The 106,897-nt window shown below is 40.7% G+C and overlaps 3 protein-coding genes across 4 annotated transcripts; 2 read left to right on the top strand and 1 right to left on the bottom strand.

Moving 5' to 3' along the window:
* Positions 1-17,765: 17,765 nt before the first annotated feature.
* On the top strand, positions 17,766-36,456 carry amacr (alpha-methylacyl-CoA racemase). 2 transcript variants are annotated; one of them, XM_080875948.1, is made up of 6 exons: positions 17,766-17,901; positions 21,571-21,827; positions 22,249-22,392; positions 24,702-24,862; positions 33,615-33,801; positions 35,772-36,456. In XM_080875948.1, exons 2-6 carry the CDS (start codon positions 21,581-21,583, stop codon positions 36,179-36,181), a joined length of 1,149 nt encoding a protein of 382 aa, XP_080732074.1. In that variant the 5' UTR covers positions 17,766-17,901; positions 21,571-21,580; the 3' UTR covers positions 36,182-36,456. The 2 variants fall into 2 exon arrangements, with proteins under 2 accessions (XP_080732074.1, XP_080732073.1); XM_080875947.1 differs by lacking the exon at positions 17,766-17,901 and adding an exon at positions 18,173-18,242 and having other exon boundaries at positions 35,772-36,454.
* An 11,730-nt stretch (positions 36,457-48,186) lies between these two features.
* On the top strand, positions 48,187-83,560 carry slc45a2 (solute carrier family 45 member 2). Its single transcript, XM_080861857.1, has 7 exons — positions 48,187-48,921; positions 51,470-51,646; positions 62,475-62,836; positions 64,116-64,259; positions 66,163-66,286; positions 66,763-66,968; positions 83,277-83,560. Exons 1-7 carry the CDS (start codon positions 48,450-48,452, stop codon positions 83,496-83,498), a joined length of 1,707 nt encoding a protein of 568 aa, XP_080717983.1. The 5' UTR covers positions 48,187-48,449; the 3' UTR covers positions 83,499-83,560.
* A 7,310-nt stretch (positions 83,561-90,870) lies between these two features.
* Positions 90,871-92,689, bottom strand: rxfp3 (relaxin family peptide receptor 3). Its single transcript, XM_080875627.1, has one exon. The coding sequence runs from the start codon at positions 92,442-92,444 to the stop codon at positions 91,206-91,208; it is 1,239 nt and encodes a 412-aa protein (XP_080731753.1). The 5' UTR covers positions 92,445-92,689; the 3' UTR covers positions 90,871-91,205.
* Positions 92,690-106,897: the final 14,208 nt, after the last annotated feature.

The raw sequence follows: 106,897 nt of genomic DNA, 5'->3' as shown, positions 1-106,897 counted from the left end.
ACACACACACACACACACACACACACACACACACACACACACACACACACACACACACAAGAAACAGTTCATTCTCTTATAGTTTTTCTCCCTGGACAAAGCACTAAATCATTAGCAGTTTTGCTCCACAGTTAATCCAACACATTGTCAACACAACTTGTTTTAAATGGCTAGCCAACAGAGGGAGGCAGAGCTCTGCAGCATCACTTACTCTTCTGTCACATAATCACATCAGCTGAATCTAAACTCCAGCGTCTTGACTTGCAGGGTGGCTGACAGGGAGGCGTTCTTTGCTAAATCTGCTCCGGTTTTCACAGAATTTTTGCCAGCCCCTGAACAAAAGTCACTATTATGCTGCGTCTGTTCACAACAAAGACAAAATGATGATGCCCGAGCTGCTGTTGAGCTGTAGTTCAAATCTACAACATTTTGCTCTGTGGGAGTGTTATTTACCTCTTTGTGTGAGGTGTGTGGGTCTGTGGCGATAATTGGATGAACATTCCTCAAGAAAGTGCAGCCAGACTATTCAGTCTTTCAAATTGAAAGAGCTGCTGTTAGCAGAATGGCCCTATTGGCAACAGTGCACCCAGGTGTGTCTATTACATGATCATTAAAAACAAAAATAAGGCACTTCAGCATTCAGGATTGTATTTTTCCCCGATAAATATTTCCATTTAAATCAACGGAAAAATTAGATAAATTGATGATTTGTGTTACTGAACCTTACAATAATTTGTCTCACAAACAAATTCAACAATCTTAATGTTTCTTTTGAGGTAATTAAACCATGATATGTGGAAACACCCCGCAGATATCCCAAGATATCTCCATAATTCACAGAAAATCCTTGAGGCAGCTCATTGTAAGTATTCCACCCAGTGAAGGATGAAATAACACACATTTGAAAATTTAAGCCTCCCGGTGACTGAACAGAATTCATGTCTCTGCTCGCTGCTGGCCTGACCTGTAATGCAGATTAGGCTGTTTATTAAAATCATGTTTGTGGCCCCTTCATAGCATACGAAAAAGCAAAAGTCTTTTTCAGACCCAGTTTCATTAAGACATGAATCATTGGTTACAGTGGTTACTGCACTATGGTGATAATTTATTCTTATTGTTGGAGTCACCTGTCAAAATTTGGAAGTGCCGGTTCCTCTTTCCATTACTGTATCCATGGCCGCAGCAGCTGCAGGCTCACGTGCTTCATGCTTTCTGAAATGGAAATCTGCAAAGCCTCGTTAGGGTTTGTAATGGCATTGATGAGCAGCTCAGTTATGGATGCAAAAGAGTATTATAATCCAAAAAGTACAGATTGCACAAAACATGGTTTCTTTCTCCAGGAGCAGCAATAGCCTGAATGTACAGTGCAACATCAACTTGAAGTTCTTTATTTTGACTTGTTTTCATTGATTGCAGCACAAACTCTCAATCAGAGATCTTATTCACATTATTTCTCTTTGGCTTTCCTTATTTGAAGCTTTACTTTTGTGCCGCAGATAACCCTGCTTGAGTTTGAGATTTTGCATAACAACAAGAGATCACTTAAGTGCAATTTGTAATTAGCTACTAATGCAGCTGATAAATTTGGATTAGTGATTTTTATCTGTGTGAATGTGAATAAATGTAGGTGGTAAATGAAGGTAACATGATAACAATATTACAAGTACGGTAAATAGACGTGTAGCTGCTCTAAGGTTAAGTTTCAATTATTTGACATGAAAACAACAGAATTCAGGTTCAATGCTATGTATGCATGTTGTTAATTAGTACACAGGTGGTTGGATTGTGAATGTAGGTGCGGTGTTCAATGACAAGGTTAGATAACCCCAGAGGGAGACATTTATTAAACAAAACATGTTTTTTTCTCCCACTCTGTCTCTCCAGTGGCAGCATATCCACTCTGAAGTACCGACTGCAAAGAGTTCCGACCTGCTTCTCTTTAATCACAGATGTTTAGGCTGCAGCACAGCACCTGCATGAATAAGAAGAAAACACTATTCAGAAAACGTGCAGATTGCTGTTCTCTGTTAACTGCTGACGCACCTTCTTGGAGAAAGTCGTATTTTTCATCCCCAGGCAATAATACAAGAGCGGATGCGATATTACACAATTGGGTGAAAGGTTTTGCACTGTATAAATATGTTCACTCTTGAGTAGTAAATTAGCAACAAACTATAATCATATATTAAATGGCTGCTGAATGCAAATAAATCATTTTCCTTTGAGGAATATTCCTCTTCCCCGCTCTGCTTTCTCTTTAAGAAATATTGCAGATGATATTGCAATAAAGCAGTTCCCTGAATTTTAATAAAAATTGGCATTTTTCAAATAATCCCCATAAATCTTGTCTAAACCTCATGTCCAGCTGCATCCATCTGCATTGTATAAAGGACCTTTCATTCTCTGTGTATTTGCTCTGAGAGTGAAAAATCACAGTATGTTCTGCTATATTTAGGCAGAGTCAACAAGCTTTCACATTATGGATAAAGCGGGTCTTTATCCTTCATAGTTAAGAACAAAGAACATTTCTAGCCAAACTGCAACATGCAACATGTGAATTACTGGAAAAAAAGTGTTTCATTAAAATTAACAGTAATAGTTTCATTTAATACACAATATTTCCAGTGATATAAGCCTACTGAAAAGCTTTTCTAACCCTGATATTACCATCACAATAAAGAAAATAATGGAAGTTACTGTTGTGGAGATTATACTATATCACCTCTTTAAAAAACAAAACAAAAAACAAGTTGCTACAAGTTAGCATGAAATGAACGCAAAATACATGAAATAAAACATTATTTTTCTTCTTTAAAGTGCTGTTTTTACAGGAAAAAGCTGGCAGCTGGGGTTACCACACAGCTGGGAAACTCACAACTGTTAAATCTACAAAAATAAATAAATAAATAAATTCACACAACAATTGTTGTATATTCATAGAATATTTCCTGTATTTTTACATGTAATAATTGCTTATTGGGGATCCATAATTTGTAAAATTAACAGGGAAATATCAAACAAAAAACTAATTTGAACTGGTAAAACAACTGTGAAATGTGCATTTTAAATGGAGCTGCTCTGCATATGATACATAAAATCTATTACTATGCTGTATTTTCATGTTTCAATGTGTAAGTTTAAATCATAAACCTGCAAACTTCTTACTGCTATGCCTACACCTAACATGCAAAAATACATCTTCAGAAAAGACTAGTGAGGAAAATATCACTTTTGGGAAATTTATTTTGCAGCCATCATCAATAAAACCAACTTACACAACAGTCACACAATTCAATCGAAATGCTATAAAACTGTGGAACATTCCCGCAAAGCAAGAACCATCTTCATGAAACAAGCATGTGGCAGACCCTCTACCAAAAAAAGTTACATAGTAACCTGTTAAAACAAAAATGACATATTGGCCCTTTCTCAATTCTCAAGTACGCGAGTATGTACTCGCGTACTTGGGTACTCGCCGAGAACGCACGGGAGTACGGACTCGTGATTTGTACAATTGGAACACCAGCGTAGTTGATGATGTCACAGGTCAGGCTAACATCACCAGGCTGGATCGGCTGCTCCACTACCAATAAAGAATGAAATAAAATTACATATAAACGTTACTCTGTGTTTTCATTGAAAAAATAATACATGAAAAATATTTTTATTAACTACTTTACCTGCACTATAGCAAGATGTGCGCCTATATAAAGAGCCACCGGCGGGAAATAATCGCGGGAATAGTTTGTGGTATCAGTGGTTGATCTGGTCAGTAAAAAGATAAGGAAAGGAAAAGAGAAAAAAGGAAAAATGGATCGGGTGGTTGTCGCAGTTGTTGCCGGCATTCTGTACCTTCAGGCTGAAACCGAAGCAGCGCAACTAAGAAGATGGATCTGGGAGAGAAGAGCCAGGATGAAGATGAGGGAGAGGAGACGTGCCTTGATGGCGTGCCTTCTCGACTCGGTACATTTTAAAAAAACAATCAATATCCTGGTGTTTCTATGCATGTACTCCTAAATCTAGAGAAAAGGTCGCATTTGCTGTGTATAATATCATAATATCATAATATCAAATTTGGCCCGCGGGCCAGAGTTTGACACCCATGTCCTACACTAATTGAAAGTCTACTAAGCACTGAATAAAAGTGTGTACTGTCTTTCTTTTAAAGCTCAAGTTGAAGAAAGGTTCAATCGGCACCACGCCAAGGCCAGAAACATCATAGAGCGTACCTTTGGCATCCTCAAAACACGCTGGCGATCCATTTTCTTGCGAGCCCTTGAGATCCGGCCTCTGTTTGCTCCCAAAGTTGTGGGAGCTTGCTGCATCCTCCACAACATCTGTGTGGCAACAGATTACATCTGCCAAGAAGAAGGAGACGAGGAGGAGGCGGCACAAGCAGGACCAGAAGCTGAAACAGAATGCACAGGCGTGGACAGGGAGCTTTCTGGAGCTTGTATCCGAGCCAGGCTTGCTGCACGACTGTCTGCTCCTGAACAGCTGCCTGCATATCTGTTTGAACATGACTACATCTAGGTAAAGGTTTCATTTGTAAGATGTAGTCATGCTCAAACAGATATGTAGGCAGCTAAGGCCAAAAGAAAAAGCCTCCTGTTGGTTAAAAAAAAAAGTAAATTCAAATCATATTTTTTTTTTCAAATTAGTGTTAGTTAGTTAAGTTAATTAGTTAAAATACATCTTTATTTGTTCAGCTTGTAAATAGTTAGTGTTCTTTTTTGTATATTTGCTTGTGTGCTCACGGTTGTATAGGTTGAATTCAATGTTAAAAGTTATTGTAACTGTTTTACTTTGACTAAAGAGATTCTCTGTTACACATGCAGCAAAAACCTCACTTCATTATTGAGATTTAAATTGCTTTATTTATTTCAGTAGCTGCCCTCTCTCTCTCTTCCTCCCTAGCCAGCGCCTGTCTCTCTCTCTCTTCCGTTCTTTCCGCCTGGTCTTTTAGAAACTGAAGTACAGCCTGGCTGTCCCTGGGCCTCTTCCTCTGGCTCTTCCTCGACACTTCGGTAGAAGGGGCCGAGGCTGGAGTGCTGACTGCACCACCTGCAGTGGATGTGAGGTTTGCTGCAACTACCAGGGGTGGACTTATTGAGTGCTGCCCCTGGAGCACAGCATCCATCATTTTGTACCACTGCCAGGTGGCGGCAGTTGGGCTACCTTCCTCTACTCCCTTGCCTGTGGGTGGGTCCCTAAGCTCCTGAAAATATGTATTAATGTCTATATTATCACAGATACAATTACTCTATTATCAAATGGCAAAGTCAGATTGTTCCATTTCTTTTGTGCTTGCTTAACTGTTATGGCCAGGCCTGAAGAGCTAACAAAGTCCCTGAGGGAAAAGAATGTTGCACTGTCACTTCGATAGCTGGTTATCATAAGATTTGCTCCTCTAATCCTTCCCTAGAAAACAGGGAGCAGCAAAAGCAGTCAGTACTTACTCCCATCCAGTCTTGCAGGAATTTCTCTTTCCTGTAAGACTGTCATTTTCCGTCCGCCACTCAATGAGAGCTTGTGTTTCCTCGCTTGTCCCTTGATTAAAATATCAAATATTGCATTAATATATTAACAATCCAAGCAAATAAAAGTAGGGAAAAATGACAGCAAAACAATCAGGTGCTTTATTAAAACTTACTGTTGATACAAACGTAAAAATAACTTAAGGTTTTTAAACATTATACAGGATAGTACAAGATTTGTGTGAACGACTGGCTATTAAAATTGCCAAAGTGATTTAAATCAGAGCCTTTAGAGAAAGCGGAAATTTCAAAACAAAATGTTGTGCTCGCTATTTGGCGGGCAAGGCCCCTTTCGAAAACAGCATAGGAAATTTTTAATTAGGGTCTGTGCTGTTAAATTTACTAAATATTTGAAATTTAAATAACTATATTCTCACATAAAAATGCATTGAAAATGCACTGCATATTACAACAATAGTAGTATTTAACTTACAATTATGCATCTTCTCCTCTGCCATTTTCACAGAGGTCTTGCGAAATGCATTCTGGGATATTTAGCTGTACCAAGTCCACACAAGTCACCACCGATGCATGCTCAATAAAACGGGCGGAGTGAGAACACATCCGGGAATTTTTTGCGTTCTCAGCTTGATGCGTACTTCGGATTGGAACAGTACTTGGTCTCCGACTGATGACGTATCACGAGTACACGAGAACGCAAGTACGCACAAGTACGCATATTGAGAAAGGGCCACAGTGCGAAAATTACCATAATCATCATCCCGCGCAACACGCACTCTGCTGTCACAACCATGGCCCTGGTCATAGAAAACACATGTGTAGTTACCATAGCAAAACATCAGGAAACCACCTGTGGGGAAACAAACCTATAAACACTGCAGTAACAGCACTATAGAAAAACAAACAAACAAACAAAACTGTGGAACATTCCTTCAAAGCAAGAACATTTTCATGAAACAAGCAGGTGGCGGACTCTTGACCAGAAAAAGTTTCAAGTACACATTGTGGATTTAACAAAGTAAAAGCTACCAGTCCACAAAGAGTCAATATTCAGGCTTAACGCCACTCGTGGTCGGAGAGATCCTGAAACAGGGTGAGGACTCGAGGGTTCTTGTTGGAAAGATGCTTCAAGTTTTTGTTTTCTTTTTTGGTTCCTTTTTCTGGGTTTATGGAGAAGAAACACCTGTAGAATAAAATCATATAAAAGCATATTAAGCATTTTAATTGATCAGTTAAAAAATAAGTACAAGCATATACATACAGGGAGTGCAGAATTATTAGGCAAGTTGTGTTTTTGAGGAATAATTTTATTATTGAACAACAACCATGTTCTCAATGAACCCAAAAAACTCATTAATATCAAAGCTGAATGTTTTTGGACGTAGTTTTTAGTTTGTTTTTAGTTTTAGCTATTTTAGGGGGATATCTGTGTGTGCAGGTGACTATTACTGTGCATAATTATTAGGCAACTTAACAAAAAACAAATATATACGCATGTGATGGAGCATTGTCCTGCATGAAAATCATGTTTTTCTTGAAGGATGCAGACTTCTTCCTGTACCACTGCTTGAAGAAGGTGTCTTCCAGAAACTGGCAGTAGGACTGGGAGTTGAGCTTGACTCCATCCTCAACCCGAAAAGGCCCCACAAGCTCATCTTTGATGATACCAGCCCAAACCAGTACTCCACCTCCACCTTGCTGGCGTCTGAGTCAGACTGGAGCTCTCTGCCCTTTACCAATCCAGCCACGGGCCCATCCATCTGGCCCATCAAGACTCACTCTCATTTCATCAGTCCATAAAACCTTAGAAAAATCAGTCTTGAGATATTTCTTGGCCCAGTCTTGACGTTTCAGCTTGTGTGTCTTGTTCAGTGGTGGTCGTCTTTCAGCCTTTCTTACCTTGCCATGTCTCTGAGTATTGCACACCTTGTGCTTTTGGGCACTCCAGTGATGTTGCAGCTCTGAAATATGGCCAAACTGGTGGCAAGTGGCATCTTGGCAGCTGCACGCTTGACTTTTCTCAGTTCATGGGCAGTTATTTTGCTCCTTGGTTTTTCCACACGCTTCTTGCGACCCTGTTGACTATTTTGAATGAAACGCTTGATTGTTCGATGATCACGCTTCAGAAGCTTTGCAATTTTGAGACTGCTGCATCCCTCTGCAAGATATCTCACAATTTTTGACTTTTCTGAGCCTGTCAAGTCCTTCTTTTGACCCATTTTGCCAAAGGAAAGGACGTTGCCTAATAATTATGCACACCTGATATAGGGTGTTGATGTCATTAGACCACACCCCTTCTCATTAGAGAGATGCACATCACCTAATATGCTTAATTGGTAGTAGGCTTTCGAGCCTATACAGCTTGGAGTAAGACAACATGCATGAAGAGGATGATGTGGACAAAATACTCATTTGCCTAATAATTCTGCACTCCCTGTACACATACACAGTCATGGCCAAACTGCAACAACAATTGGTTTCCCCAAATTCAAGACAAAATATAACGAAAATGCTTTGGGAAGTGAACACTGCATGGTCAAAAGTATTGGCACCCTTCACAACAAGTGTTTTTTGCAGTGATAAATCACACTTTTGCATTTTAAAAATCCAGCGCAAAGGTTATAGATAGTCAGACGTCAGCTGAGTCTTCGTCTGGCCCCGAGTCTTAGCCAGGCTTGGACCCAGATTCAGACTGTTATTTTATAAAAACAGTCTTAATCCGGGTCCAAACCCAGCCAAGAGTCAGAGCCAGACCTGGATTCCAGCCACCTCAGAGCCAGACTCCAGATCCCAGAGTCTCAATCACAATTGTTGTAACGCGAGATTCTCAGGTCTGAGAAATAAGAAAGACATATTTGCCCACCTTTGAAGAACCTCCAGAGTGAAAGCCAGCTCAGATAATGGATGTCAAAATTGTAGTAGCTCTCGAACATGATGCACAATGCAGAAATGAATGAGGATATGTTTGTGCTGACGAGGTTCCGATCAAGACTCAGCATGTATCTTCTTAAGGAATAGCAGGACTGTCCTGTGAACCAATTATTTAACAGGTTATATTAATAAGCACTGCAGTACATGACATTCTATAAACAGTGCAATTAAAAAAAGAGAGAGAGCTATGAAAAAGACTTACTAAGGACAATAATAGTGGATATCAGAGACACTTGCTCCAGTTGCACCTCATCTGCCAGACATGTATCTTCTACATGGAAAACTCCTCCTTCTCTTCAAAGTAGCTGAACAGAAGCAGGACCACCTCTTTCACCTCATCTGAGCAGCCACTCTGCGGTCCCCGTATCCTCTTAAGCCTTGCATCAGTCTGAAGGAACGTCTTGGTTTTGCTGACACCAACTGTAGTCATGTAGTCCAGAAAGACCTTTTCCCCTTCAAATCCAAGTAGTCTATATAATAGAGGCAGGAATTAGCAGCTGTCCTTGCAGTTTAAGGTAAAAGAGATAAGACTGACCATCATTCTCTGGCATATCACTGGCTGAACTAGCAGATAACATGGTTTTATGTGTGTTTTCTTAATAATCTGTACTGTCATTTGGGGGCTGAGGGTGAGATTATACATGTCATCAATACCATCTGGGGAACATGCTTTATGCTTCCTACACTTTTTCCTTACTTTTTTGTAAACACATGCATACAACCATTCTATAATACTGGACTTATTTTTCTACTAAGGTTTGAACTTTGAGGGTGTTTAAACAAGAGAGAAAAGTGTGAAAATGTCCATGCTTGTCTGAGAAAAGTGTATAAAGTGTGTAGTGAATGGTTTTACAGCCTTAAAACATCTATAATAATTGTAAAAAATAAAGCTGGCTATGTTTCACCTATGGCGGGTTATTTTTTAGAACGTAACTCCCGCGATAAACGAGAGAACACTGTACACACCCTCTTAATGTGACCAATATCCTTTTACAAAACACGCAGGTGACCATTTTTAGTATTTAAAAAGTTTGCCCGTGCTTTTCAGCTGAACTAGCATGCTAGCGCTAAGTTATCAAGTATTAGTCTAAATATCAACTGGTGCTAGTGATGTTTTGTATGGGCAGAAATCTGTGCCATCAGAAACTGAATTTGAATAAGTTAAATTTGAATTTGAATTGCTCAGACTGAATCTGAATTGTAACTTGAATAAATGCTTTTGAAAACTGAATTTGAATTAGTCTAATTTGAAATTGAATTTATGGTTTGAAAATGATCATCACTAAATTGAAATTGAATTTTATATTTTGAAAATGAATTGATTTGCTTTGAAACTGCATTTTATCCTTTAAAAATTCAGCTCTCGAATAATTTCAGTTTCACTTCTCACCATTCAGTTTCAGTTCTACAATTCAATTTCAGTTCCAAAATTCAGTTTTTTGGAACTTACATCCGGTTCCAGTTCAAGCGCAGATTAATAGAACTACGTTTTACTAGCGGACCGAAAGTGTTACTGACGGGAATCTACAGCGTCTTGAGCTGAATTAAGACTTCAGAAGTCATTTGTCATGTCGAATGACCAGCGGATGAACTCTCAGGTTGGTAATAAATGTATTACATGTATAAGACCAAGCGTCATGTTAACAAATGATAGCCGTAAGGTAACTTTTATGCTTATTGTAGCTGTTAGCTAAAATCGCTAATTTAGCGTAGTTTGCCCTGAATTCAGCTTTGACAAACAAATATGATCTAGAGCAGGGCGATATGGCCAAAAATATTTATCACGATATATATTTGAAAATTTGCGATAACGATATAACCGACGATATAATTGATGCGAGACAAAATACAACTCCACAACATTACTAGCGCAAAAAGACAACCTTCCATTTATTTTCACTTAAACAAGAAGCTGGTTTTTATGTACATTAAAGCTTTATAAAAATGTAACAGTGCAAATGCAAATTCCTTGCTGAAAGTTTAACCAAAAGGCATTTCCAGTAGAAATGGGCTGACATATCCTGAGCATAACCATGTATAATATCCACTGAAGTTAAAAAGAGGTGCTTTGCAACATTAAACTGCAGTGTGCAGTACGCATTTTTCGGACCATAAGGTGCACGGGATTATAAGGCACATTAAGCGAAACAAAGCAGTCAGATAAATCAAACTTTATTAAACTCATTCTTCTTGCTTCCTCCACTTCTGTACCATTGATTCATTAATGTTGAATTCTCTGGCAGCTGCTCTATTCCCATGTTGTTGCAGTATATTAATGACTAACCTGGTATTGTGGATGGATTATCTCAGTTGTTCTCCTGACTGAAGTTTGGTCCGTTTACAGCACCCTGCCATGCGATTGCATTTGTCTCTAACCATGAAGAACCTTCACGTTAACTTTTATAAGTGGAAAAGTGTTAGTGTTCGTCCTCCAGCTTCACTGTTTATGTTATGCTAACATAGCTGTGTCGCTAGCGATCACGTAGCACATCATTATATACCAGCTAGCCCAACTTCAGTAACCCTACAAACGTCACTGCTGTTTAGTTTCCTGTCTTCATTTATGTTGGAAGTGATAGCAGAGCTGTACGTTTGATTTTTTTCAGAAATCTCTCAGTCAGAACATGCAATATCATGCTTAGGTAACTAGCGAAACTAGCGAGCTAACTTCCGCTAGCTTCCTGCTAACTTCTAACTCCGTTAAATGTAATAACTTTTGTTTTCATGGATGCCTGGAAGTTAAACTTTATAGTTACACCTGGTAAAGCAGCAATGCTGATCGTTTTATTAAAGATGAAAGAATTTAGACAGTTTTTAACTCTAAGTGATGCTGCAGTGTTGTTTGACCTGAAACATACGGAGTTTAGGACCCAGATTACTCCCAGATTTAAGAGCATCTTAGTCCGACAAATACGACAATAACAACGGCTGCTTGCATGTTCTGCAAAAAAATGTGCTTTGTTGTGTATCTGACGGACAAACACCAAACCAGTTCCACATCACGGAAGTTGCACCATTTTTACAAACCAATTCTGGTTCATCTGTTTCACTCAACAATCGGCCATGTGCGTATGAAAACAAAGGCACTGCGCATGCGCGTTTTACTCCCATTCTATCGCGATATTTCATTTTCCTATCGTTGCCTAACATTATACCGGTATTACCGTGAACGGTATAATATGGCCCAGCCCTAGTATGATCGACTGTTTCTAGTAGAATTCCAAAGTTGTCATCTTGTACCCTCTCAGAGTACCCCCTCTGTATGCTTGCAGAGACCCCTACAGTAGGGAAACATGCAAAACGGTGTCCAAACCTTTGTATTTTAGCTTTATTTATGTCTTACACAGCATCCCAACTCTTTAGCTAACTTAATAACTTTAGCTAAAGTGAATAGTTAGCCTAATTCATTCAACATGTCTTTCAAGTAAAGCTTAATGAAGCACTGCACAGAAATGCAGAAATGGTTCATGAGAATAAACAATTGGACACTAAATACAGAGAACTGGAAGGCCGAAATAAAGACTTGGAAGAAAGGCACAAGGAAAGTCTCATGAACCAACAGAAGCAGCCCAACGTGGACATCATAAATGAGGGCTGGGAAATAATGTTTAATCAAGCTCAGCAGCGCATTGCAAGCCTGATGACAGAAAAGAAGCAGAACAGCCATAAGTTAAGAACAATGTCGTGCCAGCTTCAACAAGCACAAGCTGTTAATCAGGAGCTCCATGGGAATCTCCAAGACGCTGAGAAAAAGAAGCAGGAGATGCAAGTACAGCTTGATGAAGCCCAGGAGAAAAACCAAGAGCTTCTTCAAGAGAAGAAACAGCAGGACATAAAGGAGAAAGACATGGAATGCAAACTTCACAACATGAAGAAACAAAATGTCTTGCAAATAAATGTTACGTTTCGGTGTTGTCAGTGTGTTGTTTTTGGCGTGACTGTTATGTGTTTCCTGTTTTACTTTGAAAGTCTGTGTTATCTTAGTGTTTTCAGTTTACGTTTCCCTGTCTCGTCAGTTCTGAGTTGCCCCAGCTGTGTTTCCCTCTTGTTGTCCATTTTCCTGATTGCTCCCTCTAGGTATTTAAACCCTGTGTTTCAGTGTGTCATGGTTGCGATCTCCCCCGTGTTGTAAATAGTTCGGTGTTTTGTTGTAAATAAATAGTTGTAAATAAATAGTTTGTTGTAAATAGCTGTAAATAGATTTGTCGATACTTTCGTTTTGGGATTTTGGTGGAGAGCCTTAGTGGGTTTTTTTCTGTGGGTTTTTTTTTTTTCTTTATTTTTACTTTTTTCGTGTTGCACTCCGGTTGCCTAGGCCGGGGTGTAACATAAAGATTAATGAAGCACTGCACAGAAATGCACAAGTGCTTCATGAGAAGAAACAACTGGACACTAAATGCTGGTGAACCAACAGAAGCAGCCCAACATAAATGAGGGCTGGGGAATAATGTTTAATCAAGCTAAGCAGCGCATTGTAAGACTGATTATAGAAAAGAAGCAGAACAGCTACCAGCTTCAACAAAAACCAAGAGCTTCTTCAGGAAAAAGAGCAACTGTAAAAAATGCAGGGAAAGACACTGGATCATAAGGCGGCATAGCCTGGTCTTCCTCCACCGCTTTTCTCATCTCCTCACCCCTATACCTCCCCTCTTGCCCTTTCTCTCCTTCCACCTCTCCATCATTCTCCATTTTTTCTTTCTCCCCTCCCTTCTTCATCCTTTTTCTTTTCTTTTTTCCCCCTCACCCCCCCAACTAGTCAAGGCAGGTGACCCTCCCTGAGCCTGGTTCTGCAATAGGTTTCTTCCTTTAAAGGGAGTTTTTCCTATCCACCATCGCCGAGTGCTTGCTCAGAGGGGATTGTTGGGGTTTTCTCTCCTCCTTTCTCTTTCCTTCCTTATATCCCTTTCTTTTCACCTCCCCTCTTCTCTCCTACCATCTCTCCTCATCCTCTCCATCACTCTTCATTTTTTCTTTCTCCCCTCCCTTCTTCATCATTTTTCTTTTCTTTTTTCACCCTCACTTAACTTATTCTTGACTAACAATAAACACAATCAACCATATTTTTACTCGTGTCAAATCAATGTCTCTTCATTCAAGAATAATTCATCTTATGAATAAAAGCAGCAAACGGGTAATAGCTGTGTGTGTTGGTGGGGCGGCATATTTACGTTTTACATTTTATAGTATCTGTCGTGATCTGCTGGTTTGACTCATCCAATAAAGAAATGCATTATTTAGACTGGTGAAAAGCACAGATTTTATTCACATTTGGATTAAAAAATTAAATAGATGAAAGAACAATTGAACATAGTCTTAAAAAAACAAACCAGAAACATGAAGACATTGTAGATACATAGCTAGGACCAGAGTCTAGGTTTGCAAGAGCAGTTTATACTGGTAATCTGAAGTAACAGACCACTGTGAATTTGGAACTGCTGGCTGCAATGGAAAATGGAATGAAATGTACAGTTTCAGCACTTAAGTCGTTGGATCTAAATTACAGAAGGAATTAAATAAGACATCATCCATCTTCTTCCGCTTATCTGGGGCCGGGTCGCGGGGCAGCAGCCTAAGCAGAGAAGCCCAGACCTCCCTCTCCCCAGCCACCTCCCCCTTTCAGCTTGTCAGGCGGAAAACCAAGGCATTTCCAGGCCAGCTGAGAGATATAATCTCTCCAGCATGTCCTGGGCCTGCCCCAGGACCTCCTCCCGGTGGGACATGTCCGGAACACCTCACCCACGAGGTGCTGAGGAGGTGTACTCATTAGGTTATTATCTTCTGTGGATAAAAAGCCAGCTGAACTCTTCACTATTCACCAGTCAGCTGTGCGTTGGTAACTTGGTGCTCAACCTTTTTTTCACTCTTACTTCATGTTACCTGACCTCCTCTTGTCTCCATTCCTATTTCTCTCCCTGTCTGTTCCTTGGCTGGTAAAATGTGTTGGGTAAAAGCGGGTGAATAGATCAAAATATGATAGTATCGACACCAACACTGATACTCCATACTCCTTTGCTATCTATTTTTGTTGATTTATTTCTTGGAAATTAATTGGAAATAATTCCAGTTCATTTGTGAAAAATCTCTGAATACTTTTTTGTTGGCTGTGAAGTCTGTTTTATTTATATAACATGTTTAAAACAGAATTTGACTCATGGTTTAAAGACAGACACATTTAAATTACAGGTACTGAAAAAACATTTTGAAAATATAATAATATAATAATAGCTAAAAGGTGTGTTATATTGTGTTAACTACAACTATTATTAGGGGCAGTAAAAATCTGTGATACATAGACAAGGACATGAGAAGCCAAGCAGGAAAGATAAGGGAAAGGGAGAGGGAGAAAAGTGTGACCACCTTTGTCAAGAGCCAAACGAGGAACGAAAGGCTTTGCTGAAACTTTAAACAACACAAACTGGAACGTGGAAAACATATGAAATGTTTAAAGTGAGAAATTTCAGTATTTGATGGAAAATACTTGCTGATTTTGAATTTGATGGCACCAACCTCTTAAAAACACTGAGACTGTGGCAACAAAAGGCTGGAAAAGTAGGTGACATTAAAAATTGACGGATATATGAACAATTTGCAACTAACTAGGTCAGCTGCCAACATGTCAGTAACATGACCGGGTACAAAAAGAGCATCTTAGGTAGGCAACAGTTTGTCAGAAGCCAAAATGGGCTGAGTTCCACCACTGATCTTCAAAAACTGTATACAAATTGTGGAACAATTTCTGAATAATCTTCCTCAACACAAAATTATTTCAAAAGAGTCAGAGAATTTGGAGAAATCTCTGTGTCCAAGGGAAAAGACTGAAATGAGATGCAAGGAAGAAGCCATATGTGAACCAGAAACACAGCTGACTTCTCTGAGCCAGAGCTAATTTTAAATAGACTGAGAAGTAAAACTGTTCTGTGGTTAAGTGAACTGTCCATGAACTGTCAAAAGCCTTCATCACTGATGGTATGGGGTGCACATGTGCTGAAGATATATAAAGGTTTTAGATTTTAAAAAATGGGAAAAAACAAAGTACAGATGAACAGAATATACCGATAAAAGCAGAAAACACATGGGAAAAGAATCAAAGAAAAAAACTAATGACCTCACTGTCAGTGACATTGAAACCAGGATGTTTAACATCATCTCAAAGTGCATCCTGAAGGTGTATGGTGTATGTCTGAGAGATAATTTGAAAGAAATTATGACTTCTTCTCTTTCATTGAACGAGAAATAGTGAATAACTTAAGTGCTGGCTTCTGGGGAATGTAATTTAACAGGTTAATAAACAAAAGTAGCACATTTGTTGTTTGATGCATCTGATATTAACTGCAGGTGGTGAAATATCAGACCAATAATTGATTAAAAGTGGCTAAATTGAGTCAAACCATTTCCCATGAAGGCCTTTCCAAAACACAATAAATGCAAAATAATTTCACAGGGTTTTCAGCTACTATTTGCTGCTCTGGTGCACTTTTCTTTTATGATTTCTTTTTTCTTGTGTTGAATTTAAATGCTGTAGATTAAGTATGCCATTGGAAAATAAGGAGTGAGACAACAAAAAGAATGAAAGTAATGTCTGGATTTCGCCAGCACAGACTATATGTGAGCTCAGAAAATTGCTCTGGTGTGTGTGTGGCCTTCCTCATTGTTAACTACTGGTAGTGGGTCATACTAGAGGAGCAGTGGAAGAAAACCACACCATCACTTCTTCTAACACAGGGCCTTTATTATTTTCACTCTGAATTAAAGTTTGAGCTCATCATGTGGTTTGTTTGCATTGCTGTTAGCTTACTCTTCTTGTTTGTCAAAATGCCTTTAAACCTAAGCTGTACTTTGTACTATATAGAAAATGACAAAATTACTCACAAAAATGCTCATGTTGAAGATGAGAGCTGAAAAATGACCAATCATGCTATAATCAATCCATAAGCAACAGTTTGAAAAATTACTTTATTCAAATAAATGTTTGCATGTTTGCACACCAACTCAAAAGATGACCGGTTATTACCTTACTGCTGCCAACAGCTGACCACAAATGAAGTACACTCACTAATTAGGTAAAGCTTGGTAGTGCTAGGGTAGGCTTACTTTTGCCTTTAGAATTGCTTTAACTCTTCGTGGAACAGATTCAACAGATCCGGAAACATTTCTCAGGGATTTTAGTCCATATTAACATGTTATGCTACACATACAGCTGTCAGAAAATGGGTAAACTGTGGTTATAAAAGGATGATTAACATGGTGGGCACCAATATACAGCTAGGCTCTGGTGTTTAAATGATAGCTCAGTTGGTTGAAAATACTCCCCAGATCATTACACCATAATGGATTGCATTTATATAGCACTTTTTGAGACCCTCAAAGTGCTTTACATTAAAATTCCACTATTCATTCACACAATGGTGGAAGCGACCTACAGTTGTAGCCACAGCTACCCTGGGGCTTGCCCAAGGAAACAACGACCAAGACAGACAGAGCTGGGGATCGAACTGGGAACCTTCCGGTTACAAGATGAGCTTCCCAACCCCCTGAACCACGATCGCCACCACAACAAGCCTGTCTTGAACCTTTGACATGAGGCAGGATGGATCCAGGCTTTCATGGTATTTAGTGAATTTGAGACTTATCAGGCAATTTTCTAGTCTTCGATTATCCAATTTTGGTGAACCTGTGTGACTTATAGCCTCAATCTTTATGTTTAGCTGATTTAGCTGATACCATACCTGGTGTGGTCTTCTGGTACTGTAGCCCATCTGGTTCAAGGCTTAACATATCAGAATTCCCAGAAGAGTTTTATTCTTTCTTTTTAAAATAAAACAAAAACAAAACAAAAAGTATTCAACAGGATAGATCGATAGACAGTTAGATCAAAATTAAGGATGAATGATTGGTGTACCGTGTGTATTATGATGCGAAACAAAAAACAGCAAAACCTAAATACATTAACAATACTAATTACCCAAAGTGATGCAGCAAAATTAATTAATTTCAGCTTCTAAATGCTAAAGTCATTGTTTGTGTGATGTTTGTCTTATATTATCAATCATTTTAAATCTGAGCTTTCTTTCTGAGCTTGTTCAGAATACTGTCTTTAAACCTAAAGTAAGTTGTTATATACTAAGAATAACCTTTAACGATGGAAATAAATAATATTTTGTCTTTACATATTTTATTTTGTGGAGTTGAATGCTCTTTCATTCAATCACTCACTTAAAATTACCCTATACGTTAGCGACACGTGGAAACTACAATTCCCAGAAAACCTAGCAGTTGTCTCTCTGAGGTCACCAGGAAGCTGCTTCTTCACAACAGACGGTGTTCGCTAATTATTCATCGGCGTACACCGCAAGCAGCCCAGCTAGGCGGAGTTAACCACTCTATTAAAACTAGCTCCCCAGTGAACTCCTTCAGAGTTGTTTACTTCGTATAAACCTCTTCTGAACAAAAAAACATCTTTTCAGCTGAACAGGTGAGGACGAGCAGGAGGCTTGGAGGACGGTATATTTGAGTGAGAGTTGGGTTTTATACAGCCTGTTGGTTGCACCTTTGTAATTTGGCCAGAATTACTTTTTATACATTTAGCTACGATAGTAACTCTATGACAGTTATGAGCGGTTTGGTATGACTGTTTCGTGTGTGTTTCTTTCTTAAGTTTGTTACTGTTATGTCGTAAGCATGTAGTTGTTGTTTAGTACACACGTGATTCACCCCAAAGTGTTTCAGACATATCCAGCGGTCACTGTAACGTCAGTCTGCTCAGGCGCCCGGTGCACGCAGCTTCAGCAGAGGTGTCTTGTCTTCTCCTTGAAAGTAAGCCAAACTGCTCCTTAGTGCTATACAAAGTGTCGGACGCAGTGTGAAGATGTGCTCCACTTGTGGTGCTGTAGCCTCCCCTTGTTGCTTCGACTGTTCATGACGCATAACGTAACCGAGAAATAGCCCGTTTTGGGCCAAACTGCAGTCAGTGATTGGCTCAAAAGCATTGAGTTTGTTGGTAGTGTAGTGTCGTTACTTGGGTACTAAACGGAGCTACGTGTGCATGGTGCCATAGACAGTATAAAGTAACGGAAAGAAAGGATTTCAGTATAAAAGTAGAATCTTATACTGTCTGTGGACATTTGTGTACTGTAGTGTGCATGGTTGCACTCACTGATAATGGATGTCACTTTGACCTTTGAATAAAATACTCAGGTCCAGTTTCAAAGTCTAAAGTTTAAACGTCTCTGTCGCTGCAGACCACCAGGAAGGCTATTTCAACTGTGGTTTAGTTTGTCCTCTTCTGGTAGTCTTGGGTGCTTGAAAAGAAGACAACGGGACTTTCTTGTTCTTTAGTTCTGAAACAACTATTGGAGATTCTTAATGATCCTGGTTCATTAACTCACTATTGTGGATACCCCAGGATAATTCAAGGTGTGAATTGTTTTTTAAACATTACCACCCTCTGCCACAATGTAAGCTATTAAGGGCGCATGGGTCAAATTGTGACTGGGGAGGGATCTCAAGACTGCATTGTAGGTGGGTGATAGTTAGTGTCTGCTTAGTGACGGTCATTCAGAGTGGATGTAGACAGCCTCCTTTATCCTTTTCTTAAACAATTTCTCTTGGTCAAAAAGATGAACATCTACTATGACCTGGATGACTGAGGACCTGCACAGACATCCATCTTATGTTTTTACTATAATACATATTTACATGTATATGTTATACTTAGAGACTTAGAGAGTTTTATTGTCGTTGTGCAGTTTCTTGCACAGTGAAATTGGGCAGCTGGACCACAAGGTGCAAAAGTAAAGAAGGGAAAACAATATACAATGAGGGGAAAATAAATTAATAAATAAATAAAAAGCAATATATTTTATACATATATGTGTGAGTGAACTATATACATGGTGTATGCATAGGAAACATTGAAACAGAAAATAGTCTGTCAGTATACTCTACACTACTTGCCAAAAGTATTTGCTTGTCTGCCTTCACATGCATATGAAGTTGAGTAACATCTTATTCAAAAACCATGGGGTTTAAAATATGTTGGCCCACCTTTTGCAGCTATAAAGGTGCTCTGTCAGGTTGAGGTCAGGTCTCTGCAGGCAAGTCAATTTCGTCCACACCAAACTCATTCGAAAAAAGATATATCGAAAAATATATATAAAAAGATAAAAGGATATCGGTGAGTAGTGGCAGCAAGTCGCGCCAGCGTTCACTCAACCGGAAGATGATAACTTGTACCTCCAATGGCATTGTGGAACCTGCTTTGTGGACTGATGTACAGTTTTGTTGGAACAGGAAGGAGCTAAGTCCAAGTCCCCACACAGTGCAGCATGTTTTACACCGCTTTAACTGAAGCTTTGGATTGCGCTTGGCGATTTAAGGCTTGGATACAGTTGCTCAGCCATGGAAACCGATACCATGAAGATACCGATACCATTACTATGCAATGGTGTTGAGCTAATCTGAAGGCCATGTGAAGTTTGGAGGCCTGTCGTGATTGATTCAGGAAGTTGGAGAAACCTGGCTACTTCTATGCACCTCCGCATCCACTGACTGCTCTCTGTGATTTTAGGTGGCCTTCCACTTTGTTGCTGAGTTGCTGTTGCTCCCAATCACTTCCACTTCCACTGACTGTGGGAGTCACTCTGGCACTGATTGCTTTTTCACAACAGCAATGTCCTTAATAGTAGCAGATCCAGTTTTTCTTGGTTTGTTTTCAGCAGACCAACCACATTAAAACCTCACCAATTTTACACTTAACCTTGGGTAGGTCACTTAAGAAAGTCCGCAGATACGCAGTAGAACCAATATAGGACTTTTAAGACCAATATTGAAGCTGATATTTAGTAAAAGTCTGATCATTTTTTTCTTTCAAAAAACATAGCAGCTACATGTAATTATTTATGAGTCCTTATTAAGCTAATATGACAGTGCTGTATAAATTAAACTGTTTTATTGTCCCAATAGAGAAGTTCCAGAGCTCTGGTTGATGCAATATCAACACTCATAATATGAGTGTTTCTGTTGAATGAGCATCATCCATCCCTCTGAACTCTCTTCAAATTTGTCTTCGTCTTTGGATTACCAATGTTTATATAAACCAAAATGCGTGTTTCTTTCATTTCATATATAAACTGTCTGCCATAAGAAAACTCACTATTTTGTTTATCTTCAGGCAAATTCACATTATAGTACAGCTCAGGTACAGTGTTGAAGCTGTGTGTTATTGCCTCTTAACACAGTCTGGCTCCATTGCCAATAGCATTCACACAGAGAGTAGTGTTCCAAGGATCCTCTGATACGATGTGGCTTTGAAATCTGTTTTTTGATTTCTCACTCTTCCCAAGGTCGACCTCATTCCCCTTAAACAGAAGGTTTGTCGCCCAAGGATTTTTCACCCGAAATTGCACTTTCAGAGATTTGTCCCGGTTGCCTGTGTGTTTCCCTTTGATGCGCTGCAAAGCTTTCCATCTTAAAAAGAAAAAAATGATGTTGCTGTGTTGCAGCATGACCACAGCATCAATTTAGATGTTTGACGGATGTGCAAAGCATAAAATGGGCCCCCTTTCTCTGTCTTTCCCACAAAATGTAGGCACAATAATAAAAGATCATGTGATTGCAGGTCATGAGCAACATAGAAATGAGATCACATCAACTGATGTTACCGGTCCAGGAATGGGGCTGCTACTGTGCTGTTATTAACAGCTTTTTCTCCTCTGTCACAATGTGACACCCACTTTGAGCTGCAGGGCATAATCAGACCGTACCATTTCTGGCACTGAGTCCAGAAATGAAGCTGCACTTACAGTTAGTGCTAAAGGTTCCTCATTACAGCCAGTACAGTGTTGCTGTTATTGTTTTCATCTCAGTTTGAGGGTGTTTGTCGGTGAGTCATCATGGAAAACTGCTGTTCTGGAGACATGTACTGTTATATGAACTACATATTCTTGCAAACACTTTGACATAGACTGGCAGACTTTTAGACTGTATGTGTGTCTGAACAGATTTTTGTCAGCTAAACTTAAATTTCTCCTAACATCACAGGCTCTGATATTAGCCTCCCCACCCCATCCCCCCCAACTACTGCTATTGGTGTTGCATTGGATTGCATTAAACTGAAAGAAGTTTCTGTTATTTGATCCTATAGTCCTTTAATCATGGCACTGGCTGGGGTTAGAGTTATTGAGCTGGCAGGCCTGGCACCCGCACCCTTCTGCGGCATGATCCTGGCAGACTTTGGTGCCAAGGTGATCCGTGTGGACCGGACCAAAGTTCCTACGTCTTTGGACACACAAGCGCGGGGGAAACGATCTGTGGCCATCAACTTGAAGACCACGGAGGGTATAGCTTTGCTCAGGAAGCTCTGCATAAAGTCTGATGTGGTCCTGGAGCCGTATCGCAAAGGTGAGACCTGCAGCACAATAGTGCCAGCAAGGTGTCTTGCTCTCTACAACATTATTGTACTTATGTACAGAATTACTTAAGTAATTATAATGTTTAAAAACAACTTAATTCTTATAAATTCACTTACATAACAAGTTGGCAATTTAGGGAAAGAAAACTATATATCCTAATGTAACACAGAAGTATGGCTCTTTGAGTTATATAAAAAAACTTTGTGTTTTATTATACTCTTATTTTTTTACACATAGAAGATTCTTAATTTTTAAATGCCATTGACTCTTATGTGTCTTCAAAGGGTTTACATAAGGTGACAAGCCACGTAGGAATATGAAAGTCTTTGAAAACCAACATCAGCAGTAGCAGAAACAGAAAAGGTAATGTGTGATTAAATTTACATGTGGACTTAATTTTGACTGCCCAGGTGTTATGGAGAAACTTGACCTTGGTCCACATGAGCTATTAAAGGAAAATCCTCGGCTGATCTACGCTCGCTTGACTGGATATGGTCAGAGTGGATCTTATGCCACCGTAGCTGGGCATGACATCAACTACACTGCCATGTCAGGTAACACAACTGTTAATGCTTTCAGATCAAAATTTTAGACTCATAAGACTGCAGACTTCATCAAATATTTATATGTATTTATTATTAATTGACATTTATTTTATCCTTCTTTTACGTGTGCACATGAGCTGTGAAAACAGGCCCTTTTAAGGGTGTCTGCATCTCACAGTTAGAAATGAGCTCAATGGTCCTTCATGTTTAAAAAAAGAAGCCAGTTAAGGTGGTTTAAGCACTGATCTAGGATGCTTCCTGGTCACTTCCAAGGTGAGGTGTTTTGCAGCAGAACCAGGATACACTGAGAGAATATGGGCCAATCCATTAAACACCAACATATTTAAATAGCATCATTTCAAAATTCTTTAAATAGAAATGTTAACATTTTCTTACCTACCATGTGGCGTTACCTTAACAACCACAAAGGCTTTTTTTTTAATCCTTCTCTGGCTTTGTGATTAAACTGTTTCCTTGTTTCGTTTTTTTCAAAACAGTGTAGTTAGAACCATTTCTTCAAACTTAAAATTCATATATAAAAAGGTATGTACTCACATTCCCAGTTCCCATTTTAAAACTTCATGGCAGCGCTATAAACTGTGTGAAGGACTGCAGACTGACACAGGGTTTGAATAAAAGGGTTTGAAATGACAAGGGAGCCTTCATGAACTTGATAATTTGAGGTTGGGATAACCCTAAAAAAATTAAAATCTTAACAAGAGTGTAATGTGTGAATCTCTGAGAACAGTGGGAATGGGTTTAAGTCACTCATAAAGATGTCGGCATCTCACCAGAAGAACCGGAGGCAGGGACCTTTTCTGGACATTCACTGTAAAGCCTAGAGATGGTTGTGTGGGAAAATCCCAGTAGATCAAGAGTTTCTGAAATATAGACTTGCACATCTCGGAACTAAATCATATCACATTCAAAGCCACTTTGATCACTTTTCCTCCCCATTCTGATGTCGTGGTGGTTGTGTTGATCATGTCTGCATGCCGAAATACACTCAATTGTTATTGGCTGATCAGATAGATAAAGGTAAAGATTCCTTTATTGTCGCTATACTTGGGCATCGTAAGGTGTAATTAGAGCAGAGCTTGCATTTCAGCAGACTAGCGTACATACATTCTTACGTGCTCTCACTCAGATATTTGTGTTAATGAGCAGTTGAGCATGTCTATCTATTAAAAGGACAAGTGGGCGTATGACTACAAACTCCCAAATGAGGTCTGATAATGTAAACGTACTTTCTAGTTGTGCCTCCAATTAAACAAGCCCCAAGAAACCTTTAATAAAGCAGGATTTACTGCTTTATTAAAGGGTTCTTCTTCAGTCTTGTTAAAGCATTAATGAGAATTTTAGAAGAGGTTCTAGATATTTCTTTTATTCATATTGTTAATATCAATCAGTTGGCACCGGTTATACCAGATGAACTTGATGGATTTTTGAAAATATATTAAAAAGCATTTAACCCCCCACACACATTCCCCTCTCTTTCACCTACGTTTGGTGTCTTTACGAAATGAAAAAAGGCCATCTGCATGGCCTCTTGCACTTTCATGGCCATATGCTGGGTAATAAATTGTACTCACTAACTGCAGCATTATTTTATTTTATTTTTTTCAGAGAGTCTTTGCAGTCACCCTAAAACTCTGTTCAAGAACACATTTCTGTTATAATTAGCCCATTAGTGGTTTCCTAATAATATCATTTTAGTTTCAGCAAAGGAGGTGAAATATTTTATACATACATTTACACTTACAAGGATGCATTTTAAAGGTCTAGATAACAAGTTTTGATAGTCTGTTTGGGCTTTATTTTGCAGCACACCAAGCCAAACTATCCATGTTTATAAAGGATTAAAGGGAATGATGACATCAATGTAAGCCGAGCCAAAAATATTGTCTTATATGGTACTTTGTGAGAAAACAACAGAAACGATTTTTTTTGGCCTTATTATAGGGCCACGGGTCAGATATGAACCCGGGCCGGCCACGCTGTGCTATACAGCATATGGTCGTCGCCTCATCCCAGTAAGCTAAGTCGGTGCCCCAAGGTCCTTTTATGCTATTCCTTTGTTACAGGAAAAGCAAAAGGAGGGAAAAAATACAAAGCAAAGGTTACATGCTGCTTTAGCAATGCCAGCAATGGATTTGACAGACTAGAAGAAAAATAAACCCATTGAAGGAGTTCTGTTCACTTGCGCACCACTAAATATCTTTCATGCATTGCTGTTTGTTGTGGCTCTTTTGTTTTCACTGAGCTCAACAATACTTGATTTTCTGCGTAAAGCTTCTACTTTTTCATTCCTGTCATAGGCCTTTTATCCCGGCTGGGTCGCAGCGGCGAGAAGCCTTACGCTCCACTGAATCTGTTAGCAGACTTTGGAGGCGGTGGTCTTACGTGCGCTCTGGGGATTGTCCTGGCGCTGCTGGAGAGGACAAAGTCAGGGAAAGGACAGATCATTGATGCTAGCATGGTAAGCACCACTGATGTAAACAACTACTATCATGAACTGTATAAATGTAATAGTTAGAAATTTTTGTTTTTATCATAACATGCTTAAGGTGCTTGGTACAAAGTGCTTGGCACATATTCAGACTTACAGAAGCCCTGCAAACTTAAGACTATGTGTTCTGTTTTATGTTGCACTGCACTGTGGTAAACTGTGTGGCTGTTATACCTTTCCCCCTGCAAGAGCATAGGAAACACTAAGCACACTATGAAAAATTAGTTTAATGTACTTATTGTAGTATAATAAAAAAGTAATCAGTGCGATGTCCACTCCGCTGCCCGTGTGAGTATCTTCAAGTGATTGTATTTCCTGTGATAGTAGGATAAGTCATTAGGTGGATTCCTTGCAAACATCTGGTTTATTAGGCAAAGACAGAAAAATGCTAGTGGGTGTGAAGCAGTTATAAATGTGTGCTCTGAGCTTGTCTTATGACAGAAAAATGTTTAGAACCAGGCGGCTGAATTAAAGTGATAGAAAGTGTTAAAGTATTTACAATGATTTGTCAAAATGCTGAAAAAAAAGAGCAGTATTCTTTGCTCTGAAGTGCAGCTACAGACTGACAGCCCTCACGTCAAATGCGCTGCACTGTTCAGATAAACAGAGTTGAGTCTGTCTTTAAACAGGAACATCACAACATCCTTTGGAGATTTTTGTTTAGTGCAATACGTTTGCAACCCTTTTATCCTGTTAGAAAAAAATAGCTACCAGTGTGGCTTGAAGTTGCAGCAGTTCTACAGTTTTTACATAATCCATCCATTCTTCTGTTCTCTTCTGCCTATCCAACTCAGGATCGGACTATCTGGAGCCCATAGCAGCTGCCATAGGGCAAGAAGTGGGATACTTTTAAATAATAATTATATAAAATACTTCACTAACTGAGCGGTCCTGTATACTCTCAAGCCTATTAGACTATTTATCTATTTGTTGCTGCTGTCAGTGTAATGTTATAGAATAATATGAACTTAAACTAAACGACTTCAGAACTTTAACATATAACAACATTTACAGGTATGTTGTAATGTGTTACGTGTGTGCGTGTGCGTGTACGTGCGTGCGTGCGTGCGTGCGTGCGTGTGTGTGTGTGTGAAATCATGTAAAAATGCAACGGTATAAAATGCTGTGTATTTATAAAATGATAGATAGATATTCCTCTGCATTCCTAAGACAACAGTCTGCTTTTAGGATGGACTTTTTCTGTTTTCCCACATAGCATCCTCTGCACTTCACCGCTTCTCTTTAACTCATATTTGCAAATCTCTGGACAGGGAGGGATAAAACTCGATCATGTTTACTGAGATCAGCAGCAAACCTTTCAGATTAAAAGTCATAAATACGTGAAAATGATGCAGCTCTGTAATGTGTTTTACAGACTCATGGATCGCAGGTAATTGACGGCGGGAATGACGGTCAAGTTAGAGATGATCTTTTCACTCTGTCTTTTCACGCACTCTATCAGCTCAGCACAGCAGCTGTGCCATCAGCTGCAAAGCCAACAAACTGTACATGTAATTTCAGAGATGCCCTTCATAACTGAAGGATGTGCCAGACAGCAGCTGTAGTAGATAGCTGCAGTTTCGCAAGTTGAAAGAAGCTGCACATCTCACCCCTGTGGGGAACTGTTCACTGATCACAAGTTCTGAAAGTGAAAGTTATTTTGGCTGTAGAGAGATTTGAGATGCAGTGCTAAAGCTCAGAGAGGGGATGAAGTTTAATATTTTTACATTTTTAACTTGGGTACACAAGTTTGAATTTATTTGGGGTTTTATCAGATCCACTTAAGGTAAAAGGTATTAATACAGGCTCAAAGTTTAACACCACTTGAAAACGGGCAAAAATCATATTTTGCATGTTTGGACCTTAAAAATGTTCCAAGTAGAGCTTCAACATGCAACAAGAAGAAGTGGGACTGAGACAAAACATTTTTCTGAGCATACAATTGTTTGAAAACAATGCTTAAGCTGAAACAGGCCGTTTTACAGCAGATGAAAAGTTTAGGACCACACCTCCAAAAAAACTGTAAACCCCCCCAAAACATAAATGAAAGTTCCAAACATGAACTCAGTAGTGAGTAGCTCCACCATTATTGTTTTTGATCACTTCAAAAATTTGTTGTGGCATGCTTGATGCAAGCCTTTCCATGAGGTGACTGGGAACATTTCTCCAAGTGATGAAGATGTCCACACGAAAGGCATCTATTGTCTGGAACTGTTGTCCATTTTCGTAAACTTCCGTTGCCATCCATCCCGAAAGGTTCTCATTTGGATTTAGATCACGGGAAGAAGTGCCTTGTCCTGTGGGCATTGTGCACTGTAGCATTGTCTTGTTGAAAAACCCAGTTGTTACCATGCAAACAAGGGCCCACGAGGGATGCTCTCTGCAGCATCTGGACATAGCCAGCAGCCGTTTGATGCCCCTGCACCTCCTGAAGCTCCATTGTTCCACTGAAGGAAAAAGCACCCCATTATGGTGCCTCCTCCACTTTGGCGCATAGAAAACATTCTCATCAGAGAATAAAACTTTCTCCCACCTTTCATTGTCCCATGTTTGATGCTCTCTTACAAAGTCCAAACGGTCAGTTCTGTGGTGTTCAAGGAGACGAGGTCTTTGAAGCCCTTCAGTCTCAGATGCCGTCTGATTGTTATGGGGCTGCAGTTGGCATCAGTAATGGCCTTAATTTGGGTCGAGGATCGTCCAGTGTCTTGACGGACAGCCAGTTGGATCCTCTGGCTCAGTGCTGGTGAAACCTTTTGGGGTCTTCCACTTGTCTTTTTTGTTCCATAACCCTCAGGATCATTTAAGAAATTCCAAATGACTGTCTTACTGCATCCCACATCCAGCAGCGATGGTGCACTGCGAGAGACCCTGCTTATGCAGTTCAACAAACCTGACAAGGCAAAGGCCTTTTAACTTCTTGTTAGTGATGTTGATTGACTACATCTAGTAGTTTTCTCAGCTGCATCCAAGCGTTAGTGTAAAGCATGCTGCAACCAGAGTGAGTTGGGCTCAGCACCGTAGTTCCAGTGAAACCAACTGTTAGTACTCTTACTAGCATACCAAGATATTTTGTACAATTTCACGTTCCAACATGACTGTGTGCACCAGTGCACAAAGCAAACCCCATAAAAATCCCATAAACACACTAAAACCTTGTGGGAAACCTTCCCAGATCAGTGGAAGCTGTTACAGGTGGAAAGGGTGGGCCAACATCATACTAAACTTATGAATTAAGAATGGGATGTTTAAGTTTATGTGCATGTGAAGGCAGAGGAGCAAATAGTTTTGGCAATATAGAGTATGTATTAGCGCTGTATTCAAATTCATAGAACTGTTTAATGCATTTTATGTTTGTTTGGTCTGGTGTAATTTCAATTTTCATGCTGTGTTACTTAGTGTCCTCACCCTCAGGTTGTTAGTGGCATAAGCATATGCATGTCAGCATCCACTTAATGAGGGATGCGAAATGCAGAGTATTACAATTCAGTATAAAATCTTTGGCTTAAATTCAGCCTTTTTATGAAACTTATAATATGTGTGTTAAATAATTTTTTTTTATTAATGCATACATAATTATGGTTTTACCCTACCTACCTATCCTATACAAACATGATCAGTACATATGTTGACTGGATTTTACTGTAGTATAATCCAGTCAGGTACAGCACTTTTATGATGGCTTAAAAAAATCTATCCTCCAATTAGAATAGAGACAGTTGATTAGATTGTAGAGGTGTTGGGAAAAGACCATTAATAACCACAACATAAGACTGCACACTAAAACTTGCATCTTTCGTATTGTATTTAATTAATTTTAACGTATTTTTATTTTACTTGTAGAATTCTTAAGGCCAGATTTACTAGTGGGTTTTTTTTTGTTGGGGTGGGGGGTTGTTTAGTTTTTTTGAACTACCAAAAAGAATAAGCAACTTTGATAAGCTACTATTGAGATGTCCTAAATAGGCATGGTGATAAATTGCGACTGAAAGGCAATTTTGAATGTTATTATTTGTGATGTGCAAATTTATAGAAAATATCATATCAAAACCCAAAATTAAGATACTGTAGTATTTATGTTATTCTTTCTAACTTGATTTTCAAAGGTTTGAGGCTGGCAGAGTGGCAACTTCTTGCATTTTGTGCCAGTACTTACAGCTTTATTTTGTGCCTGATATGGCTGTCAGTATTGCTGCTAGGAGCATTTGTTCATTTGGGCTTCCAAGAGGAGAATGTTATGTTGGTGCAGGTGGACTGCTTGAAGCTGTGGGGTGGTGCCAGAGCTGTGGCTCTGTCCTGTTGTTCTTTATGCAGTCTCAATCAGTTCCTTCGCCCACCTGTTTTTCATCTCCTTCCTCTGCTGCTTTAAATGACCTGATTCAGTCTCACGGCTCTTCAGCCTTGAGTTTTGAGGCAAGCTGAAGGTTGAGGTTAGTTCCTGCAGTTTTGTTGGTCCTGGTGAAGTGCATCCTATCCACTCGTTAGTCCCTGGATAAGCTTCTGATTATTCACTAACCTTTCAGCATGTGGCATTTTCTCTCCCCCACTATCCAGCTTACTGTCTTTTTGTTGCTCTTTTTGTACTTCACTATTCTTTTTTCAACCATTTTCGTTCTGTTAATGCAAATGGAATGAAACTTCCCAAAGGTGTGTATTTTTTTGGATTTTTTAATTTTCAACATCAGCTCCTTAATAATATCAATAATATTCACTATACACCAAATTGTTCCTCTTGATTATATCGTGGCTATTTTTGGCCAATTGAAACCCATTATAACCACCTTTTTTGATTCCTTGTTACTGACAGTACTATATCATGCGATTTAGGTAAAAATGGTTTCATTCTAAACTCAACACATGAAAATTGTAGTTTTTTGTTAATTTATGTTGTAATTTATGTTAGGTCAGTCTGTCTAGTCTGTCTAGCTAGCCAGCTAACTAGGCCTCTTAGTTAGCTAGTTTAGAGTTTTTCTGTTAAATTATGTTGTAAATTTATGTTGCATGTAGCACCTTGGTTCCTGGAGGAACGTTGTTTCGCCTCACTGTGTACTGTTAAACTGTATATGGTTGAAGTGACAATAAAGCCAACTTGACTTGACTTGACTTAATGTTTTTTACCAAATTACATCATTTACCCATTTTTGGCCAAGCAAGCGATTTCATGTAATATTCCGAGTTTCTAGTAGCGGCCTTTGATGGCTTATCACACTCCAATGGACCAAAAATAATGAAACAATTTTGACATAGGTTTGATCTTAAGGATCTAATAGTTTGTGTTTGAGCATGACATTGCAGCACAAACATGTATTTGCAAGATAGACTGGAATAAATAATGATGCTGCAGTGAATTTCTGTCGATGCAGGCTATTGAGCCCAGTCAAACTCAGCTTTGAAGCACATGCTAAAAGCACTTTTACTCAGTATTTTTCATAAAAAGAGACCATACCCAAAATGTTAACTCTAAAAAAACCCAAAACCCAATCACAGGACATTTTGTTCAAACCTGCAGCTGCAGCTGCAGCTGCAGCTCAAACGACAACAGCACTGTTTCTAACATTTTGAGTTATTTTCCAGTGTTAGAAAATCAGCACTGCTCAGTGTTAGCCATTGTTAATCTTCAAAACTGACTAGGTTACTTTTAAACATATAACACTGTCAAAAGTGTTAATTTAACACTCAACAGTGTTGTATTTAACACTCAGAGGTGTGGACCCATATAGACACTCTCCAGTGTTAATTTAACACTGGAGATTTTGCTGTGAATGAAGTGAGAAGAAGGTGCAAAAGGTGCACCTCCAGGATTGCAGCAGCAGCCCCTTGCACCAGGTGTAGAAAGTGTGCTACAAAAACCACTCTACTGTGGTTAGTACATCTTGCTGCTAATGAGGATGAACACAGAAGCACACACTGGAATATAAAATTGTGATTTTCTTCTTGGCCATTCATTCAACCCCCCCCCCCCCCAGTAACATTGTTACTGTTACTGACCTGCGATGATGATAAAAAAAAATATTAGGTTTCATCATTCATATGCTAAAAAATGTGAACTCTATTACTATTTTCCCCCAAAAGCGTAGTAATAATACATAATCTGACTGGTATTCAAAGGGTATAATATCTGAATTTGAATTATGTTTTGGTTTTCATGACTAGGACTGGTGCTAATTTAAAAAATCAAGTCAATGAAAGTAGAAAAATGCTTTAATATATATGAATTTTATAGACATTTGTAACATAAACAGGGGTGGCCATTTTTGGCCACGAACAAGCTGAGAGGGAGTTTTTTTGTTCTTCTGTCACTGCACAAAAAAACAAAGACGCATAAAATTCATTGATACTGTTAATTATTGCTACACATCTAACCTCCATCATGGTTAGAAAAGAAATCAGATGGCATGTATTATTTTGAAAAGAAATTGGGGTTTTATGATGTTTTCCATTTATGAGTTCCTAGGATTATGTGATCTAACTGGTATTCAATGGTATTCAATAATCAATGTTGATGTGAATCAATGACATGCGCCAGACTCTACTATTAAACTGGTGTTTAAAGGGTTAAAATTTTTAAAAGTAATAACTATTTTATATTTATGAAAAGAACTGAAGTTAAGCTTTATGCAGAAAAAATGGCAAAAAACCATAAAAATAATAAAAATTTCATTATTCTATAAGTAGAATAATGCAGATGTTGTTTTTCAAGTTGTTAATGATACTACATAGACAGAACATCAATTTGATTAGTTTATTATATTGCCTTGGATTCTCTTTAATGAAGCGTGAGGTTGTAGAAACACCTGTTGTGGCCTGTTCTATGTGTCAGTGCAGGAGCTGATTAAATGCCCAGCAGTACACCAACTGCATCACAACTACCAACTGTGACACATGTTCGACATGATTTCTAATTTTTCTCTCAACATCACTGGTCTGCTATCAATTATATTATTAGTGTCCATTACTGTCCGTCCGTACCTGACATGCCTATCGTTTTGATGCTTAGGTGGGCTGCAGCCAGTGCCAGCACGCTCTGTATCTGAAGGCAGGGTGCATTACACGCTCATCGTGTGCTTTTCTGCCATTCTGACATACGTGGACATATTTAAATTCACACCTGTGGGCACTTTACAGACAATTTCAGGGAATTTAGAAACATTGATTGTGAAAGAGTCACTTGAAGGTATGATTACCTGTGTGTGCAGCTTCCTTTGCTTTGCTGATTTTCCCCCCATTGTTTAGTAATCTACTCTGAAGCTTCAGTGTTCATTCTCACTGCCCTCCGAGCTCTTTTCAGTGAAACGACTCTGGAAGGCTCGCTCAACACTACACTTTATACTTGGCAGCAGACAACAGACAGGCAGTATTTAGATGATAATAGAAACCACAAAAACAGCTAAATATAACTCAAGATAATAAATACTGGGTGCTTGTTCAGCAGGTGGATACAGACACAAGTCCAATAAGCAGCTGCTTGCTAATGTTTGCCAAATCGATTTAAAAATCTATGATATGTCAGTGTTGTGTTCCTTAGTTGTTTGCGTTGCTTCCAAGCGGTTAAAGACATCAATGATTGCAGGTTTTATAGCTTTAAATAAAGACAGACAATGATCTCCTATTTTTCTCCTATTTTTGTGTCAGCTCTTGCTCTTAGAGATCTTATTGAGGGGATGAGTGGATTCAGCTGCTGTATACAGTATGAGGTACACAAGAAAACAGACTATTAACACTGCACTCCACACTTATGGTCTCATTGTTCTAAACCAGAAATGCATTTTTCATGAGTGAAGATCATCAAAAGAGAAAGCAATATTCTTCAAACAATAATTTGGGGGGTTTTTTGGCAGCGAGTAACAGTGAAATCACTGAAGCCCCGACTAGCTGGAGATCTTTCTCCACTCTGCTTTGTCTCTGACGGCTCACAGAGCTGTATTATATAGATGCACAGCTTGTAAAATCCGGGGCTGATGCCAGCATTGGTTTTTATGATAACCATTTGGCCGGTACTAGTGCCTTTGTGCTAATTTAGTGCTGTCGTTGACCCTTCTAGTGCCAGGCAAGTAAAAAAAACAAAAAAAACGTGAGGGGAAAAAACAAAGTCCAAGCACAAGATTAATGTGACTCAAAGCTTAAACTTCAGCCACTGCCATAGTTAAATGTTAATTATGTGGTATGTATGTTTAGCTGATGTATTGATAAATCCAGTTAAACGTATTTGCTCATGTAACCCTTAATAATAAGCATGCTGTCAATTAGAGGTCACACAAAGTGATTGTAATCAGCAGTAAGAGAGTGATGGTAGTTACTCTCTTACTGCCTTTGCAGAAGGACTATTGCTGACTGATTCCCTCCCAGCAATGTTATTATTTGCATTTTTTATGTCATGCATTCATTATTTTTTTGATCAAGCTTTTTCTGTTTACTCAGCAGCAGTGGAAGCGGCACCAGTTTAAATAAGCTCTGAATACAGAAAGCTGTGTTAGTATTTAGAATGTGATTTGTGCGTGTCGTTGTTGCACTGACACCACATTTCATCTTTGCTTTGTATTTTCTGTTCTCTAAAGATTTTCATGCCAACCTGCTTAAAAAAACAATATCCTCTGTCATATGTGTGACAGTTATCTACACTCACACTAATGAATTAAAGGAAAAAATAAAAATGAAAAGAAAATTGTTTCTTTTTTTTCAATGACATGAAATATGAATCCCTGTCTTCCTGTCTCATACTCTTCAGGTGGAAGGAGCAGCATATATGGGTTCGTTTTTATGGAAATCTCGTAGTATTGGTTTGTGGAACCGGTCTAGAGGAGAAAATATGTTGGACAGTGGAGCTCCCTTCTACGATACCTACCAGACTTCGGATGGACAGTTCATGGCTGTTGGTGCCATTGAACCTCAGTTCTACAAACAGCTGCTTAAAGGTTTGTTGACTTATTTGAATCAACAATAGGAAACATTTATGGTGGCTAAGAATCAAGTTTAAGGTTCAATCCAAAAATGAATGAATCAGAAAACTGCCTGTAACCCATCCAATCATGACTCTGATCAATATTTGAGCAAAGTGAAGCATTACAGTACACTGCCAAAGTCTCGAGCTAGCCCTCATTGCTTCATATTTTACTTGGAAAATTGGAAATGAATGCAGCGATTTGTTGAAACAGGCAAACACTGAAACTGAATTCTTACAACAACTTTTATTCTTCAACACAGCTTGGATTCTCCTACACAAGCTTTTTTTTTTTTGTCATTTTTAAGTGGTCGTCAGGAATATTTCTCCTGACTTGTTGAAGATCATTCAAAGACCTTCTTTGGATGTTGGCTGCTTTTTGTTTTGTTCTCTGTCAAGATGATCTTTCAGTAATATCTTTTTCAGTGATAACTCTTTCAGTAATCTTGAGGTCTGGGTTCTTTCTATCCAGGTATTCTTTTACTGCATTGACAGTGTGTTTTGATGCTGAAAAATGAAGCCGTTGCCAATCAGATGCTTTCCGGGTGGAATCACATGGGGGATCAAAATCGGACAGTAGTTTTCTACTTTCGTAATTCCATCGGTTTTGAAAACATGCCCAACACCACTGGCGGAAATGCAGGCAGAAACAGAAAATTTAGCATACCTCAGCCTTCTCTCCCTGTTTGCCTTCCTCAACAACAGCGTTTTTAGAGCCACGCTTCCACTGAGACTAGTTCTGATGAGGCTTCAGTGGATGAATCAACTGAAGGGCCAGATGCATCTCTCAGCTTCTGTGTCAGGTGTGGATTTTTTTTTTACCTTTTTCATAAGGACGTGACTTTCAGATACTGCTCATCTGCTGCAGAGTTTTTTGGTCCTGTCACTTTTTTTTCCTATCCACCTGTCCAGTTTCCTCAATATTTTTTACATAATGTACATCATGCACATGTGTCAAGTTTTCAGCTAATGGCTCAATGGTGCAAAAGCTATTGAAGGCCTGTCAAACTGTCATCCCCTGAGTTAGGTGCCTTTTTGAGGCTTGGGCGATTCATAGGTCAGTATTATGTGGCACAACATTTCTCTAAAAATGGCCAAAAAAGAATGACGAGCCGCCTCTTATCTCTCAGTAATATGAAGCGTTGGTAGGTCTGCACGGCTTCAGGGTGCAGCATGTCACCATCAATTTCTAGGTCAATGCCTGAGAGTAGTTTGTCATCATGAAACTGCCCCAGTGGGAAATGTCCCGTGGGAAGAATTTCCAGAGAATTTCCAGAGCTGGCGGGACCTCATTCTAAGGACCCGCACTTCCAGGACCCCGCATTCACAGTGCCACCACGTTGTGGGATGGATTATCTCAATATGGCAGATGTGCCCACTACCACACATTTGGACTGATTTGTGACCACTGTTTGGGAGGGATGGTTATATTGTGTATCTGGAATGAATTTTAGGTCTCTACGTCCATCCCATGGGGAATGGGAGCAAAAACAAAAGTGTTGCGTTTATATTTTTGTTCAGTGTATATATATATATATATATATATATATATATATATATATATATATATATATATATATATATATATATATATATACCTTTTATGTATTCATTATATGAAAATACTGCGCTGCTGATCACTCCTGTCTGTCGTATTTGGCTGAAAGAGAAATTGTGCATAAGAAATTACAGAAAAAAACTGCTATATTAAAGTCAGTGCTTAAATCCTGCACATGGAGTCATTATTCATTATTTAGTAGAGCAGTAACGAGTGGTTAAAATGATTACATCATGTGGCCAACTTGGACCTTCAGCAAGATCAGCAGCCCATACTGAGATGAAAGTGTTGGCTGCTTCTGCACCAGCTTGTTATACTGAAGTTTATTTAACTTGATATTACTTTTGGGTCATAAAAAGTTTTGTTTTTTTGTTTTTTCTTTCTAGGCTTAGAGTTGGATGCTGGAGAGTTGCCTTCTCAGATGAGCTTTGATGATTGGCCAGAGCTCAGACGAATCTTCACAGAGCGTTTTGCCTCAAAGAGCCAGGCGGAGTGGTCAGAGATTTTTGATGGGACTGATGCTTGTGTTACACCTGTGTTGTCTTTTGACCAGGTGAGCTCACACCCACATAACCGGGAAAGAGGCTCTTTCATGAAGGACTCCAGTGGGGAAGAAAGCCCCCGACCAGCCCCGGTTCTGTCTCGCACTCCTGCTGAGCCTTGCCTCACCTCCGACCCCGTTACTGGAGAACACACGGCTGAGGTCCTACAGGAGTACGGCTTCACATCCCCACAGATAAACCAGATGCTGTCAGCAGGAGTCATAGAGTGCAATGCTGTGAAGGCAAAGCTGTAAACAAACAATCAAAACAGTCAAGTTATAAATGTTTGAAAATCACACAGTGGCACCACCTTTTAAGATTTGAAGGAATCAGTAATTAAACATGTGATTGACATACTGGAAATAAACAACTGGTTTGGATAAAGCAAAGCTACATGCAGAGCACATTTGAGTGACTAACAGTAAGATTATGTCTAACATAACTGCGAACAAATCAAAAGAGAAACTAAGAAAGTTATTTTCTTTTCATAAGCTAGGATTTCACAGGAGGCTGCTGTGTGCAAAGTAAACAAAGATTTTTACTAATTCACTTCTGCCTATGTGTCTTGATTGGACAAGACGCCCTCAGAATATGTGAGTGAATTTTTTTTTTTTGCAAAGCACACCTACTCTATTAATCATAAACTACTGATATCTGCTAAATTATCCAGCTCAGGGTGAGCAATGGTCATACATAGCAAAAGAGGATTGGATATCTCCTGAAAGCTCAGCAGTACCAATAACTTTAAATTAATCAGACTTTGTTGTTGTTTTGCTCTCCCACAACAGCTTTTGATTTGTGTGCACTAATTCTGACACACAGATTGTTTAGAAAAAATGGTTGTAGCCAGACATGATGTCACCCACTAAAATCATCTTTTCAAGACGTTGGCTTGGGGTTTCAAAGCTCACCCTGCGTTTTTTTATTCTAAAGAAGGCCATAATTTACACGATGAATGTCAAGCTGTATTAAATGAGATCAGAAACCAGTGTTCGTGATTCATCGGTAAACTGTTTACTGAAGTTTTCAATTAGCATTAGGCTTGTTTATATCCAGAGGAGCTGCCCCCTGCTGGCTAATTGAAAGAATGAAGTTCTGAGGGACTTCCATGGGCTTAACTTTTCAAAACCACATGGAGACCTGTGTCTAACATTCAGTAGATCCGACTTTCGTGTTGCACTAACTGCACATTTCAGAGACAGGAAACGTTACGCCTACAAAGTGAAAGTAAAACTACTGCATTGATTATGTTGACAGGAGGCAACTTGGTCCTTTTTCGTGTAAGTGAAGTTTAAGTCACTTACCAATATCTCTGTTGCAAGCTACTAATGCAACTCTGCAAGCTCAAGTTAGGAGGCTCTGAAGATGATTCAGATTGACTAAATAAATTACTCAGTAGCTCATTGGGTATACATGTTCAGCTGCTTGTTAATCCTAATCCAATTAGCCAGTCACCTGCTGAAGTTCAAACTGAGCATCAGAATGGAGATGGAAGCTGATTTAAGTGATTTTAAACAGGGCACAGATGTTGATATTTCAGAAACGGCTGACCCGGCAGGCTGGCTGCCTGCTCAGCCCTCTCTAAAGCTCAAAGGTAATGGTCCTAAAAAGAGAAAATATCCCCTGAATGGCAGTTATTTGGGTGAAAATGTTTGGTTGATGCCAGAGCCCCGATTAGAATAACCATTCATTGCAGTCAGTGTATGCTGAAGAGCATTTGTGAATTCACAACACCTCAGATCTTGAAACTGATGGGCTACAGCAGCAGAAGACCACACCGGGTGCTGTTCCTGTTAGATAAGAACAGGAAAAAGGCTGCAATTTGACAGTGAAAGAATGATAACACATTGCATGCTCCAATGAGTCTCGAATTGCAGGAAATGGTCAGAAATTGATGTAAAAAACAATTCTGCTTTGTATCAATGGTTCATTGTTGTGGCGGTGTAATGGTGTGGGGAATATTTTCTTGACACACTGGACCCCTGAAGCAACTGAGCATCATTTAAATACCAATGTGTCCATGCCAGCTGGCCCAACCCCCTCTGTGACCCTGTGTTGGATAAGAGTTACATAGATACATGCATGCATGTATGTCAGAGGGCCCGGTGGCGCCAGTGTCCGGCAGCCTCGCCTCTGTCAGTGCGCCCCAGAGCAGCTGTGGCTACATTGTAGCTTGCCATCGCCAGTGTGTGAATGTGTGTGTGAATGGGTGAATGACTGAATGTAGTGTGAAGCGCTTTGGGGTCCTTAGGGACTAGAAAAGCGCTATACAAATGCAGGCATTTACCATTTACCATGTATGTATGATTGATTGACTAACCTTGTAGTTATGTGAAGAGAACAAGTAAACTGCATTACCTAAATACAAATGATGTGGAAGAACATGAGAAATTACCATAGTTATGTTTAGTATGCCTCGAGACAGTCAGTAACATCTCAGAAATATTATTAAATATTTATTTAAAGCCCACTACTAATAAATACAGACCTTTAAATTTAAATTTTAGAGCCCCAATCTGCTCAGCAGAGAAGATGGTGAAGCAAAGAAAAGATGTGCAAATGAGATACTTCCCTCCCTACGTATTCATAAATACTTGCAATCACTCATAGATGTTGTTAGTCGTGCATATTAAAAGTGCTAACGAATTTCCAGAGGATTGAAAACATAAATGAAACATAAACATAGTTTCACAACAGTCTAAAACGTAAAAGAAAAATAGCGTAGGTGTGCGTATATTACAGTCTTATTACAGATGGCTCCCTAAAGTATTTCCTAAGAAGCTGAAAATTTTAAAATACACATACAGGAGGGTAAGGAAATCCTCACAGGAGATATTGCATTCTTTAGGAGCTTTCATTTCTTTTCTCATCTGTAACATTTTGTACATCACAAGTTATTTAGTCATCTTGCTGCATATTTGCATCGCTTCACTGCAGCCCACTGGTGCCGCTAAAGGTTCGAATGATTTTGCTCCTGAAGTAAATCAGTCTCCCCCCCCCCCCCCCCGACTTCATCGAAAGTTGGCAAACACCTCCACAATGCCTTTTTAAAATGCAAACATATTCCTCTTCCCTGGAGTATTGCAACACGTCTGTCTGTACAGTATATATCATTCCACTGTGATCGCATCCTTTAAAGACAGAACAGGGAAGTACAGCAGGAAGTACTAGCAGTAACAGTGACCCAGTGTGCCGAGCGGTGTGCTTTAATGTCTGCAAAACTAGCAAAGCTTTAATGACTCACCATATATTTAAAATAATTGGCTGTGTTGGGAATACATGTAAACAAGGACGAATGTCATTTGATTGAGAGAGAGCAGAAGTGTGCAAAGATTTAAGGTCAGTCCTTCAGAAATCAAGATTTCTCATTTGCTCCTTATTGACAGACATTTTTTATTCTTCGTAGACAGAGAGCTGAAATGTTTACCTCTAAGATGATGATGACCTGGAATTTGTGGCATTCAAAATCAAATTTACTTCCCAGTAAAGCTAACATCATCTTTGACTCTTTACAACTGAGTGTTTCCCTCCATCTAGCAATAGCAGAGTTGCCAGCTTTGTTTACCTGGTCAGTTTTTACTTGTTCCTGCATTTACTATTACACATTGTGCTGCAGTGTAAGACCTTGAGACATGTAAGAATGTGAGGAATGTCTGCGTTGTGACTTGAAACATCTGACTCTCATCATGTCAGGTCAAATACAGGGCAACTGAATGTGAGCTTGCATCATGGGATTACCTTTAAACACACTTTCATGTGAACGACTGTCAGAAGTTTTAAGGAATAATGTAAAGCGAGAATGGCTTCAAAAATAATACTGTGATTTTTTAACTATAGCTGTTATGGTGTACAGAGAAAAACAAGTGATCTGCTATGAGGAGGCTTTATGAGGATGCTTTGCTTGAGCTGTAGCTGTTCCAAGTACAGTTGTTGTCAGTACAGTTGTTTACATGTCAAAAATTTAATCCACAAATTTTCAGTAGGCTTGATGTTGTGGCTTTGGCAGTTCCAAAAGCTTAATGGAGCCATTTTTACATAACTGCAGGCCATCAGTGCAAACAATTGTACATAAATACAAGTTATTCAGTTATGTCACTGATGTATATAAACTGTCACCCTCAGATGTAAGGAAATTGTTTAGCATGCACAGGAACAACCCAGGAAGCACCAAAGCTTAACCCTGCCATGAAACTGCTGGAAAACCAGCATCATTGTCCACAGTGAAGCAAGTTTTACATCGTCATAGACCGAGAGGGTGCTGACCAAGAACAAAGCTCCTGCTCTGAAGTCAACACCGTCAAGCTTGATTAAAATTTTCAGCATATGGATTAGCCAAATGCCTTCTGAAGAAAAGTGTTTTGGTCAGACGAGACAAAGATTGAGTTATCTGGTCACAATGACAAGAGATATGTTTAGAAGAAGAAAAGTTAGACCTAAGAACACTGTACCAACTGTAAGCATGGTGGTGGTAGCATCATGCTCTGGGACTGTTTTGCTGCCGGTAGTACTGGTACATTGCACAATTTGGATGGAGCAATGAAGGAAAAACACCTCCAATTTTAGCTCCACCTGATATCAACAGCACTGTTCCAAAAAATAGTAATGTCAAAGTATCTTACTGTATATTTTACAGTTTTAAATAGCCATAGCCATAGCCCTGACACTACATACTGCCCTGTCACACCTGGAGAAGAGAGACACGTATGTGAGAATGCTGTTTGTAGATTACAGCTCAGCATTCAATACCATCGTTCACTCGAAGCTGGACGGGAAACTGCAGGATCTAGGACTGAGCAGCTCCCTCTGCAGCTGGATCCTTAGCTTCCTGTCTGACAGACGCCAAGTGGTCAGACTGGGCAGCATCACCTCATCCCCCATCACACTGAACACTGGTGCTCCACAGGGGTGTGTACTGAGCCCTCTCCTGTACTCACTCTACACCTACGACTGCACAGCCACTAACAACTCCAACATCATTGTGAAGTTTGCGGACGACACTACAGTGGTGGGTCTTATCACCAACAGTGATGAGACAGCTTACAGGGAGAAGGTCAGCGCCCTGACCCACTGGTGTCAAGACAACCATCTCACCCTCAACGTCGCAAAGACAAAGGAGTTGATAGTGGACTTCCGGAGGTGCAGAGGAGTACACACCCCCATCACCATCAACGGCGCTGCTGTGGAGAGAGTGAGCAGCTTCCGCTTCCTTGGTGTACATCTGGCTGAGGATCTTACGTGGTCAGTACACACAAACAAAACAGTGAAGAAGGCGCAGCAGCGCCTCTTCTTTCTCAGGAGACTGAAAAGATTCGGCATGAGCCCCCGCATCCTCAGGACCTTCTATCACTGTGCCATTGAGAGCATCCTCACTGGATGCATCACCACCTGGTATGGCAACAGCACCGCCTACAACTGCAAAGCTCTCCAGCGAGTAGTGCGGTGCTCTGAACGGATAATTGGAGGTGAGCTTCCCTCCCTCCAAGACATCTACAGGAAGCGGTGCCTGAGGAAAGCGGGGAGGATCATCAAGGACTCCAGTCACCCCAGCCATAAACTGTTCAGACTGCTTCCATCAGGAAGGAGGTTCTGCAGCATCCGGTCCCGTACCAGCAGACTGAGAGACAGCTTCTTCCACCAGGCCATCAGACTGCTGAACACTTCATAGACACCTCAGCTTCACTACTGGAACTTCAACATTATGCACTCCATACTATACAGTAACGCCACTGTTTTGCACATGTCTCACTCTGTATATTTTATTTTATATATTTTATTTATTGTTTACTCTATTTAATTTGTAAAATCTGTGCACACACACACACACACACACACACACACACACACACACACACACACACACACACACACACACACACACACGTAGAAAAATATTTAGTATACACATCCAGAAATGCATATACTATTATATATTGTACATATATTTATTAGTTTCAGATGTAGCCATTCTTGTATTTTGCTTGTTTACATTATTGTATTTTGCACAACTCTGTTGCTTGTGAAGCTCGCACACAAGAATTTCACATCACATGTGCTGTACCAATGTACCTGCACATGTGATGTGACAATAAAAGTGATTTGATTTGTTTTGTTTTGTACTGTCTTTCTAGAATATCATGAAATTTACATAAGTAGACTGTGATTTTACATGTCAAAGGTAAAATAACATAACATCACTGTAAATATAGTAAAACACAATTTACTTGTTTTTTAAATATATTTTTTGTACATATGCATATTTAGATTGTAAAAATACATTCACAAATGTATCATGATCTCACAAATATCTGTCCGTTATTTGAAAGATCGAACTGTTGAATTCAAATGTAATGCTATGGAAAAGTATATAACATGATTCCTATAAGCTTGTGTTACATCACATAAGTATTATTATCGTTGCTATTTAGGGCGATCGTGGCTCAAGAGTTGGCAGTTCGCCTTGTGATCAGAAGGTTGCCGGTTCGAGCCCTGGCTCGGACACTCTCGCTATTGTGTCCGTGGTCCAGACTCTTCACCTGGTGCAATATGGCAGCCTCGCCTCTGTCAGTCTGTCCCAGGGCATGCAATCCATTATTATTTAAACCAACTGCTAACTGTATATTTGTACATTTACGTATTATGATTCATATTGCCACATTCATTGACCTTGTTTATAGGTAATTTCATTGTTACGTTAAAATGTTCCTAATTTAATGTCTAAAATCACTTGGAAAAGGCAGAATCCCATGTGAAATTAGCGCAACAAACTCTATTTTCATTACTGAAAATGACTGTATTTTCATGAGAAAGTTATTTTCTGTTATTTTACGCTAGTATTTTGGCGCCCCAGCTGCCGGAATATTACCGTTTTTTTAAGATGTTTTTGTAACAGCTATTAGGCTTAATAGTGAAAACTTGGATACGGCTCCAGCAAGGCACACACATCAAAGCGTGTTTTGGAATAGATAAAAAAAAGGCTAACATTAAACTTCTGAAATGGCCTTCCCAAAGCCCCACCAACTCTCTCTTGACCCCGCGTGGATTGGAGAAAATCCAAAATAAATTCAAACTTGTACATCTAATTCTTGTTTTTAAAGCTATTAAAGATGTATGCTGTACAATCCTGGGAAAAGAACAGTTCAAAGAAAGCATTGTGAATGTGTGTGTGAATGGGTGTATGACTGGATGTGTAAAGCGCTTTGGGGTCCTTAGGGACTAGTAAAGCGCAAATACAGGCCATTTACCATTTACCATTAAAAGCTCAAAATTACCGTGACATTTATGCCCATGATGAGTGCATCTGCAGCTCTGACCACAACTATAATGTGAAAACTGCTTTGTATTTAGAATGTCTCTTACAGTTCTTTTAATGCCCACAGACTCCATAGTGCTTACATCGGATGTCTCTACTATAAAGCAGGAATGGGGTTTAGCAAGGTAACTTTAGACTTGGGTTTTCAAAGTTAAAGAAGAGGAAAAATAAGTCTCTAATAAGGATTTTAATTGCCTTGCAACATTTTGAGCTGTTCCTCAGACTTCAGACGCTTTAGAAGTCTTGACGCTTTACTTTGTGGATCTGTCTCTTTTTCTAATAGGCTAGATCTTTTTTTTTAAATCTTTTTTTTATTAAGTATCACTTCAGCATTCGTAAAGCTGAATATTGGGATATATTGGTTGTCTATTCTAAATATGAACATGACAAACACAAACTAATCTATAAAGTGATATCATATGCACAATGTAGAGCAGTCTCAAAGAAAGTGGATTCTCCAGTGTAGTGGTTTACATTTTCACCTAAAATAATAAAAGCTCCCCAGTTTGATCACACAAAGAGAAACCAGTCCCTTTGGCATTGTCTCAAGAAGGGCATCTGGTGTAAAAAATAAAAATCTGTCAAATCAAACATGTGGAGCTGCTTGCCATGATGACCTCTTGTGTGCATAAGGGAGCTGCCGGGAGCAGCATTCATTAGAAAATGAAAATGACCTTTTTCTTCTCACTTCCTACATCTGACTGCTCCCACCTTTACCCCAAGGGATCACATGCACCATCACTTGATTAACTGAAAGTACTTCTGTAGTCAACCACAAGCCCCTTGTGATTTCATGGTTTATTGTACGAGTCGTCCATCATAGCATGTGCTTTGAGGAGCCTTTGCATTAACAATAGCTTTATTTGTATAGCACCTTTTTAAAACACGGAGGTACAAAGTGCTTCAGAGTTTAAATGAAACCACACATTATATATAAGTGTACGTGTTCCAGTAGTCACACATATAGACTTTTATAGATACATCATATGGAAAATATTTCCAAAAAGAGTAAAACAAAGGATTGAGTAGATGCTGACATAATTAGTTTTCAGCAGTCATTTAAAGCAAACCAGTTCACTCAGTGCATCATTTGTCCAGTGGAGGTTCTGAAGTCTTAAAGCCTGTCTCCATTTTTCAAAGGCTGTCGAGCACGGCTTTTTAAATAAAGGTCACATAGATGCATCAGATTCCAAGAAAGACTATCTTATAGATTCACCGCTGTCAGTATTTACTGACTCATCATTATAAAAGTACCTCTTACTCTGTAATTTACAGTGTTGATTAGGTGAAAGTTAAATTAAAGAATCTTTGAGAAATTGGTGATGGGGCTAAAGAGATTTATTATCTTAAAAATTATTATAAGTGTCTCTTATCCATACATCTAAGGTTGTTCCATCCATTCATTTTATTTCTGTCTGCTTATAGCACATCAAGGAGTATTTTCCAAAATCGAGGGGAAAAAAGAGCAGCTATATTTCAGACAGAAAGCACATAGGCATTAGTTCTTAAACAACAGCGTATTTGTGCCTACCTCTCATACATAATGCCATGTTTCGCCACCAGAAACTGACAATGCAGAAAACAATATGTCACAATTAAATTCATTTGAAATAAATTTAAAAAAAAAAAAAAAAAAATGACAAAGGATGAACTGAAGCTCTGCCATCACGTAATGTCGCATACTGCTGTTTCTGATGTCATTTAAAAAAAAAAAAAAAAAAAAAAAAAAAAAAAAAGAAATAAATCAAGTAGTTTTCTTAACTGACACATATTTAAACTGTGCCACTTAAAGTCATCACTGGTATTATTCCATACATTTATTACATCAACAGAAACCCCCCCCCCCCCCCTTTCTTTTAAATTAGTTCTTATCTTGACTTAAAAAAAAGGCATATTCATCCTAATTCATAATTGGTTGTTATTAACTGGGACATATCCCGGACACCTTGAGCTTTTTTACTTTAAACACAATCAGCATAATTTTGAAGTTTTACCCTTGTAGTAGTGAAGCTGTTGATGAATTTGGGGATGTTTTTCCCCCCAAGATGAAATAGATGGTCCTCGTTAAAGGGCACAGTCGTACTTAAAGGTCACAGATTGCAGAAATTTACTCCTACATCTGTCTTCCTGAACTGTCTGAACAAAATGTTACTGAATGACACTGGCAGTGCTTCAGTTATAGCCTAGCCACACTTTTACTTTATAAAATAGCACCAAATAACCACATGCAGCCGAAGCTTTGGCCCTGACCTCTTTTAAGGTGAATAAACTTAACAAGATGACATTGTTATTCTTAGACACAGGAGAGGAAATATAACACAATTCTGGCCAACACACTACTGCAGGATTCACAGCCGGCAAAGAGTTTGCACATTTCAGGCCATGGTTCACCATTTGAGTGTATGCAGGCAAGCGTGTGACGACTGTTTTCCCATATACTTCCATAGGACTGGAAGTCTTTTTGCACTGGGTAAATTGTTCCAACCTCAACAATTAAACTATGTTTTATTATGTCTAGAGGGTAAATTAGAGAAAAAACAATGTTCTCTTAACATGGCATCCTTGGGTAAACATAAATGTCAGCTTGTTAGCTCAAAGCATTGTCCCGTGATGCGTATTTTAACTGGCACTTGTCCTTTATATGAATCTTTTAAAGACTACCAATATGAGTTCAGCGCTTCCAAACTGCCTTTTTTTTATTTGTTTGTTTTTAGGTTAAAGGAGTGGTGACTATTAAAGAAACAGGTGGTCAAAGTAAATTCTCCTGAGCCTGTTCTGATGTCATGGAGATTTGATTAAGACCACATGAAAGACTTTTTCGTGGAAATGCTAATAATTCACAGAAATCTGAATCAAGCGGTTTAGTTAATCAAATGCTATGCTGGTTTTTTTTCTTCTGATCACTCAAGATGTTTGGAAACCGCTTAATCTTGATGATATAATATGTTGCAAGAGAAGTTCAGCTATGAGATAAGGGGCATGAAATACTATTTCAAATGAATTTAAACTCATAAAAAAGAAACAAGTACAAATAGCTCAGGATTTCCTAACTTCATTTGATGTAATTGTTAGCATTTTATTCTGGACTGGACCTCTGGGAAGTGGTACGTCACTCCAGGGTGTCCTGTCACGCTGCTTAGCACTGATTTGTCCTAAAAGATTAATCCTTTATTATAGAGATGGGGACTTATACATACTGGGGACAACTGCTGGAAGATATACTTTCAGGATGAAGTCTGAATGGTTGAAGTACGAACAAAGGATGGTTTGTGTGTCACTTGCATGCAGACTGCGTGTCTCCTGGTTCATGTCCTCTGATGATACACACAAGATGCTAATTTTGAGAAAGACGCTTAACTTTGAGACTGCCCTTTAGGTAGCAGCCTTAGGTAACTGTAACTGCCAAGTATTTAGAGGTCACAGCATTCTAAGAGATTCTGCTATATCTAATGTCGTCATCCACACTTGAAGAGCTTGACAATCAGCCTTTTTCTTCTTTACTACAACACCAATAAAAACTTGGCTCCAATAAGCACACGATGAGATGGTGACAGTAAGAGAGACAGTGGATCCACACAACAAAGTAAAAATCCCAATTGTTATTTATAATGTTTACACAAGAAGTGATTTATATAACCTTAAATTAAAGCAGGGATGGAACTGAAACTAAATGGTAAAGAAAAAAGGAGATGTTCCTTAAAATAGTAGATATGAAAGCAACAGGGGTGATGAAAAATGTAACAATATTGTAACAAAATAAACTAACAAAAAAGAGAGTTGACTTATTCTGACCTAACTATGATTAAACTGAGATTAAAACAAAATCAAGAGGTTTGGGGAGGGGGTCAAAATAATACAAAAGCACCTGAGCTGCCATTAGTGCTAAATTAATATTGATACTTATGGATTGCAGTTATAGGGATTTTTTTTAATGATATAGTAGTGAGGACAGTGTTTAATGATTGTAATGGTTATACAAAAAACCCTTATTGAAGATTTAAGAAATCAAATCTATTTATCACGGCTGCTATGTCTTAAGTAAAACAGCACATGATATCATGTCATAATAGGCCTTTTTCTCCAAGTGTTTCAAAACCACCCCCATGACTTGACATTTATTGATGTCAAGTCATACATTTTGTGTTTATTTATTCTAAATTGATCTGTAGCTCAAAATTTGGCATACACAGAGGCAATAATACTGTGGAGGCATGAAATATAACCAAAATGCAAGAGTTAACCGGTAATGTTACAAAGGAAGGCTGCTTAAATGTACAATTACCACCCCTCTCCTTACCCTGCCTCCAACCAAAAACTGAATACCTGCACAAAATGACATTTATTCAGTTTTGAGTTGCATAAAAAAAATCAGTCAATTAAACTAACCCCCTAAATTAGATTTGCAACAATTAGGTTTACATCATAGCTGCCATAAATTAACAGTATTTAATTTTTTAACAATATTTCGAATGACCAGAATCATTCTGTAATTGTTCATTCATCAGTATGCACAAGCTGTTTATTCAAATGTATTATTTTTAATGCCAAAATATAATTAGTGTTGTTGTCCACAAATGTTCAAATTAATTGCTTTACAAATATGCTGATAAAAAACAGTAAAGTACACTTTTGGATTAAGATCACACATTACAAATATTTACTTGCACTCCTAAACAGATAAATATTGTTTTAGCTGTTGTTTCAGTTGTACAGCACACTAGTGTGCCGGCTCACGTTTGGATAGAAAAACATGAATTTAGCTTTGTGAATTCAGTCATCTTTACTTGTTTTAAAGTAAACACTACTGGCCAGTCATTAGTGGCCAGTAGTGCCACCCATTGCCAAAACTAACTCAGCCCCATGAGCTGCCCGAGGCCTTTACTAGACAGAATAGGAAAAGCCATTCTGTAATCTCTTTAAAACACTCCCTTCTTTTTCCTCCTCCCTTGTCTTTCTCTCCTCCTCGCCGAGTCTTGCTCAGACCTTCACATGCAAAATAAAGCTGTGTGGCGCTTGAACTCTTTGCTCAGCTATGCAGTAGTGAAGAGGATTAACTCAAGCCAAGCGCCAGTTTTGGCATTTCATCCATCCCTTGGCAGACGGAGAGAGACTACCAAAAGCTACCTCTTTGCCTCTCTTCATCTAAATCTCCTCTTTACTCCCTTCCTGTTCTCTTTTTCTCCTTCTGTCCTTTACCCCCCTCATTTTCAATTATGACTCTGTTATCAGAAGATCAGTCTGTGAGGCCCCAACCCTGCCGGATCTCTGAGCCTGGCAAACACATCAGCACTTCTCTGCACCAGGACTCAACAGACTGCAATGGCAGCAATGTGGACTACGTAGACAGTGTGGAAGACTCTGTCTTTGGAGCTGTGGAGCCTCACAGGCGCTCTCGGGGGCGCCTTATTCTCCACGGCCTGGTCATGTTTGGAAGGGAATTCTGCTATGCCGTGGAGGCAGCTTTTGTCACGCCGGTGCTCCTGAGTGTGGGCCTGCCCCAGAGTCTGTACAGCTTGGTGTGGTTGATCAGCCCCATCCTGGGCTTCCTGCTCCAGCCCATCATCGGTTCAGCCAGCGACTATTGCCGCTCGCCGTGGGGCCGGCGGAGGCCTTACATCCTGGCACTGGGCATCCTCATGCTTGTGGGAATCACCCTGTTCCTTAATGGAGATGCTGTCATCTCAGGTGAGGGATCAGTGAAGAAAACTTGAGGGTGAGGAATTCAGACAGAACAAGAGTGGAGGTAGTGTGCTATCTGTAATCTTGTTATGTCAGAAAATGCTTTGAGGCCACGCTAGCTTTGATTTAAAAGTATTCCAAAGATTTACTATCAGGCTCCACTCCTGTAGCTCCCACTTTGGATTCGGGAAACAGGCACCCTCTCTACTTTGAAGAATAGGCTTAAAGCTTTCCTTTTTGATAAAGCTCGGGCTGAATCAGGTGACCCTAAGCACTCTCTTAGTTACACTGCAATAAGCTTAGGCTGCTGGGAGGGGCTTCCTGTGATGCACTTAGCATTTTTTCTTCATTCACCTTGTTTCACTCTCTGTGTTTATACACCACTCTGCATCTAATCATTAGCCATTATTAATCTATGGCTCTCTTCCACAATAAATGAATGTCTCTTTCCCCTCACGCCCAACCAGTCAGGGCAGATGGTTGCCCCTCACTGAGCCTGGTGTGAGCCTCCTGTTAAAAGGGAGTTTTTCTTTCCCGTTGTCACCAAATGCTCCTGTGATCATTGGGTTTCTTTCGAATATTGTAGATTCTTTACGTTACATACCTTATATAAAACGCATTGAGGTGATTGTTGTAGGAATTGGTTTGATATAAATACATATGAACTGAACTGATTTAGGTTTTGCTGTCTTCTTTTACCTTCAGGACAAGGTTAAGGGCAAGTTTCAACCTCTTTGTAAGACTTTTAAAGACTCTGAATCCAAATTTCTACTTGTGCACAGATTTTGGGGGATAAAATGATACATTCATCATGAAAGGAAAAAGTAGGGCCCAGAGATGCTCCATTTGAATCCATTAGACCAGCGGTCCCCAACCCCCGGGGGTTGGGGTATAAGCCTGGTATAAGTTTTATTTTGTTGTATTTATCCGCGACACCTTAAAGGCCGGTCCATGAAAATATTGTCGGGCATAAACCGGTCCGTGGCGCAAAAAAGGTTGGAGACCGCTGCATTAGACTCCAAACAGCATCACAAGAGCGTCTGCACACGAAAGAATCCGTTACCATTAAAAGCAATATTAGGTTGGGTAAAAAGCCTTCTCTTAAAAAACAGAAACACTAACTGATTCACTGCTGGCAGTGACAGCGTGTGTGTGATTGTTCAGCATCCTGTGGAATCATTCAGAGATTAAATGCACATTTGGCCATAATTTAAGTCACTCTGATTTGAAGCACATCATCCACTTAACCCGAATCATTGTTTTTGATTGAAAAATCATGAAAGCAACACTCTGCAAAAATGTGACAAACTCAGATTCAGAGGTTTGCTTTGTGAGGAATAATGGAAATCGGTGTGTATGGGCAGCTTTATTTGCTGTAAGCTGTACATTTAAAATGCAGCAATCAGCTCAACAGTAACATTCGTTAAGTGTCTTAATTGTGTGTAGTTTGAACCTTTTTCACTCTTGTGCCGTCTTTGCCTGGATATCAGCTGTCAAAACACAATTAAACTAGATGCAGTATTGTCGTGGTTAATTTCCTTTTCAATCAAACTTAGTAGCGCGGATGTTGAGAGTTTTTATACCATGCTGAACATCACATTCACAAGTCACTGCTATGAGTTTGTTGGGTTTTTTACCTCTTCATTTATAATTTTGATGGTGCAAAAATAAATGTAAAAAACCCACTCTGTTCTGATATACACACACAAAGAGAATTGTTTTTCTTCAATATCATCCAAAGCGTTCAAGGTGGTTCAGTTTAGCCTGAAGCTGTTAGAGGATTTTTTGTGCGTGTTTTCAGGCAAAAATTACAAAAATAGACAAATAAACAGCCAAGGAATTAAAGATAAAGGCTCCTGGCTTTCTTATAGCGCTCTTATGAACTATAAAGTATGTCTCCTGACGTAGGCTGGATAAGCTGATTATCTCTCCATGTTCCCCGGGGCCGTAGTAAATGCCAAAGCGGTCGTGTGACATAATGTTTTCTATTGTCGTAGCTGCCCTCTTCTTAAAGATGAAAAACCTAACGCTGGCCTGCATCTCCCAGAGTTGCTCTTTTGGTGTTAAATTGTTTTTTTACTCTTTTTTTTTTGCGACTTCAGACTTTCTTTTTAAAGAAGTGACAAGTTAAAAATCCTTCCTTTACCTGTAGTTTTAATGGAATGATAAACCTGTCTTTCAGTATTCACTTGTATCTCTTAATGAAATGGTAAAATTGTCTTTAATAACTTCTAATTACACTTTCTCTTGTGGTGTTATTTGACACCTTTCATATCTCTAAAAGAGCAGCTTAGTGTTCAAGCATTCAGGTTTTAAAATATAATTGCTATGGCGTCAGTTGTAATAGGTTTTCTTTTTTTAATTATTGTATTGTTATTTTAAGTGCCTTCTGACGTGCTAGTCCTCTGAGGTTCTTGTGATGTGTATCAAGCCTAATTAAACTTGTGAATGTGACAGATAAGGCTCCTTAGTGTACTGATGTAGTCAGTGCATTATTATTTTAATCTTTCTCTGTGGTACGTGCTGAGTGCTGATGTGTACTGTTGTTTTCCAGCACTCATCAGAGATAGGTCTCTGAAGAGCATATGGGCCATCGTGGTGGTGATGTTTGGAGTCGTGCTGTTTGACTTTGCTGCAGACTTCATCGATGGACCCATCAAGGCCTACCTGTTTGATGTATGTTCACATGAAGACAAGGAAAGAGGTTTACACTACCATGCTCTCCTCACAGGTATGTAGCACAAACACTGTTTGGTTCTTGCTTCAATACTCACAGCTTTTGTGTTTTGTTTAGACTTATTAGACTTATTAATTACGTTGGTGATTGTTTCCTTTTGATGGATTTGGACTTTAGTTTGGCAATAATTTTATGTTCATTCTGCATCTGAGCAACTCACAGTAACGCTTTATGGAAGTAAGCCTCCAAAACTTCTCCTGCTGTGACTGAGTGGGCGGAGATGCACATATAGAGGGAGTGTGAAAGTTTCAGTGAACTGTGTCTGTTTGTCAGCGTGTTAAACTGTGGGTGGAAGCTATGTCTGTTTTTTTTATTTGTGAGTGCAAACAAGAGTTCACTTGGGAAATGTTCGATAATTTCAGATATATACATATATGCTTTTCTTAGTAAATTTGTCTGTAACAATAAAAGTTAGGTCAGGCTTGGATGAAGCACGAATATAAGAGCACAACTGATAAAACAGCTGGCTGATGATATTAGCCAATATAATGGTATAGATAAATAATTTTCATTCATCAACTAATAAATGAAAATTTAAAAAAGTAAAGAAGAGATGGGTATAAATGTCCTTCAACCATGTTATGAGTTTGGGCCTTTTCCCACTAGCGGGCACTCTTTATGACACAGAAAGAAATTTTTTTAAGGTTAATTAATAGAAAACAAGAATGTTGTACTCATAAATATACATTGATTTGTGTGTAATTTTGTCTTTCAATAAAGTAATGCATACTCTGGAAATAATTCACTAAAAATACATGCGGTTTGCCATCATATTGCGCTGTCATCTTTAATTCCATCACTGTATGCTTCATGTATATTGCTAGAAACCAACCACATAAATAATACATCCATAAGTTCCTTTCAATTTTAAAATCCTCTTTCTTCTTACCTCACGCCTCATCTCAGGGCTGTGACAAACAGAACCATGCATGCACATGCTATTTTTTTTTACTGATAATGTCATAATTGCTAGCTGTCAGCAGATTAGATTTACCCTCCCATCTCCGGACAGCTGACAGCGAGCTGGCTAAACAACAATAGCAACAGTTCGTTATAAGCTAACATTATGCCAGCTAATCTTAGGCTCGAGTGTTCTAAAAATCACCCTTTGATTAACAGTGTGATGATATTTCCACATAGTATGAGCTCTAACAAAGTTAGAGCTACTGGCTAACAGCAAAAACTGCAGCGCTTACTGCCTGGCTCTTGTCGTCAGGGCATGAACCACCACAGTGCCTCTTGGTGTTTCTGTCCTTGCTTGACTGTTTGCCTTCTAGTTTTAATTGTGGTGTATTTTGCCCTCTTTGAAGGCTGTTGGTGAGAACCATGCGCACATGACGTATCAGAAGAATACAATGTGATGGATGTTTCAAAATGCAGTTGGTGGCACATATGAATTTCAGTTTGCTCCCTGTTTTTCCTACAGGGTTGGGACACCTGTCAATACTCATATAAAGCCAAACATAAGATGTATAAATATCTACACAAATGTTTGTGTCATGTGCCTGAAGAAAAGAAATATCAGCCAATTTTTTAAATTTTTAAATCACCAAATGTTGGTCTCAAATTTTCTGTATCAGTCAGGATCTACTGCCAAAAGCATTTGTTAATCTGTTTTCACATGCATATGAACTTAAGTGGCATCCCATTTTTAAGATCTTGCTTTGTGTACTGGCGTACAGTCATGTTGGAAGAGGAACAAAGCTGGGAGCATGAAATTGTCCAAAATGTGTTGATATGGCGTTAGCAGTTCCTTTCACTGAAACTAAGGGGCAGAGCCCAACACTGAAATCCTTGTTCTTTTACCTAGCCTACCTCTCTGTGGCTCATTTGCTGTTGTTCCAATTCACTTGGGTGGAAAGACTGTGGAATATGTAGCAAGGAAATTTCACGACTGGACTTCATTTTGCTCCTGAGAGCAATCCATTCTTTCACAAATGTTTCTAGAAGCAGTCTGCATGCATAACTGCTTGATCACCTGTGACCACGGTGACTGGAACACCTGCAATTCAATGATTTGGATGGGTGAATGAATACTTTTGGCAATATAATGCATCTGAAAGTAACAAAATAAAAAAACTGTCTCCAGCGCATCTTGCTTTATTGTTTATATTCATTTGATGATATTTCTCATGTTAAGCATAACATCTGTGTTTAGTAGAGAGGATAATGCTCTTTACAGTTTAAATGCTCTGCTCAATTTAAAAATTGCAAACACGCCAATATAAACTGTTCATTACTACTATAAGAAAAGTCTAAGCATTAACAAAGGATGGTGATTGTGTGTATTCATAAGGGATTGCTCAAATACTGTGAAAACTGTAGGGTTTTAGTGTTTTTGAGCTCAATTCTACAGTATAGTTTTACAGTTAAAAAGTCGAACACCAAACCAAAATGCAGGACAGGTGAATGAAAAATTGAGCACAACCCATCATTCAAAAGCCTGTAAAACCACTTTTAGGAGCAATAAATTGAGATGATCATTATCAGTCTCTCACATTATTATGGAGGGTTTTGGGCCCAGTCTTCTTTTTATAGTTGTTTCTGTTTATTGAGGTTTGCAGACCTTCATTCACACACATCTCTATTAAAGGTCCACTACAGCATTTTTAATCAAATTGAGGTCTGGGCTGTTCGGCTATTTTGTTGTAGATTTGCTGTTGTGCTTGAAAACGTTGCAGTGTCTCATGACCAAATTTTGATTAATCTTTCGCTGTTGGACAGATGGCTTGACATTTGACGCTGGAATACTTTGGTATACAAAGGAGTTCACTGTCGACTCAATGACTGAAAGGCCCTGTGGCTACAAAACAAGCCCAAATCATCAGCCTTCCACTACTTCTGCATGTTGCAATGTACACTATGACCAAACATCTTCACTTTGGACTGCTCTGTTTCAAAGGTCTTGTAGTTCACTCAGGTGCAACGCTGTAACCTGTGAGGTGCTCAGCGCAGGTTGTGGGATTTTTGAGTTTTGGGGCATAACCCTCTTGTCCAAGGCCAGAGCATGGAACTGCAGTGGAGCTTTTGTGTGAGTGCTCTCGTGCCTTTCATAACTTTGCTCACTACATTAGCTTTTACCCAGCACTTCATGTTATGGCCAAATGGTTGAACTGATGAATATATTTTCCCTTTTGCTGAGCAGGTTTGCACTACAAAAAGTTCTCAGGCACATATTGGATGTAGCATGACATCAACCAGCACATCAGTTTCTCCTATCAGTTTTCATTTCCGTCTGATCCTTACTTCTGATTAAATAACACGTTTAGGCACACAAAGCTGCTGCTGTGCTTTTGACAAGACTCTTTGGCAGGAGGGCGAGTTAAACGCTTTTCAGTGTGGTAAATTCATTTGCACCTCAAAGAAAAGGGGTAAAAGATTAATATTATCACTTTATTTACGTTGCTGGAGGTATAAATTCAAATATCCTTTAAAAAGTTAGTATGTATACTAGCCTGCTTGAAGATTAAAGTTAAATATAAAGTTGAATATAGTTTGATGTGCAGACTTTAAGATCCCCCCTGCTTCCCCCAATTTCCATTTCCAACATTTCTGGAAGGCAGTGTAATTCTTTTTAATAATTTGAACTGAATATAATTTGAATATAATTTCCATGTCGATACCCATAATATTTTCACATTGGATGAGTTCACAATGAACAGATAAACCTGCAGCATATTGTAGTGCAGTAAATGTGATATCTTTGTATATTTTTGTTATTTCCGATGCACTAATGAAGCATTATAAACTTAAAGAATATTTCCCAAAGTAACTCACAAAGAAAGACAGACAGGAAGTTTCTTTATGGACATGATGATGATGTTTTCGGTGTGAGCGTAGTGGTGTGCTCAGCTCAAATGTCAGCAGGCACTGGGTGGTGTGAGCATTTGAGTGAGGCAGTAATCCAGCCGTGAGCTAGTCATGTGTTACAGTCATGGGTCTTAGCTGAGAGAGACCGGAGCCAGGCACATGACTGCCATGTCTGGTATGTGAAGTTTTAGTACTGTACTGAATACTTTTACATCTGAAAGTCACGTTTTTAAACCATGTTAATCAGTATAACATGCATATTATTACTGTACAACAGGATTTCGTAAAAAAATAATTCCATCGATAGCAGGGTTGAGCTAAGACTGAGATGGTCATATGAATCCAGTTTATCAGCAACATACTAATAACTGTTTGACGAGTCATTAGTCAAGCTGAAGGCTAAGACCTCTATGTGCATGTTAAGTATTAATCTATAAAGATTTGTTTTCTAATGTTTTCGGACTTTTTCTGTGCCCTGAATCACCAGAACAGCGTGCTCTCTGTGGGTGTAGACCTGATTTCCAAATTAACCTCTGGGTTTTCCTCTCCTACTTAACAAAACATAGACACAGTGGAGCTGTGACTCCCTCCATCGGAGACAGGGGAGGGTTAGGCAAGGACAAATTTGCATGTTAAGATATAATTTAGTGCAAAGATATGAGTTTTAGGGTTGTAATTAATGTCAGGAGATGAACTTTATCTGTGGACTTTTGTTTGCAGCAGTGCTTTTTAAAGCTTGCTGTTTTGCTCAGATGAGGTTGTTGGTACCACCAGGGGTACTTTGGAGAATTGGAAAAGGTGTGAAACTTGGGTTTTTTTCTTATTTATAACAATGTTAGTCCTGCATTATTCCTAAACGAATTAGGATTATTTTTTAAATGTAGCTTTGATAAACTGCATTTGATATTCAGCATTCTTGTTTTCATTGCTACGGCAATGTGTGAGTAGGAACCCTTGATTCTAATATTTAATGAAGGATTAAATGTTACAACAGTATTCAGAGTATAGTGAAAGAACGCAATTGTATGAGGCCTTTTTGTGCAATGACAAAAGAAAGCAAAGAAATAAAAGAGACCAAGAAAAAGACCTAAGAAAGCATGTGATCATTGCAGAGAATGACAAAGACTTTATAAACCCTGTTTTTTAGATTATACAGCCAATTCTTTGTCATAAATAAGGAGATGTTTTTTGAACTATTGTATGTAAGTGATTGTCACAACAGATTTGTTGTTTAAAAAAGCTCAATGGCTCAATCCTTTATTGTACTTTTTGTGGTGGCAAGGGGGTATTTGTCCTAATAAAATACTTCACGCTGGGATGCAGTATTTATGATGACAAAAGTTTGATAACCATGGGTTTACATTTTTACAATAAATCTATGCGCTGTTTGCAGCACCATCACGACTGAGAACAATCAGCCTTGAGTCTAACCACTTCAGCCTTTTTTTTTTACTTTTTACTTGAGTGAAACTGTAGGTGCAGACAATAGAAATCTCAACTATTACAGTGGTAGAAAAGACCAGAAAGAAAAGAAAGGAACTCTCTTGAACCAGGAATTGATCCCACATCAATCTTCAAGTCATGCAGACATAAGTGAAGCCTGACTCCTGAAGTGGTTATTACTGTACCTGCCAATGACTAAAATGTAGAAAAATAGCCTCTATTGAGGTGAGCAACTATAGAGGGCTGCAGAGGCAAGAGTTAGTGGACAAAGTTAGTGATTCAACAAAAACAATCAAGTAGTTTTATAACACCAATTCATAAAAAGTTTGGATGCTGTGTAAAAACAAAATGAGACAGTCTGCAAGTCTAATAAAGTTTATTCACAATAGAGCACAAAGAACATTTTAACATTTTACTATAAGATATGAGCTCATTTTGAACACATCTCAAAATGTTCAAAGTAAGAGGTGCTAAAAAGAAAGAGCTGAATGAACATTTTACAATGAATTAGGTTATTTGGAAACATGTCAGTAACACGATTGGGTATTTAAAAAAGTGTCTTAGAGAACATCATCTACAGTTCATAGCATCCTGAAAAGATTTGAAACTCTGGAGAAATCTCTGTGGGCACAGGACAAGGCTGAAAATCAATACTGTCTGCCCGTGAACGTCTGGACCTCAGACTGCACTACACTAAAAACAGGCATGATGCGATCATTGAAATCACTGCAGGGGCTCAGAAACGCACAAAAAAGCCATATATGAACATGATCGAAGCTCATTTCAAACGGGCAAAGTGGAAATTAGAAAATCATGGGATTTTCTAATGTAGGATGGCCCCTACATCTTTCTTTGTCCTCATTCTAAACAAGTTTTCTGTGTGCTAATGTGAATAAAATAAAATTGATGAAATTTGTAAATCACTGAAATCTATTTTTTGATTAACATGTTACACAGTGATTGCCTACATTTTTTTTGAATTGCTGTGTAATTCTGTCTTTTTAATTTTGTTATTTGGTTATTTTGCTTATGGCATGTGGTCAGTTAAACACGTAATCACGTTAAAAAAGAAAACTCAGTCTCTTCCTGCCATTTTAGAATAGGCGCTTTATAAGAATAACTTCATCACATTATAAAAACTATTAGTGGTGTACTTTTATGTGTTGCAAAAGCCACCAAGTTATAGAGAGGCAGTGATTCACTGAGGGTTCACTGAAGGTTCACTGAGCTATCCATAGCTCAGCAAAATTATGACGCTGACATAAAGAGACAGCTGTCTCCATTAAGCAAAATGCTCGATAATGACGCGGTCCATCTCGAGTGTGGAGGCTGTGTCGTTAATCAAAGACTGGTGTGATATGTCTCTCCAGCGTTGTGTGCGGGTGATAATTCGCTTCATAATAGTACGCTGCGACGGTGACAGACAGGCTAAATCCAGATTCCTGATGAGATATATCCATTGCCTGGATGTTGATCTTAGCTTATGTCATCTAATCTTAACACTGACATTAAAGTACAGACAATCTACATTTGAGCTTAAGCACAAACACTTGTGTTAGAAATACTCTGGTAAAAATGGAAGTATTGATTCAGGTTCTTCATGCAAATAAAAGTGAAACACTAAAAAGTAACTCTTTTTCAACTCCACAAACAGCTTTTGTGCAAACCTCATTGAACCTCCACCTGCCAATTTCATTTAACAAGCAACACTGCAAGAGTGCAAACCTTCACCGTGGCAGTTCACTCTCTGGGCAGTATTTGTATTTAAGAAAACAGTGTTGTATTTTTTATGAATTCATTTTGTTTTCATTGGGGTTCTTTAAACACACTTTCAGACGTTTGTAGTGCAGTGAAAAAAATTGCAAAGTTCAGGCTTTTGTTGTTCGTTTTGTTGAAACCTATTTTGATATACTTGATATACTTGACAAAATTTAGAATATATATATATATATATATATTTTTTTATCAATTTTATTGTTATGGATATAGTACATGTGTAGCATTCATTTAGTATTTTTTTAATATGCAATAATAAATGCCAAGTGAAAGTTTTTGCTCACCAGCTTATTTGGTTTTCCAAAAAAACAATACAATAAAATACATTTAAAATGTATTCAGGAGCATTATACTGTAGTCTGTATAATGTATTTAAACAGTTAAAACCTGTAGTACACACTTGCAAGAATCATAGTTTCTAAGTTGTTAAGCTTTTTTGTCAATTTTTGACCAACAAATCATTAAGTTGACCTTGAAGACCTTTTATTTGTTAGCCTGACCCCACTCTACACCCCTACACAGTTTTACCAGAATTCATTCAAAGCTTTTCAAGCTGTTGTGAAAAGCTATCGTGTTTACAGACAACATGACTCATGCTACCAAAAACATAAACACTTTGGCAGAGTTAATAAAAAAATATTAATTCGTGGGAATATTTTTTCAGCCTTGACTCTAATGAATGTACTCTGCTTAAACATCTGCTATGTAGAACGCAAGCAGAGGAAAACAAGGGAATTTAAAAAAAAAACTCTATTTGCTGTTACCTACATTATAGATGGGCCACTTTGCCTAAACAGAAAAAGTTAGGAATGGATTCAGAAGTTGTGGGAACACTAAGATCAATTTTCAGTTCAATTCAATTTTATTTATACAGCACCAAATCACAACAACAGTCACCTCAATGCACTTTATATTGTAAGGCAGACCCTACAATAATAAATACAGAGAATAACCCAACAATTATATGACCCCCTATGAGCAAGCACCTTGGCGACAGTGGGAAGGAAAAACTCCATTTTAACAGGAAGAAACCTCCGGCAGAACCAGGCTCAGGGAGGGGCGGGGCCATCTGCCGCGACCGGTTGGGGTGCGAGAAGAAAGACAGGGTAAAAAACGTGCTAGGAAGAGAGACAGAGATTAATAACAAGTATGATTCAATGCAGAGAGGTCTATTAACACATAGAATAGAAGAAGAAACACTCGATGCATCACGGGAATCCCCCGGCAGCCTACGTCTATTGCAGCATAACTAAGGGAGGATTCAGGGTCGCCTGATCCAGCCCTAACTATATGCTTTAGCAAAAAGGAAAGTTTTAAGCTAACGTTAAAAGATCAATGTTAGTGGTACAGCCTGGGACAAAAACAAAACAAAACAAAACACTAGAAGTAAGTCACATTCATTTCTTTTGTGAGTCCCAGTGGAGTTTGTGTGCATGACGTGATCAGTTGAGCAGCGCTGCCTTAGGTCTGATTTAACCCACCGAATTTAACAAGATATAACCACACGATCCACAGTGGGTGATTTCCAGTCCCTAGACAGCATAAACCTTGTATAAAGGTGGGATTCAGTGAGTAAATCTAATAAGCATTATCATCTTAAATTTATATTGATGCCTACTACCCTTGGTATAACCAAACTCTCTGCACCAGTTCAACAGTGCATCACTGTAAACTTCACCACAGCAATGAAAAGTAACCAGTGTATCTTGCACTAAATTGCCCAGTATTTTCATGCTATCTTTGAATAGCGCAAAGATATACTTAAAGTTGTTTTGCAGGATATTTCACAGTATGAAAAAAAACAACTAATTTCATCAACACATCAGGTATAAAGCTGATATCAAAAGCTTATGAAATTGAGGACATTTAAGCTTTAAATTCTGAGTCTATCAAATGTCACTGAGCAGCACTTAAAAACAATCTCTCCTCCCCCTCTCCTCTTTCCTCATCATTGAGTAAACTTCGCTCTCATTCTTTTCTCACCCTGGGAAATACAGCAGTGATCCTTCACACTGTCTGACAAACTGCACAGACTGTTGTGTTTGCTGACATTTGTTGAGCTCTTTAAAAGATGCATTTAAAATGACTTGCCACTTAAAAAAATATTACTCCCTTTGTGCTCGCTCCTCTTCTGCAGCGCTATTTCATCTCGTCATGTGTCATAAGAACCGATGTGGGATACACCAAAAGGATTCCCTTTTATATGTTACTGTTTCTCCATTTACAGTGAAATCAGTTTGATGTCTGGAAGGTGAGTGAGGTCAAATAGCTCCCGTTTGAATAAACCTAAAGTAACAAGTGTTTAAATACTCAAATAAAGCACAGGTATCCAAAAACTCTATGTAAGTACAGTAACAACATATTACTTTTCCCACATCTGAAAATATTCAATTTTTTTCTGTCATGAGTTTTGAAATGTGCTTGTCCAGTGGTGTGTGCCAGTAAAAGTAATAAAATTACTTTTCTATTCATTTATGGAACATACTGTATGTACAGTCACATTTGGTTCTTTTAAAGAGTGTCAACAGATAAATGCGGTTTGCTTGAATAATATCTCAGATAAAATCCACTTTTGAATCGGTTATTTGATCCAACTGATTTAATAATTTAATTTTCTTTTATGGGAAAAAGTACGTTTATTCTCGGCACCAGAAGCTGTTAGCAAAAACTAGCTTTTGTAGCTTGTTTCTTTTGACTATTTTTCAATGCATAATTCCCAGGGTTTCAGGGTTTTTTGGAGGGGAATGTCTTTCATGTGCTGCCTGTTTCAAATCCATCACCTTACACTTTCCTGCAGATGGCCTCTAATCATCTTCCTCTCTTCACTCTTTGATATGATGCAAAATTCATAGTCGTTTCAGAGATCGCAAACACAGCAGCCCCTCAGGCACTGAAGCAACAACAAACCAGAACATTTCTACCATTATAAAGGAAATGTCAAGGCATTGAGTCACATAATTGTATGTTCAATGACATGTTCACCAAATGTTTTCTTTTTCTTTGCACCCTTTCCATAGAGGTCAAATTTAACCAGTCTAGTCCTGATGACATACAGATTTAAGAATTACCTGATGGAAGATTTTGGGATGAATCTTCTTCTGGATGCTCTTGATTTGAATTTGGATAAACTGGTTTAATAATAAGCAGAAGCCCACTTTTTCTGATGTTTTTAGCCTGGATAAAAGATCAGATAGAGATTTTTAGATCTTGGTATGATGACATTACCAGAACAGTAGGCCCTGGATGTCAGAGGTTAAAAAAGATGGGCTCCACTGCCTACATAACAAAAGGCACTAGATAATAATGTGAAATAGGTTTATCAGAGGAGATAAACTAGTTACAGCTAGTTGAGTTAAGCTAGTTGGTTTACACCTTAACTGCTTTGGTTACTGTCAAAGGTGTCATGGAGTCATTTATCCACATTATTACAGCTTTAAGCAACTACAGAAAGCCCGATAGAGACTAAAAACAGAGCTTAGAATCAAGGAGATGTTTGATTTGCATTCTTTAGTTGGTCTTAACACAACACACAATAAATGTCAGTGCAAATAACTGTTTTCTAGCTACTTCGCCATATCAGTTCAAAAGGAGGTTTCCCAACTCTTGATGCTGTCCCCAAGCAGTTGAAAATAGTAGTTATTTCATCAGTCACCGCTCTAGTCACCATGTATATAACTAATAGAGAACAAGTGCATTTGATTCCTCCCCTTTACCTCTCACTGCTCTCAGCCATGCTTCTAGAACAATTCTTGGATCTACGCATTGTTTTAATCTTTCATTCTGTGTGCACCAGGCCTGGGCGGAGCATGTGGTTACCTGGTGGGAGCTATGGACTGGGGTCACTCCGCGTTGGGCCGTCTCTTTGGATCCGAGTACCAGGTCATCTATTTCTTCTCAGCGCTGACCTGGGGCATCTTCCTCACTGTGCACCTCTTCAGTATTCCAGAGCAACCTCTGGGCAAGGCACCATCTCCATCTGATTCACCATCCAGCCCTCTTCGCCTGCTGAGCTCTCATAGCAATAGTTATGGAGCACTTAAGGAGCCTGTCTCTGCTGTAGTCTCTGCATCTGTCACAGATCTCAGGCCCAGATCTTTCTCAGCCCTGGGAGAAGCCAATTCAGTGACCTCAAGTGTCAAACAGCCAAACAAAGAGGTATGTAACATGCATAAAAAGTCTTTCAGAGAGTTTAGTGCATTAAGTGAATTACACAATACAGAGAGCCAATAAAACTAGTCAAACCTTGAAGTTGCCACAGACTATATTGAGATTCAAATGGTTAGTCAGGGTACGCTTGGCAGAGGCAACTATGGAAATAACACACTGAGTCTTATAGGAGTTTGAATACTTTCTCTACAGTAGTAAATGATGTGAGATGCAGTATTCAGGGAGTTTCAAGACTATTGATACACCTGCCAGTTCATCTTACTACTCCTGCTTTGCTGAATGCTTTGCAGAATATCTTAGTACTTGATTTGCCCCCCCCCCCCCCCCCCCCCCCCCCTTTTGCTTTATTGACACCAGCCATGCAGCTGGCATGAACTCTCCAAGTTTGTATAAATCCTGAAAAACTATGCTATCCCAGCAGGATCTAAGAGGGTTCCACAGAGTATCCCAAAGGCCGCTGAGATGCAGGAATGCCTTTCAAGAACCCCTATAAGTACAGAGTGAGGCTGGGGTCAGCGGAGTGTTCAGGAAAGACCAATAGAACACATCTGCCCGAGTGTCATCTCAACAACTGCTTCAGTGCAGACAATACAACTTCCAACTTTATAAGTTCCTGCATTAAAAGTATATCCAAACTTTCCAAAGATTTTCTAGACTTATATATTTGACTGATGTGATCTCAGTCTTTTACATTTCAGAGGGATTGATGTGATCACCTTCCTCAAAATCACCTTTACAGTTTTCATTTAAGTGTTTGATGAATTATCTCTATGATGTCGACTTTTTGCCTGAATATTCTTCCTCCTTCTTTTGTAGATTCAGCTTTCCATTGATGCTTCACATTTGTTTGTTTTTTGCCTGTTATATTAGAAAGGTTTAAGAAAAAAGATGCTAAAAGAATTGCTCTGTATATATCTGCTACACTAGAAAATTAATAAGGGATGATTGTTCCAAAGAGCGTAGTTGTTTTTTTCTTTTTCAAGTCTTCCTTTTGCTTTAATCATCTCCTATCCTTAATCCTAAAGCCAACTCCTTAGTAGTAGTCCTTTATGCTGAATCCCTTCATTCAATCTAATTACAGCCTTTTATGGGGCATGCATGTTTTTTTAATTGTAGAGTCTTTTGAAGTGTTGTCACTCATGGGCTAAAAACACCACTAGCCGTGAAATACCAGCAGACTAATGAGCACTCTGAGAGGGTTTTTTTTCCTCCTGTCAGTTTTTTAGCTGCTGGCACTGATGTCTGTGATGTTTTTGTGTATTTGCAGGACCAGAAGAAGATGACGTTCAGGTTGCTGATAAAAGCTATTGTCAATATGCCAAGTCACTACCGCTGCCTGTGTGTCAGCCACCTGCTGGGATGGACAGCGTTCCTCTGCAATATGCTTTTCTTTACCGATTTCATGGGACAGGTATTGATTTGCATGTGTCTCCAGTGAGCTTTTTAGAATTTCAAATAGTAACCAATCAATAATCTTATTTAGAAAGCTGGGCCATTTGCGACCTCATAAAGGTTACAATTCTACTTGATATTTATCATCGCTGCGTCCTTTCTTTCACATGTTGCTGTCAGATTGTGTTTCTCGCCAAGGCCTTTGTCTGGTGGAATAGATGAGAAAAAAGTGTTTATTTTTCTAAAGCCTTGAGTTTAGAATTACAGCCAACTCACCACAATGTTTTTGAATGAGGACTGCTAAAATGCCAGCTGTTGCTAGACAGCTGCAACTATAAACTGTACCAATAAAACTTCAGAGCAGATGTCTTCAGCTGGATATTAGTCCAATTAACCACACTGCAAGTGTTATATTTGCACTAAAAATGCTACAAAAGGCACTAACAAAAATGGATCCAGTTCAATTTCTCAAATTAACTGAGCTGATTTCTAAGGTCTACCAATCTCAAAGCCCTTAATGATGCATTACTTTAATCAATTTACATACCAACAAGCAATTTAAGCAAGTTAAGAAAATCATTTTTTAAAAAGGTCATGAATAGACCCCAGCCAACATGCAATATTTGATGAATTAAAAATCAAATATTTTGATATATTGCTGTTTTCTTCTTTTAGATACAGGAAACCTAAAAAAGATTCCCCTTACATTAATACTTATTTATTCACGATATTACACACCATTTGTTGTTCGTGGTGTTCTGAACACGTCTTCCCGACAGGAAATTGCAGAGTACCTGTTGGTGGATAAACTCAAGTGGTGTTATAAAGAACTACTGTTATTTTTTGCATATCCAAGTGTCAATTTTTAAACAGATATGCACAATATCTGAACAATAGAGGGTTTTTTTTCCCCAATATAAGGTTATTTTCTCTATTTTATCAATTGTTTTACAATTTGTGTGTGTGTGTGTGTGTGTGTGTGTGTGTGTGTGTGTGTGTGTGTGTGTTGTGATCTAAATGTGTCAAGTAAAATATAAAGGTGCTGCTTTTATTCCAGTCTGTTACAGCTAGTGGTCTGTCTATAGGTGACCATTGGCTTTTGGAAGACTCCTTCCTTCACACTCATTGGCTAACAACGTAGTCATTAGCAATGATTTTTGTGATTGGCCATCAGATCTAGGAGTCAGGGTTTAATCACCACCTGTTCAATGGCCTTGGTGTGTTCTTGACGGTGATTTTTTTGAATTTTCATATGAACAGCGATAATTTTTCCAAATAAAAACAGAAAATCCTTGCATGTGGAAACCGTCTCAATAATCCAAGCAAACAAAACAAAAACAAATAACATATAATTATCTAATTTACTCAGTTAGTTTGTTTGCTTTGTTTGAATATGGCAATTTAGTCTTTGGCAGAAACAATTAACAAAAATCATATCAGACTTATGTGATATCCCTTAAAATGACTTACGTTCAAATGAGGTAAGGTTCAAAGCAATTCAAAGCAACATACTGCAACATGTATCTGCGTTCAAGCTCCATTAAGCTGCCTGCTTGTGTGGGGGCAGATGGAGGGTGAAGGAAGGTGCGGCGTGTTGTTATTGTTGTGTGCAATCCTCTGTTGACATGTGCCATTATGATGAATGCTTTCAGTGTCACAGTGTGAATGCTGATCAAAGGATGCTCTTCACAGCATGACTCTGCCTCGCTTCATTAAGCACAGATGCACCAACTTATCTAAAATTGCAGGCTTATTTCTTATCTGCAATGAGAAATGCATAGTCAGGCTCCCTGTTCTGCAACAGGGCTACAGATGTTTTGTTCATAAGGAAAATAAAAAATAAAAGCCTGATTTTAACAAGAAGTTGGCCAGTATCTGATATACAAATCCTTCCTTTTTAAATGACCCTCCTCTCGTTTCAGATTGTGTATAAGGGGAATCCGTACGCCGATCACAACTCTACCGCCTATGCCACATATGAGAGGGGAGTAGAAGTTGGCTGCTGGGGATTGTGCATTAATGCAGTGTCCTCTGCTCTCTACTCATGTAAGTGGCAGTAATGTGTGAGGGGAAGCTATGTGAGAGAGTGGCAGGTGGAAATGGATAACAAAGGGAAATTACTGCTTTTGCTTTGGGATTGCAGGGAACTCCCTTAGCATGCTTTTGCCAAGGCATCCTGACCTGCGTTATTCTGAACACGTAAGTCCACATGTATGCTTCAAACATCCCCTGTTAAACAGCACATGTGAACCTGAGAGAACTGTTGTGCTACATACAGGGTAAAGCTCAGCCAAATAATGAAGGCTTGGCATGAACTCAGCTTTTTTAGTCTTTTGCTGTTGAGAAGGAGTCTTGGCTTCTAGGAAATGTCCAATTATATGTACAGACGGTTTTGGTACATCTAATGTACGCTAATCTAATGTTCACATAATTATCTACCCTGACTCCACATGCCTCATGCGGGTTTGTTGATCCACCAGTAATTTTAACTTTCCGTGACGTACATGTCTGTGTGTTTTCAGATGTGCAGCGCTTCCTCCTCTCATACATCGGGCTGAAGGGATTATATTTTATGGGCTACCTTGTGTTTGGATTGGGCACCAGCCTGATTGGCCTTTTCCCCAACATCATAGCAACGCTCGTCCTCTGCAGTGTGTTTGGTGTCATGTCGAGCACACTCTACACCATCCCATTCAACCTGATAGCAGAGTATCAACGTGAGGAGGAGGTAATAAACTGGCAGTAGAAACACTCACTAGCTAAGGAATTGTTCAGGTTTCCTCAGTTTAAAAGGATCACATGGTTCTTAAATGAGCACATTTGTATATTGTACACGATACTGCATAACTATAGTATTGATTTTCCGTTTTTTCCACAGTGTAAAACATGTTTTGTTGTCAGTTTGCAGATAAATAATAACCCCATACTCCAAAATAATTATCTTTTTCCTAGTATAACTTTTGGTTTTGGGAATGAATCAAATGTAGCCCTAATGTGTCCTTATGTGAAACTGTAACAGGAACAAATTGATTGACAAGCAATCAATCAAGAAAATAATTTGCAGATTACAGTAAAAACATAAAAAGAAATGATTATTTCTGGTGTTTTTTAAGAAGCATACTGTAAGAATTAAGATGATCGAACATTTCTGAATGATGTGAATGAAAACTTCGATTTAAAAGGGTACATAACGACTGGAACATTTAGCGTAGCTACTTCCTTTAATCATGCTTTCCGATCAAAATTGGAGACTAAGATAAAGCATTGCAGTGATGTGCAAAATCTTAAGCCACACCTCAATCTTTATATTTTCATCAGAAAATGTGCAAAAATATGTCAATATACATGGGAACACGGTATGTAAGGCAAAAACAGAGTGTGTCTGATTCTAATTCGTTTGAAAGTCAATGTTTCGTACGACCACTTTGGTGCTTCAATAGGGCCTGAGCTCTCTCAGGCGGCTTTCTTGTCATGTCTTAGTCTTCAGGCAAGTTCTCCAGGCGCCTTGAAGGACATTCAAAGCCCTTCTTTGGATGTTGGCTGCCCTTTATTCCATGGTCTGTTGAGATGATCCCACACTGCTTCATTTATGTTGAGGTCTTGGCTTTAGGGGGGTCCTTGGTGGCTGATTTTATTTTGTGTTTTTCTATCCGATTTTTCTACCCTGCACTGGCAATGTCTTTGGGATCATTTTGATGCTGGAAAATGAAGCCTCTGCAAATAAGCAACTTTTCAGATGGTATTCCATGGAGGATTAAAATCTGAGGGTACTTTTCTGTATTAATAATTCCATTCATTTTGATAAGAACCCAGACACCTCATGCAGAAATGCAACCTATCACAGAGCCTCCGCTGTGTTGTTACAGATGGCTGTACCAGTCACTGTTGACCATGCCTCCTGACCTCCTCTTTACATTCTGATTTGAACCAAAATTTTCAAATATGGATCCATCACTGCATAAGACCTGCTGCCACTGATTTTCCAGTTTTTATAATTTGGTATTCCTCTGCCTTTTCTCCTTTTCCCTTCCTGCTAACCTTCGACTGAGAACATTTGCATTGAGGCTGCTAAATCTGTCAGGTATGTCAGGTCTCTGCTGGTTTCTTTTTTTTATTATTATTTCTTAAGGACATGACTTTCAGATACTGTACATCTGCTGCAGATTTTTTTTATTTTTCCTTTAGGCCTGCAACTTTTGTCCTCAACTTGGTGTATAGTTTTCTTAAGCACAAACTGCACGCCATGGTGAGATATTCTGAGTCTTTGGATGTTGTGTATCTGTGTTATCTTTGGCATTTTTCATAGATTCAACTAAGGAAATGAGGAAAACAATCCAAAGTTTTTTCATCAGGCTGCTGGTAACAAAGTGTTTAAAGTAACAAGTTAAAAACTGGTTCTTTTTTTGTCTGATATGTGTAGACACGACGCTGGTTCATCTCTTGAGTTAGGTCTCTTTGTATTCTTAAACAAGGTCAGTCAATCTTCTAAAAATGTGGACTGAAAATGAGTGAAAAGGTAGCCAGCATGCACAGACAAACTCTGAAAGATCTTCAGAAAGTCTAAAGAACTATTCCAGGAAAATCTGGCTCCTTGGAAGCAACATATAAAGAAGTGAGGTGTGGCTTAAGACTTGTGCACAGTCCCATATTTTACTCCTTTAAAGTTCAAGTATTTACAAAAGACAGATCAAGAATGAGGCACTTTAAAGCCCCCGAAAAAACTATCCTAACTATTAATCCCATAACACAACTGACTCTACTCCTTCTGGCGGTTTTCTGTAGAAGTATTTAAAGTCCTAATGGAAACCAGAGATATTCACGAGGCTCTCCAAAACCATAAATATATGTCATTATTTATTCATCAATAGAACGAACGACTGAACTGACGTTTTTGTGTTAAATTGTTGTAATGCACCTTTTATACCTGTTAAATGGGGAATTAATTGGTTTAAATATATCAAACAGTAGCAATCATCTGTCAGTCAAGTACACATGCATTCATATTTTATTGTGAATTTGAAATTGCATCATTCAGTGTTACATCATTGTTAGAGGCTGTTCTGCAGAACAAGATTTTTGGCAAGATTTTGCCACTTATGTAAGTTACATTTATGCATTTAAATACCAAAAAAATAACCGTATTTCCCGGACTACAAAGCGCACCTGAATATTAGCCGCACAAGCTAAAATCAGGGGAAAATCCTGTTTTGTACATACTGTAACGATGGTTAAGTGTTACTGGACAGTGACATGTTGGTTTTCTCTGCACACTGTTGTTGTTCCTTTAAGATTCATGTTTGGTTGGCCTGCAGGAAGTAGTGAGGGTGGTGTACAGGAAGGGGTGGGGGGACCTGGTTGTTCTGTGTGGGTGCCAGGCTGAAGAGAGGTGTAGTTCGAGAGCGCTTCCCCCTGAGTTAACAACCCGCTGGCTTATGTGCCGAATAAACGGACAAACTGAGACCCCAACCGTCTGGTTCTTGTGAACGTTACATTGGTGTCAGAAGTGAAGAAAGAAAAACGAACCCCAGAACGCCCGAGACCCTGTTGCCGGCGACGCTTGCCGTTACGAGACGAGGATGTTGCCGGGCAGGATTAAGAAGGAGACGGAGGAGAGGGAGGAGAGGGAGGTTCGTCCGCGCTCGCCCGCCCATGGAGTGAGGGAAACGGCGCTGCGGCTGTCTGCCGAGGCTGGATTTTCTCCAGGTTTGACTAGGCTCGGGAACTGTTCGCACAGCGGCCGCGATTCCGGCGGGAAGGAGTCGACCTCGCTTGGCGCGCCGTCACGTGATGTAAACAAACATGGCGGCGCCCAGCAAGCTGCAGCGAATATAAAAACGCCTAAGTTCAGCGGCAAGACGCCATGGGAAGTGTTTATCGCACAGTTCGAGCTGTTAGCTGTTGCAGCTGGCTGGTCTGAGGAACATAAAGCTCTCCAATTGGCTTTGTGCCTGTGTGAGGATGCAGCTGCATGCCTGCTGCTGCTGACCGAGGAGCAGAGGGGAGATTATAATGCTCTGGTCGGAGCACTTCAGAGGCGCTTCGGGCAGTATAACCAACCAGTGCTGCTGAGGTCGGAGTTCCACAACAGACGCAGATTGCCAGGTGAGCCCCTCCGCATTTTGGCCCATGAAGTCGAGTGCCTTTGCCGGAGGGCGTATGACAGCATGCCACCATCAGTGCAGGCGGAGTTAGCTCGGGACCAGTTCCTGCAGGCCCTGAGCCCTAAAGAGCTCCGCATGCAAACTCAGCTTGCTCGGCCGGCCACACTCAGTGCAGCCCTGGAGCTAGCGTTGGAGAGGGAGATGCTTGCAGGATCCTCTGGGGGCGCTGACGACGCACACGTGGTGAGGGCTGTGTCAGCACCTGTGGAACAGATGGAGACGCCAGCGGGCCTGTGCAGTTTGGTGCAGACAGCTTCGCTGCAGTCGCCTTCCCCTCGGGCTGGCCCACACCGCCGACCTCAGAGCTGCTGGGGATGTGGACAAGTCGGACACCTCATCAGGCAGTGCCCCAAGCTTGCAGCGGTTCAGGGAAACGCCCACGGGCCCGTGTAGGCGGGAGTACACGGGCCTGGGAGAACGACATCCCTACACCACCGCCACCTCCACCCGGTGCGGCCATCACTGTGGGCTGGACCCAGGTTGGCGGCTTTTGCCATGTTCCAGTGACGATTGCGGGGGTGTCCTGTACGGCCCTGCTGGACACGGGATCCAATGCAACGCTGGTCCGACCCGATATTGTCCCAACCGGAGCTGCTGTACAACCGACTAACGTGCAACTTAAGACTGTGACCGGTGATCTGGCCCCAATGAGAGGGAAGGGAGTGTTCCAGTTCAAGGTGGGGGACCTCGGTGTGTCTTATGCTGCCTGGGTGGCTGACGTGCAGGACGCCTGCATCCTTGGGCTGGATTTTTTACGAGCCATTGGTGGTGTACTGGACTTAGGCAAAGGCCTCCTCGTACTCTCTGATGGGAAGAAGGTGCCGCTTATTCCTCCCCCGGTCTGCACAGCATCTGCCGCGGCGTCCACCTCCACCGCAGAGACCCCTGCAGACCCGCCAGCAGAACAGCGAGCGGAGGAGGAGGAGGAGAGGCTCTCAGCAGTGAGGAGTATCTGGTCAAAGAACTGTGAGGGGCTGACTCCACAGCAGCAAGAGAGTCTATGGCAGGTACTAAAAGAGTTTAGTGACATTTTTGCCCTGAAAGAAAGTGATGTTGGCTTGACACACTTGGTAGAGCACGTCATTGAGACCGGGGATGCCCAGCCTATTAAAGTGCGCCCCCGCCGCCTGCCCCTGGCTCATCAGGAGGCTGCAGACAGGGAGCTGTGTGAAATGATGAAGGCGGGCATCATAGAACCATCTGATAGCCCGTGGGCCTCCGCGTTTCTGTGTGGACTACAGACCACTCAACAAAGTGACGAAGAAAGACTCTTACCCCCTTCCCAGGATTGATGAGTCCCTCGACTTAGTAGCCGGGTCCTCCTGGTTTTCCACCCTGGACCTGCGGAGTGGCTACTGGCAGGTGCCACTGTCCCCGGAATCCAGACCGAAGACAGCCTTCTGCACTAACAGGGGACTATGGCAGTTCAAAGTCCTGAGTTTTGGCCTTTGCAACGCTCCTGCGACCTTCGAGAGGCTCATGGACAGTGTGCTGGCTGGCGTCCCACGGCAACGGTGTCTGGTTTACCTGGATGATCTTCTAGTGCACGGGAGCTCCTTTGATGCTGCCCTGGATGCCCTGAGACAAGTGTTGGAGAGGGTGGCGGCTGCAGGCCTGAAGCTGCATCCTGACAAGTGCCACTTCATGAGGAGGGAGGTGGAGTTTCTGGGCCACAAGCTGGGTCGTGAGGGCATCAGCACTTTGGAGGAAAAAATTCACACCATTACCGAGTGGCCCACACCAGCAGACCAGAAACAGCTCAAAAGCTTCCTAGGACTGGCATCTTATTACAGGAGGTTTGTGAAGGGCTTTTCCTCCATAGCCGCACCACTCTTCCACCTGCTGCAGAAGGACCGTGACTTCATCTGGACCCAGGACTGTCAGCAGGCGTTCGACACCCTCTGCAGATTGCTGACAGAGTCCCCAGTCCTTGCCCCCCCTGACCCCGCCCTGCCTTTTGTCCTGGACACTGACGCAAGTAATGTGGGGCTGGGAGCGGTGTTGTCGCAGGTTGGACCGGAAGGGGAGAAGGTGGTGGCGTACTTCAGCCGGGTCCTGAACAGGAGCGAGTGGCGCTACTGTGTCACACGACGAGAGCTGTTGGCTGTGGTGGCGGGGGTGAGACACTTTAAATACTACCTGTGCGGCACAGCATTTGTTGTCAGAACTGATCATGCTGCCCTTCAGTGGCTGATGTCTTTCAGGGAGCCAGAGGGACAGGTGGCTCGCTGGCTGGAGGAGCTCCAAGCCTTCAATTTCACCGTGGAGCACAGAGCAGGGACGCACCATTCTAACGCAGACGCCCTCTCTCGCCGCCCATGTGCTGCAGCTGGCTGCCGTTACTGTGAGAAGCGAGAGGAAATAGAGCGGGAACTCACGACAATAGACGGAGCAGCACAGCTCGCCTGCAGGGTTCTTCTGGTGGTGGATGCAGCGGAGTGGAGGGCACGGCAGGAACAAGACACAGACCTGCTGCCGGTCCTGCAGTGGCTGGAGAAGGGGGAGCAACCCCTTTGGGATGAGGTCACTGGGTTTTCCATCTGTACCAGGGGGCTGTGGGCCAAGTTTGCAGCTCTCAGGCTGAAGGAGGGGGTGTTGGAGCGTGCCTGGAAGGATCCTGCCACGGGGGAGGAGAGGTGGCAGGTTGTGGTGCCAAGGTCGCTGAGGTCAGCTGTGCTGGGAGCCTGCCATGGGAGCACTGGCTCTGGCCACTTTGGGGTCTCCAAGACTCTTCGCCGCCTCCGCCAGGGCTATTACTGGGGTCAACAGCGGAGGGATGTGGAGGACTTTTGCCGCAGCTGTGATGCATGTTCCTCACACAAAGGGCCACAAGACCAGTCCCGGGCTCAGCTTCAGCAGCAACCAGCAGGAGCCCCAATGGAGCGAGTAGCTGTGGACGTCATGGGCCCATTTCCTCGCACAGACAGAGGAAACCGCTATGTTCTTGTGGCCATGGACTATTTTACCAAGTGGCCGGAAGCATACGCCATCCCAGATCAGGAGGCTGAGACGGTCGCTGATGTATTAGTGGAGGGGATGTTCAGCCGCTTTGGAACAGCAGAGACCCTCCACAGTGACCAGGGGCGTAACTTTGAGTCCAAGGTATTTGCTGCCATGTGTGAACGCCTTGGGACTAAGAAAACCCGCACCACCTCACTTCACCCCCAAAGCGATGGGCTGGTGGAAAGGTTTAACAGGACGCTGGCCCAGCAGCTAGCCATCCTTACCTCAGAACACCAACGGGACTGGGATTACCATCTTCCCCTTACCCTCATGGCCTACAGGTCGGCAGTGCAGGACTCCACCCAATGTACGCCTGCCCTGCTCATGTTAGGGAGAGAGCTGAGAACTCCTGCAGAGTTGGCTTTTGGGAAACCCCCGGACGCGCCAGAGGCACCACCGGGCCGGGACTACGCAAAGAAGCTGCAGGACCGGCTGGATTCTGCACATTCCTACGCCCGAGAGCAGCTGGCGAAGGCAGGCCTGCGCCAAAAGAGGAATTACGACATCACCACTAAAGGGAGGCACTTCCGTGCTGGGGAGCTGGTGTGGGTCTACAGCCCAAAGAGGAAGAAGGGACGGTGTCCTAAACTGGATAGCAGCTGGGTGGGGCCTTGCAGCGTCCTAGAGCGAGTGGGGGAGGTTGTTTATGTTACCGGCACCAGACCTAGGGGAATCTGGACCGGCAGCAAGCGGCACACAGGCTAGAGAGCACTGCGTAGCCAAATATGAGCAAACTGTGGATTAATAGAGAGGACACCGAAGTTAGCGTCTTGCTCAGGCCGGAGCTCATTTATTTCTGAGCTGCGCATGCGCAGAGCCTATAGCTAGTCTCTCTGGTAGTTCCACAGCAGTGCAAGAGCACCATCTACTGGCATAATGAAATATAACCATGGTCTGGCAACACATAACAATGTCAAAATAAGTCACAATAATAAACAAAAAAATAAGGGGGTAATTGGTTTTCTTACAAAAATAAACATGTAGCTTTTTCAACCTGCTACACTCTCCCCTGCTTTAAGAGATGGCTCCGGACATCTGGAACCAAACTAACACACTTCATGGCGTTTGCCCAAAGTCTTTAAAGTCTAATAGTCAAAACTATTACAGTTCCAGGAGTAATGTCAAAAGGTCTTTTGGTCACCAGTCTAACATGTCCATACTGGTGTGGGGTAATAACAGTCAGGAACAGCTGGGTAAAGTGGCATGTGGCAGGGAACATATGCAAGCATCATGTTTGCTCCAGGTCTCCAGAGCTGATATGAAGGCTGTCCCATTTGGCTATATGTAAAAACCTCTCTCGGTTTCACAGCTCTGGTCGACCTCCGTATTGGTGGCACATCCCATTCTGGTGTCTCTGGGGCAGGGTCCCTGTTATCCACACAGCTCTCCGACCCTGTGTCCTCCATAAGATCCTCAGTTGCAGGTTCCTCCTGGGTTTCCACAGTTGGTGATGAAACAACAGGCATTGGGAAATCTGCTGGTTCTGTAGATACAGCTGGTGGGACTGCACTTCCCTGCTGCACTTCCACTGATTCCATTTCGTGTCTTATTGGCTGAAACTCAGGAGCTACAGCTCTCAGTTCACTGTGTGGTCTCGGCTGAGGCCTTTTGGGGTTAACTCTCCTCCACTGATACACAGGTATAGTTCTCAGGCTGTATGTGTACCCTTCCTCTTCATCCGAATGATCAGACTCATGTTCCACTGTTTCACTGGGGTTTGTCTCTCCCAGTCTTTGTGTTTGTCTTTTCTGACGTCCCTGCTGATCTTGCTCTACCGGCAAATCAGTCACAAGCAGCAGGAGGTTTCGATGCAAGACACGAAAGGTTTTGTCTCCTGTTTCTGATTGTACCCTATATACAGGTCCATCTCCAATCTTCTCAACAACTCTGTGAATTTTCTTTTCCCAGTAGGCACGTAGTTTGCCTGGACCACCTCGCTCGGAGAGATTTCTGACAAGCACTCGATCTCCTGGTTGCAGTGCGATGCCTTTGATGTGCTGATCATAATGCTTTTTCCCCTTTGCAGAGGACTTTGCACTGTTTTCTGAAGCAATTTTATAGGCTTCCTGCATGCGTGCAGCCCACTTTTGTGCATACTCCTGTCTGGACTGTGACTCTTTTTCAGGTTTTAAATCAAAAAGCAGATCAACAGGCAAGCGTGGGGCTCTTCCATAAAGGAGGAAGAAAGGTGAATAGCCCGTTGCCTCATGTCTTGTGCAGTTATATGCATGGACTATATGGGGCAAATGATCCTTCCATTCTGCCTTTTTCTCCTCATGAAGAGTCCGTAGCATTTGTAGAAGTGTTCTATTTAGACGCTCAACAGGATTTCCCTGTGGGTGGTAGGGGGTTGTTCGAGAGTGGCCTATTCCTGCCAGCTGTTTGAGTCTTTGGAAAAGGTTGTTCTCAAACTCCCGGCCTTGGTCATGATGCAGCTTTTCAGGGTACCCGAAACGCGGGATAAAGTCAAGAAAGATTTTCTCAGCTGCTGTTTTGCCAGATTTATTCTTAGTCGGGTAAGCTTGGGCAAAACGGGTAAAGTGATCTACCAAGACTAAAATGTACTCAAAGCTACCTTTACTTGGTTCTAGATGTAAATAGTCAACCGAAATGAGTTCAAAGGGGGCACTGGTTGTTATCGAGCCCATTGGTGCTCTCTCTGGGACATTTGGCCGTTTCTGTTTGATACAAGGGCACTGGCGAATGACATAGTCCTCAATGTCACGCTGCATAAAAGGCCAGTAAAACCTCTCCCTTGCTAACTGAATGACTTTGTCAGCACCAACATGTCCCATATCATCATGCAGGTGTTTCAGTACAGTTTGCTTCAGCTTACTGGGTAGAATCAGCTGTTTTCTTTGTCCAGTCTGTCTGTACAGTATTCCTTCCTCAAGTACAAGTCTGTTCCATTCATGTACTAGCCTACGTGTCTCTTGTCCTAGCTGTCTCTTATCTTTACTATTAGGACTCCATCTACTCCTTTTCAATTTTATCACCTCACAGATAGGGGGGTCCTCCCTCTGCGCAGCCCTGATGTTTTCTGGGGTGATGACAGGGGCACCTTCAGGGGGTGTGTCATCAACACAGTGCAGTGCAGCCACCCATGGTACATCACCGTCTCTCATGGCTTTGTCTCCTTGCCAGATTGCAGAAACCACTTCTGGGGACAGTGTCTCAGTATACTCCATGAGGTGTTCCTGGAGTGGCAATGGATAGCGGGAGAGCGTGTCAGCGTCTGTGTTGGACTTGCCTGGTCTATACTTTACAGTGAAATGGAAGTCAGCTAATTCGCCCACCCACCGATGTCCCACAGCGTTTAACTTTGCTGTGCTCAAGATGTATGTGAGGGGATTATTATCTGTGTACACTGTGAAAGTGGGTGCATAGTAGAGGTAATCCCTAAATTTATCACAAATTGCCCACTTCAGGGCAAGGAATTCAAGCTTGCCAGAATGGAGATGGTAATTTTTCTCAGCAGGCGTGAGTGTCCTGGAACCATAAGCAATGACACAGAGCTTTTCCCCCTGTTGCTGATAAAGCACAGCCCCCAGGCCTTCATTTGATGCATCTGTGTGTAGCACAAAGGGCAAACTGAAATCTGGGTAAGCCAGGACAGGTGGACTGGTTAACATATCCACCAGACGTGACACCACAGTACGATGTTCTGCTGTCCATTGCACTGGTGTTTTGGAAGGAAGCTGACCACCATTTGTGCGCTTTAACTTGATTTTGGCTCTAGTTGAGCTACATTGCAGGCTAGGATCACTGGGACTCTCAATAAGCTTAAACAGTGGTCTCGCTATTCTAGAAAAGTCCTGAATGAATGTCCTGTAATAACCTAGAAACCCTAGGAGTGCTCTGACCTCTCCCACGTTCTTTGGCTCTCGGTCTCTCAAATGTTCCACTGCTTCGAGATCTTTTGGGTCTATCTGGACACCTTCACTGGTCACCAAGCGCCCAACATACCTGACCTGACGCTTAAACAGTTCACATTTTTTGGGACGTAGCTTCACACCATGCTCTCGCAGGCGGCAAAGCACATGCCTCAGATCATCAACATGGTCATGAAAAGTCTTGGAAAAGCAAAGCACATCATCTAAATATGGTGAGCAGCACTCATCCCTCAGACCATCAAGGACCCCCTCCATGCATCTCTGAAATGCTGCTGGGGCGTTGGTAAGGCCAAATGGGAGGCGGATCCACTCGTACAACCCCCACGGCGTGCTGAATGCTGTCAGGTGTCTTGAGCTTTCATCAACAAAGCCCTGGTGGTACGCACTACCCTGGTCGTACGCACTACCCTGGTCGAGTATTGAAAACCATGAATAGCCCCCCAAATTATCCAGCAGGTCTTGGATGCGTGGTAGTGGGTGGCGGTCAGCAATGGTTTTACGGTTAAGGCCCCGAAAGTCAATACACAAGCGTAAGCTTTTGTCTTTCTTTCGGACACACACCACCGGAGATGAGTAGGGTGATGTGGACTTTCTGATCCAGCCGTTGTCCAGCAAATTCTGAACATATTCTTTTACCTCTTTATACAAAGGTTTGGGGACCGAATTGTAGGATGTCTGGACAGGCGTATCGTCTTTCAGATTAATTTTCAACTGCAAGCTTGGGATGCAACCAATGTCAGAGTCACTTTGGGCAAAAACATCTGACTGTTCATACAACATATCTCTAACTACCTTTTGTTCATCCTCTGTCAGGTAGGACAAATCAACAGGTGGATGCCATCTCTGACCTTCATTGACTTCTGTCTGGTGCTTTTCGTTACCTAGCTGAACTGAACACACTTTTACATTTGTATGGGCTGATGACCCTGCGTCAGCGGAGAGATACTTGACAGGTTTTACTTCAGTCACCTCTTCCAATGTACCTAAGACTGTTCTTTTGGAGAGAAAAATGTCATGTTTGGTAGGATTCTGAATGGGAATCTTAACAATTTTTGTCAACCCACTGGGGACATCTACCAAAGCTGGGAACAACTCCAAACCCTCGGGGCAGCTGTTCTCTAGATTTGGTTGGAAGAGTCGTGGGCCACCTCTTGGCCATTCTCTGACTCTACACTTTACTTCACAAATCTGTCCTGCAGGAATCATTACACCTTTTTTTCCTGTTCTCACACTACACTCAGGATCTATTTCATCAGGGGTGGGCATCTGAAGTGCTGAAACTAGAGCATCTACTGCACTGCTGCTGACACTTAATGCTTCTTTGAGGAGCGCAGACAGGTCAGCCCCACCTCTCTGTTCTTTATTGGTTTTTAGGATTTCAGCTATTACGTTGCTGCCTAAAATAGGACAGTTAAGGTTGTGCTGACTGATAAGCACTGGCACTTGTATGGCGACATGCCCATAGTTCACACTCTGAATTTGAAGTTCCGTGTCTGCCCAACCATCAAATGGAACGTCTGTACCATTAGCTGCCGCTATTTCCAGAGGCTGGTCTGAAAGGAGGGACTCAAGTGGCTTGATCTTAATGTGGGGGATGTTTTTCTCTATCCATGCTCTTGACACCATGGTCACTTGGGCCCCTGAATCAAGCAGCATCTTAAGTGGTACTCCATTGATGGCACATGAGACCATACATCTGTTCCCAATAAGCTGTGCAGTGGGTTTCACTGGTGGTGCAGGACTGGGTGCATTTGATCTCACCACACTTGAAGTCTTAGTAAAACTGGTGTGTGCTGGGGACTCCTCGGCTTGTTCGGTCACTGGCAGCCCCTCTCCAGTGACCTCACCCCGTTTCCCGACACCTTACGCCGCAGGAAGCCAATAGCCCGGTGTCCTGGCTGGCCACACGCAAAACAGTGGGGGCAGCTCACTTTGCCTTGCTGTACACAATCACCACATCTGCCCCGGTTCTCAGCTGGAGGTGTTGGAGGGTGGTTCAGGGGCGAGCAGGAGTCTCCAGATGTCACACTATCAGTCTGGCTCACCACTTTAGTTAGCTGTCTGGTCAATGAAGACACTTGGGCAGTCAGTTCTCTAATAGCTGCACGGTTAGCCTGTAGCTCAGTGTCAACCTTCGCTTGCTCAGTCAAGTCAGTGTTAGCAAGCTGAGCGGCACTTATAGTCACAGGTCTAATTTTAGATGCTGTACCCAGTCGCCTCAGTCTCTCAGCTTCCTCACTGGTGGACTTTGTAATCTGTTCAAGCAAAAAGTCGTCACTAACCTGCAAGTCATTAAGAAAAGGTTTGAGGTCTTGTCTCACATAGTTGTTTTTTTCATTGAACCCTTGATAAAGTGTATGAAGAAATGTGCCCTGCACAAGCTTTTTGTCATAGCTAAAGTCTGCACCAGGCTGTCGTGACTCAAATAGTACACGCTGTTTTAACCCTATAATTCTGTACAAAAACTGCTGTGCACTCTCTTTGTCTTGCTGCTTAGCATTACTTAGCTCTTGAAAGAGTTCAGCACTATTCTTGTCTCGAATATGAGAGCGGAGAAGTTTCTTCAAACCATCAACTGTCAAATCATCTTTGTTGGTTAACATTTCCTTGAGAGTACCAGGCTTCATTATCTTTAGCACGGTTCTGATTATTTCACACTCAGTAAACCCTTCTTGTAACCCCTCATCAATTTGTTTGCACAGACTACTGTAGGACATATCCGAGCCAAGATCTGAAATTTGTCCACCATGCAACTTGAATTCTCTGCGTGGAAACAAAGCTGCCACATCACTGAGACTCAAAACTTGGTCATATCCTCTGGACGGACGACTCACCCTGCCAGGGGAAACCCCAGCGACACTAGGCGCCGGTGACACTGAAGCTGGGATGTTGAAATTCTTGGTGGGCGTATCAGTGTCTCTTAGCACGGATGAGGGAAAGGTAGAGATGTCTCTGTCCTGCGGTAGAATGGGCTGTGTGTGAGAGTCTTTGTTAGGGTGTGATGGTAGAGTGGGGATGTGGTCAGCTGGCATAGCCAGGTGTCTGTCAGGATGTGTGGGGTCAGTGTGGGGTGAAGTAGGGCACTCCTGCTGCTGGTTAGGAATGTCTTCCATCTCAAGCGGCACGGCCAGATGATCTCCAGCCCCTCCGACGTCCGTTGACAGCAGGTCACTCACGATGTCGTCGAGGAGCAAGAGCTGGGCCATACCTTCATCCTCCAATGCTCTCAACTTTTCACCTCTGATGTACTCAACGATCAGGTCATACAGTTCTGGTTCATCTAAGCCATCAAGATTGCGAGTCATACTGCCATCCTCCACTGAAGAAACCACAGTGCGCAGCTGGCTCACACTCAAATCACAAAGTCTTTTCTGGATCTTTACTATCAACAACCGCCGTGGGGTAACAGTGGCCATCTTGACGTTTTGACTGTGACCTGGGCTCCCTGGATGACGCACTCAATGCAGCCTTCCCTGAGACTTTGGACACCAGTTCTGGTCGTTTGGCAGACACGTCACCACTAGACGATCCCGGACGAGCCCCCAGTTGTTACCGGCACCAGACCTAGGGGAATCTGGACCGGCAGCAAGCGGCACACAGGCTAGAGAGCACTGCGTAGCCAAATATGAGCAAACTGTGGATTAATAGAGAGGACACCGAAGTTAGCGTCTTGCTCAGGCCGGAGCTCATTTATTTCTGAGCTGCGCATGCGCAGAGCCTATAGCTAGTCTCTCTGGTAGTTCCACAGCAGTGCAAGAGCACCATCTACTGGCATAATGAAATATAACCATGGTCTGGCAACACATAACAATGTCAAAATAAGTCACAATAATAAACAAAAAAATAAGGGGGTAATTGGTTTTCTTACAAAAATAAACATGTAGCTTTTTCAACCTGCTACATTTACAGGGTGCAGTTGCCTCCTAGGGGGAGGATAGTAGCGCTGCACAGAGACCGGATGGCCCCCTACAGAGGACAGTCCCTCCCCTCCTTTCCAGAGGGACGTGTACAGAGCGTCCATGACCCTGCTCAGAGGGGCCCCCGACCGGGGCTGCGTTCCCCCCCCTCGGACTCTTCACCCCAAAGCCCCAAAGCTCCGCGTCCTCCTCAGGGGCTCAGGAGGTCAAGGAGGGAACGTAGGCTACCGCCCCGCCTCAGAGACTGTGTCGTTCCCTCGGGGACGAGGAACTTATTGCTGGGGGGGCAGTGTAACGATGGTTAAGTGTTACTGGACAGTGACATGTTGGTTTTCTCTGCACACTGTTGTTGTTCCTTTAAGATTCATGTTTGGTTGGGCTGCAGGAAGTAGTGAGGGTGGTGTACAGGAAGGGGTGGGGGGACCTGGTTGTTCTGTGTGGGTGCCAGGCTGAAGAGAGGTGTAGTTCGAGAGCGCTTCCCCCTGAGTTAACAACCCGCTGGCTTATGTGCCGAATAAACGGACAAACTGAGACCCCAACCGTCTGGTTCTTGTGAACGTTACAATACATTAGCCGCACCTGACTAAAAGCCGCAGGTGTTTCAATGTTGACTTATCATATGTAAGAGAATATGCACAAAGGGAATTGTCAGGAAAGAGATGGCTGTTTGGAGACACATCCCTTTTATTAATATTTTGAAAAACAAGTTATGGGTACATATTTGCACAACTTTTTAGGTATATGTAAAAGTAGCGGTAATTACAAGTACGAAACATGTGCTGTGCTTCATAAATGAGTAACAAATGTAGTACATAACAATAACCTACAGCACACCAGAAAAATAGATTCGGACTACCTTTTAGGCTCAAGAAAAGTCAGTCATTCACCACCTTCCTGCGCACTAAAACCACCAAAGTCCTCTTCTCCAGTGTCGGATATGAACAGGCTCAGGGTGGCTTCGTCATCCACTCTCCGCTTCTCTCCTTTGTTGTCACTTTCAAAACCAAAGAAATCCTCGTTGTCAGTGTCAGAGTCGAACACCCTCTGAAGGGCCGTGGCGGTGTCCTCCTCTCCATCATGCAGCAGTCCAGCCCTTCGAAATCCGTTGGTGATCGTGGATGTTTTCACACTTTTCCACGCTGTCAGATTCCACCGAAGTTGAGCATAACTTGCTTTTCGCAAGTTTATTGCCGCTCGTCATCCACGCCTCCCGCTGAACGCGTAGCGCTACTTTGAAGCTTGTTTTTCGCGCTACTTGTAGGGCACTATGTTGCCTGGCGGATGGACATGTGACCAACATACCACTCTTGAACCCCGATACTGTGTGTCTGATCACATGCCCTTCCGCCAGGCAACGTAGTGCCGTACAACAGCGGAACAAACAAAACAAATCGTCTTACGATATCACAAAAATCATGGACAATCCATAGAAAAGCCGCACCTGACTAAAAGCCGCAGGGTTCAAAGCTTGTGCAAAAAGTAGCGGCTTATAGCCCGACAATTACGGAAAATAAAAGATCAGATTTTCATTTTAAAGGTTTGGAATAACACTAAACTTCTTTTCCCTTTTTTTAAGTGTCCACATAAATGTTTTAATACCGCTTATAGTATTGCTGCAACATTCTCAAAAAAGTTTATATAGTTCATCTATAAAACATTGGTTTATAATGGAGCACTGTAACAAAAAATAATTTCCCCCAGGGATCAATAAAGTATTCTGATTCTGATAAACTGCAATGTCATTCATAAGTGGTTGCCTCGAAAATCAATTGTTTATTTTTTTCTGTCACGGTCAATCAATACCTGATTGAACTAAATCAGGTGAGAGTTTGATGGAATTCAACTTGCAACAACTGAAGCGAGGCTGAAAAGAATCTATCTTTTTAAGAAGCTGTTTCTTCATATTCTCAGAGCCGTCTGTTTATCCAGCTGTTTGTTTGTGTTTTTTGCCACAGCCTCTCTGATTAAACTGAAATTGATGTTTCCATATATTGCTCTCTTGTTTTCCCCTCCCCGCCATCCTCCTCTTCTCTAATAAACCTACAACCTCCTGTGCTTCCAGCAACAACTGAAGCTGCACGGAAGCAATAAAAGTCCTCGAGGTTCGGGAATGGACTGTGCCGCCCTCACTTGCATGGTCCAGTTGGCTCAGATCATCGTGGGCGTGGGGCTCGGTGCTCTGGTCAACGCGGCAGGAAGTGTGATCGTGGTGGTCCTCTCGGCTTCGACCATGTCTCTGCTCGGCTGCATCTTCATTGTCCTCTTCATCAGATATGTGGAATGAATGATTCTGCTCAAATACAAATTTTAATGATATTGTTTTAAATAAACAATGATTGCTAATTATATCATCATAACGTCTGCAATTTTTAATCTTACCTCAGTGGCCAATTAACTGCTAATTATGACAATTTTTTTTTAGGTTTCTCTGGTCTGATAGATCCTAAAAATGGTCTTTTTTGGCTAAAACAGCAACTGATATCTTCTTCAGCTCTTGTCTCGTGGTGCTGCAGGCCAGATATTTGCCACATTACAATGCACATAAACAATTTCATGTAGCTATTGATACTGTTAGTTCATTAAGCAACAAAGTTTCACAGCAGTAGTCTAAAGTGCTTGCAGGCATCTGGATCTCTTTTAGCTTCTTGGAGACATTTCACCACCCATCTGCAAAGGGTTCATGACATGAAGACACCAAACCAAGAGGGGTTTTCACTGAAATCCACATTGCTGAATGATCTGTGCGCCGGCATGACTGGTTGACAAATGGCCCGGAATAGTGAAGGGACCAATAGTGAAGGAATTGGACAGGAACAGATCAATAAGATCGAAAAAATCAACAGCACAGCAGAAGTATAGACAGTGGTTGCAGTGGATGACTTCATTACTTTTAAAACTCTGCTTCAGCTCTTTGTATGCTATAACTTCACTCATCTCTGCTCTGCCACGTCTGAGCCATAATATCATTCATTTCATTTCATTCAGTATTACAAAAAAGCCAGAGTAGCCTTGCAGGTCAAATTTTATCAGTCACACCTGTTAATGCAGCTCCTGTCTCCTAGATCGTGGCACTTGTTAGTGTGGGTTGGTTTTACAGGCTTGTACAATTGGCCCCAATGGAAGATATTAAAGGCTAGAACAACCAATTAGAGCTTTTTGGACAAAGGGTAAGACACCTGGATGTCAAGTCAGGCTCGCCCACATCAGCTCCAGAACCCTGTATTATCTACAAGGTAAGACTCATAGATTAAGACTTTTTTTTTTCAGAGAGCCAAAATCAACTTCCTGTATAGGAGTTTTGTGGGTGTACTGATCAACAGTATAAAGCATTGCCAATAAGAGCAGAGGATCCTGCAAACTGATGCACGACATGGTTGTAAATACTATCACTAGGAGTTTTTACGGCAATGACGGATCTTGGAGCCTCTCTCCTGGAAGTTAGCATACGCTAGCAAAGACATGGCAGCAAAAGGTTAAGACATTAGCAAGCAAGGCTTTATATTATCAGCACACATAAATTACAATAATTTGTGCCTGAAAACATGTTAGTTGATCAATCACCAATGACGTACAATAGATCTGGGACTTACAGATGAATTGCAGTTAGCAATACTAAACAATACTACCCAGTAAAACTATCCAATAACATCTATTTAATTTTAATCTACCTACAAATACCTGTAATTCACCATAGTTGATTTTAATTAGAGATCTTGTCTTTATCCCTTTTTTCTAGTGTTCATGTTCAGCTAAGCCGAACAACTGGTGACTTTAGCCCTTTCAGTGTTGTACAATTGAGAAAGAGAGTGTTAACAAGTTTCATGACAAACTATTCATTTATGGACTGCTGTTTTTTTCTTCTATTCGGGTTGCAAGGAGTGTTAAATTTGCAGCTGCATCATTAGAAATCATGTCAAATTTTGACATATTTTCGATTTACTGTCCAAAGCTATGTCCCATTTAGGTAATTGGTAACACAACGACCGAGACTGCCCCGGCTTGGACAGTCTCGGTCGTTGTGTCCTTGGGCAAGACACTTCACCCGTAGCCTACTGGTGGTGGTCAGAGGGCCCGGTGGCGCCAGTGTCCGGCAGCCTCGCCTCTGTCAGTACGCCCCAGGGTGGCTGTGGCTACAATGTGGCTTGCCATCACCAGTGTGTGAATGTGTGTGCGAATGGGTGGATGACTGGATATGTAAAGCGCTTTGGGGTCCTTAGGGACTAGTAAAGCGCTATATAAATACAGGCCATTTACCATTTAAAATATTTCTCAAAGGCTCTCAGGTTAATTTTTTGAATCTAACAGACAATTTTTTTGACTCAAGGATGAACTGATTACAGTTAGTTAGTTATCAAGGTGACTCCCACACAGAACACAGTGAAAAATTTTAACAACAAATATGGACATTAGGACAAAATATCACACCACTGTCTAAAATGATCAAATAAAGAAGTAACAGCATTTTGAATCAAACCAACTCGTGTTTATGTTATTGTTTTTATTATTTATTTAGTGCACACCCAAGAAGGGTAGAGACGAATGCTCTGTTATATTGTGGTTCACCAATTACATGATAAATAAAACAGAAAATCTAAACTCAAGAGAATGCAATTTGACCCGCGTATGTTTGCCCATTTACAGAAAACATATTTCTAAAGGTGCTGCTGAGATTAAATTTTCACCTGATGTCGGTAACAACTCGATCCAAGCATGCAAAGAAATCAAACTATAAATGTCACTAAAATTGAACTCGTTAGATGCCATAATACACCACGTTTGGAGGTCAAGAGGCACTGCAAATTACCCCCAAAACACCATACCAACAGTCAGGGGCGATTTTAGCCCATTTTTGGGGTGCTTCAGCACCCCAAAAATGAATGAAAGCACCCCAAAGATTTCTTACTTTTTTTGACAATATTTGCTGTTTGTGAAACACACTACTAAAAATATAAAAAGCATACAGTACTTAATTGAGATGGAACACTTTAACAACAAAAGTATAGATAACCCAGTGTATAGATAACAGTGTTTCAATATTTATATCTTTTATTAGATGTGCATGTGGTTTGGTTATTTGCCTTTTGGTTGAAAGTACACTGAGAGAGGACTTTTTTATTAGTGATTTTAAAAATATATTTTTTTAATCTAATTGAATACAATCTATTTGTGTATGATTGTCAGTCCAAAGAGGGAGAGAGGAAAGAGGAGAACATGAGGAGAAAGTACAAGGTCAGGACGAACCAGGTAAGAAAACAGACAGGGAACAGTGACAGGCACAACAGAAACTGTTAAACTGCCAAAGAAAAAAAACACACAACTAATTTTACTCGTACAATCTGGAAGTTGTGTTCTCCCTATATTAAAGCTGCTATACAGAGTCTGCAAAACAAACTGGGTTGTCAGCCCTAGCACTGCATTACCATGTTGAACTTCAGTCAGAGGAAGTCACGGTTGCCAAAAACTTTTTGAATCTCAAGAGTGAGGCTGGTGCCATCCCAGATATGTTAACATTGTACAATCTTCTGGATAATCAGATCTTCCCCACACTGAAAACTGTTATTCAGGTTGCCCTAACAAACCCAGTTAGCAGCTGTAGCTGTGAGAGGTCTTTTAGTGTCTTGAGTCAGCTCCATACCTGGCTGAGAAGGACCATGGGTCAAAGCAGACTCCAGCACCTGGCTGTGATGTCAGTTGAGAAAGAGATGCTTGAGAGACTTGACCACCAAAATGTGATAGACAGATTTGCCAACCTCAAGGTGAGGCGACATAGGATAAAAGAAAAGAAAAAAATCTGCAGAGCCATAGTAGCATCTGCACTAAACATCTTTTCATACATTGTATACATTGTACCAAAGGTCAAGGTGTCTCATTTTATTTTAATCTTTTAATAATATTTTGTATATTTCAAGGACTCTTCTATTTTTGGAGTGTATTTTTTATATATCTGTATTATATCATACATACACTTTAAAAGTGAATCTCTGTCCAAAAAATGCACCCAGTTTACTTTTTACTCACTATGAGAATCATTTTCATCATCAGTTTTTGTTTTTTTGTTTTTAAATTCCAATCCATTCTTCTTTAGCAGCATTTAAATAACCTTTATCAGATTTGATGGTTTTGTTACAGACTGGTCAAAAAAGTGTTTAGCTTTTCTTGCACAAATGTGGGATTAAATTGTGTTAAAATGTACAAAACAGTGATGTCATGTTTTGTGACGAGGACCCAGGCACAGAGAGACTTGATGAATTTAAGAATCTTATGATTTAATAAAGAAATTTGCAGACTTGCACAGAGATGGTAAAATTATGATGACTGATAATGGAGATGAAGACAACAGACGATGAGGACAGGGAGGAACGGGGGTTTAAATGCACTAAGGAGACAGTCAGAGGGAACTCAGGAAACTGGAGACATTTAAGGATGCAGGGACTGACAGAGACAGGGAAGAAGGCTCATCATGACGAGTAAAGTTTTTCTTGCCTGGATGGGCAGCTCTCTGGGTGCTCAGCACCCCCCAAAGCTCTGATTCTAGCCAACAGTGTAGTTTGGAGGTGGGAACATCCCCGGTGTGGGGCTGATTTTCAGCATACGTGAATGAACTGGACGAATGAACGGAAAACGCACTGAGACGTTCTTGATAAAAATATGCTGCCATCTAGCAGGATGATGAAGATGAAACGAAGGTGGACGTCTCCCGTTTCAAGACAGTAATCCCAAAAGCACAGCCAAGGAAATTCTCAAATGGTTTCCGAGAAAGAAAATTAAGTTGTCATCTAGAAAGTATTAAATACATTTCATCAAGCTTGCTCAGTACTTTTTCTCTGTGTCATTTCTCATTATCAAACATAATTTATCGACATCTATGGTTTAATTTCATTGCATGTGTGGATTGGATTGTCACCAACATCTGGGGAGAATCTTTAGAAATATATTTACTTGGCAAATTGGTGACATATTAAATACTTATTTTACCCACTTCCTATATGTATTTGGAGATTATGTATTGGAATTTCAGGAGCGGGGCCACGCCTCCAAACCCGCGTCTTCCGGTTGTCATCTATATAGGTTACCCCCTTCGGGGCCTTCCCCAGACCGCAGCTCAATTCATGTCCAAGCGTTCACCTTTACCTACTAAAACCTAAAAATGAGGACGTGAGCCCAGCTAGTGAAATATAATAACTGGAAAGTTGCTACATCTGAAACCTACACAAACGCAGTATTTCACAGATTTGAGGTAATTCCAAAAAAGTTGGGAAGAATGTAAATAAAAAAGGATCTGCAAATCCCATAAATCCAGATTTTATTCACAATAGAACATAGAAAACATGTCAAGTGTTTGAACTGAGAAAACATTCAAGCGAAACATTAGTTCATCTTGGGATTTGATAACAACAGCATGTCTCAAAAAAGCTGGGCAATAAAAATAAAACGCTTGAAAAACATTTGGTGCTAAAAAGAAACGGTTGGAGAAACATAATAAACTAACTAGGTTCATTTGCAACAGGTCTGTAGCCTGAGTGGGTATAAAATGAGCGTCTTAGGAAAAGTTCCACGTGGACAAAAACTGGTGAAATTGCACTTCTTTTTCTTATACTAAAATTTACTGGTTTCACTGGTCTGGCCGTACATGGCCTTGGATGCAAAATGAGTTTGACATTCCTGGTCTATAATATCATCAAAAAGATTCATAAAATCAGAAAAGTTGATTTGAATTAGACTGAGGCAAAGTGGAAAACTGTTCAGTGCTCCCATCAGTGCTCATTTAAAAAGTCTGCATCTCTGATGGAATTAAGGTGCATTAGTACCTATGAAATTGGCGGATCTGAAAAGACACCATCATTGATGAAAGCTTTTAGAGTGACAGGTGACATCTTTTTCAGCGAGGTTCTCATGTATTTCAGCGAGACAGTGTAAAACCACACCCTGCATGTATTACAACAGAATTGATCATAGTAGAGTCCAGACACTGAACTGAGCTGTCTGCAGTCAGACCTTTCACCGGTTGAGAACATTTAATGCAACATGAAATGGAAAATATGACAAAGAAGAGCCAGGAATGGAGCAGCATCCCTCTCCCAACTACTCTCCTCAGTTCCCAGCTGTTTATAGACTGATGTGAAAAGAAGAGAGGATGCCACACTGTGGCAACTTTTTAGACATGTGTTTGATGCAGACAAGTTTTCCTCAGTTTATTATGTCTTCTGCGTTCTACTGCGAATAAAATATGGCTCTACAAATTACTGCATTCTGCTGTTATTTACATTTTGCACAATGTCCCAACTTTTGAAATTGGTGTTGCACATTTATAGCCAATTGAGTGAATAAGATAAATAGAGTTCACAACAAAAAAGCCTTTGCAGATTATCTAATCATATTTGCATCAATGTCCTTTACATCCAGACCCATGTGAGGAGGAGATATTAGATCGCTTTCTGAGCAATGAATATTACATTAAAATTTCTAATCATGATTTTAATTCAAGTCATTTTTTATTACTTCCATCAAAGGGGATTTTACTTACATTCCACAGGTCCCATGATATGTGTGCGTGCACTGTGGGTTTCAGATTGAACACCCACATGAATCATTTCTCTGGTGTACTAATTTAAAACCGAGGTCCTGGAGCTGTTTGGCATTCACTTCACTAGATTAGCCTGTTGCCATGTGTATATATATTCTCTTCATTCCATAATGTTGGTTATTTTTGTGGGTTTGCAAGACACCTGTTAGTATTTCGGTGTTTTTGTTTCTTTTTCTGTCACTGTTTTCTGTCATGGGCTCACAGCTTGAACAGACGACGAACTGAAGGCTCTGGAGGCATATTAACCAAATGAGTCTTTAAATGGTCTTAAGCACTTAATTGACTGTATTATTATTATTTATTTTTTTGGGGGGGAGGGGGGGGGTTCAATGTGGTCACATAAATAGCTTTTCAGGGAGGATTTTATTCTGCTCACACTGCATCATTAACACGTGAGAAAGGGAGGAGAGGGAGGAGACTGAAGCTGTCAGTGAAATGCCATTTTTGACTGCTTTTAAATTCGATTTATATTTACTGAGAACTTTGCTCTCTGTTTATTGAAAGTCATCGCTGCCCTCTCAGCGAATGGATGTGAGTAAATGAGATCTGATTATGTGCTCCCATCTAGCAGTCACAAGTGGTGGGGTTGAGTGGGGTGGTGTTTTTAGAGGAATTATTACTCATTCTGTGATAGGTTGTGGTCACTCTCATTTTGGCATGTAAAGGTATACGTTTGTATTTTGATTTCTAAATAATGGAGCTTGAAATGAAAACACTTTTAAAAGCACGTTTTTCTAAATTCATCAAATTGCAAAAAAGAAAATCAAAACAAAAAGCAGCTAAATAAAAATGAATCTCCCATTTAATTTATTTTTAAAATTCAGTAAATTCTGCAGTAGCAACAAATATATGCAGTGTCCGTCATACTTAATTATAACACCTCTTCTCCATATGCATCAATCAAACTTTGCCTCCCACAGTTCAAAACATCAGCCTATGCAGCCCTCCGTGGACCCCCCTCCCCCCCCAACACACACACACACACACACACACACACACACACACACACACACACACACACAATCAGCACAGGTCTGTGAAACATTCTCTGTAACATTATAGTGGCATTTAACAACTAAATGTCATTCAAGATAAGGACGGGGCGAAGATGAGTAAATGTCTCACATTTTGTTGATGCACCTTACCTGCACATTTAATATATGTTTTGACACCTTATTAAAATATGCGTATTTTCTTATAGGTAAGAACGCCAGTAAGTTGGCTTTTTAAAATCTCAACCAGGGTGAAGCCAAAGTAGCATTTCTGTGGACAAACATGAGTCATAAGCGCTTCTGTTTGACGTTTTTCCTCCTCCAACTTGGACAGCTGTGAGGCAAACAAAACTGACCTGATTGATGTAAATGTGTATGAATACAACATCACAGAGGATTTAAAACGTGCCTTAGATTAAGCGCTGTTCTGGGGTAGGTCTCGCCTGTCATTGTAAATCACTTCCCCGGGAGGATAAAACACCACTGCGGGCTCCTCGGGTGCGCACACGGGAACCAGGACCTGCCCTTGCTCGTCCGCCTCCGGCTTTGTGGTGGCTGTGATCGGTCTTAAGGTGGTCAGAGTCGGCGAGGTCATCCGCCAGAAGAGTTTTTTCAGCGCTTTTCTGAACTCCCGCCTCATAAGACAGTACAGGATGGGATTCAGGCAGCTGTTGGAGTGCGCAAGGCACACGGACACGGGGAACACGTACACTTGCATGCTGTAGTACTCGTAACTGAAGTGAACCACGTTGAGTTTCACGAGGATGCCCCAGGCTGTGAGAGCCTGGTTGGGCAGCCAGCACAGAAAGAAGGACAAGACCACTATGGTGACGGACTTTGTGACTTTGGCGCGTTGCTTGGCGCTCGAGGTGTTGATGTTTTTGGAGGTGATGAAGCGCAAAAGGAGCAGGTAGCAGGCTGAGATGATGCCCAGAGGCACCACGAAGCCAAGCAACACTTTTTGAGAGTGATAGAGCGCGAGCCAAAACTGCGCCGATCCGTTGGTTTCCGGGAATTTGACGAGGCACAGGTCCTCGTTGGAAACTGTCACCGTCGTGGAGAAAACCGCGTGCGGCAGAGCGGCGGAGACGGCGAAAACCCAGATGATAACGGTGATGGACCGCGCGGAACAGCAGTGAGCCCGCCTCCGCCTGCCTTTCAGGGCAGACGCGAGTGACCAGTACCTCGCCACGCTCATGGCGGTCAGGAAAAAAACGCTGGCGTACATGTTCATTGCCGTCACATAGGACACTATCTTGCACATCGCTTTGCCGAAAAGCCAAGTGAAGTCCAAAGCGTTTTCCACAGCCCAGAAGGGCAGAGTCAGGACGAACTGGAAGTCAGTCACCGCCAAACTAGTTACGAAAAGGTTGATGGAGGATTTTTTCCACACATGTTTAGACTTCATTAAGTACAAGACCAGCAAGTTTCCAACCAGACCCAGCGCGCAAACCAGAGAGTAAATGATCGAGATGATAATCCTTACAACAGCGGCTCCATCTCCCACAGAGTCAGCTTTCTCAGAGTCTGGCAGGTGGAGGTAGTCCTCGTACGAGCTGTTGGTCGTGTTGAAAACATAGCTCAAGTTAAAGGAAGCAGCATAGACAATCCCTGGCGAGCCTTCATAAGCAGTGTCGCTAAATTCTCCAGACATTTTTTAATTAACTTTTATCCACGAGAGTGTTTAAGTCATGATCAAATCCAAATGACTCGCACCACTGAAATAATCTTTGTATTTGGCTCTATGTGCGAGTTTTCTGCGAAACAAAAACAAATAAAATGTTTCTGTGCGCACAGGCGACACAGTTCTTCACGAGCTTGTTGTGTTGCTTTGAGATTTTGTCAGTGCGCCTCATCTCTCCAAGAAGCTTCCTGACGCAGCTCACGTATAAACGTGGCGCTGTCTTTGGTTCTGGTCCTTGGTGCAGATACCACGAAGAGGGTGGGGGTGGAGGGGTGTTCCACGGACAAGAAAATTCAGAGCATGGAAATAAATTGTTAAAAAAAATTGAAGTGTCTGTATTTTATGCATGAATGTATTTATTTCTTCAGATCATCTGGAACATTTTCTTCCTCACATCGCACTCTCTGTATCATGCACAAACCCTACACACAAACATAAACACCGATTGTCAGACACAATAAAAGACGATTTCTTGAAGGCAGTGTTTTATTATGAATCTTTTTTCTCTTATACTGATTCCACTTCAGAACAACCTTGTGCGCAAGTAACCTGAAAGTCAGAGAGTCACCTGCCTTAATGCCGCATGCATGTGACACGACAATGTCGTTCATCATACAGTCGCACAACCTTCAAAGACACACTATCGTGTGGAGTTTCGAGGACACGCGCTTGGCAACATAAACTTTAAATATCACTGGAACCTGCTATTATTCCTGCACTACATTAAGAGTCACAAGAGTGGTCCTCACAGCTATTCAACATGCAGCTGAACGAGAAAAAGAGTAGTTACGATATAATTGCCAGTTTTTTGGATCAACTTGTGTATCAAATTCACCTCTTCTTTTCCCGTTCATCAAAAAGTAGCCACTGAGGAGATAAACAACCAATTCTGTACCCGTTTCTACAAAATAGATTACTCAAAATGTGAGCTATTACTCCAAAAGACAAATGGAAAAAAGGATCTTCTATGAGTTCACCTTGTAGTCTCAATTTTGACTCATTTTTTGCACATTTTTGAAGTTCCCACATCAGCTCATCGAAGCTTCAAAGAAAACAAAAGTTAACCTTCAGAAAGTTGCACAAAAATCTTTCGAAATGAATTTTTTCTAGGAATGAACAAGCCAGTGTCACTTGCATGCCACCTTTCCTCAGTTGTGTAATCCACAGTGGTAAAGAATCTTTAGATCTTTTGTCAGAACGCAGCAGACTCTTTCTTACTGCTGACAGTCTCGTCCTACGTGTTTCAGTAACTAATTACTGATTACTTCCCCCAAAAAGTAATCCCGTTACTTTACTGATTACTTATTTTCAAAAGTAATTAATTACTTAGTTACTTTTTTAAAACACGATTTACAACCTGAAGAGGTGATAAAGCGATAGATCTTTCAGCCCAATTCTACTTTTTCTATATAATCCATCATACAAAATGTAATCAAATGGAAAAGTCTCTTTTTTTTAACTTGTTTTATCAGTTTTAATCTTTTAACTTTATGCATCAAGCAAAAATTTAATTATATGCAACATTCTCTGACTTGAATAAATTAGTTTAAGATTTAAACCTATTTTCTACACATTCCAGCACATAAAATAAAATATTTTTAGTGTTTACACTCACTCTTTCAAATAGATGCAAGTAAAACACAGCAGAAAATAAATAAAGTCAAAGACTAGCGGTCCTGTTGCTCTATTTTCACCAGTAAAGCAGGACTGTGGTAGGCGGAGGTTTACCCTGGTGCAGGTGTGCCGCGGTCAGTTGAAGAATCCGCGAGTTTCTCTGTGAATTTCCCATTACGTCATTTTGCACTCCGTGCTTGCTTGGAAGTTTAGGGGTTTTTTCGCTGTAAAAAGAAGTTTTCTTCCCACGCACGATGGACACTAATGTTTTTGTCACTTTTTATGGAATCAAACTCAAAGTAAGGTCAGTACTTCCACGCTTTAAACGCTGCACGCTCATACTCTCTCCCACAATCGATATGTGATCCATTGTTGATCTGCACACAGCTGTTGTCACTAAAGGCGTGTCACTAACGGCACACTCGCTTAGGTCACTGTCGTGAGACATTCTCGCAAAAAATCACGGTTTTAGTAACGCAGCGTTCCTACGGGAAAGTAACGGTAATCTAATTACCGTTTTTGCAATAGTAATCCCTTACTTTACTCGTTACTTGAAAAAGGTAATCAGATTACAGTAACGCGTTACAAGTAACGTGTTACTGCCCATCTCTGGTTTTCACTAACAGTAAATTCCTGCTGTATCTGACTATTATGTGTATTATGAGTAGAAGTGACTGCTATTGTGCATCGGAGTGCAGAGCTGAACCAATCACAGCCGCAGCGTCACGTCACGTGACTTGTTACGTACAGCACAAGTGCCAAGCCGCACATGTTTATTTGTTTGGGAAGCAGCCAGCCACCCTACCGCCCGGGTAATGGAGGAAATGAGTGTGCCGACTAGAAAAATCAACCGAGCGTGACCGAAGGTTACCGAAGAGAAAACAGATGATGGTTCCAATGCCGGAGAGATTGTCGAACGGAAGAGCCATAGAAGTTCCGTAGTGTGAAGGTATTTCGGCTATTTCAAGTCTGACAAAAAACAGAGTAGCGTGCACTGTAAATTGTGAAAATGAAAATAAATAAATAAATTACATAGCACTGGACACAATCCAGGCACAGCAGAAAGAGCATTAATAAATGCCTAAGTATGCAAATATTTAGTATATTATTTGGCGAACTTCATCAAACAAAGCAGCTGAGAAAAAATCTATATATACTTGAGAAGTTTCTACCAGCAAGTTTGCGTTTCAATACCAAGACTGTATATAAAAGATGGGCGTAGCTTCAGCGTCTCAAAAGAGAAGCTAATGCAGAAGTGCCTGTAAGCCTGAATTCCTTTTAAAGGCCACCAGGGGGCAATAGCAACAGAATTCTCTCACAAATTCATGGCTTCAGTGACTCATTTTTGGTCATACTGATTAAGAAATTATCCATTTTGTATATTTTGATCACCCTAATTGTCAGTGATATGCTCACTGACTCTTAACTGACAAGTTATTAACCAATGAGCATATGGTTTCTGCAGATCCCTCGCTCCACCATGTCTGTTTTTAAAACATCAAAACGGTAATGAAAAAATGTTCATCTTAAGGTTTAATAATAGGAGTTCACGGACCGACGGCTGTGTTACATTAGTAGTAGTAACTATCTGGTTCATTTAAATCTACCTCTGGTTTGTCTTCCACCTTGGTGTGATTCACGTGGGCAGGTGTGAAGACGGTAATTGGACTTAAGTGTGCACCAAAACCACAGGGCCAAGAAGACCTTTAGAGAAGGTGGCCTCAGTCCAATTCCAAAAGACTAAATGCCTTCCCAATGCCAGGTATGCTTTGCATTCTGGGATGTAGCAGGTTGCCACAGATGTGCAGCGTACACAAACAGTCAGCCATAAAATTAATGTAAATTGTAATCCAGTATGCCAGAACACAGCAACTTCTTCCTGCATTTACTTGTTTGTTCTCGGTGTGAAACACCTGCAGATTGCTAATCTGGTTTAGGGTTTATTCCTTTTTTCTTTATTCGTTTAACTTTTGTTTCATAAAGGTAAGATTTGAATTAACCAAACTAAGATTGTTCCATGAATCAAATTCACTGCCAGCATTTTCCATTATGTTGGACACATTCCCATTTAGCTTGATGGGCACCACCTGATAAAATTGGTTTTAATGTGATCTAACAGCAACTTACCCGCTGCTAATGCAGAAAACCCAATGCAACCCAAGTTTAATCTCTTATTCCAAGAAAACAAAATCTGAAGGCAATTCAGCTTTTAGTTCTTAACCTCATGTGGAGTTTAGGAGCACTAGGACTGCTTGACATTAGTGCTCTACATTTTTAAGCTAACTTTATGTCGCGGCTGAGGCAGCAGTCATGTGGTAGAATAAATGAGGACCCAAAATGCAGACGGCGGTGGAGATGCGAGGGGAAGTTTATTTACACTGAAAATAACAGAGGTGAGGGCAGAACTGAACATAAACCTAAACTGGGTGAAACTAACAAACAAACCTGGGACATAAGGTCAGCGGGAGAAACTCAGAGGTGGCAGATGAGGACGGCTAGACAGAGAGCGAGAGAGAGCGAGAGAGAGAGAGAGCGAGAGAGAGAGCCAGAGAGAGAGCCAGAGAGAGAGACAGAGAGAGAGATGCAGAGGACCATGGAGAATAAACACAGACAATCTGACAACAAGCAGAAGCCAACACACACTATAAATACACACTAGGTAATGAGGAGATGACACACAGGGGTTGACACAGCTGACACTAATGGACATAATGAGAAGCAGACCTACAAAGTAAAACCGGAAACACACAGACTGTTTTACAACACCAAATGCAGGGACCCGAACGGAGCACAGAGGGAAGACACGGGTAGGGATAATAAACACAACAACCAAACCCAAAGAACTAATACAAATTCAGAATAAACACCAAACACAAGATGAAACCAAAATGAAACACAAAATGCTGGGTCAACGACCCAGGACCATGACACTTTAATTACAGTCTTCACACCACTGGGACTGTGAACATAAATAAGACATTAAGTCCAGGCCTTGATAGTGAACATAATCTTCACATTCTTTGGTTTTTACAGAAAGTCCAGTCCAGGTATAAATTGTCCCTTTGGCTGTTACATTTAAGAGAAAGGTCAGGAAAGGTCTCCATTTGCCAAATCACACAACAGTCTGTCGGCTCAAGGCCAGAAAAAAAACCAAACATTTAATACATGGAAACTACATCACATTGTTACACAGTGTTTACTTGAGCCAACACTAATGTGGATATACAAATCAATACAGCTGTATCAAATGATAGCAAGAGGAATAACAAAGACCATTATACAGACTTTCTGTTATACAGATTCTATTGGCCTGTTTTTGAGAACAATACATGCTCAAGGGAAGGCTGTAAACTCTCAAGAGCCTCAGGAGAAAGAAGGCAAGAGAAACTTTGAGCAAGAGCGTAATGGTGTAGAAAATCTCAAAAGAGACAGTCGGTGCATCAGGAATGTGGAGAATATGTGAGGGTCATGCTGTAAGCACTTAATAAAACAATGTAGTTTTCTGAGATTTGGTTCGAAAACATTTTGCTATATTTTTTTTTTTTTTGTGTGTGTGTGCTTTAATGTTATTGCCAGTGAGTAACTGACTACTTGAGGCACGTAGGCCAAGTCACAGTGTTCTGGCATCAAGTTCTTGATGCCAGGTCTCTCTTGGAAATTAGATTTTTAATCTCAATGATATTTTTTTACCTGGATAAATAAAGGACTAATAAAAAAAAATCTTGATCCTGCAGTACCCACATTTTCTTGTTTTTTTTATTTGTTAGCAGTGTGGGGCCTCAGATAAAACTGGAATGGCTGATTAGTAATTTACATATGGCTTATCAATTCTAGCAGTAAGTTAACCAGTTCAAGCAGCAGTTTCATTGGATAAGACACACAGGATCAAGGGGGTGAAATGAGCTATCATCAACAACGATGAAGGAATTTTATTCACATTATCCATAAAGCCAGGTGGACAGGGTTCATTTTCTGTTTATGGAACTCTAAATGAAAGATGAGATTGTCTAAACCCCAGAGGTACTCTGCTTTCAGTGAACATTTGCTCTTTGTCTTGATCTGATAAGCCAAAAATCTTCCGAGGAAACCAATGTATAGGACACACCTCCACGGCACTGAGGATAAAATACAAATAAAAGCTGTGTGAGAGGGAAAATCTTTGCTGTTTCAATCACAACTGCCTGCCTTCTCACTAGATTTCAACTTGTTTTAGAAAATATCTTCACACAACAGCTAGAAAAAGTAACTTAGAGAATGACACCTGTACCAGTCTATGCCTAGATCAGGTGTTTCAAACACAAGGTCAGCAGGCCAGAATCAGCCAGGCAAAGACTCCACAACCCAGGCCACTGGATGGCTTTGGAAAGTAGGAAGGAGGGCATAAATTTCAACTGTATTTTGATAAGTTTCTATGTTTTTCTATTGATAAAGACCCCTCCCAAAGCCATGCGACACCAAAGTAAGTAACAGATATAAAATTAAATGACCGAAAATTATAACTATTATATATGATGTATAATTATATATGTGTATGTGTTGAATATGGAGCTACCAGGTAGGAGGAAAAAAAGAATAACTCAGAGAAGAATTATGGATGTGACGAAGGATGACATGTGGAGGGTTGGCGTGACAGAGGAGGAGGCTAGGTACACAGTGAGATGAAAGCAGATGAGCTGCTGTGGCGACCACTAAAGGGAACAGCTGAAAGAAGAAGAATTGAATTTAAAAGGATTCAAAGTTCTGATTTACCTACTGGCTCTATGTTAAGTATCACTGGTGAAAAACAAAAAGTAAAATATTTTCTTCTCAAATATAGCAGATCAAATATGAACCAGCGTTAAACAGGAATAAAGTTAAGGACATACAGGCCTAGTACTGTAAAAATCATGTATTTAATGTAAAGATTTAGAACTGCCTTCCAGATCACATACTTTTCTACTGCAGCCCTTACAAAGTGTGTATGTGTGCACACATTTAGAATAGTCACATCATTGCACCTTCAATTTTAAGTCTCTTGCTGAGTATGCAGAGGTCTGTGAACATGTGACTTACTGAATTATGTTTATTAATTTAAATGTGGTTGTGCTCTGCTGACCTCCAGTGGCATTATTAGGACCTACAGCAGCTGAACACAAACTGGTTGGAAAAGTGGGAGGATCCAAAGCCCAGCAACTCTTCCTGGACAACTCCCCAAGCTTGCTTCCAATGCTGATTTAAGTGCCATCCGGTGTTTGGGAGTTACAGCACAGCTGTTGGAGCCCCTATAGCTGGCAGAAATACCAGAGAACAGATGGAGCTGATAGCAGTCATGGTGGAGAGTGAATCGAGATAGGCTTGTAGTTACATTTCATCAAAGGTCTAATGTCCACCGGAAATAAACACGCACAGTCATTTAAGGTGTTGTTTATGAAAGAGGTTTTTACTGCCTCTAACAAATTAAACATCTACAACAGTTTGGCAGGTTTCCGTCTCTCTTATCACATTCATTTCTAAGTACAGCAGACACACCCCTCATATAGAAACTCCAGCATACCCTTGCTCTCGCACTTTTGAAGTCAGCTGCGTGCTCTGGCCCAGTGAAATTAGGTCAAAGATACTAAACTTTCACTGTCAACAAAGTCTAGCAGAGATTTACACAGACATTTTTTTTCACAGTGTGATTGGTGTTCAGAGTATTTTTAGTGCTTATTAATCAGCTGGTTTCATTTATGCGGATAAAAATGTGAGAATTAGCCCACTTTAAAGACATCCTAGGCAAAGCATTTCACTGTGGCAGAAGCCAAGAACAAGTCAGTCTTGTCTCCACCTGCAACCAAGACCATTTTTCACATGATCAAATTCAAACTGACTGTGACCAAAACAAATCACTGAAAACAGAGATTCAAGGGGTTTAATCATGGCATTGCATGAAGTCCTGCAAACTACAGCTGCTGAGAGGATTGCACAACCAATCACACCTATACACCAACCAGTCACCTGAGGCTGGCACCACAAAAGTGAGTCAGTCAATAAAAAGTCCCGTGTCAGCTTTACTTTTTACTGCTCTAAAAAGTATGTTTACAGCCTGGTACGAAAAAAACAAAAAATAAAGAATGCCTATGGAGAGCTGGAATGGGGTGGGCTTTTGGATAATGGAGTTTGGTTCATGGCTGCTTTGATTGACAGGTGTCTAGACACTGCAGCTGAAGTCAATAAATGTCTCTAGGCTTCAGCTTTGCTACTTTGAGCCATTAAACTGTACCATACCATCATTTGTTGGTACCTTGGAAAGTTATCAGGCTTTATTTCATTTTCTAAGTCAGACAGATGTTTTTGATAGGATTTAAGGGTTGTTTTCTTTCTTTCCTTCTTTTAGATGATGTAGCAGTTTTACACATTTGCTTAACACGTGAAAGATCCCTGTTTTAAGCCTTGGAGTAGACAGAAATCCCTTGGGGCTAGTGTAAAAATGTGCCAAATCTAATATGTGGAGTTACCTGATGCTTCATCTCCTTGTGAAAATGGCAGCAGCTTTTTTGTTTTTGTTTTTTGAGCAACATTCTGGTCCACACTGCATTCTAACTGGTGGTACTAACATACCATGAGGCACATCAGGGGACCGCACTGGGGTAGGGCAGCCCACTCCTCTAATGTAGGTATACTGTGGACATGCTGCACATTTATAATGGGTCCCTGTCTGCTTAGTGTGAGCAACCGACATTCAGCCCATGCCATGAGCTGCCCCACTGGGGCCAATCTGGACCTAGGCTCTACATTACACAGTGGGTTGCCCACTGTGTAATGTAGGCCTGTTCACAGTAGCTCCACATGGGCCCCAAGAGGGCATCTTTGCTGGGATGGCTGCGTGCAATTTTATGTAATACAGTGTATTACTGCAGTCTACCCTGACTTCACAGTCCAAATCGATACCATGCTATGAGTAGTATGTAAAACATTAGAGCTTGTAATCTGTACTGCCACCGTGGTTTACTTGTGATTTGCTAAAAAAAAAAAAAAAAAAAGCATCGACCAGGCTCTATCCACGAATGTACTGTTGTGGTGTTTTAAAGTACAAAGCGAAAAAAGGCATTGCATTGTACTCCAGGCAGTGGTAGTGATGAGCTAATAGCCTGTTTTGTTTTTCAACTGCTATTCCTGCAACATGGTTGACTCAGTTGTGACATCTCTCCCATCTCTGATGAAGTGAAAGGAACGTGACATATGCGCACAACACAGAGAAACAAAGCAAGTGCCAGCAGGTATGTTAACAGGAAGTACACAAAAAAGACAAAAAAAGAGCTGGCATTCTAATAGGATTAGTTTTGTAAAAGCTGTTTCATGTCATTGAGATTCTTTGTTTCAATATGACGTGTCAAGTATCGTTAAAGTTTGGTTAGACCAGTTTTTCTTCATACAGAAATGATCTTCCAGAGATGCAGATGTAAAGTAGTAGCGCAACAGTATTTAGCGCGAGTTGTCAGCTGTTCATGGGGTTGGCAATTCCATCTCCCCTTTCTGACCCAAAAACACGACCTGATGCGTCCACCTGGATTTGCATGGATGCATCAGTGTGTGTAAAAATCTGCCTGTGGATGAGGCTGATAGTATAAAAAGTGCTGGATACAGTAAATTACAGTTAATTTACCTTGGAATCAACTATGACAATAGTTACAGCCAATATAACGCATAGCTGTACAATACAGTGGTGTAGACTCCCGATCACGTGAGGACCTTGATAAAGGTATAGTCATTGCATCAACAGGGACCAAGGCCATTTGGCCAAGGTCAGCAGTGGCTTCTCTCTGACTTGTATATCAACAAGACATTAAAAGCCTATTGTTCGGGACTAGAATGAGAGAGCATATTTCTCCCACACTAGCTTGATGATTCAGTAGACAGACACTCACTCTATCTTTAACACCATTAAAAATGACCGTTTTGATAAAGCTAATAATTAGGGCTGGATGAGGCATCCCTGAACCCTCCTGCTGTTATGCTGAAATAGAACTAGCATGCTGGGAGCGTCCCATGATTCACTGAGTGTTTCTTCTTCATCCAACTCTTTTCAATCTGGGTTTATGCATCACTTTGCATTTAATTATTAGTTATTATTATTATTATTAATCTCTGCCTCAGTTCAACTGTGTGTCTTTTGTCCTGTCTCCAGTGGCGGCTCCTGAAAAAAATCTCAGGGGGGGCAATTTTTTATGATATCGACTAAAATGACCCATTTAATGAGTACATCAAACAACACAATTTTAATTTAAATTTAAAATGAACAACCATATTCTGGCCATTTGTATAGATTTGTAAAAATGAACATGAACAGATTTTTTTTTTTTTTTGAATGAATGAATGAAAAATAACTATTGAAAACAACAACTGTAAACTGATTGGGGGGGTGGGCTAAAGAGAGAAAGAGAGAGGGATGGAGAAAGAGAGTAAATATGGTTAAGGGTTCTTATTTGTACAAGAACTTTGCTCGTCTGTCTTTCTGAGTGGCAAATTTCTCGATGACCCTGGTGTTGAAATCAGGAAGTTCTTGTGTGAGTTTTTTCTCTATGGACAGCATAGCCAGAGCGTTGAGCCGATCCTGAGCCATATTGTTTCTCAGGAAAGTTTTTATCCTCTTTAAAGTAGAGAAACACCTCTCCGATTCTGATGTTGTCATTGGTGTGGTGATGAGGATGTTAAGAAGACTTACAGTTTCGGTGAATGTGCGATCTAACCGAATTTGGGGGAGGCTGTGCCTCAACCGTTAACAATACCGCTGCCATCGTCTCTCTCTGACCTTATAGCTCACTTAGGCTACTGACTGAGGTAAAATTCTAGAACAGCAAATCTTCGCGCGTTTTCTGCAGGGGCGCAATTTTAAGCGCCCCCAAACCATTTAATTCAGCGACGCTGATAGGTCAAATATTTATTATTTTCCCCTGGCAACCATTTAATGATAGGCTATTTCGCTGCATATCAAGGGCGCTTTGACGAGCGCCCCAGAAGAAGAAAAACACCGTTTGTTGGTTGAACTTTAATGAGTCAGCTGGTGAAAATGTTAAAATACGCCTGGCTGTATATGGGCACACACATAGTAAAACTATCATTGATGAATTTTTGATGAATATATATTTTTACTCCTCCACATTTGGGGGGGCGGAGCCCGAGCGCCCCCTATGGGCCAGCCGCCACTGCCTGTCTCCCTCCCAACCAGTCGCGGTGGATGGTTCGCCCCTCCCTGATCCTGGTTCCACCAGAGGTTTCGTAATGTTTCTTCCCACTGTTGCCAAATGCTTGCTCATAGGTTTTTTCTGACTGTTGGGGTTTTCTTTGTATTATTGTATTTTCTTTATCTTACACTTTAAAGCACCTTGAGGTGAGTGTGGTTGTAATTTGGTACTATATAACTAAAACTGACCTGAACCTGTGCTTGTGTCAGATGCCTCACAGTATGAAGGCTCTACGTTTTAACCTGTCCAAAGACTTGCTTGTCCGGTTAACTGGTGATTATGAAGTGGCTCCTTGATGTGACAATACAGGGAGTGCAGAATTATTAGGCAAGTTGTATTTTTGAGGAATAATTTTATTATTGAACAACAACCATGTTCTCAATGAACCCAAAAAACTCATTAATATCAAAGCTGAATGTTTTTGGAAGTAGTTTTTAGTTTGTTTTTAGTTTTAGCTATTTTAGGGGGATATCTGTGTGTGCAGGTGACTATTACTGTGCATAATTATTAGGCAACTTAACAAAAAACAAATATATACCCATTTCAATTATTTATTTTTACCAGTGAAACCAATATAACATCTCCACATTCACAAATATACATTTCTGACATTCAAAAACAAAACAAAAACAAATCAGCGACCAATATAGCCACCTTTCTTTGCAAGGACACTCAAAAGCCTGCCATCCATGGATTCTGTCAGTGTTTTGATCTGTTCACCATCAACATTGCGTGCAGCAGCAACCACAGCCTCCCAGACACTGTTCAGAGAGGTGTACTGTTTTCCCTCCTTGTAAATCTCACATTTGATGATGGACCACAGGTTCTCAATGGGGTTCAGATCAGGTGAACAAGGAGGCCATGTCATTAGTTTTTCTTCTTTTATACCCTTTCTTGCCAGCCACGCTGTGGAGTACTTGGACGCGTGTGACGGAGCATTGTCCTGCATGAAAATCACGTTTTTCTTGAAGGATGCAGACTTCTTCCTGTACCACTGCTTGAAGAAGGTGTCTTCCAGAAACAGGCAGTAGGACTGGGAGTTGAGCTTGACTCCATCCTCAACCCGAAAAGGCCCCACAAGCTCATCTTTGATGATACCAGCCCAAACCAGTACTCCACCTCCACCTTGCTGGCGTCTGAGTCGGACTGGAGCTCTATGCCCTTTACCAATCCAGCCACGGGCCCATCCATCTGGCCCATCAAGACTCACTCTCATTTCATCAGTCCATAAAACCTTAGAAAAACCAGTCTTGAGATATTTCTTGGCCCAGTCTTGACGTTTCAGCTTGTGTGTCTTGTTCAGTGGTGGTCGTCTTTCAGCCTTTCTTACCTTGGCCATGTCTCTGAGTATTGCACACCTTGTGCTTTTGGGCACTCCAGTGATGTTGCAGCTCTGAAATATGGCCAAACTGGTGGCAAGTGGCATCTTGGCAGCTGCACGCTTGACTTTTCTCAGTTCATGGGCAGTTATTTGGCGCCTTGGTTTTTCCACACGCTTCTTGCGACCCTGTTGACTATTTTGAATGAAACGCTTGATTGTTCGATGATCATGCTTCAGAAGCTTTGCAATTTTGAGACTGCTGCATCCCTCTGCAAGATATCTCACTGTTTTTGACTTTTCTGAGCCTGTCAAGTCCTTCTTTTGACCCATTTTGCCAAAGGAAAGGACGTTGCCTAATAATTATGCACACCTGATATAGAGTGTTGATGTCATTAGACCACACCCCTTCTCATTACAGAGATGCACATCACCTAATATGCTTAATTGATAGTAGGCTTTCGAGCCTATACAGCTTGGAGTAAGACAACATGCATGAAGAGGATGATGTGGACAAAATACTCATTTGCCTAATAATTCTGCACTCCCTGTACATGTTTGGGGTGACCTCTCATCCAGTGTCTGGTTTAAAGTCTGTAGAACTGGATAGAGTTGAGCGTAAGATAAAGAAGCCTTTATGCATCAAATACATGAAGTCTGTTGAAATAATGTGAATATATTGGCAGCAGATGACTATCTGAACCTAACTGTATGCACCACAGTGCTGTCAGAGGCATAAACAGATCATCAATCTGCACCACACAGTGAAGCCGCAATTATTAGTGGACCACTGGAGCAACACATAACATATGTGTCATCTCAGTTATTTTGTTTTTTGTGAAACAGAGAAGCTCTGAAGAAGTTTTTGCATTATAAATTTTCCATTTCTAGTACATCCACTCCCCTCCTGCAGATAAGGGACCACAGTGAGTTTCTGCACACTTACCTTCCAATCTAGACAATAATCTGCAACATTGCCTTTGAGACCTTCACAGAAGCGAAACAGGAGGCACCACACAAAAGACTGCAGATCATGATTTTCAAAAAGTGCTCCGCTGGGTAGGACAATATCAGACCTCAAAATGGTGAGAACTCACCAATAAGTACACTCTGCTAACACAAAGCTAACCAGACCAGCTGCATTCATTTATATTCATATTCACCAGACGGACATGAGGGTAAATCTTCTTAATATAAAATAAATCTTCTTACTCATCTCTCTGCATTTTCAGACACCCAAATAATTAGTTTGAGTTGACCTCCTTGGTGTAACAGTATGATATCTCTGTCTGCCATATTGTAAACGACGTATAAGAATAGCTTGGACATAATAGCTTAGCATGTCGATACCTAATAGAGAATGTGCATGGCATTTAAGGTTCTACTAAGATGACAAAATTGTGAATTTTAAACTCTTAAGATAATTTTGAATGTAGTAAAATCTATCTCTCATGTTTCCTTAGCATACTTTTAGGATAATACATGTAATAGATGCTGTGCATGTGCATGACATGTAATACAAAAGTATTTTACTGTGTATTTTACAGTTTTGTACTGTTTTTCTAGAATATCATTCAATTTACATAAATAGACTGTGATTTCACATTTCAAATGCAAATTAATGTAAAATCACTGTAAATGTAATAAAACATAATTTTCTTGTTTGTTAAATGTATTTGTCTGTACACATGCATATTTAGATATATAAAATGATTCTTATAAACTTTTTTTACATCAAATTATTATTATTATTATTGTTATTTGGGGCGATCGTGGCTCAAGAGTTGGCAGTTCACCTTGTAATCAGAAGGTTGCCGGTTCGAGCCCCGGCTCAGACACTCTCGGTCATTGTGTCCTTGGGCATGACGCTTCACCTACTGGTGATGGCCAGACGGGAATTGTAAAGCGCTTTGAAGGTCTCAAAAAGCTCTATATGAATGCAATCCATTATTATTTAAACCAACTGTTAACTGCATATTTCTGTACATTTAAGTATTATTATTCATATTGCCACATTCATTGACCTTGTTTATAGGTAATTTCATTGTTTAATCACATTAAAATGTTCCTAATTTAATGTTGAAGAAGCCAAAATCCCATGTGAAATTAGGGCAACAAACTGTATTGTCATTACTGAAAATAACTGTATTTTCATGGGAAAGTTATTTTTTGGTATTGTTTTGGCACCCCAGCTGCTGGAATATTACTGTTTTTTTAGGATTTTTTTTTTACGGTGTATGCAAAGCTGTGATGGTTTTAAGGATAAAGTCAGTTACAGGATAATTCCC

This window comes from Rhamphochromis sp. 'chilingali' (genome assembly GCF_963969265.1).
Source record: "Rhamphochromis sp. 'chilingali' genome assembly, chromosome: 2".
NCBI lineage: Eukaryota > Metazoa > Chordata > Actinopteri > Cichliformes > Cichlidae > Rhamphochromis > Rhamphochromis sp. 'chilingali'.
The sequence above is the reverse complement of the archived record's forward strand: the minus strand, read 5'-3'. Positions and strand labels throughout refer to the sequence as shown.

Bases quoted from the DNA above. Each gene is read 5' to 3' on its own strand.
- amacr (XM_080875948.1), top strand. From the start codon at position 21,581: ATGGCACTGGCTGGGGTTAGAGTTATTGAGCTGGCAGGCCTGGCACCC. The intron at 22,393-24,701 runs GTAACACAACTG...TTCCTGTCATAG, and splicing joins CAACTACACTGCCATGTCAG to GCCTTTTATCCCGGCTGGGT. The intron at 33,802-35,771 runs GTTTGTTGACTT...TTTTCTTTCTAG, and splicing joins CTACAAACAGCTGCTTAAAG to GCTTAGAGTTGGATGCTGGA.
- slc45a2 (XM_080861857.1), top strand. From the start codon at position 48,450: ATGACTCTGTTATCAGAAGATCAGTCTGTGAGGCCCCAACCCTGCCGG. The intron at 51,647-62,474 runs GTATGTAGCACA...TGTGTGCACCAG, and splicing joins CTACCATGCTCTCCTCACAG to GCCTGGGCGGAGCATGTGGT. The intron at 66,969-83,276 runs GTAATAAACTGG...CTGTGCTTCCAG, and splicing joins AGTATCAACGTGAGGAGGAG to CAACAACTGAAGCTGCACGG.
- rxfp3 (XM_080875627.1), bottom strand. From the start codon at position 92,444: ATGTCTGGAGAATTTAGCGACACTGCTTATGAAGGCTCGCCAGGGATT.